The 115,708-nt window shown below is 38.0% G+C and overlaps 2 protein-coding genes, 1 non-coding gene and 2 pseudogenes across 8 annotated transcripts; 2 read left to right on the top strand and 3 right to left on the bottom strand.

The window, feature by feature from the left end:
* Nucleotides 1–25,797: 25,797 nt before the first annotated feature.
* LOC143666762 (transmembrane protein 268-like) lies at nucleotides 25,798–26,985 on the bottom strand (annotated as a pseudogene).
* Nucleotides 26,986–59,054: 32,069 nt separating this feature from the next.
* Nucleotides 59,055–59,161, top strand: LOC143667867 (U6 spliceosomal RNA). The gene has a single exon (XR_013168175.1). It is a non-coding gene; the product is annotated as a U6 spliceosomal RNA (small nuclear RNA).
* Nucleotides 59,162–68,741: 9,580 nt separating this feature from the next.
* Nucleotides 68,742–114,738, top strand: METTL9 (methyltransferase 9, His-X-His N1(pi)-histidine). 5 transcript variants are annotated; one of them, XM_077141565.1, is made up of 5 exons: nucleotides 68,742–68,836; nucleotides 81,426–81,616; nucleotides 87,322–87,531; nucleotides 91,810–91,994; nucleotides 114,064–114,738. In XM_077141565.1, exons 1-5 carry the CDS (start codon nucleotides 68,792–68,794, stop codon nucleotides 114,267–114,269), a joined length of 837 nt encoding a protein of 278 aa, XP_076997680.1. In that variant the 5' UTR covers nucleotides 68,742–68,791; the 3' UTR covers nucleotides 114,270–114,738. The 5 variants fall into 5 exon arrangements, with proteins under 5 accessions (XP_076997680.1, XP_076997681.1, XP_076997682.1 ...); XM_077141566.1 differs by lacking the exons at nucleotides 68,742–68,836; nucleotides 114,064–114,738 and adding exons at nucleotides 70,695–71,104; nucleotides 111,198–114,053; XM_077141567.1 differs by lacking the exons at nucleotides 68,742–68,836; nucleotides 114,064–114,738 and adding exons at nucleotides 70,696–71,104; nucleotides 94,915–99,070.
* Nucleotides 99,081–109,464, bottom strand: IGSF6 (immunoglobulin superfamily member 6). Of its 2 annotated transcripts, none has more exons than XM_077141569.1 (6): nucleotides 109,328–109,464; nucleotides 105,594–105,953; nucleotides 103,331–103,437; nucleotides 102,483–102,530; nucleotides 102,047–102,127; nucleotides 99,081–100,764 (listed from the first exon to the last, which is right to left on the bottom strand). In XM_077141569.1, exons 1-6 carry the CDS (start codon nucleotides 109,392–109,394, stop codon nucleotides 100,705–100,707), a joined length of 723 nt encoding a protein of 240 aa, XP_076997684.1. In that variant the 5' UTR covers nucleotides 109,395–109,464; the 3' UTR covers nucleotides 99,081–100,704. The 2 variants fall into 2 exon arrangements, with proteins under 2 accessions (XP_076997684.1, XP_076997683.1); XM_077141568.1 differs by having other exon boundaries at nucleotides 102,483–102,533; nucleotides 109,328–109,462.
* On the bottom strand, nucleotides 111,345–111,865 carry LOC143667387 (UPF0547 protein C16orf87-like; annotated as a pseudogene).
* Nucleotides 114,739–115,708: the final 970 nt, after the last annotated feature.

Raw genomic sequence — 115,708 nt, 5'->3', positions numbered from 1 at the left:
CTTGTTTATTTGATCTTTTGTTGAAACCTGGACATTGTGATATTTTTATGTGTTATCACTACAATTTAGACACTGAAGTGTCTTTTCCTTAAGCTTGTATCCATTTAGTGTTATGGCAAGTTTTTTTGAATACCCAGAGCTAACAAAAAGAAGAAAGATGAGAAGAAGGAGGAGGTAAGGGATGAGAAAGACATAACACCTTTCCCAGTCTTTGTAGATTGACCAGTGGAAGGGCTCTTCTTCAGGGCTTATCCATGCAATGAGTTTAGAGTTATTCCAGGCCAAGATAGGGGCCACCTTGATCCTTTCTGTGTTTGTGTCTTGTTTTGGGCATGCTCAGGTGGCTCCAGGAATTCTTCCATTTACACAGATATGAATGTCCCCTCTTCCCTAGGAAACAGTTCTCTCATGATCCCAGATACTGCATGCATACAGCTAAAAATCCCTTGCCCTTTCCAGCACGATTTGACTGCCACCCACAGCATTCTGTAGGGAAGTTATGTGAATTGCTTTCTACCTGCAGGGCAAGTTCTGGGATGACCCATCCATCAAACTACCGCCAGACAGATTGGGCCTGGCATACATGCTTCCAGGATGTGCATGAGGGTTACTTTGCTCTCTCTGGAACCAGGACCAGGGATCCTCACTGTGAGTATGGACCAGCTCTTCCTGAGCCACTGAGGGGTGGAGGAGGGGCCATCCAGGGTGCTATGAGAACCTCCTGCTTTTAAGTAGCTTTTTTCTTGATGTGGTGCTTGCCCTGTTGCTGCCATTCTTTAACTGTTTTCTGAAACTTCATTTCTGTGAGTTCTTGCTGATTGTTCAAACCTTCTGTCCTATGTTTAACTTTTGACAAATTGCCAAACTATCTTGCATAGTGGCTGACCATTTTGCGTTCCTACCAATAAGGGTTTCTATGACTCTACATCCTTGTCAGCACTTAATCTTTTCCATTTTTTAAAAATAATAGCTATTCTAGTGGGAGTGAAGTAGTGCATCATTGTGGCTTCGATTCGCATTTCTCTAATGGCTAATGATGTTGAACATTTTTTCTTGTGGTTATTGGCCATTTGTATATCTTCTTTGGAGAAATGTCTATTCAAGTTCTTGTCCAGTTTTTCCCTAAACTAGACCAATTATTGCAAGCTGTATTGGATGTGTTTAGGTTTAAATAATAAAACAAATCTATTCTTCAGCATTATATCCCAGGATTATTTGATTTCCTTTGATGGTGACTGCAAACTGGAAAACTGTCAGGCAGGCTGGTCTCAAGGTGGAAGACATGGCCTGTAGCCATCCTTAAAATTCTCACATTAGTGCTTAAAAAAATAAAATAAAATACCCCACAGAGCAGGGTGTGCATCATGGGGAACATTTGAGTTCCACTTGAGAGCGTTATATACTTTAATGATAAGAAATCAATTTATATTTCACCAGGTAAATGGGAATTGAGGTGGGAGGAATTGGAGTTAATTGGCATCATATTTCTGATTTGGGCTATAAATGTTTTAGAGTTCCTTACCAGGATTGGCTACATAGGTAGAATGTTGTTGGCCTATTTTTTAATTGGTTGTTGTCTTTTTGTCATCAAGTTGTAGGAATTCTTTATATATTCTGGATGTTAAACCCTTATCAGACATATGGTTCCAACAATTTTTTCCATTCTTCTGGTTGATTTTTTACTTTCTTAAGCCATGTTTTCTCTTTTTTAAATAACTTTTTGTTGTATAGTATAATATATATACAAAGCAAATAAATAAAAAAGCAATAGGTTTCAAAGCATTCTTCAAAAAGTGGTTACAGGATAGGTCCCAGAGTTTGTTATGGGCTACTATACAATCCTCTCATATTTTTCCTTCTAGCTGCTCCAGAATACAGGGGGCTAGAGCACTTAAATACTTTTTTATCATCACAATCGATACTTTTTTCCTTCTTTTTTTGGTGAACAATAACATATACACAAAAAAGCTATAAATTTCAAAGCGCAGCACCACAATTAGTTGTAGAACATATTTCAGACTTTGACATAGGTTGCAATTTCACAATTTTACGTTTTTACTTCTAGCTGCTCTAAAACACTGGAGACTAAAAGAGATATCAATTTAATGATTCAGTATTCATATTCACTTGTTAAATCCTATCTTCTATGCATAATTCCACCATCATCTTTGGTTTTTCCACACCTCTCATTGGGGTTGTTTGGACTATGGCAATTCTAAATTTTTGCTATTGGAAGGGTTTGTCACTAATATGGGGTAGGGAGATGGAACTATCTGATGTTTTCGAGAGGCTGGGCTAGGTTTCAGGACTTATCTGGACCAGGGACCCATCTGGAGGTTGTAGGTTTCTGGAAAGTTACTCTAGTGCCTGCAACCCCTGTGAAATCTTATATATTGCCCTAGGTGTTCTTTAGGGTTGGCTGGAATAGTCCTGGTTGGGTGTTGGCAGGTTATGACAGGTAGCAAGGTCTACCTGAAGCTTGAGTAAGAGCAACCTCCAGAGTAGCCTCTCGACTCTGAACTCTCTCTGCCACTGATACTTTATTAATTACACTTCTTTTCCCCCTTTTGGTCAGGATGTAATTGTTGATCCCATGTGCCAGGTCTGGATTCATTCCTGGGACTCATCTCTCACGTTGCCAAGGAGACTTTCACCCCTGGATGTCATGTCCCATGTAGGGGGGAAGGCAATGATTTCACTTGCAGAGTTGCGCTTAGAGAGACTGAGGCTACATCTGAGCAACAACAGAGGTCCTCCAGAAGTAACTCTTAGGCATGCCTATAGGTAGTCTAAGCTTCTCCGCTACCTACATAAGCTTCACAAGAGTAAGCCTCAAGATTGAGGGCAGAGCCATGCTTTCTTAAGCAAACTATACAGGATAGAATTTGTCTTTCTGCTATTAGCTCAAGGTCTTTATCATAATTTGGTTTCTGTGTGTATTTATGGAGTGCATGCCGTGTGACACAGACTATGTCAAGTGCATACACACCCCACTTAGTCTCACAGCAACCTGCCAGGGAGAGACTCATCTTAACCTTCCAGAGGAGTAAAGGGAGGCTCAGAGGCATCTGCCTTTGGAGCTGGTGCATTTAAAGAAACTGCCTTTAAATGTACTGTGTTTACATGATTTCTTTAGCAGAGTATACCTGTGCTGGTTTGAAGCTATTATGTACCCCAGAAAAGCCATGTCCTTTAATTCTCATTCAGTATTGCTTGGTGGGATCTTTTTTATTTTGTTTCCATGGAGATGTGACCAACCCAATTGTGGGTGGTAACTTTTGATTAGATGGTTTCCATGGAGATGTGTCTCCACCCATTCAAGGTGGGATTGCTTACTAGAGCCTTTTAAGAGGGAATCATTTTGGAAAAAACTTTAGAGCCAACAGAACCAACAGAGCCCACACAGCCAGAGACCTTTGGAGACACATAAAGAAAACATCCCCCTGGGGAAGCCATTGAAGAAGCCTGGAGAGAAAGCTAGCAGATGTCACCATGTACCTTTCCGGTGGAGAAAGAAACACTGAATGTCATCAGCCTTTTTGAACCAAGGTATCTTTTCCTGGATGCCTTAGTTAGGACATTTTTATAGCCTTGCCTTAATTTAGATATTTTCATGGCCTTAGAACTTCAAGCTTGCAACTTAATAATTTTAGTTTTTAAAAAGTCATTCTGTTTCTGATATATATTGCATTCCAGCAGCTTTTACAAACTAAAACAACACCAAAGAGAACTTCCTTTTTGGATTATCAATTAAGTCCCAGGTACCATGTATGCATAGCAAAATAATGTTCTCCCTTTGGGTACCCAATGTGCGTAGTCAAATGAGGCTTGTCAGTCTGTTTGCTCCTAGGTTTAATGACCGAGAATGGGAAACTTTTGAGTTCCTGTCTCTGCCTGTTATTTGCTATCAGATTCTAAGCTTACTTTTATTCATGTATCTGCAGTAGTATTGCCTCTTCTCCAGATTAAAAAAAAGTTTGTTAAACCTTTATGTAAGAGTAGATAGGTAGATTTTTAGTGAGGTTTGAAGTAATCTTATGAGTAAAGTATATGGGATTTACTTAGTGCATGGATTTAGTGATCTTATTTTGATGGTTCCAATAGATGTTTTTATTTTCTTTTAGTTCTTAGGTATCTTATGGGTGGAGATCATCAGATGGTTGAATTCTGATTGAGAGGCTGCTCTGCTTCTGAAAGAACCATATCAACTCCTTGCATATCTTATTTTTTGAATTAGAAAAACAATACTTATTAGTAGTAAAAACTTCAAGTACTACCAAATCACTTAAAATAAAAATGTTACTCCCTGCCAAGTCTCCACAAATTTCATTTATTAAGATTTTTAAAAACAAAACTGTACATATACTTTAAAAAAAAAGACAACATTTATTAATTCTGAATACAGCATGGAGGGTAGAAGAGTGTTGTCCTGGAAAGAATGGATTCTGACATTTCTCAGGCTATTTACCAGCTATGACTGTGAGGGAAATCACTTGATCTCTGTGGGTCTCAGAGGATTGTCTGTGAAAGGAAACTTTCATCATCCATACCCATGGTCCAGAGGACTTCTTGAGCTCTCCAACTTTTAGGTCTCTGGTACAAGTTTCTTGTAAATAACAAAAGTATACTTCTTTGAAATTGCTTCTTTAGTTCAAATTTCTTATTGGTTTAACTGACCTTCCCACAAATTGATTTAAATTGATGAGTTTTGGTTGTATTACATGTGCATCTTTCAGGATGCAATCTGAAACATATGTTGACCAAAATAATGTATTTATCTTCAAAGCTGCTCTGATTACAAACAGGCTAGCAAACCAAACAGTGATCCATCATGATGATGCTCTTTCTTTTCAGCTTGTTAATTTCTGTAACAGTTTCTGCCCATGGGTCCTAACAGTCATGAAACGGCATTCCTTGTTGGTTACAACCTATCTCTTTTTAAAAAATATTTCTATTGAAAAATATCCACACACCTACAGACCAACCATGTTATACCATCAGTAACTCATGATATCATCACATAGTTGTGTGTTCTTCACCATGATCACTTTTAGAACATTTGTATCATGTCAGAAAAAGAAATAAAAAGAAAAAAAAGAACTCATGTATCCCATACCCCTTACCCCTCCCTCTCATTGACCCACAGTATTTCAATCTACCCAATTTTCACCCTTTATCTCTCCCTATTATTTATTTGGTTTTGATCCTTTTTTTTTTACTTATAAGTTCATACCCTGGATAAAAAGCAGCAAAGGTTTTCACAATCACACAGTCACATTGTAAAAACTATATAGTTATACAATCTTCTTTAAGAATCGAGGCTCCTAGAACACAGTTCAACAGTTTCAGGCACTTCCCTCTAGCCATTCTAAAACACCACAAACTAAAAAGGGATATCTATATAAAGCATAAGAATAACTTCCAACATAGATTTTATTGGTTTGTCCAGAGTGATGCCCCGATGAATTCCAGAGTGATTTGATCAGTGAGTGGAAAAGTATTTGCAAAGTCCCCTTTGGGGAATGGTGAGAATGGGGGAAAATTTGACCTCCCCAAGTTGAATTCTTGATATTCTCACAAGCAGTGTGGACAACCAAAGCTATAGACTGAGCCCCCAGTCTTGGGGTTTGTTCATATGAAACTTAACCCCACAAAGGATAGGTCAAGCCAACTTAAAATTAGGCCTAAGAGTCACCCCCCAGAGAACCTCTTTTGTTGCTCAGTTGTGGCCTCTCTCTCCAGCCAACACAACAAACAAACTCACCACCCTCCCCCGTCTACGTGGGACATGACTCCCAGGAGTGTGGACCTTCCTGGCAATGTGGGACAGAAATCCCAGAATAAGCTGAGATTCAGCATCAAGGGACTGAGAAAACCTCTAGAATGAGCTGAAACCCAGAATCAAGGGATTAAGAAAACCTTCTTGACCAAAAGGGGGAAGAGTGAAATGAGACAAAGTGTCAATGGCTGAGAGATTCCAAACAGTCGAGAGGTTATCCTGGAGGTTATTCTTACGCATTAAGTAAATATCACCTTGTTATCCAAGATATAATGGAGAGGCCGGAGGGAACTGCCTGAAAATGTAGAGCTGTGTTCTAGGAACCATGTTTCTTGATAATGATTGTATAATGATATAGCTTTCACAATGTGACTGTGTGATTGTGAAAACTTTGTGTCTGATGCTCCTTTTATCTACCTTGTCAACAGATGAGAGGAACATATGGAATAAAAATAAATAATAGGGGGAACAAATGTTAAAATAAATTTAGTTTGAAATGGTAGTGATCAATGAAGGGGAGGGGTAAGGGGTATGGTATGTAAATTTTTTCTTTTTTTTCTGTTGTCTTTTTATTTCTTTTTCTGAATGATGCAAGTGTTCTAAGAAATGATCATGATGATGAATATGCAACTATGTGATGATATTGTGAATTACTGATCATATATGTAGAATGGAATGAGCATATATTAAGAATGTGTTTCCTTTTTGTAATTTTTTATTAATTAAATAAAAAATTAAAAAAAAAAAAAAAGAATAACCTCCAGCATAACCTCCCAACTCTGTTTGAAATTTTTCAGCCACTGAGACTTTATTTTTTCTCATTTCTCTCTTCTCCCTTTTGGTCAAGAAGACTTTCTCATTCGGATGATGCTGGGTCCTGGCACATCCCTGGGAATCAGGTCCCATATTGCCAGGGAGAGTTATACCCCTGAGAGTCATGTCCCACTAAGGGGGAAGGGCAGTGAATTCACCTGCCACGTTGGCTTAGAGAAAGAGACCACACCTGGGCAACATCAGAGGCTTTCTGGGGGTACTTCTTAGGCATAATTATCCGTAGACTTAGCCTCTCCTTTGTAGGAATAAGCTTCATAAGGGCAAGCCCCAAGATTAAGGGCTCAGTCTAATGAATTGGTTGTCCCCACTGCTTATGAGAATTTCCGGAATTTCCTAGATGGAGAAGTTTAATATTTCCTCCTTTCTCCCCAGTTCCTCCAGGGTAACTTTTTAAATTGTATAATATGACATATACATAAACCAAAGAAAGAAAAAAGCAAGAGTTTTCAAAGCACTCTTCAACAAGCCATTACTGGACAATCCCAGAGTTTGTTATAGGCTACGAAACCATCATCTCAGATTTTTCCTTCTAGCTGCTCCAGAAGTACTTTGGAGCCCTCCAGGGTGCCAAAGTGTCCTCCAGGGTACTTTGCAATACATTCTTATTCTCTGCCCAAATTACTCTGGAATATATTTGGCCATCATATTAACCTGTACAACCCAAGAAGATCTTACGCCCTATTCAGGAATCCATGTAATTATGGTGTTCAAGGAAACTGACCATACAAGTTAAATTAGATAATGTGCTACTCAAAATATAAATTTTGTACCAGATAAACATCTCTCCCTTTGATCTTGCATGGAGGTTGAAGTTTGAAAATATGGGTCATATTATTCTTTACCTATTAAGTGAAAGGAGAAGAGAAAATAATAAACAAGTTTTTTCTCTCTAATACACTGTTTTAATAGGTCTGCCATTTTTCTACATCCTGTGCCTGTTAGAGAGGCAGAATAGTAAATGGGTTAAGAGCACAGCTCTGAAGTCTACCTGGGCAGGAGGCTAGCTCCCCACTTAGTAGCTGTGTGACCCTGGATAAATTACTTAACCTCTCTGTGTCTCAGTTTCTTCACCTGTAAAATAAAAACACAAACAGTACGGAACTTATGTAATTATTATAAGAGTAAATGAATTAACACAAAGTATTCAAAACAGTTCTTGGCATAAAATTAACACTAAAAAAATGTTAGTTTTCATTGTTCTGTACAGCAAACTCAGTGAAGGAGATATTCGTTAAATTTTCATCACTCTATGTTTTGATTTAGGTTTCTTTGGCATAGGTTTGACAAAACATGCTGGGACATACTATTCACAAACTTTTACTCAATGGAGAATGAATAGAGAGCCAAAATCCTAATTTTGTAAAAGATTTTATTTTAGTAAAAGAAAAGGCAGTCTTTTTTCTTTCATGATTTTTGTAAAACTGCTCATTAATGGTTTGTGACTCATATTCTTTCACATTTGGACACATAACTAAAAATTATTGAGTACCTTATATGTTGAGTACAGTGCTAGATGCTAGAGAGGTAGGAGAACTAGTTGGTTGGGGGAAATGCCTTTTAGATAAATTAACCTTGAGTAAGAACACACAGTGGTAAAAATGGTAAAGATGAAATTCAAACCTAGGGACATCTGACTTCAAAATCTTGCAGTTTCGCCTCTGCCACACACTTCTTACATTATTCATTTCCTGTATTTTGTATATTCATTATATTAGTGATTTGAGAATGAGATGTCTCATTTCACTACACGGAAATGCATACTTCTGCAATTTTATTATTATAAGTAAGAATAAATTATTATTATAAGTAAGAATATAATTGGACATGCTGGGGCATTTTAGATACTTTCTCTAACAGAACCTTAGAGTTGCCTTGGATCATATCAATCACCGAGCCATTGTTTTTAACATCCAGATAATGTGGCTCCTGTTCCTTGAAAGCAGAGAAGTAAGGCCAAAAATCAGGAGGGGCTAAAAACCTTATGCTTTTTTTTTCAAGAACATTTTGTATTCTAATTAAATCATGCAAAATTGTCTTCTAATTATAATGTACATGCATTTGGTTAGCGAACACTTTTCAGGACAAAACAATGTACTTTTTACTGAAAACAAAGAGTATCTTATGATCTTTGTTAATGTACATATGTACAGTTAGCACAGACTTTTCAGTCTAGAACAATGAACTCCTGCATTGGGAGCAAAAAAATGTGGAAAAAATGTAAGCTTGCCCACTCAACATGAATCTAGTAAAATTATGAAAAGATGCAAGGCCAGGCAGGAAACAACTGGAATAACAGAATCATAAAATATTGTTTGATTTGAGAGTAAAAAGTACATTTCAGACTTATGGTAAGAAGACTAGTGAGATTTTAATTCATTTACTTATTCAACAAATATTTGTCTCACCTATTTTGTGCAAGGTGAATTCTGGGTTTTAACCCTAAATTTTATAATTTGGATTTATTTTAGATTTGAATTGGAACTTTCACATTACTATAAACAATGCCATTTGTTTCTAAGTGATGGAGGGACTCTTTTATATGGTCGGCCTGTTGGTTTGCAAGTTGCCAGAATGTGATACATGATAACTGGAACGGCTTTGAAAAGGGGAGTTTAAAAAGTTACGAGTTTACAATTCTAAGCTTATAAAAGTGTCCAAAGGGAAAGATACTTTAGTCCAAGGAAGGTCCATGGGTCAGGAACCCCTCTGTCAGCTGGGAAGTCATGTGGGTGGCATCTGCTGGTCCCTTGCTCCTGGGCTCTGTTGCTTTCAGCCTCTGTTCCTGTGGGGGTTCCTCACTTTGCTTCTCTGGGGCTGGCTTTCATCTCTTGGCTTCCCTTGGCTGTCTCCAGGTTCTGGCTTGCTTAACATCTCGCGGTGATGTCTGCTGGGCTCCAAGCATCTCCAAACATTGGTGTTTCTGTTCTCTGAAGCAACTGTTCTCCAAGTATCTACAATTCGCTCTCTCTGTCAGCTCTGAGGCTTCTGTCATTTCTCCAAAATATTTCCTCTTTTAAAGACTCTAGTAAACAAATCAAGACCCACCTGCAATGGGTGGAGTCACAGCTCCATCTAATCAAATGTTACACCCACTACTGGGAGTGTCACACTGCTGTGGAGAAAATCTAATCAAAAGTTTCTGCTCTACAGTTTTGAATTAGGATTAAAAGCAACTGCTGCACCCACAAGAGTGGATCAGGATAAAAACATGGCTTTTCTGAGGGTACAAAATACTTTCTAACCAGCTCAGTTCTAGTAAAATCTCTTAATATTAGTGTGAAAATAAAAAATGTAGGAAACCGTTTCCTTGTTTGTCTTATAGGAAATAATAGCCATTTTTATTATTTGCAGAATATTACTATCCTTTTTTTTTTTTTAAGAATATATGTGGATAATAGTATTTCTTTCTTTCTTTCTTTTTTTTGCATGGGCAGGCACTGGATAATAGTATTTCTTTTTTTTTTTTTTAATTTATTTCAACATCTGTTCCTCCCCTAGTATTTATCTACTTTTTTTTTTTTACATGGGCAGGCACCGGGAATCAAACCTGGGTCCTCTGGCATGGCAGGGAAGCATTCTTGCCTGCTGAGCCACCGTGGCCCGATAATAATATTTCTAACCAAGATAGACAACATTAGTTTCATGTTTCAACTGATGCTATAGTTAAGAAGCAAACTTATTTTGGACTGAAAACATTTATTTTGTCATCAGCAAGAATAAGCACAATGTGCAGGTTCCCCTTTTAATATCATCCCAATCTGTTTCCATTTCAGTGCCTTGTACTTTTCAGCCAGTTCTGGCTCAGGAAATTTGGTTACTATAAAATCTTATTTCTTTGTACTAGAAGGAACAGCCACCATTGTCATGCTACTTTTTGGACAGGAATATTATTACTTTTTGGCTCTTTATCTCACTATTAACATGTAAGTGTCAGTTCCAATCCCCAAATTATACTAGGTCTTGCCATTTACCCTTTGAAGCAAAAAAAAAAAAAAAAATCTTTGATCTGAACTGTGTTTAATATTCATTTCTAGACAGGGTCATTGCACCTTTCTGCCATATTGTCTGAATATTAGGTAGTTCCTTGAAGAAATTTCATGCACTGCATTTCATAGCAAATTGAGTTCCATTAAATTCCTTTTTCTAATGAATTAGACTACATCATTTAGTAAATGCTGCTGCCAGGTATAAAGGAGTCTAGCTTTCCTTCAATTCTTTATCCTATTTCTGCAACCTCTCCTGCTCCCCAAGCACCCCCTCCTCCCCCCACCTCCTCCCACCTCCCAGGCATCTCAAATTCAACATTTCCAAATGAAAAGGATCTTGCCCCCACCCCAAAACCTGCTCTTTTGCCTTAGTTTGCTATCTTGAAAAATGGTTCTGTTATCTATCTAGTTGCTCAGAGAATGAAAAGTTTTCTTTGCTTCTCTCACTTCTTTGTCGCCTACACCCAATATGCTACCAATTATCATTAGTTTTGTCTCCCTAACACGCCCTGAACCCATCTTTTCTAGGTCCGCATTGCCATCACTTTTGCTCAGGTCTTCATCGTCTCTTACATGGAATATTATAATAACTCCCCATGTTGTCTCCTTGCCTCTAGTTTCCACACCTCCTACCCCTTCTTCCACAGTGTTTATAGAATAACATGTCATCCCTTTGCTTTACCCTCTAAATAGCTTCTCATTGCTTTTAGCATAAAATCCAAATGATGACAAACGAGGGCCTTTGTAATCTAAGCTCTTGTTTCCTCTTCATCCTCATTTCTTGTTATTTTCTACTTACATTGTGCTCTCCAGCCATACGGAAACACTTTGAAGTTCCTGGTTCAACATCTCAGTGTCTAATAGACACCGGGCCTGGATGGCTTTTCCTTCATTTATTTCTTATCTCTCCCCTGATGGTTCTTTAGGCCTCAGCTCAGGCATGTACTTCTCTGGGAAGGCTTCCTTGATTTCCTTGTCTGGATTGGGCTCTCCTCGAGGCTGCATAACCCCAACGCCCTAGGCTTACTCTGCTGTAGCATTTATGAAGGAAGCTCTGTTGTCCACTGGACTGAGTTTATTGTGAATAGGGTCTAATCTCTTATCACTGTGGCCCATTATCTACTGCAGTTCCTGCAAATAGTTGGTCCTTAGAAAATGTATTTTGAGTGAATGAATTCGTAGATCCTATCCCAGGTCTATGCTCAAACAATTTGAAAAATTTTCATGAAGATTTGTTGGTATTTTGAACCAATTGGTAGGGAGAGTATAGTAATAAATCCAAAGAGTTGAATGTCTATGACTTTTCAAGACATTAGAACATCACACAGATAACTATTCTATATGTCTTTTTTTTTTTTTTTTTTTTTTTAAAGGAAAGACAGAGAGAAGGAAGGAAGGATAGAAGGAAGGAAGGAAGGAAGAAAGGGAAACATTTTTAAACATTTTCTTGTTTTATTGTATTCTGTTTCTCCGTTTTTGTTACATGGGCTGGGGCCGGGAATCGAACCGAGGTCCTCCGGCATAGCAGGCAAGCACTTTGCCCGCTGAGCCACCGCGGCCCGCCCTATTCTATATGTCTTTGACAGTGGCCCTGGGTATATATATATCATATTTAAAGTGATTTTTATTTTTTAACATGGGCAGGCACCAGGAATCGAACCCGGGTCTCCTGCATGGCAGGCAAGAACTCTGCCACTGAGCCACTGTCGCACCCCCCTGGAGTGATATTTTTGTAATAACTTTTGGAATGAATTTTTTTTCTTTTTTTTAAAAATCAACTATTTCACTCCCATTTTCATTCTCCTATCACAATTAAAATGTTATGTGTATTTTTACATTTCTTAACTTGTCCTATTCTTGATATCAAGAGAAAGTTGTCTGAAAATAAAGGTTCAGTGGCTGACAGATTTCAGAGTCGAGAGATTATCCTGGAAGTTATTCTTTTTTTTTTTACCAACCAAATATTCCAAGTTTATTCACTATTGTCAGTTCATATCAGTGAGACCATACAGTATTTATCCTTTTGTTTTTGGCTAATCTCACTCAGCATAATGTCCTTAAGGTCTGTCCACGTTGTTACATACTCTGGAAGTTATTCTTATGCATTATATAGACATCCATTTTTAATTTATGGTGTATTGGAGTGGCTGGAGGAAAGTACCTGAAACTGTTGAACTGTGTTCCAGTAGCCTTGATTCTTTCTTTTTTAATTAATTAAAAATTTTTTTTAAATACCAAAAAACACCAAACAAATGCAAACATTTGTAACTTTTGATCATTCCGTTCTATATATATAATCAGTAATTCACAATATCATCACATAGTTGCATATTCATCATCATGATCATTTCTTGGAACATTTGCATCTATTCAGAAAAAGAAACTAAAAGAAAACAGAAAAAAATTCATACATATCATACCCCCCACCCCTCCCCCTCACGGATCACCAGCATTTCCCTCTAAATTTAACATTTGTTCCCCCTATTATTCATCTTTATTCCGTATGTTTTACTCATCTGTTGATAGGGTAGATAAAAGGAGCATCAGACACAAGGTTTTCACAATCACACAGTCAAGCTGTATCATTATACAATCATCTTCAAGAAACATGGCTACTGGAACACAGCACTACATTTTCAGGCAGTTCCCTCCTACATCTTGAATAACAAGGTGATATCTATTTAATGCATAACAATAACCTCCAGGATAACCTCTTGACTCTGTTTGGAATCTCTCAGCCATTGACACTTTATTTCGTCTCATTTCACTCTTCCCCCTTCTGGTAGAGAAGGTTTTCTCAATCCCTTGAGGCTGAGTCTCAGCTCATTCCAGGATTTCTGTCCCACGTTGACAGGAGGGGCCACACCCCTGGGAGTCATGTCCCACGTAGACAGGCGGGAGGGTGGTGAGTTTGCTTGTTGTGTTGGCTGGAGAGAGAGGTCACATCTGAGCAACAAAAGGAGTTCTTTTGGGGATGACTCTTAGGCCTAATTTTAAGTAGGCTTGACCTATCCTTTGTGGGGTTAAGTTTCATATGAACAAACCCCAAGATTGGGGAGTAGCCTTGATTCTTGAAGACAATTATATAACTATATAGTTTTTACAATGTGTCTGTGTGATTGTGTAAACCTTGTGTCTGATGCTCCTTTCATCCAGAATATGAATAGATGAGTAAAAAAAAGGATTAAAAAAATAATTAATAGTGGGGATAAAGGGTAAAGTAAATTGGGTAGATGGAAATACTAGTGGTCAATGAGGGGGAGGGGTAAGGGGTATGGTATGTATGAGTCTTTTCTCTTTTCTTTTTATGGAGTGATGCAAATGTTCTAGAAGATAATCATGGTGATGAGTATACAACTATGTGATGACATCATGAGCCATTGATTGTATACCATGTATGGAATGTATGTGTGTGAAGATTTGTCAATGAAAATATATATTTTTTTAATTTAAAAAAAGAGCTGTTCAAGAAATTTACCTGATATTTTCTATTCTTTAGAATTTATCTATAATTTAAGCAGATTAAATGAACAGGTAGTCATTCAGGAATAAGGATAAATCATGAAATCCATTTTTAAAACAATCTCAAGCAAAAATAGTTCTTTCATTTTTTCTAGAGATTTTTATAGGCATAGGTGTATACTATTTGGAGAGATAGAAGTGTATATCTAATATAGCTTTACTTTTGTAGAATATTTTATTTTCTTATGAATCAAATGTCAATTTTCATTTGATTAAAAAATCTGTACCCCTCTAGTTGTAAAATTTTCATATATATACATATATTTACTAAATATGTACTTTTAATAACTGCAGATTTACTAAAATTCAATTGGCAGTAAGTATTTTTACTTAAAGTATATTTAGGTAATATATTTACTGGAGTAATATATCTTACTATAGGTATTTGTATTCATTTATATATATATTATGTATAATGATATCTTGTATAGTATATTATATACAAATGTATTCCTTTGAGTAATATATTCACTCAAGTTATTACTCATTTACATCACATGTAGGCAGGTTCACTCCAAGTCTCCATATCTCAATCATGTTGCCCCTACAAGTCACATACCTGAGAGGTGATGATAAGAGGCATCACTGGGAATTAGGGAACAGAATATTACAGGGTATTCATGTTTGTTTGCCCTGGGCAACTTTCCCCTATTTCTGAGAGGGCAATTAAATTTTTTTACCCCTCTATTTCATGGAACCAATGCTACAAAAGGATTAAATCTCAGGAACCAAGGTGAAATTCCAGTTAGCTTTATCTTTTACATAATGCAATAAGCATTATTATACTGGGAGATAAGACAAAATGACCTTTGCTCTATGTCATCACAAGAGTTAAAATAAAAAATCGAGATCCATATTGCTCTTTTCTTAAAGGATTTAAACTGACGATGAGATGTTTTGTTCTTTGATACGAGCTTTTTAGATCAACTATAAAGTTCACTTGATTGGCTCACATTTTCTGATATGTGCCTTATTTTATGGATTAGAGAGGAATGGATTATTAGAACAGAGGCACATTTTTATTAGCTCTGAAGAAACAGCTATTTTTTTTTTTGAAAACTACTTACATTGAGGAAAGCCCTTGATCCAGCTGCTTGACTTCCTCTTTATAGAATTCCTCCTGTCTCAGAGTTTGCTTGCTAGTTTGGAGCGATCAGCAAGACAGTGAACTCTTCAGAGTTCAGGACCCTGTCTGCTTCACTTTTGTGCTCCCGGTGCTTACAAAAGGGATCGGCTCAAAACACTATTTTGAATGAATACATTAATATGCAATAACATCCGTAAACATCTCATATCTCTCAAATTCTTTTTGAATGCGATGGAGAACAAATAAAATGCTTAGATGGTTGGAAAGGGAAGCCACCAAGCTTATCTCATGCAAGCTCTTGGTAGATGTTTTTTCACTCAAGTCTCATGACAGCCTTGCATGGTAGATATTATTTACTCAACAAAGGTTTATAGAGTAAGTGCAGGTGATACAATGCAGCAGAAGGTCTTGGAAGCGATTCCAGCTCTTTCCCTTTAAGCCGTGCTCACCTATGCCCTGGCACTCCTGAATGCGTATGGCTAAATGGCCACTTCTGAGGACCAGGTGCTTTTCGACCCCCATAATCCAGTTATATCCTTACCAAAGGTCAGTGTTTTTTCTTGCAAATCTGTTTCTGTCATATGTAGTTGTTATTATAATTGAAAATTTTAATTACACTGATATTTATAAACTGAGAACATCCAAGTATGAATTGAGAGTTATTTCTCCAAAACCAAAAATGAATGTTTTAGAAAGACTCAGTAAAGATAAATTATTAAAAAATACTATCATATTTGATGTGCTAAGAACTGTAAATGTTTTAGGGAAACATCATAAAATCCAAAGGTATTCTGTAGTTGGTACTGTTAATGACTTTAGGTTCTCTCTTGTAACCAATTCCAGAAATTGTAGATCATGAGCTGTGAATACCGTTTATGCAAGAAAGATGACAGGGCATTTTCATTGGAAGCCCCTAACACTCAAATGAAGTAACTAAGGTAAAAGAGGAGCCCAAGGTAGTCTCTTAAATGCTCAGTAAATGATAACTCTATTTGTCCTGCAGTGTGTGACATGATCCACATGTGTTATGTCATGTAACCCCCACAATAACATGAGGACGATACTATCACCCCATCTTAAAGATGGGAGAACAGACTCACTAACTCGCCAGCAGTCACACAGCTACTAAGCATAAAGAAAAGATTGATCAATAGGTATAATTAAGTTAAAATAGAATGCTTAATATATCTTTTTTAAAAAATAGTTTTTTGCATTAACCAACTGCCCTGGTCATGTCAGGCTTTCTACTGTGGAGACCCAAAAACAGATAGAGCCCTTGTCGTCATGAAACTTTCAATATAAGGGGGAGATAGGCAGCGATTATATGATTGTACAACCATAATTACTCCCGTTTTTAGGAAACCAAGATTCACGATAGTGACCGGACACACAGCGTACCCCAGTCTGGACCAGCTGGATTGGCTGCGAGCACCCACCAGAACCATGAGTTCCCAAAGCTGTGGCAGCCAGCGCCCCTCCCCCACAGGCCGCTTCCCAGAGGGGAAAGGAAAGGACTTTACCAGCAGCAGGGACTGGGCACAATCAAACGCCAATTGTGGAACTAATTTACAAATTCTGACTACTAAAAATAGGCCCCCAGCTTAGGTGAACCTGATCAAAGCGGAGGTCGCTCATTTTTGTCCCGGCGCCAAGGGGGCAGGACTGACAGAAAAAGGGGGAAAAAAAAAAAAGAAGGAAACACGTTTTTGTGGCTATGTTTCTACAGAGGCTTGACTGCCTCTGGATACAGCAGCAGGACTTTTCAGGCTGCATCTGCCCCAGGCATAGGCAGGAGTGAGCTCTTTTGGGGGCTTATCTGGAGCCTGTGCCTTCCCTAGGGGAGAGGTGAAGCCCCACCCAGGTGGAATCCCTCCATCAAGGAATTCAGACACCAGGGCTTGGTAATTTGAAACCATTAAAACCAGCCTACAACCTCTCCTCTGTCTCCACCACGCCCCCAGCAGGGAGAGTCTGCCAAAGTTAAAGGTACCACATCATTTTATGCTGGTGGCACCTGCAGGCAGACAAGCGCCACATATAGGCAGGATAAGAAAAACAGAGTCCAGAGTCTTCACAGGAAATTCTTTCAACCTGCTGGGTCTCACCCTCAGGGAAAACCGATGCAGGTGACTCTTTCCTCCTGATAGGAGGCCAGTTTGGTCTGGGAAAATCTGGCTGGGGTCTATAATATCTAAGTAGACCCTCCTAAGTGTGTGGGGGGGAAAGGCACCACACAAGCAGGGCAAGAAACAAGAAAACAAGAACTGAAAAATTCTCCTCTGTTAAACAAAACTTAAGCTAAAGGTCCAGATAAAGCTGAATGGAATGTCAAAGAACAGATTGACAACAAATTCATCCAGCAAGAAAACCCTAGGTAAAAGAAGTGAAAGCAATCTCCAGAATAAACTAATTAAGGTAATTAAATGCCTAGACACCAGCAAAAAATAACAAATCACACTAGGAAAATTGAAGATATGGCCCAGTCAAAGGAACAAACCAACAATTCAAATGACATACAGGAGCTGAAACAATTAATTCAGAATGTATGAACAGACATGGAAAACCTCATCAAAAACCAAATCAATGAATTGAGGGAGGATATAAAGAAGGCAAGGAAAGAACAAAAAGAAGAAACTGAAAGTCTGAAAAAACAAATCACAGAACTTATGGGAATGAAAGACACAGTAGAAGAGATGAAAAAGCAATGGAAACCTACAGTGGTAGATTTCGAGAGACAGAACATAGGATTTCTGAACTGGAGGATGGAACATCTGAAATCTGAAAAGAAACAGAAAGTATAGGGAAAAAAAATGGAAATATATGAGCAAGGACTCAGGGAATTAAAAGACAATATGAAGCGCATGAATATATGTGTTGTGGGCGTCCCAGAGGGAGAAGAGAAGGGAAAAGAAGGAGAAAATCTAATGGAGGAATTTATCACTGAAAATTTCCCAACTCTTATGAAAGACTTAAAATTACAGATCCAAGAAGTGCAGCGTACCCCAAAGAGAATGGATCCAAATAGACATACTCCAAGACATTTAATAATCAGAATGTCAGAGGTCAAAGAGAAAGAGAGACTCTTGAAAGCAGCAAGAGAAAAGCAATCCATCACATACAAGGAAAGCCCAATAAGACTATGCGCAGATCTCTCAGCAGAAACCATGGAGGCGAGAAGACAGTGGGATAATATATTTAAATTATTAAAAGAGAAAAACTGCCAACCAAGAATTCTATATCCAGCAAAATTGTCCTTCAGAAATGAGGGAGAGATTAAAACATTTTCAGACAAAAAAATCACTGAGAGAATTTGTGACCAAGAGACCAGCACTGCAAGAAATACTAAAGGAAACACTAGAGACAGATACGAAGACAGAAGAGAGAGGTGTGGAGAAGAGTGTAGAAAGGAAGACTATGAGTAAAGGTAAAAAGAAGGAAAATTAGATATGACATATAAAATCCAGAAGGCAAAATAGTAGAAGAAAGTACTACCCATGCAGTAATAACACTGAATGTTAATGGATTAAACTCTCCAATCAAAAGACATAGTCTGGCAGAATGGATTAAAAAACAGGACCCATCTATATGCTGTCTCTACTCAAAGGACACGAGGCCAAGGACACAAATGGACATTTACACACCAATGTTTATAGCAGCATTATTAACAATTACCAAGAGATGGAAACAGCCAAAATGTCCATCAACAGACAGTTGGCTGAACAAACTGTGACGTTTACATAAGATGGAATATTATGCAGCTGTAAGACAGACTAAAGTTATGAAGTATGTAACAACATGAATGGACCTTAAGGACATTATGCTGAGTGTGATTAGCCAGAAACAAAAGGACAAATACTATATGGTCTCACTGATATGAACTGACATTAATGAATAAACTTGGAATATTTCCTTGGTAACAGAGACCATCAGGAGATAGAAATAGGGTAAGATATTGGGTAATTGGAGCTGAAGGGATACAGATTGTGCAACAGGACTGAATATAAAAACTCAGAAATGGACAGCACAATATTACCTAACTGTAATACAATTATATTAAAACACTGAATGAAGCTGCATGTGAGAATGATAGAGGGAGGAGGGCTGGGGCATAAATGAAATCACAAAGAAAGATAGACGATAAAGATTGAGATGGTGTAATCTAGGAATGCCTAGAGTGTATAATGATAGTGACTAAATGTACAAATTTAAAAAATGTTTTTGCATGAGGAAGAACAAAAGAATGTCATTACTGCAGTGTGCTGAAAATAGATGGTACTTAATATTTTAAAATTTCAACTAATGTGTGAGACTAAAGCAAAAAATGTTTATTTGGTACAAATCTGTACTTTGACTAGTGCATCTCCTAATATAACTTATGTAGATAGTTGATTGGACACCTTAAGTACATGGAACTTTGTATAGGACATGAGATTTTGTTGGTTTGTCCAGGTGATGCCCTGATGAATACCAGAGTGATTTGATCAGTGAGTGGAAAAGTATTTGCAAAGTCCCCTTCGGGGAATGGTGAGAACGGGGGAAAACTCAACTTCCCCAAGTTGAATTCTTGATATTCTCACTAGCAGTGTGGACAACCAAAGCTATAGGCTGAGCCCCCAGTCTTGGGGTTTGTTCATATGAAACTTAACCCCACAGGGGATAGGTCAAGCCTACTTAAAATTAAGCCTAAGATTCACCCCTAAGAGAACCTCTTTTGTTGCTCAGATGTGGCCTCTCTCTCCAGCCAACACGGCAAACAGACTCACCACCCTCCCCCTATCTACGTGGGACATGACTACCAGGAGTGTGGATCTTCCTGGCAGCATGGGACAGAAATCCCAGAATGAGATGAGATTCAGCATCAAGAGATTGAGAAAAACTCTAGAATGAGTTGAGACCCACATCACGGGATTGAGAAAACCTTCTCGACCAAAAGGGGAAAGAGTGAAATGAGACAAAGTGTCAATGGCTGAGAGATTCCAAACTGAGTCGAAGGTTATCCTGGAGGTTATTCTTATGCATTAAGTAGATATCACCTTGTTATCCAAGATGTAATGGAGAGGCTGGAGGGAACTGCCTGAAAATGTAGAGCTGTGTTCCAGTAGCCATGTTTCTTGATGATGATTGTATAATGATAGAGCTTTCACAATGTGACTGTGTGATTGTGAAAACCTTGTGTCTGATGCTCCTTTTATCTACCTTGTCAACAGATGAGAGGAACATATGGAATAAAAATAAGTAATAGGGGGAACAAATGTTAAAATAAATTCAGTTTGAAATGCTAGTGATCAATGAAAGGGATCAGTAAGGGGTATGGCCTATAAATTTTTTTTTTCTGTTATATTTTTCTGTTGTCTTTTTATTTCTTTTTCTGAATTGATGCTAATGTTCTGGGAAATGATCCTGATGATGAATATGCAACTATGTGATGATATTGTGAATTGCTGAGTGTATGTGTTGGGAATGTTTGTTTCTTGTAATTTTTTTTAATTAATAAAAAATAAAAAAAAAAGAAAGCAAACTCAGCCCTTTGCATTGGTTACTAGGCAATTATCTTGGACTTTGGATATCATTAGTTATTAACTCACATATCTTGGGTAAGCTATAATAAAAAGACTTAATGTTAAAAGGACTTTAGTAAGAGTATTTTTAAAGATTGTCTTTAAAATTATGGACAGTATAAATGTCCGTATAATACAGTCTAAAATATGGACATTGATTACTTTATCTATGTTTGATAATACATAAATAAGAATGGATTTATTATTTCATTCCACAAATGTTTTTGAGGGACTGCTGTTATAAGCCAGGTGCATAGGTGTTGAGGACATAAGATGAATAAGGAACTTTTAAGGAGCCCCATGGTTTGCAAAACACTGTGATAAGGGCCCTACCAGTTGCATAATGGGGTGTTATGGCAATACAGAGAAGCGATTCCTACCTCTGCCTGTTGCACCTCACAGAAGAGGGGGTTCTTTTTGTTTGTTTGTTTGTTTTTTATTTTTTGTTTTATTCTTTAAATACCAAAAAACACCAAACAAATGCAAACATTCCTATTTTGATCATTCCGTTCTACATATATAATCAGTAATTCATAATATCATCACATAGTTGCATATTCATCATCATGATCATTTCCTGGAACATTTGCTTCTATTCAGAAAAAGAAATAAAACGAAAATAGAAAAAAATTTATACATACCATACTCCTCACCCCTCTCTTTCATTGATCACTAGCATTTCAAATTAAATTTATTTTAACATCTGTTCCCCCTATTATTTATTTTTATTCCATATGTTCTACTCGTCTGTTGACAAGGTAAATAAAAGGAGCATCAGACAGGGCGGGCCGCGGTGGCTCAGCGGGCAAAGTGCTTGCCTGCTATGCCGGAGGACCTCGGTTCGATTCCCGGCCCCAGCCCATGTAACAAAAACGGAGAAACAGAATACAATAAAACAAGAAAATGTTTAAAAATGTTTCCCTTTCTTCCTTCCTTCCTTCCTTCTATCCTTCCTTCCTTCTCTCTGTCTTTCCTTTAAAAAAAAAAAAAAAAAGGAGCATCAGACACAAGGTTTTCACAATCACACAGTCACATTGTGAAAGCTGTATCATTATACAATCATTATCAAGAAACGTGGCTCCTGGAACACAGCTCTACATTTTCAGACAGTTCCCTCTAGCCTCTCCATTATATCTTGGATAACAAGGTGATATCTACTTAATACATAAGAATAACCTCCGGGATAACTTCTCGACTCTGGAATCTCTCAGTCATTGACACTTTGTCTCATTTTACTCTTCCAAGAGGGGGTTCTTGAACAGAGTTTCAAGAACTGTGTGAGGAGGCACAGTTAGAGTTCCCCTCTCAAACACATAAGAACGTTATTCCAGCAGAGAAAACAGCCTGGCAAATATCGAGAGGCACGAGAGAACTCTCAACGAGTCATTCATTTATTCATTCAACAAATACTATTGAGCGTCTACCTTGTCCTAGGTTCTACAACGGATCCAGCAGTGAACAAGACAACAGAGCTGACATTCTAGTGGGAGCGAGACAGACAAGAAATTAAACAAATAAAAAGACGTAGTATGTTGGATGATGTCCAAAAGTAAAACGAGAAGGAGGATAGGAAGTGCTGGGGAAAGCTGCATTTTTAAACAAGGTGACCAGGGAAAGCCTCTGTAGGAAGGTGACATGTGAAGGCAGAAGGGAGGGAATGATGGAGGCTATCTGGGGAATATGATTCCTGGCCAGAAGCCCAGCAAATGCAAAAGCACTGGATGGAGCATGCCTGTCAGCCTAGCAGTGGCAACAACCAGGGGTGTTGGAGCAGATTAAGCAAGAGGGAGAGGAGTAGTCATGGGAGAGAGGCCAGATCGCACAGTCCTTGCAGCCCTAATTTGTAATTTTGGTTTTGCTGTGAGATGGTAAAGACATGGAGGATTTATTTTTTTCTTAAAAAACTTTCCACCCCCACATTAAAAAAATATATATTTTTATTGTAAACAACAACCAAACTTACAAACATTCTTGACATGGTTACAATCAGGGGCTCACGATATCATCACATAGTTGTGTGTTCATCACCGTGTTCGTTTTTTTTGAACATTTGCATCTCTCCAGCGAAAGAATTAAAAAAGAAAAAGTTCATACATGCCGTACTCCTTACCCCTCCCTCTCATCGACCACTAGTATTTCCATCTACTCAGTTTATTTTATACTTTTCCCCCTATTATTTGTATAATTCTTATCCATATGTTTTACTCATCTGCCCATACCATAGATAAAAGGAATATCAGACACAAGGTTTTTACAACCACATGGTCACATTGCAAAAGCCTTATCATCATACAATCTTCAAGAAACATGGCTAATTCTTGATGATGATTGTATAATGATATACTTTCACAATGTGACTGTGTGATTGTGAAAACCTTGTGTCTGATGCTCCTTTTATCTACCATGTCAACAGACAAGTAGAACATATGGAATAAAAATAAACAATAGGGGGAACAAATGTTAAAATAAATTCAATTTGAAATGCTAGTGATCAATGAAAGGGAGGGGTGAGGGGTATGGTATGTATAATTTTTTTTTCTGTTTTTGTTTTATTTTTCTCTTGCCTTTTTATTTCTTTTTCTGAATTGATGCAAATGTTCTAAGAAATGATCGTGATGATGAATATGCAACTGTGTAATAATATTGTGAATTAGTGATTATATATGTAGAACGGAATGAACATATAGTAAGGATGTTTGTGTTTCTCTCTTGTAATTTTTTTAATTAATAAAAAATTATATATATATAAAAAAGAAACATGGCTACTGGAACACAGCTCTACAGCTTCAGGTTCTTCCCTCCAGCCACTCTAATGTACCATAAACTAAAAAGGGGATATCTACATAATGTGTAAGAATAACCTCCAGGATAGCCTCTCAACTCCGTTTGAAATCTCTCAGCTATTGACACTTCCACCCCCACCTTTTAGTATGAATATTTTCAAATACACAAAAGAGTTGGGAAAATTATACAAGAAAGACTCATATACCAACCACCTAGATTCAGCTATTTACATCTTGCTATACTGGTTTGATCCCATATTTTTCAATGTATTCATCCCTCTGTCCTTCCATCAAACCATCTTATTTTTCCTCACAAGTTTTTTAAATGAAGAATTTCAAATATGCAAAAAAAGTTGAAAGAAAAGGACATAGAAACACCATACACCCACGACCTAGATTCAACTGTTGCTAACTAAGTGAATTCTGATTGGAGAACTTTGAGCACAGTAATGATCTGATCTAATGTAGCTTTTTTTTTTTTCAAAACTAACAATTTATTGAGCTCTTACTATATTGTAAACACTTTATATTCATGATCTCATCTAATCCTCACTACAACCTGTGAGGTAGGTGTTCTGATCTCCATTCTCTAGAAGAGGAGCTGAAACCCAGGGAAGAGAAGTGACTTCTCCAAAGTCATGCTGCTCCTAAGAGGCAAAACCCAGATTTGAATAAGATCCGACCGTAGGGTCTAAGCATTGAGCTACACCCTTCACTGTCACTTGTGACATGACCCCATCTTTGCCATCACCACGCCTGTCATCAACACGGAGCTTTACAACTTAGAGGGCAAGTTCGTTTGTGGGATCTGACCTTCGCAGCAACCCTGTGGAGTAGGCAAGGCAGAGATCACAGGGATTTTAAAAATGAGGAAACTGAGGCACAAATGCAAAGAAATGCATAGCCTGGTATTCCCCAAATACCCCACCTCACCCTACCAGGTGAGACCACCAGAAACTCTAAAGGGGGGATAGGCAGGAAATAACATATCAAAAACTGTTTAGGCAGACCTTAAAATAGAAAAACCACTGCTTTGTTGTTTAACAAACTTTTTATTGCCTTTCCTTAAACTTACTAAGGTTTTATGATTGGATGATAAATATGGGTGTCTAGTGATCACCTTCTCAGCCAACATTTCCATTTCCTCTATATCAGATCAGAAAGGCAGTGATTGTTTTCACGAATAATTCTCATTTAGCAAAACTAGCCAAAGATAAACATCTAAGATAGCCATTTTTGGGCATTATTATTTTCTTCACTGGCACAGAGAGGTGAATGGTCAGACCTATTTCTTATAGGCCATGTCACCCATCCATTTTATAAAGGAATAGGCTGACATCAGAGATGTTAAGTGACCTGGCCAAGGTCACATAGTTAGGAAGTGGCAGACCTGGGACAAGAAACTAGGTCTCCTGCCAGCTGGTTAGGTGTTCTGCTCAGGATTCCTCAGCCAAGTGGGGCTGTAGAGAGGTATCACAGACGGACAAGCCAGGGGCCAGGAGGGAGCTGACCAAACTGGAAGTTCCCAGAACTTCAGCCTTGGAAGGGCCCTTCAGAATCACCTGATTCTCCATCCCATTAAACAGATAAGTAAATTAAGGTCCGGGAAAAGGAAACTTAATAAAATTAAACAGCCAGGAATTGGCAGAGTGAGGACCAGAACCCAGTATCTGTGCCAATCTCATCATTCAACCAAGTCTGGACAGCAGTTTGTGAAAGCTGCTATGGAGACGACACAGCAATAAAATCACAGGAGTTTATTTTTCCTTAGCAGTTCTAGGCCATGAACAACAAATATAAGATGCAGACTTTGTCTTAGGGGATCTCACAGTCTACCTGAAAATATAGGCATGTGAACAAGAAAATAGGATCAATAACATAAAACATACATACAGGCAGCATGTACATTAAGAATTTTAAGGAGGGGGAGAGTGGCAGACTCACTGTGTTGGACGCCTCCCTGGAGCAGGTGTGAGTAAAGCTGGGTTTTGAAGCATGCATAGGAGTCCAACTGATAGCAGGCAACAGGTACATCAGTCCAGGTAAGTTTTAACTTATGGATGGGTTTTGTGGGAGATGAAGCCAAAAATGGAAGGTGAAGGTCAGGTCTTGGAAGCTGGGTAGCCCTTAGATGCCAGGCCGGGGCTTTTGGACTTGGGCCTATGTCTCCAGAGGCTTCTCTCCTTGCCATGGGCTTGCCATCGGCCATCTGGGCTCCACGGGCCTTCCCTGCTACTCACCTTTAGTCTCAGAGAAAGTACTCTTGTCCTCCAGGCCACCTGGCCAGCTATGAGCAGCACCCTGTGCTTAGAAAGTGGGCTTCTATGAGCTGGCAGGGGCAAGGGACCCTCACAGAGTCCATGTTTCTGGGGGAGCTGGGAGGTCACCAAGATCCAGATGTAGTAGCCACAAAACACTGCCAACAGCCGCTAGGCCATTTCTTCTGGCATGGCCTCAGGGATAATCTGGCGAAGCTTGGTCTGCATGAGCAGCCTCTCCTTGGAACAAGGACTGCTGGGCAGGGAGGAACTTCCTCTACAAGTTCTCAGGCCATCTCGGAGCTCACCTCGGTCTCCATGACCATGCATAACTGGCTCAGTCTGCTTCTCAGCATGGACTCTTGGCTAGTCTTCATTTTTTTGAACAAGGTCAGACAAAAACTGCACACAGTTCTTCAGGTTGAAGTAAACACACCATACTGGATCACACCCTGATAGCCTTCTACCATGTCTGTGATTCTCAGCAGCCCCTGGTGCCGCAGGAGGGCTCCACTGGCAGCTGCTCGCCTTAGGTCTGCGTTGGTATTGGCCTTCCTCTGGTGTCTCTGGAAGATGAGCACAAGAGCCAGTGTGAGGGTGGCCTGTGGCCAGGGCCACAGGTAACATGTCTGCTCAGTGGTTCCCCAGGACAAACATCTGGCTGGTAGAGCATATATTGGCCCACCCCCCCACACACACACAGAAAACCCAAGAGAGCCAAAGAAGTGCGCGATTAGGAGCACAGTCCACGAATAAGGCAGCTCCCTGCAAAGAGTTCTGGTACCCTCCTTGGATTCAGCCAGTTCACAGAGACCAGCAGTAGTCTGGACCAGACATTTGAGAATGTCCTTGTGTATTTCTCAAAGGCTAGCTGCATAGGCCAGCTGCATAGGCCTTGAGTTGTTGATGTTGTATTTTCTTACTGGGGGACTTCTTAGGGCACTCTCTGCCAAGTTCTTCTCTGCTGGAACCTGAACGTCCCAGGTCTGCAGTTGCTCTTCTGCAGCTCCCGGGTAGAATGAGTTGGGTGCACAGGTATTGTTGATCTGAAGAAATTAAGAACCTGGCCATTGTGGAGCTCCTGCCCGCCACTTCCTAGGCAGGGTGCTCCAGCCAGGCGAGGAGGTGGGCAGTAGGCCAGCTGCCCCACCAGGGTCTATCTGTGGTTCCCAGGCCATGGCAGAGAGCTGGACGACTGCTACCTCTTCTCAGAGCTGTGGTTCATTCTGGAACAGCTGGCTCAGCTTTGATTGCCCTCTCGTGCCACCACCACTGATCCCAGACATTGAAGACTGGGGGCTGCCACCACCCCTCCACCCTGCCAGTGCCTTGGGACATGGCCACCGGGAGCCTGATTTACTTTTTATCAGCTGCCGTGTTGAGAACAGACTAAAGGGGCAGGAGGGTCAGGCATGGAGGAACTGTGGTTTACTAGCATGTGGCATATCATGTCTGATGGCAGCTGGAGGGAGGTAAGGCTGGAAAGTTAATTAGCGGCAGATATGAAGGACCCTGTACGCTGAATTTAGAAGATTTTATCAATCCCATTGTAACAGGGTTCCCCAAATATCATGACTTCAGGACTGTTGTTATATGAGTTCTCTCTGTACTATTATTCACTTTACATCTTTATTTAAATTGCTTTTAAATCACTAACTAAATAAGTCTTAACTGTCATAAAAGTACACAAGAAAACATTCACTTGGTGGGATTCACTTTTTCTAACACAATTTAAATATCTAACTTAACTAGTAGAAAGACCTGTTAAGGTATCAGCCAAAACTCATTTGAAAGTCACCATGTGAACCATTGGAAGTACACACCCTACGCTATGGAAAAGACTGCTGTGGGTAAAGGGAAGATGTTGAAGATTTTTAAGCAGGGGAAAGACAGAACATTCTGGCAGCAGGATTGGATGGGGGTGAAAATGAAGACTTAATTACTAACTGCCTACCGTGTAACAAGAACTCAGAATACAATGATGAATAAGACAAGGCTGCTGCTGCTACAGAGCCTACAGTGGCAAGGGAGACAAGACACAAGGACAAATAATTGAGTGCCTAGCACAGAGTGGTAGGCGCTGTCGTTAGAAGTAGATAGGTGGTATAATGGTGGCTAAAAGGTGGGTGTGATTAACACTGCCTCTGAAACCAAGTCAGGGACAAAGAAGCTTCGGCTGAGTTCCAGTGGAGACATGAAAACTGTGCATGCAGATTGTGCAGGGAAAAGGAAAAGCACATGCAAAGCATGGACATGGGAAATGATGTGGAACATTCCACAAATGTTACTGAACACCTCCAATATGCCGGGTCCTCTGATAAACCCCAAGAGCAAAGAGATTAAATACGTAGTCCCCACTTCCAATAAGCTCCCAGTCAATCAGAGTGAAAATCATATGCTGTGTGTTGGGAGCTGTTGCTAGAATAAAGTGCAGGGTGCTGTGCCCGTGCACACTGGTTATTCATTTAATTGATCCAGCCTGGGTAACCGGCTTCTTAGAGGAAATGAGCTCTCAGATGAGTTTTAAAAAGATACTAGGAATCTGTGCAAGTATAAAGAGGCATAATATCATCTGACATCCCTGGAGGAATGATGGTTTAGTAGAGTCTGAGAAGTGTGGACTTGACCCTAAAAGGAATGGAGTATTATTGAATTGAAGAGTAATAGCATCAAATTGGTCTTTTCAAAGATCAGCCTGCAGTGCTGAGAGTGTTCAAAGAGAGGTTAGCTGAGTTGATGAGAGGGAACGGTTTGAAGGCTAATGAAGTGATTTTATATGAAAATGCTGGTGTGGGCCTGAGCTGAGACAAGTGTAATATGGAAAGCAAGGGGAAGACTGACATAGGAGATATTAAGAATTCAGAATCAACGAAACGTGGTGATGCTTGGTTGTGGAGGCATAGCTCATAATTGGGTAATTAATAAATGAGTTGGGAATATCTGCATTTCTTCTGTACAATTTGAAAGAACTCTTTCTCAGTATTAGCTTCCTTATTTACTAGGTGAAATTTTCCACCCGCACTGGGGAAGTTGCTGGAAGTCCAGGTAGTAGTAAACGCTTCAGGCAATGATATAGTAGAAAACCACAGTGGCTTAAAAGGGGACAAGAACAAAATCTGTAGTAGAAAAAACTCAAAACCCCATATCTCTCATGATAGCATATTCCCTATTGTTTGTGGGAGAAATGGAGGAAAAAGGGATATGCTTAACTGTTACCGCTCTGAATTTTATTTGTTAATAGAGGCCCTATAGTAATGACTCTCAACTTTTTGAGATTAGAATCACTTTGGAGTTTGAAGAAATCCTGATGCCTAGATCTTAGCATGGATCAGTTAAAATCAGTGTCTCTGAGGATGAGATCCAGGTAGCAGGCAGTACTTTTTAAAGGTCCCCAGCTTATTCCATTGTGGAGTCAACATCAAGAACCTAGAGATTTCCTTACTTGAAAACAGAGGCTCTAGAGATTAATTCTTATTGGTTCAGGCATAGATATGTTGGCAACCAGAAACATTGTCTCATGACACTTTTAGCATTTTTAGAGCTGTGTTAACTCATTCAGGCCATCTAAGTATCACTTATCTTTGGGTGATGATTTAACAGTTGGCATCTGGCAGCATTTCAGAGCTAGAGCTAATCTGAAAGTGTCTGACTGAAGTCCAGAGGCTAACTGTACCCTCTGATGATCAGAAAGAGCTTTGCAATTCACTGGTATGAAGACTTCAGCAAAACGTGCCTATTTGAAATAAGTTTCAGATTTGCAAGTGAGTTTTCAAATGTCTGATTTCACGGTTAGAATATGCAGAGCTATATAGTTCAGGTGTATAATTCTTCCCCGGCCAGTTTTGAAAGATGGTTCATGATTCCCTGATACACTTACAGAGATGTTAATTCTGTGGGGCTGATTATTCTACTAAGTTTAATGGATCTATTTATTTCTAGTGACCCAAGGATAAACTATCCAGCAGCCAATAAATGTAAAGGTTAAGTTTGTTGCTAATGGAGATTCATACCTGGGGAACTTGGGCAAGAAAACCAACATGTAAATGTCTTCTAATTATGGAGATAAGGTACTTCATGTAGAGATGTCAGAATGGATTATCTCAATTATTTTATATATAAATATTCTATCAAAAATTGCCACAAAGTCCACAGTTCATGGGGAAAAAACCCAATGACAATGAAATTCTGGTATATTATGGAAAAAGGGCTGCCCTTTCTAGTTGGCCAACAAAGCATGCTTGCATTCTTTCTTCAGCCAATACCTGCTAGCTCAGTACTGAGCTGGTAGATGGGACACAAGGAGTAATAAGAGTTGATCCCTGCCTGTCTTTGAGGTGCTCATGTGGAGTTAGCAGATAAGGCAGGCAGACAAGCCCAATACAATGGGCTGAGTCCAGGGTTAAGATGAGGACAGGGTGCAAAGGGAACACTAGCTGGGCCCTTGGCTGCTTGTTCTGGGACGCAGTGAACTACACTGACTCCATGTGGTAGTACTCATCGATAGTCTGGCCAAATAATTCTGGCTGCATGATAGAAGATTCTGGAATAGAAAGGTACATTTTCATCAGTGCTCCAAGTCTCCCAATTTGTGGCTGAATTATAGTGTCATCTGTGGGTACTTTGCAGGAATCTAAATAGAATCCATGACTTGAAAAGATAGTCTGTGATCAATCTGGTACATATACATATGTATATATACATATATACAAGTTTTAAAAAATCATATATATGACATTCTTTTTGCTTGTTTTTTATCTCACTGCCTCACAATAGATGCTTCCAAAATTACATTTGCAAGTCTCCTTCAGGGAATGGGGAGAACGGGGGAAAATTCAACCTCCCCAAGTTGAATTCTTGATATTCTCACAAGCAGTGGGGACAACCAAAGCTATAGGCTGAGCCCCCAGTCTTGGGGTTTGTTCATATGAAACTTAACCCCACAAAGGATAGGTCAAGTCTACCTAAAATTAGGCCTAAGAGTCACCCCCAAGAGAGCCTCTTTTGTTGTTCAGATGTGGCCTCTCTCTCCAGCCAACACGATGAGCAGTCTCACTACCCTCCCCCTCTCTGCATGGGACATGACTCCCAGGGGTGTGGACCTTCCTGGCAACGTGGGACAGAAATCCTAGAATAAGCTGAGACTCAGTATCAAGGGATTGAGAAAACCTTCTTGACCCAAAGGGGGAAGAGTGAAATGAGACAAAGTGTCAATGGCTGAGAGATTCCAAGCAGAGTCGAGAGGTTATCCTAGAGGTTATTCTTATGCATTAAGTAGATATCATCTTGTTATTCAAGATGTAATGGAGAGGCTGGAGGGAACTGCCTGAAAATGTAGAGCTGTGTTCCAGTAGCCATGTTTCTTGATGATGATTGTGTAATGGTATAACTTTCACAATGTGACTGTGTGATTGTGAAAACCTTGTGTCTGATGCTCCTTTTATCTACCTTGTCAACAGACGAGTAGAACATATGAAATAAAAATAAGTAATAGAGGGAACAAATGTTAAAATAAATTTAGTTTGAAATTCTAGTGATCAATGAAAGGGAGGGGTAAGGGGTATGGTATGTAGATATATATATTTTTTCTGTTTTCACTTTATTTCTTTTTCTTTTGTCTTTTATTTCTTTTTCTGAATTGATGCAAATGTTCTAAGAAATGATCACGATGATGAATATGTAACTATGTGATGACATTGTGAATTACTGATTATATACTAGAACGGAATGATCAAAATAGGAACGTTTGCATTTATTTGTTGTTTTTTTGTATTAAATAAATAAATAAATAAAAAGAAAAAAATTGCATTTGCAACAAAAGTTTAGAAAGTGACTTTTTTCTAAATCACATAATAAGCAATAGTCTCTCTCTTTTTTGAATACTGTCTTACTATCTTGAACTCCAGCAAAATAGAAGCTCCAAAATGTATTGCTCCAGGGTGAGAAATCTACAAATAAAAAACAAAACAAAACAATCTCAAAGCTTTTTCTTTTAAGTAATGAAAATATTCTTGCTATTTAATTTCAAGTAGCTGGTCATTAAAATCTTTTTTTGTGTTTCTGATTATTAATTTATTAAATTTACATTCTCTATGGAGCCTTTCAAATGATATTTTGAGAGTTTATTAACAATCATTGAAAGCAGATGTTCTGTAAACCTTAAGGGTAACTTCAGGCTCCTTAAACTCACAATATACATATATTTCAAGGTTAAATAAGCCCATTTTCTTTAATAGCAATTGTGGTTGTTCGAAGCTGTAATGCACGCCAAAGAAAAGACCATGTTCTTTTCATCCATTCCTGTGGGTGCAGACCTACTGTAGGTGGGACCTTTGATTAGGTTATTTCAATTGAGATTGACCCACCTCATTCAAGGTGTGTCTTAATTCTCTGACTGGACTCCTTTATAAAAGGACAAACCACATATAGTAGTAAAGAGATGAAATTAAGAGACGCTCACACAGAGAGAAGAACACCCAGGGAAATTTAGAGAAAAAGGCATGGACGGAGAAGCCAGAAGCTAAAGCAATGAAACCAGGAGAGAAGGACCAGCCAAAGACGTTGCCAAGTGCTTTGCTATCTGACAGAGGAGCTCAAGCTTGCTGGTAACCGGTCGTCAAAGAAAGTATCATCCTGTTGATGCCTTTATTGGGACATTTTCATGGACTTAGAACTATAAATTTGTAAGCTAATAAATCCCCATTGTAAAAGCTGACCCAGTTCTGGTATATTGCATTTCATCCGCTTTAGCAAACCAAAACAGTAATTTTTTATTACTTTTTCATGATAATATAAAAAAAGACTTAGCATTCACAGTTTTTATGATATGGAACCCAGAGCAAGGTTTTTCCACAAATTTTACCACTTTCCAAAAAGTTTAAAAAACATCACAGAATAATATGACGTTAAACCACAGAATCTCATCACCACAGAGTATTTTAGTTTTAAGAAAAATTGCACAGTATTTCCTTTTAAATCTAACTTTTATGCTAGATTTCAGTTGTGTATTTGGTATGTAAATATACCAGATTTAATCCAAGTCATCCATATCTATGTAGTAGACTGTTATATGTGACCATATACACTGTCGTACAGTGATTGCAGAAATGGCAAAAGGCAATCATAATGAAAGGCAAAAAAAATTTTTTTTAATAAAAGGCAACTAACATAGCGCTAATTTTCTGCAAAACTAACTTCTCCCTCTTACCTGTTCTCCTTTTGTACCAGTTTTTCCTTTTCTTTAAATTGCATGGGCAGACTCTAGGAATTGAACCTGGGACTCCAGCATAGCAGGCAAGAACTCTGCCATTGAGTCACTGTTGCCCGCCCCTTTTCACCTTTTAATGTTACATTTTATAGCCTGTCATTACACAAAGATGTATCATTTTGACTTAAGATCGCTTTTTACATGGCTGCTTTCTTTTCTGATACACTGAAGTTATCAAAAGTAACCAAGATTAGCTTCTAAGTAGTTTCCCACATTTGGTCCCTTTTTAGGCTCCTCTAGAATGATTTTCATCAAATTGTAATAGTAGGAACATAAGGAACCAGAAGATAATGAATGATACAACGAGCAATGTGAAACTTGATAACTTAATAAGTTATTTGAACTTTTCATTTAGGACAAGAAGTCAGAAAAACTTCCTGAATATAAATATAAAAACAGAGCACATTTATAAACAGCAAGAAAACTCATAACCTATAGTAACGATGTATTAAATCTGAGTGAATGACACACAGCCAAAAGCTTTAGAAATGGGGCCAAAGTGCCAAGATGGTGGCTTAGCGAGGTGTGGGATTTAGTTCGTCCTCTAGAGCAGCTAGTAAATAGCCAGAAACAGTACAGAACAACTGCTGGGGGCATATCAGTGACTGGACACACAGCGTACCCCAGTCTGGATCAGCTGGACCAGCTGCGAGCCCTTCCAGAGCCGCGAGTTCCCCACGGCCAGCACCCCTCAACCAAAGGCTGCTTCCCAGAGGTGAAAGGAAAGGGACTTTACAAGTAGCAGGGGCTGAGCACAACCAAACTCCAATTGTGGAGTTAATTAACAAATTCTGACTACTAAAAATAAGCCCCCACCTCAGCTGAACTTCATCAAAACCAAGGTTGCTGATTTTTGCCCCAGTGCCGAGAGGGCAGGGCTGACAGAAAAAAAAAAAAGAAATAGAGGTTTTTGGGATCAGATAGCACATAATACTTGAAAGGGTCTGGGCCCTGAGGAAAGGAGGGAGCACATAGGATCTGAAGGTACACAAAGCAACATAACAATTTATGCTTTGATTGGCAAACCCAGGGAATGGGGGTCCTGCTCTGAGAAGGATTTTTCTCTCTTCTTTGTGGCTGTGTTTCTATGGCTTGACTGCCTTTGGATACAGCGGCAGGGCTTCTCAGGCTGCAACTGTCCCAGGCATAGGCAGAAGCAAGCTTGTTTGAGAGCTTGTCTGGAGCCTGTGCCTTCCCCAAGAGAGGGGTGAGGCCCAGCTCAGGTGGATTCCCTCCTTCAAGGAATTCAGACACCAGGGTTTTGATAACTGAAGCGATTAAAGCCAGCCTACAACCTTTCCTCTGTCTCCACCATACCCCCAGTAGGGAGAGTCTGCCAAAGTTAAAGGTACCACATCACCTTAGGCTGGAGGGACCTGCAGGCAGACAAGCGCCACCTACTGGGCAGGATAGGAAAAACACAGAGTCCAGAGAGTTCACAGGAAAGTCTTTCAACCTGCTGGGTCTCATCCTCAGGGAAAACTGACACAGGTGACTCTTTCTTCCTGACAGGAGGTCAGTTTAGTCTGGAAAAATCTGACTGGGGTCTATAATACCTAAGTAGACCCTCCTATGGTGGGGGGAAAAATCACCATACAGGCAGGGCAAGAAATAAGTAAACAAGAATTGAAAATTTCTGCTCTGTTAAACAAAACCTAAGCTAGTCCAGAATAAGCTGAACTGAATGTCAAAGAACAGATAGACAGCAAAGTCATCCAGCAAGAACATCCTAGGTAAAAGAAGTGAAAACAGTCTCCAGAATAAACTAATTAAGGTAATTAAATGCCTAGACACCAGCAAAAAATAACAAATCACACTAGGGAAATTGAAGAAATGGCCCAGTCAAAGGAACACATCAACAATTCAAATAAGATACAGGAGTTGAAACAATTAATTCAGAATTAATTGAGCAAATATGGAAAACCTCATCAAAAATCAAATCAATGAATTGAAGGAGGATATAAAGAAGGCAAGGAATGAACAAAAAGAAGAAATCAAAAGTCTGAAAAATCAAACCACAGAACTTATGGGAATGAAAGGCACAGTAGAAGAAATGAAAAAGACAGTGGAAATCTGCAATGTCAGGACTCAAGAGGCAGAAGACAGGATTAGTGAACTGGAGGATGGGATATCTGAAATCTGTAAAGAAAAATAAAATATAAGGAAAAGAATGGAAAAATATGAGCAGGGACTCAGGGACTTGAATGACGACATGAAACACATGAATATGCATGTTGTGGGTGTTCCAGAAGGGAAAAGAAGGAGAAAAACTAATGAAGGAAATTATCACTGAAAATTTCCCAACTCTTATGAAAGACTTAAAATTACAGATCCAAGAAGTGCAGCGTATGCCAAAGAGAATGGATCCAAACAGATGTACTCCAAGACACTTACTAATCAGAATGTCAGAGGTCAAAGAGAAAGAGAGAATCTTGAAAGCAGCAAGAGAAAAGCAATCTATCACAGACAAGGGAAGCCCAATAGGACTATGCGTAGATTTCTCAGCAGAAACCATGGAGATGAGAAGACAGTGGGATGATATATTTAAATTACTAAAACAGAAAAACTGCCAACCAAGAATTCTATATCCAGCAAAATTGTCCTTCAAAAATGAGGGGGTAATTAAAACATTTTCAGACAAAAAAATCACTGAGAGAATTTGTGACCAAGAGACTGGCTCTGCAAGAAATACTAAAGGGATCAATAGAGGCAGATATGAAAAGACAGGAGAGAGAGAGGTGGAGAAGAGTTTAGAAATGAAGACTATCAGTAAAGGTAAAAACAAGAAAAATTAGATAAGACATATAAAATTCAAAATGCAAAATGGTAGAAGAAAGTACTACCCATACAGTAATAACACTAAATGTTCATGGATTAAACTCCTCCATCAAAAGACATAGACTTGCAGAATGGATTAAAAAACAGGACCCATCTATATGCTGTCTACAAGAAGCACATCTTAGACACAAGGATAAACATAGGTTGAAAGTAAAAGGTTGGGAGAAGATGTTTCCTGCAAATAGCAATCAGAAAAGAGCAGGAGTAGCTATACTAATATCCAACAAATTAGACTTCAAATAGCAAACAGTTAAAAGAGACTAAGAAGAACACTATGTTAATAAAAGGAACAGTTCAACCAGAAGACATAAAAATCATAAATACTTATGATTCATGTATTCACTGAGCCAGAATGCTCCAAAATACATGAAGCAAACACTGAAAAGAGAAATAGACACATCTACCATAATAGTTGGAGACTTCAATTCCCCACTCTCATCAATGGACAGAACATCTAGACAGAGGATCAATAAAGAAACAGAGAATTTGAATAATACAATAAATGAGCTAGACTTAACAGACATTTATACAACATTACACCCCACAACAGCAGGATACACCTGTTTCTCAAGTGCTCATGGATCATTCTTAAGGAGAGACCATATGCTGGGTCAAAAGCAAGTCTCAATAAATTTAAAAAGATTGAAGTCATACAAAACACTTTCTCAGATCACAAAGGAATGAAGTTGGAAATCAATAATAGGGAGAGTGCCAGAAAATTCACAAATATATGGAGGCTCAACAATACACTCTTAAACAACCAGTGGGTCAAGGAAGAAATTACAAGAGAAATCAGTAAATATCTCAAGGCAAATGAAAATGAAAACACAACATCTCAAAATTTATGGGATGCAGCAAAGGCAGAGCTAAGAGGGAAATTTATTGCCCTAAATGCCTATATCAAAAAAGAAGAAAGGGTAAAAATCAAGCAATTAACTGTCCACTTGGAAGAAGTAGAGAAAGAACAGCAAACTAATCCCAAAGCAAGCAAAAGGAAAGATAATGAAGATTAGAGCAGAAATAAATGAAATTGAGAACATGAAAACAATTGAGAAAATCAACAAAACCAGATGTTAGTTCTATGAGAAAAATCATTAAGATTGATGGACCCTTAGTGAGGTTGACAAAAAGAAGAAGAGAGAGGATGCAAATAAATGAAATCAGAAATGGAGGAGGAGACATAACCTCTGATCCCACAGAAATAGAGGAAGTAATGAAAGCATTACTATGAACAACTTTATGCTAATAAATATGACAATGTAAATGAAATGGACAACTTTTTAGAAAGGCATGAACAACCAACATTGACTCAAGAAGAAATAGACGACCTCAATAAACCAATCACAAGTAAAGAAATTGAATCAGTCATTAAGAAGCTCCCCAAAAGAAAAGTCTAGGACCAGATGGCTTTACATGTGAATTCTACCTGACATTCCAGAAAGAATTAGTACCAACTCTCCTCAAACTCTTCAAAAAAATCGAAGTGGAGGGAAAGCTACCTAATTCATTCTATGAAGCCAACATCACCCTCATACTAAAGCCAGAAAAAGATATTATAAAAAAAGAAAACTACAAACCAATCTCTGTAATGAATATAGATGCAAAAATCCTCAACAAAATTCTAGCAAATTGAATCCAGCAACACATTAAAAGAATTATACACCATGACCAAGTAGGATTCATTCCAGGTATGCAAGGATGGTTCAACATAAGAGAATCAATTAATGTATTACACCATATCAACAAATCAAAGCAGAAAAACCACATGATCATCTCGATTGATGCAGAAAAGGCATCTGACAAAATTCAACCTCCTTTCCTGTTGAAAACATTTCAATGGATAGGTATAGAGGGGAACTTCCTCAACACGATAAAGGGAATACATGAAAAGCCCACAGCTAACATCATCCTCAATGGGGAAAAACTGAAAACTTTCCCCCTAAGATCAGGAACAAAACAAGGATGTCCACTTTCACCATTGTTATTCAACATTGTGTTGGAAGTTCTAGCCAGAGCAATTAGACAAGAAAAAGAAATACAAGGCATCAAAATTGGAAAGGAAGAAGTAAAACTCTCACTGTTTGCAGATGATATGATACCATATGTCAAAAACCCCGAAAAATCCACAGCAAAACTTCTAGAGCTAATAAATGACTACAGCGAAGTGGTAGGTTACAAGATCAACACTCAAAAATCTGTAGTGTTTCTATACACTAGTAATGAACAATCTGAGGGGGAAATCAAGAAAAAACTCCATTTACAACTGCAACCAAAAGAATAAAATATTTAGGAATAAATTCAACTAAAGAGACAAAAGACCTATATAAAGAAAACTACAAGAAATTGTTAAAAGAAGTCACAGAAGACCTAAATAAATGGAAGTGCATACTGTGTTCATGGATTGGAAGACTAAATATAGTTAAGATGTCAATTCTACCTAAATTCAATGCAATACCAATTAAAATCCAAAAAACTTATTTTTCAGAAATAGAAAAACCAATAACCAAATGTATGTGGAATGGAAGGGTACCCCGAATAGCTAAAAGTATCCTGAGAAAGAAAAATGAAGTTGGAGGTCTCATGCTACCTGACTTTAAGGCATATTATGAAGCTACAGTGGTCAAAACAGCATGGTACTGGCATAAAGATAGATATTCTGACCAGTGGAATTGAATAAAGTGTTCAGATATAGACCCTTCTCATTTACGGACAATTGATCTTTGATAAGGCAGTCAAACCAACTCATCTGGGACAGAACATTCTCTGCAATAAATGGTGACTAGAGAACTGGATATCCACATGCAAAAGAATGAAAGAGGATCCATATCTCACACCCTATATAATAATTAGCTCAAAATGGATCAAAGACCTAAACATTAGGTCTAAGACCATAAAACTGTTAGAAGAAAATGGAGGGAAGTATCTTATAAATCTTATAATAGGAGGCAGTTTCTTAGACCTTACACTCAAAGCAAGAGCATTGAAGAAAGAAATAAAGAAATGGGAACTCCTCAAAATTAAATACTTTTGTGCATCAAAGAACTTTGTTAAGAAAGTAAAAAGACAGCCTACACAATGCGAAACGATATTTGGAAACGATATATCAGATAAAGGTCCAGTATCCAGAATATATAAAAAGATTGTTTAAGTCAACAACAAAAAGGCAGACAACCCAATTACAAAATGGGCAAAAGACTTGAACAGACACTTCTCAGAAGAGGAAATACAAATGGCCAAAAAGCACATGAAGAGATGCTCAACTTCCCTGGCTATTAGGGAAATGCAAATCAAAACACAATGAGATATCATCTCACACCCACCAGAATGGCCATTATCAATAAAACAGAAAAGGACAAATGCTGGAAAGGATGTGGAGAAAGAGGTACACTTATCCACTGTTGGTGGGAATGTCAAATGGTACAACCGCTGTGGAAGGCAGTTTGGCGTGTCCTCAGGAAGCTAAGTATAGAATTGACATATGACCCGGCAATACCATTGTTATGTATCTACTCAGAGGACAAGGGCAAGGACACAAACGGACATTTGCACACCAATGTTTATAGCAGCATTATTTACAAGTGCAAAGAGATGGAAACAGCCCAAATGCCCATCAATAGATGAGTGGCTAAACAAGCTGTGGCATATACATAAGATGGAATATTTTGCAGCTGTAAGACAGAATAAAGTTATGAAGTATATAACAACATGGGTGGACCTTAAGGACATTATGCTGAGTGAGATTAGTCAAAAACAAAGGGCCAAATACTGTATGGTCTCACTGATATGAACTGACATTAGTGAATAAACTTGGAGAATGTCATTGGTAACAGAGACCATCAGGAGATAGAAATAGGGCAAGATATTGGGTAATTGGAGTTGAAGGGGTACAGATTGTGCAACAGGGCTGATTGTAAAAACTCAGAAACGGATAGCACAATACTACCTAACTGTAATACAATTATGTTAGAACACTGGGGCAAAAAAAAGCTTTAGAAGTTCATTGTTTGATATTTTGATGCATTATTCTGAAATATGTCTGTTAGATACTTGCCACTAACATATAACAAAATATGACATTTATTTCACAGAGAAAAAAGATAAATTTTATCACAAAGCAGATTTACTGGATTTCAGGTTTGATTAAATTTTAGAAAGATCTTTTAAACATAAAAAAGAATTCCCTTTAGATTAAAAAAGCCTTTGTGTATGTCATGCATTATAAATGCTTTTCATACTCTTTTAGTGTAAAACATTTAGAAACTCTTCAACCCTAGAAAATTTGACCAGTTGACCTTTTTGGCCTTCAAGTATTTTAAATTTCCTTTTGAGAATCACTTTAAAGTTTTCAGTTCATCAGTCCAATGTGGATGGAGCAATTCTATTTCTTTTTCTTCTTCTTTAATGGCCCATCCCCAGAGCTGCTATCCAGGCCAGTGCCACTGCTAATGGAGGAGCTGGAATTTGAGTCTGTATCAGAAGAGGAGGCAGAGCTTGCAGATAAGTTGAAGATGATGGACTAGAATTTTTCATCAGTGTCACTATCCTCTGAGGAGGATAAGGGAGTTCATTTTCTGATGGAGAATCAGTGGCTGAACTGCCACTACTTTTTTTTTTTTTTTTTTTTTAACTATTGCTTTCCACAGAAATTTACTATAGTAGCAACCTGGAAATTCCCTTGGCAAGAATTCTCTGCTGTTTATTTAATGACCTGTGTTTCTTATTGGGGACTAAATCACAGGTTTTCAATGTTGAAGATTAGACTGTGTAGGATGAAGGTGGCTAGTTTCATGTATTATACTTGGTGCTGGTGGGTTTTGTCCTTTCCAAGTATCAATCCTATATTATATAGTTGAATTATGCTACACTTCAGAAATGCTTATTGTAAATTTATTTATAAATGTTTTTCCATATTCTTGACCTATGAGACCATTCAAGTAGAGATCCTAAAAGGAAAAAAAATAACCCCACCTCTGAAAAGCTCATGCAACTAAAATAGCTGCTAGATGAGCTAGAAATAGGCAGCAGTTGGAACTCCAAGTATTCAGAGCTACATATTTTGTATGTTGGTGAGTCATGATTTACCCTTCCTTTAGCGTCCCCTTCCTTGAAATAAATGCACTGTTTATTTGGGAAGATGGATTAAAAACACAAGGAAAATATTACAGCTGCAAAGAACTGTGTACATATAAACATGTACCTTTGTTGGCATGAACGCATATTGTGATAATCAAAGTTAGTCTTTGATGCGGTTCTTAACCATTACATATTATGGTTAGTCCAGTTGCTAACCATAATGGACAGTAGCATGTGTAGCATTCTGAATTGTTAAGAAATTTGGCTCAAAGGATTACGATTGAGGCTAGATCAATTTACTAATCACATGTTAGAAACAGGACAGTGTTATGAAATTTTGTGGAGAGAATTCAATCCAGAAGTTCATAGAACACGATATACACGCTGAGTTTTATTACAGAATTATCTGTGTATATATTCTTGATTTCTTCCTCAGAGCTCATTTTTCTTTTTCTGGAAATAAGGGTCATAATATTTAATTGCAAAGTTATTTACCCAAGAATAAGATTATATCCAAAGGAGGAGATAATCAACCTTGGGCTTTTGGGGGGAAAATACGATTGTCACTTTTTTCATTTATTCTTTGATAGGCAGAAACATTAGCAATCCCCCAACTTCTGGTAAGGAAAAGTAAATATATAGGGAGCTAAATATTGACATTTTCAGGTCCGCAATGTGATCTTGTCAAGCTGGTTGTGTTCTTCTCTTTGTATTTGTTATAGGGCCCCTCAGTGGAAATTGTTTTAATTCATTTCCACAGAATGCATACGCCATCCTTCTTAAAAACTGAGGTTTTTTTTTTCTTCTGATAAATTTGCATTAAAAATATCATTTTTTTCTTAGAGAGGCTTTTGGTTCAGGTTAAAGTAAAGAAAATCCAGCTCCAAACATCCTAACTGCATAATTTTGGGCAACTTAATTAACCTGGCTGAACCTCAGTGTTTTCTTCAGAGTTGCTGTGAAAATTATTAGCCAAGAGAGAAGTGCTCAAGAAGGTCAGGCAAAGAGCATGTCTTCAATAAACAGACACTGTCATTATTCTTAAATGGGACTTAACAGGTTGGGCCTTGAAAAGAAAAAATTCCCTGATCCTAATTAAAAAAGAGACTGTACTGTCACATAAATCTTTTTTAGATCTCTTTGGCCTTTTCAATCCAGAGCTCCTCTTTTCTCTGCAGGGGTGCTTGTTGATACTAATTTTGGTGGCAACGCCTTTGACAAGATTGTTTTTATACTAATGGCCATAAACGTGTTTCGCTGAAGTCATCAGGAAGTTACCTTATTTGTTTTGGATCTATCTTGATACGGGGAAGGAGAGTGGGAAAGAGCCAGATTTTGCTTTAGTTTTGGATGTGGAAGACCCTAAATACGATAGGTTTCAAGGTAAGAACATGATGACTCATATGGCTCCCTTTAATTCACAGAGCTGAATTTAGAAGTGGCTTAACAGGTGTAAGCGAAGACAAGAAAATGAGCAAAGAGACACCAGAAAGTAATATTTCAGCATATCATTACTCATAGGTGGATACTTTTTCTGGAGAGTAGAGCACTGTGAGGGGAAATTGGCTACATTTTTTTTTCCATGAGCAGAGGTGCGATTATTTTTATAAGATAATGTTATTAAATGTATTTATCTTTATCGTGCCTTTGTTGCTGTTCTAGTTTGCTAGCTGCCAGAATGCAATATACCCGAAATGGAATGGCTTTTAAAAAGGGGAATTTAATAAGTTGCAAGTTCACAGTTTATAGGCCATGGAAATGTCCCAATTAAAACAAGTCTATAGAAATGTCCAATCTAAGGCATCCAGGGAAAGATACCTTGTTTCAAGAAGGTAGATGAAATTCAGGGTTTCTCTCTCATCTGGAAAGGCACATGGAGAACACAGTCAGAGTTTTTATCTCATCTGGAAGGGCGCTTGGTGAACATGGCATCATCTGCTAGCTTTGTCTCCCAGCTTCCTGTTTCATGAAGCTCCCCGGGAGGCATTTTCCTTCTTCATCTCCAAAGATCTCTGGCTGGTGGGCTCTGCTTTTCATGGCTATGTCGTTCTTCTCTGCTCTCTCTGAATCTCCTTCATTCTCCAAGATGTCTCCTCTTTTATAGGATTCCAGTAAACTAATCAAGACCCACCCAAATGGTGGGTGTCCACCTAATCCAGTTTAACAATCACTCTTGATTGAATTACATCTCCAAGAAGATGATCTAATTATAGTTCCAAACATACAGTGCTGAATAGGGATTAAAAGAAATGGCTGCCTTTACAAAATGGGATTAAGATTAAAACATGGCTTTTCTAGGGTGCATAGATCCTTTCAAACCAGCACAGTTTCTGTAGAATGTAAACTTTGCTGAGTGCAAGGATCATTGCTGATTTTTAACTCTGTATTCCAAGCATTTAAAACAGTAGATGCTCAATAAATATTTGCTGAATGAATGAAAGCATAAACAGGGATTAGGAATTATTTCTTTCATCACAGAGTCCTAAAAAAAATGTTATTAGAGTGGAATTGAGACATGAAGCAATTCTGAAAGCATAAAAGCTGAATTGGTCAATGGATTCATCCATATCCTAGTGGAGTCAATATAATAAGAAAAAGCAAAAGAAATTCTCTAAAATCCTGGTCATCTCTTCCAGATTAGAATAACATTTTAGGAGAAAGGAAACCTTAAGAGAGAAACAGAAAGACCAAGAAAATCTTTGAGAAGCTTCTAGTGATTCAATATGGTAGCAGGACTATTACTCTGTATTTCATAAGCCATTAAAATGGTTGGTTAGCAACTTCAGTAATAACAGTAGCTGAAAGCATTGGGTCTTAGACCAAGACATGTAGTTATCAATCGCTGTATTCATTTAAATGCCCATCCCCTTGCCTGCCCTTGAACTTTGAGCTTAAGGATTTCTCTCTGCATGTTGTCAATGTGCTCACACAAGGCTTTGCATCTACGGTTTATCACAGGTATTGCCTTACCCCCTCTCATCATGGAAAAAAGAGAAAAAGACAGTTTTATTCTTGGAGATTGAAAATCTCCCAAAGAGACCCCCTGGTGGCTAGAATCCAATTCCTTGATATTTCTGAAGTTGAAATCTGCTATAACTAGAGAAAGCCAAAGAATAATGGGTTCCTGTTGCTAATCAAACACTCAGACAAAGCCGAGAAGTGCAGCAGCCAAGCAGAAACCATTCTTGTCATAGAACACTGGGTTTCTGAGCACATGTTGTAGTAAATCTGTGACTTGCAGCTTATGGCCATCATTCTGCGTCCCCCCCCTTTAAAGGTTTTGATTAGAGCACTTCCTTTCTTCTTTTCATTTGAGACATGTGCACTTTATGCCACTTCAAAATGGAACTCGAGCTGCCATTACCTTTTTGGCATCTTGCACATGCTGTTGGTCCAGTTCTCCTGTCTAGTCCATCTTGTGATTCCAACCAGTGGACCATCAGAGGCAGTGGGGGAAGCGCCATGCTTGTGAGCATCAAAGTTAAAACTACAATCATTCCTTTGTCTTATTGTTCTTGAACTCTGTGCCCAGCTGTTCCAAATCTCCTGTGTTCCCCGCTAGTAGTAGCCAGTTAGAAAGCACTGAATCCTCTCCCTAGAGTGCTCAGAGGCAACCAGTTTATAGTAACTGGAACATAAGTGCCAATTGGAAGGATACATTATTCAGGCCACTTTTGGCTGTGAGTGACAGTGATCTAACAGTCTAACTGAAACAAAAAAGGAATTTACTGACTCGTGTAACTGAAAAGTCAGGCAGAGCTGGGTCCAGGTACTCAAATGAATGTTGGAATATTTCTCTGTCTCTGACTTTCCCTCTGTATTGGCTGCAAGTTTTGTCCACCTGGCAGCAAGATAGCTCCAGGTTTACATGGGCCTAGCAGCTCAAGATCCTAGAGGACACATGTCTCAGGAGCACAGCACGGTGCATTGTCCCAGGTAGACACTGCAAGGCACTGCAAAAGTCTTGTGAACATCCCTGAAGCAGTTGTAGCCTGAGGCCTGGAGCCCTCTGACCAGGTCCAGGCATGAGCCTGACTTTAGGAGTGGGAACCAGGAAGAAGCATCTACTATGTCTATAAGGACTGAGACAGACTTACTATGGAAGAGGGGAGAAACTTTTTCTTAAAAGAAGGAATACTGAGAAGACAAAATCCCATATGCCTCTAGAAATGGGATTTTCCATAGATAATTTGGGTGCAACAGAAGGGTACTCTCTGCTACTTCTAGAATCTACAGTCCATATGTGTTGAGTGGTCCAGCTTATGACCTGGCCTCTGGAGTCACCTCAGAGCCAGGAAAGTAGATCAGAGCAATAGAGAGAGGGTAGGTAATAGTCAACTCTTTCACCACGTAGGACTCAAGGTGAAGGACAGTCTTGAGGAGCTGCAGCCAACAGGGACTGGAACGACATCTATGGCTCTGCAGTGCCCCAGGCAGCACCAAGGACACTCCCAGCTGTGGCTCAGAAAGGAGAAGGTAGTGATGGTGGCAGGTTTGGCATGTGATTCTAGGCAGAGGTGATGGCTCCCCCACCTTGCAGTTAATGCCTACTCGTCCTTCAGAACTCAGCTCAAACACCTTCCCGTGGGAAGCCTTTCCCAGACCCATCTGACAAGAATAGGTCAGACCCTCTGGCTATGAGCTCCCATCTAATATCTCATGCTTGTTCATCACACTTTTCCCAGTGTAAAAGCACCTGTGTGGTTATTTGATAAAGACCTATCTCCTGTAATAGAAAGTAAGCTCTCTGAAGGTAGTGACACTATCAGTTTTACCTACAATTGAATACCCAGTACTCAGCCCAGTGTCTAGTGTATTGATAATCAAGCAGTACTTGTTTTTTTAATGCAGTTTTATTGAGATATATTCCCACACCATATAAACCATTCAAAGGGTACATTACTGGCTCATAGTATCACCACATACTTGTGCATACAACCCTATGATCAATTTTAGAACATCGTCATTATTCCAGCTTACTTTTTTTTTCCTTTAGTGATTTTTTCAACTGGGATATAATCATCCAACGTGTACAATCCGTGGTATACAGTATCATCATAAAGCTGTGCATTCATCATTAAAATAGATTTTTTAATACTTTCATTACTCCAAAAATAATAAGAATAAAAATAACAATAAAATATAAGAATACAAGTAAAAAATACACCCAAAATGTCCCATGCCTCCCATCCCCCTTTATTGTTTATTTATTTTTGTCTTTTTTTTCTTACTCATCTGTCCATACACTGGACAAAGGGAGTGTCAGTCACAAGGTTTACACATACACACCTTAAAAGCTCTAGAGTTACTCAGTCATCTTAAAGAATCAAGGCTATTAAATTACAGTTCAACAGTCTCAGGTATTTCCCTCTAGCTATTACCAGTACACCAAAAACAGAAACGAGATATCTATAAACTGCATAAGAATAACTTCCAGAAAGACTTCTTGACTCTATTTGAAATCTCTCAGCCACTGAGACTTTATTTTATTTCATTTCTCTTCCCTCGTTTGGTCATGAAGGCTTTCTTACTCCCACAGTGCCAGGACCAGGCTCACTTCTGGGAGTCATGTCCCATGTTGCCAGGGAGACTTACACCCCCGAGAGTCATGTCCCACGTAGTGGAGAAGGCAGTGAGCTCACCTGTGGAGTTAACTTAGAGATAAGCCACATCAGAGGTCTCTGGAGGTGACTCTTAGGCTCACAGTGTTATCACATAGTTAGCCTGTCCTTTGTAGGAATAAGTTACATAAGGGCAAGACCCTAGATCAAGCCTGGCCCATCAAAATGCTTGTCCCCAAAGCTTGTGAGAATATCAGGTCTTCCCCCCGTGGGGAAATTTAATTTAATATTTCCACCGTTTTCCCAGTCCTCAAGGGGACTTTGCAAATCTTCTGCCCAGATTACTCTGGGATGTATCAGGACATCCCACCAAACTGTATACAGCAACAAGGTCTCACTCCCTATTCATGGTTCCATGCAATTATGGTGTTTAAATAAGCTGACCATACAAGTAAAAATAGATAGTGTGCTACCAAAAACTTAAATTTTGCACCAAATAAACATCCTTTCCTTTGGCCTCACATAGAAGTTGACGTTTCAAAATGCAGTTAATATTGTCCTTCACCCTTTAGTCTGATTCACCTTAGTCCTACCCAGATCAGCTTCATTCTCTAATTGAAGTCTGATAGTTTTTTCAGTGTTTTTAACAGTGGCTTATGGGGCAATGTTGACTTTCATAGCTGCAGAACTCTATCTTTGAGTCTCAGGTGTCACACAAATACCTCAAATTCCATGGAATGACTAGGTTATACACAAAGAGCTCAGTGTCTCAGAATTTAGAAATAACAGTGACAACTCTGGAATAAATGTGACTGCTGTATGAGCTTACAATCTAGGAGCCTTTACAGTAGGCCTTCACTTGATAACCTACGCTCTCAAATTCAATGCTCAGAGTTTGTACATTATGATGAATGCATATTAGTGAGGCATTATAATATTTGTCCCTTTGTTTCTGACTTATTTTACTCCACATACTGTCCTCAAGCTTCATTCATCTAGTTGCATGCCTTCTGACTTCATTCCTTCTTGCAGCTGCTCAACAGTCCATTGTATGTATATACCACAGTTCCTCCTTCCAGTCTCCAGTTGATGTACCATTAGGTCACCTCTCTCCATTGCAATTCACAAGCACTGCCACCATAAACACCAGTGTCCAAATGTCCATTCGTGTTCCTGCTCTCAGTTTCTCAGTTCCTCCAAGTATACACCTAATTAGGGGGTTGCAGGATCACATGACAGCCCCACTTCTAGCCTCCTATGGAGCCACCACACTCACCTCCCGAGGGGCTATGCCTCTCTACTTCCCTACTCTCTCAGCACTTTCTTCAGCACTTGTATCTCTCTGTTCATCTTTAAACAGTTTTATTCATGCATCATACAATCCAACCAAAGTAAAAAATCAGTGGTTCCCAGTGTAATCACATAGCCATGCCTTCACCACCACAAGCTATATGAGACATTAAATCACCATCATTGTTCACTCTAAGCATCACTAAGTCTTTATACACTTTCTTTCTTTCTTTCTGGTGTCATACATGCCCCCAGCTCTCCTCCCTCAACCATGCTCATACTCAGCTTCTTTTGGTGTACTCACAGTTGTGCTACCATCAGATATTATTGTGCTATTCATTTCTGGGTCATTACAATCAGTCCTGTTGAACATTCTGTACTCAAATGCCCAGTCTCTACCCTTTTCCTATCTCCTCAAAACCTATGTTCTCAACTTTAACTCTCAAAGTTCACTCAGTAATGTTAGTTCATATTAGTGAGACTATGTAGTACTTGTGCTTTTGTTTCTGGCTAGTTCACTCAGCATAATATCCTCAAGGTTTATCCACGATATTACATGCTTCATGACTTTATTCTGTCTTACAGCTGCATAATATTCCATTGTATGTAGCTACCACAGTTTGTTTAGCCACTCATCCTTTGATGGACATTAGGGCTGTTTCCATCTCTTGGCAATTGTACGTGTTGCCACAATAAACATGGTGTGCAGAGGTCTGTTTGTGTCCTTGCCTTCAGTTCCTCTGAACATATACGTAGTAATGGAATTGCTGGATCATATAGCAATTCTATACTTAGCTTCCTGAGGAACAACCAAAATGCCTTCCAGAGTGGTTGCATCATTCTAAATTCCCACCGACAGTGAATAAGTGTGCCTCTTTCTCCACATCCTCTCCAGAAACTGTTTTTTTTTCTATGTTTTTTTTTATAATGGCCATTCTCATTGTAAGTACCTAGTTTTTAAAATAAATGCATGATAACATAGATTTTGGTGGTACCCTGGGGTTTTATTTAGTATGAAAATGTAAGAAATTGTCTCCTCTTCTTGTATCATATAGTTTGACGGTTTCAATAAGTGACTTTTCACTTATTTTCTCAAAGGAATGCATTAATAGGTGCTATTTTAGATATCAAGTCACCAAATAGAAGCTGCAAACTGGATAATCAGCCAGTGGATAATCTGGAACCCCTTTTTACTAGACTTGACTTAAATGAAAAATATGATCTATCTGAAGAACCATAGAAATCTTTGAGCTTTGTGGAAGTTCTTGGCAGAAAATCAGACATCCCTTCTGAATATTATGACTAGCCCTGGTTTCCTCTGGTACCTTTTAACTGTGTTGAATGGAAGTAAGTTTAGTAAGAAGAATAAATGCCCAAATCCCACCACTTTGTTTAAGACCCATAGGATGATAATTTTCAGACTCAAGTATTATGGATATGGCCTGTCCGTGTCTTAGGCCCACCTCTGCCCACTCCTGCCTGTGTGGTGGGGAGTCCTTTATTGTAGTCATTGCACTTTCCACCAGGTATGATTATGGGTTTTTGTGTCAGCCTCCTCTGGAGTATAAGCAACTTGAAGGCAGTGATTATTCAATTATCTGAAAGAGCCAAACTTATTTGTTGATCTCTCTTTTGCCTTTTAAATGAGTTAATGGATAGCAAGACTTTTCTTACAGCTTTTGTTAAATAGCTTTGAATTAATAAGAAAATAAAACACTAGAGAAACTATTGTTTTGAATCTTTTTCTCCCATAGTATAATTTAAGATCCTTATGATGCTATGTTTAATTTGATTTGCTTGGTTCCACTGGGCATTGCAATAATTCAGATTCTGGTTTGGCCTCCATTCTCAATCTGGAACAACATAAAGTACAAAGGGGCTCTTTAAAGCAAACATCCGCTATCATGGGATTCAAATAAAACTTCAGGTTGATGTCTGTGCTCATGGAATGTACCTTATACCAAAAATTAAAGCTGTACTTAACAACCTCTAGTTTGATTAGAGAACAAAATGAGTAAAACAAAAAATCCAACAAGCTTGAGGCCTTTTTGAGTCCATAATTATTAAGTTAAATGTGAGTTAAACCCCCCTATATTAAAGGCTGTTAAAGCTTTCCAAGTGGTTTTGTAGCCTCAACCTGTCCTGTCACTCTTCACCCTTGAATAGCTAAATGAGTACTTTGGGTTTCCTGGATCCCACTTGGCTGTGTATGCCACTTTTATTTTTACTTTTTTAAACCTCACCATGCTATTCTGACTGATTTTATTAAAGAGACATCTATTTATTCATTTACTTTATCTATCTATCTATCTATCTATCTATCTATCTATCTATATCTATCTATCTATCTATCTGTAGTAGCTAGGGTTCTCTAGAGAAACAGAATCAGCAGGAGATATACGTAAATATAAAATTTATAAAAGTGTCTCACATAACTGTGGGATGTAGAGTCCAAGGTCTGTAGGGCAGGCTGCAAGCTGGCAACTCCAAAGAAGGTCCTCAATGAATTCTCAGGAGAGGCTAGCTGGCTGAAGCAGGAAGAGTGACTGTCTCTTCTGAATCCTCCTTAAAAGCCTTCCAGTGATTAGATTAAGCATCACTCATTGCACACCACACTCCCCTTAGCTGATTACAAACACAATCAGCTGTGGATGCAGCCAATGTGATCATGATTTAAGTCCAAGAAATGTCTTTATAGCAACAGACAGGCCAGCCCTTGCCTGACCAATGACACATGAACCTGACCATGACACTATCTGTCCACCTATCAATCATCTATCTGTCTGTCATCTACCTATCTATTTATTAGTTATAAATAGTATATCACCATCCTCTATAGATTTCCCTACAGTGAAAGATGCCAGATTTGAGAAATTCAGGGACACAGAAAGAGGATTCATATAACCCAGATTTTTGGGGCTTACTGTCTTAGTTGGAGCTCTTTTGGTTATGAAGAAACAGATATTCAACTTTAGCTATCTTAAATAAAAAGGTAGCTTTGGAAAGATATAGTAGGTAAACTCATAGGCAAGGGACAAGGAATAAACTCAAACTGAAACCTATAAGATCTGGAGCAGGGACTGAGGTAGCTCTCTCTGTCTCAGGCATCACAAACTCATTGCTCATTCACGTTCACATGCAGTCCCAACTGAGTGAGTGCTGGCCCTTTCAGTTCAGTTGACTATCTCTATCTAACTGACTCAGACTCCATGTGCCTGCTCAGATTTTCGCACCTAGGCTCAGCATAAAATAGCTGTACACCTTGGTACACTGGCAATGCTTAACTACTGAGTCTCTGATGAAACAGATATGTGCATATGTAGCTCTGCTATAAATTTTACTGATAAGAAGAATGTGTAGCATACAATTTACAAATAATAATGAAATATACAATACTGTTTATTATAAATTTCATACATCTTAATTTCAGCGTGACTTGCTATTTTTTAAAAAATCCACGATCAGTTTTTATAATTTGCAACAATAGAGTCACAAAAGTTAGACTTGTAAATGATTGCTGGATTATTATTCAATTCAGCAAAGAAGTCACTCATGTCACTGGCCAAGGAATATAGTCCTTATCTGAATGTTGATTTATATGTTCATTTATGTTAATGATTAAAATGAAAGTGAAACAATAAACATGAACTTCAGAACATTACTTAGTAATCAATGATGAAAACAATTTCTTTACTGAATAAAATAATCGGTTGTGAACATTGGAGGAATAGTTTTTTAATTTTTTGTGTTTCTTACAGTATAATGGCTATAGATATGACACAATTTTAAGTTTAATCTTTAGTATTAACATTTTCTTTATTACTTTTTTCCATCTAGACCAGGGATTGGCAAACTGTAGTCTATGGGCTAAATCTAATTCATGTCTATTGTTGCATAACCTAAGAACTAAGAATGATTTTGATATTTTTAAAGGTTGGTAAAATAGAGTTGCATGAATGGTTTACTGGTAAAATGCTTGCCTGCTATGTGGGAGACCGGGGTTCATTTGCAGCCCATGCACTAAAAAAAAAAAAAGTTGGTAAAACAAACAAGAATAAGTGACAGAGACCATATGTGACGCACAAAGCCTAAAATATCAATTTATTATATGGTTTTTTACAGAAAAGGTTTTCTGTTCCCTTGTCTAGACAATCAACAAAGTACAATAACAATTTATACTGATATTCACAGTGTAAATACTTCCACTGTGGCCAATTTCAAGCTACCAATGTGATGTCTCTGAACACAGATTTGGGAAAAGATTATATGGCATTTCACCATATAGATACAACAGACATTAATGACCTTATGAACACAAATGTAGTAAAATAATAGGAAGTAATGACTTTGGTATATTTATTACCTTTGTTTTCAATATAATTTATTTAATTATATTAAATTTTTAATAATGACTGTTTAACAACCAGCATCTGAAATTCTTGAAGAGTTAACAGTTGGCTCCCATGAGCTGGTATGAATAGGGCTCAGCACACCCCTGGGCACAAACAAGGGCACTCACTGGGTGGCCACTTCTTGGCCTGTGGGTTTGTTCAATAAGAAGGGAGTACAGTGGAGTAGACTTCATTCATATTTCTAGTTCTCTGATCCAAGTCAGGATGTGCAATAAGAGCACTACAAAATGGTATGCTTTCCAAATTTGTTTTGGTTTTGCTTTCCCAAAAAACCAACTGTATTAACTAGGGTTCTGGAGAGAAACAGAATCAGCAGGAGATATCTGTAAATATAAAACTCATAAAAGTGTCTCACGCAACTGTGGGGATATAAGAGTCCAAGGTTTGTAGGGTAGGCTGTGAGCTGGCAGCTCTTATGAAGGTCCTCAGTGAACTCTCGGGAGAGGCTGACTGGCTGAAGCAGGAAGAGTGACTGCTTCTTCTGAATCCCCCTTAAGAGCCTTCTGGTGACAACTCATTGCAGAAGACACTCCCCTTAGCTATTGCAAATGCAATCAGCGGTGGATGCAGCCAGCATGGTCATAATTTAAGTCCATGAAACGACCTCACAGCCACAGAGAGGCCAGCACATGCCAAACCAGACAACTGGCACTACCACTTGACCAACTTGACACATGAACACCAACTAAGTTCTCTATAAGGCCTGAAGATGGGGAAAGCTAGGAATGGAGACAGTGACTGAATTATCTTCCAGACGGGTCTACTAATCATAAATTCACATTCAATCCTGAGAGAGGAGCTGAAGGTTGTGAAGAAGCTTGGACTTGTGCAAACTTTAATGGGCAGAGGGTCCCTATCTAATGGGTAACTTTCAGATAAATAAACTGGAGGTAACAGCACCATCATATTTTTTAAAGTAATTTCCAAATGTGCTCATCATCCTTAATTAATATCATAGACATCTCACAGATCTTTCCTCCCCTACCATCCCAGCATCTGACTTAGAAGGTGAGATGCAAGTCTGAGAATCTGAGAATTTTCTTCCCCACCCTCTCTCCCCTCTCTCCCTCTCCCCCACCCTCTCTCCCCTCTCCCCCACCCTCTCTCCCTTCTACCCACCCTCTCTCCCCTCTCCCCCACCCTCTCTCCTCTCTCCCCTCTCCCCCTCCCTCTCTCCCCTCTCCCCCTCCCTCTCTCCCCTCTCCCCCACCCTCTCTCCTCTCTCCCCTCTCCCCCACCCTCTCTCCCCTCTCCCCTCTCCCCCACCCTCTCTCCTGCTGTCTGGTTGATTCTGATACAAGTAATTTGTGGAGCATACTTTGAGAAACTTCCATTTCCTTATTTGATGCCATGAACATTAGGTTTCAGAAACTTCAGGTATTTATGTGATACCTGAGACTCAGAGTAAGTGAAGCTATGAAAGTCAGCTTCACTCCATACAACTCTGAAAAAAGCTGAAAAAGTGATCAGACTTAGACTAAAGATATGAATGGCACCGATCTGGATAAGACAAGTTTAAATCAGAATACAGGGTTAAGGATGATATGGTTCATACTTTAAAACTCAACTTCTGTGTGAGACCAAAGGGAAAGATGTTTATTTGGTGCAAAATTTATATTTTGGGTAGCGTATTTCCTAATTGAACTTGTATGGTCAATTTAGTTGAACACTATAAGTACATGGAATCTTGAATATGGTGTGAGATCTTGTTGGTTTGTCCGGTTTAGTGTGATGCCTCAGTATATCTTAGAGTAATTTGGGCAGTGAATAAAACAGTATTTGCAAAATCCCATGGTTGGGTTGGGAAGAAAGGAGGAAATGTTCAACCTCCCCATTTGGGGAATTCCTGATATTCTTGCAAGCAGTAGAGACAACCATTTAATAATTGATCTTGGGGTTTGAACCTATGAAACTTATTCCTGCAAAGGATAAGCTAAGCCTACTTGTAATTTTTCCCAAGAGTCACCCTCAGAGAACCTGTTTTGTTGTTCAGATGTGGCTGTCTCTAAGTCAACTCAGCAGGTGAACCCACTGCCCTCCCTGCTACACAGGACATGATTTCCATGGGTGTGTAAATCTCCCTGGCAACGTAGGACAGGACTCCTGGGATAAGCCAGGATCCAGTATCATGGAATTGAGAAAGCCTTCTTGACCAAAGGAAGAAGAAAGAAATGAGACAAAATAAAGTTTCAGTGGCTGAGAGATTCCAAAAAGAGTCGAGAGGTTATCCTGGAGATTATTCTTATGCATTATATAGATATCCCTTTTTAGTTTATAGTACATTGGAGTGGCTAGAGGGAAGTATTGGAAACTGTTGAAATGTGTTCCAATAGCCTTGATTTTTGAAGAGATTGTATAACTATATAGCTTTTACAAGGTGACTGTGCGATTGTGAAAACCTTGTGTCTGATGCTTCTTTTATTCAGGGTATGGAGAGATAAGTTAAAAAAAAGGATAAAAAATTAATAAATAACAGGGAAGATAAAGGGTAAAAATTGGGTAGATTAAAATACTATGAGTCAATGAAAGGGAGGGGCAAAGGGTATGGGATGTATGAGGGTTTTTTTTCATTTCATTTCTTTTCTGGAGTGACGCAGCTGCTCTAAAAAGTGATCATGGTGAAGAATACACAACTATGTGAGATTATGGTGAGTCATTGATTGTTTCATATGGTTGGACTGTAAGAGTATGTATTTCTCAATAAAAACATTTTAAAAATATAAAAAAATTAAAAATAAAATTAATTAGTAAGAGCCTTGAAAGTCTTTTTACACCATGATGGAATAAAATTTTTAAAGTAAATAAAAGTATATGAGCAAAGGAAAGTCACAAGAGAAAATACCTACTTTGTTAGAAAACAGACAGACCTTGGTGTTGCAGCCTTAGGTGATAATTCAAAACTTCAGAACACTCACCATTTTAACTGTTCTTGTAAGGTTGCTTTTTATCTAATGTTCAATATCTAGTTGTCTGAAAACTGAAACAGGGCCAAGAACTCTTGTACCTGATGCTCCTTTATCCAGGGCATGGATAGATGAGTAAAAACATAAAGAAAAATAACTAAATAAATAATAGGGTAGGATAAAGGGTAAAAAAAAAATGGGTGTATTGAAATACTTGTTAATGGGGAGGGTAAGGGCTATGGGATGCATGAGTTTTTTTCTTTTTTCTTTTTATTTCTTTTTCTGGAGTGATGCAAATGTTCTAAAAATGATTGTGGTGATGACTACACAATTATGTGATGATATTGTGAACAATTGATTGTGAATTATGGATGGACTATATATGTAGGAAGATTTCTCAATAAAAAAATATTTTTAAAGTGCATTGAAAAAAGTATAAAAAGTGCATTGAGTGCACAAATTTCAGTGAAGCTTCAATAGTGGTCATTTTACAAATAAAATATTATATGAAGTCTGTAGAATATTAACTACCTGAATCCCATATGCCCAGTAGTATAAACTTAAGGAACTGGAAAATACTGTGACATAACAAAATGAGCATCTTCCTTATGTATTTGTGTTATGATGTCTTACTAGAAAGAATGACTTAGAATATCCTTGTGTAGGACATTACACAATGTTCCTAGAGATCAGATTTATTGTGTTTCTAGTAATGACTATCCAGGAAATAGTTGGTAAAGAATCTTTTTGTGTAATTTTAATCACTAAGCATATAATATATAAAGAAGAGTATAAATGATATACATGTATGTTTTTAAATGGGGATCTTAAATATTATTTTTATTAGATGATATTCAACTTAGATTTGTGAACTTCCACTCTCCTGTCAATGCCATCATCAGGTATTGGAAAGGTAATTAACAAATTTATAAATCATAGAGTTATACTTCCACATAGCATGTAGAAAGCTGGAAAGAGCCTTGTTCCCATCCTGACAATAAGAATAACTGGATAAATGAAAAAATCATGGCATTTCTTGAACTCCACTGAAGAGCTTGAACTTTAAGCAACAACAGGCCCCTCAAAGTACATGGATGTATGTATTGACTTACCTGTGTGGCACAGTGTAAGAGGAAATGTTGCTTGGCACCAAACAAATGGTCAGGAAAGTTTCAGTTAAAATGTTAATGAATTGCAGACACAGGGAAGAGCTCACCTTCTTGCAAAATCTTCTTCATGGACCTTTGCCAAGTACTAACAAGAAAGATTGGGAGCAGGGTAGTAGACGAGAGAAAGCCTCCCTTAATGGTGAAGGACTGGAAGAGAGAAGTGACTGCCATTTTGGGAAAGGCACAAAACCCCACTAGGACTCTTCTTCACAGCAAAATAAAGAACCTTAAGATTCTGGAAGAAAGGCAGAAAATCCTATCACTTCCAGGGCACAGGGATGACCTACTACTTCTGGGGAAAGGTCAGAGTAAAAAGCTTGCAGTCCAGGAGAAGGGGCAGGAAACCATCCTAGGTCCAGACAATTAGAGGTCATTCTACTACTGGAGTAAGGGCAGCAAACGCTTTCCCACACATATATCTCTTATGCTGGAGACAGAAGGCAGATTTTGGTTGCCATAGGGATGAGGGACAGGATCATTGAGAAAGTCCCACACTTGAGACCCAGGAACATAAGGCCTGCCTCTGACTGATGCTGAATCAGGGATACAGAGAACTCCACTCTTCTACAAGATCAGGCTAGTAAGCATAAAAGAATAAGCAACAGCAGTCTACCATGGGGGAGGACAAAGAGTGGGAAAAGAGAAGCCCTTCTAAAGAGCTTCTGAAAACTAAGGGTGGAGCAGGAACATTGAGAAAAAACCCTCTGGCCACTTAGCCTTCACCCTAAGCACAAGCTAGGAACTTGAGGAACTTGAAGCCAATGGTGTACTAAAGACAAAAGAACCCAAACCCAGCTAAATTCCTGACTAGACTGACTCAACCCTCTATACAGTCCAGTAGAAGAGTTGTGCCTATATGCAGAAAAAATATTATTTACCCCAATTTCTACTCTTCTGACTGGAATTTAATAATAATTAAAAAAAAATACCAATCAATCCACTGTCAAGAGACAAAACAATCCACAGAACCAGACTTAGAGATTACTCAGAGATTGATTTGTCAGACAGGAAAATTAAAGCAATTATAATTATATATTAAAGGTTCTATTGACAACAAGGATGAATAAATGGGAAATTTAGCAAAGAGACGACAATCACAAATTAGAAATAAAATAGCTTATGATTTTTGACAAGGAATTCCTTGAATAGGCTCACCAGTGTGCATGGCCCAGCTGAGGAAAGAATCAGTGAACTTTAATGTAGGGCAATAGAAATTACTTATATTGAAACACAAAGGAAAAAAATATGAAGTAAAGTGAAAAATATAACATGCAAACACTAACCAAAAAGTGAAAAAATAGAACAGTGCTCTCAAGAGATGTGAGACAAATATAAAAGAGTCAAAACATACATTTTAATGGAATCCCAGAAAAAGAAGATAGAATGGTGCAGAAGAAATATTTGAAGAGATAACAGCCAAAATTAAAAAAAATAATAATGAAAGACATCAAACCACACATCCAAGAAGCCCAGAGAACTGGGATAAATGCCAGGATAAACACCAAAACAAAGGAAGCAGAAAACATCTAGACACATCACATTCAAACTGTTGAAAACCAAAGATAAAGACAAACTACTGAAGGCAGCTAGAAAAATAAAGCATAGTACATGGTGAGGAGCAAAAAACCAGAATTATCGCAGACTTCTTTTCAGAAACTATGCAAGACGGAAGACATTGGAGTGAAATCTTTAAAACGCTGAAAGAAAAAAACCTGTGAACACAGAATTGTATACACAATGCAGATTTCCTTCAAAAATTAAGGCAAAATAAATACTTCTCACATGTAAAAGGTAGCTGGGAGAATACATTACCTGTGTACATCATATATGAAGTGTCAAAGGAAGTTACCATATAGAAACTTTGATGTATACAAAGAAATGAAAATCTCTGTGTTAAAATGAAGGTAAATATAACAGACATTAAAAAAATTTTTTTTAAGTCACTTTAAAAAATAATTGAGGATCACTCATACATTTCTGGTAGGAATTAAAATTGTACAGCCTCTCTGGAAAACAGTTTGTCAATTTCTTATAAAAATAAATATGCAAACCTCAGACTAAAGTTAACCAAGGAGGTGAAAGACTTGTGCACTGAAAACTACAAAACATTACTGAAAGAAATGAAAGAAGACCTAAATAAATGGAAAGATGTCCTGTGTTCATGGATTGGAAAGCAATATTGTTAAGATGTCAATACTGCCTAAAGTGATCTACAAATTCAAAGAAATCCTATTAAAACTCCACCAACCTTCTTTGCAGAAATGGAAAAGTTGATCCTCAAATTCACACGGAATTGCAAAGGGCCGTGAATAGCCGGAAGACTCTTGAAGGGGAACAAAATTGGAGGACACACACTTCCTGACTGCAAAACCTACTACAAAGCCACAGTAATTAAAACAGTGTGTACTGACACCAGGATATAGAAATAGCTCAGTGGAATAGAATTGAGCGTCTGGAGATAAAAGCCATACATCTGTGGCCAATTGATTTTTGACAAGGGTGTGCCATGTCCATTCGATGGGGAAAGAATAGTCTCTTTAATAAATGGTGCTGGGACAACTGGAATTCCACATGCAAGAGGATTAATGTGGACCCCTACCACTCACCATATATACAAATGAATCCAAAATGGATTAATTACCTAAACATTAAACGTAAAGGCAGAAAAATCATATAAAATATGTCCCCTGACCACATGCAATTAAATTAGAAACTAATAACAAAAATATATACCTTGGTGCTCGCTTCGGCAGCACATACACTAAAATTGGAATGATACAGAGAAGATTAGCATGGCCCCTGCACAAGGATGACACACAAATTCGTGAAGTGTTCCATATTAAAAAGAAAAAAAAATTAAAAAATATATATACCTTGGGAATTTCAAATATCTGGAAGTTTAAAAAAACACTTCTAAGTGATAACTTACATGTCAAAGAAGAAGTTACAAAGGAAATTAGAAAATATTTTGAATTGAGTGAAAAGGAAAACAGAACACAGCAAAATCTGTGGGCTGCAGCAAAAGCAGTGCATAGAGGAAATGTTATTAGCAATAAATGCTTACATTGGAAAGAAGAAGGGTGTCAAATCAATTATCTAAGCTTCCATGTAAAAAAAAGTAAATTATATCCAAAGCAAGAAGGAAGGAAATAATAAAGATCAGAAGTTAATGAAATTGAAAATAGAAAATCAATGTTACCAAAGATGGGTCTTTGAAAAGATCAATAAAACTGATAAACTTCTTGCCAGATTTTTCAAGGAAAAAAAAAAGAGAAGACATGAATTTCCAATATCAGAAATGAAAGAAGGGGCATCAAGACAAATTCTACAGATATATGAAAGATAATAAGGAAATATTATGAAAACCTTTAACCATCCAATCTGACAACTTCGATGTCTTCCAACAAAGAAAATTCCAGAACCAGAGGCCTTCACTGGTAAGTTCTTCCAAAAAGGAAGAAATAATGTCAAACTATACAACCATATTTATTGATGCAGAAAAAAACATTTAAGAAGATAAAATATTCATTCATACTAAAAACCCTTAGCAAACTAGGAGTAGAAAGGGACTTCCTCAACTTGATGAAAGCCTCTACAAAAAATCTACAGCTAACATCAACCTTAATGGTGAAAAGCTTATGGATTTTCCCTAAGACTCGGAACAGGGTAAGTATGTCTGTTCTCACCACTACTATTTAAAGTCATACTGAGATCCTAGTCAGTGCAGTAGGGCAAGAAAAAGAAATGAAAGGCATACAGACTGAAAAGAAAGAAATAAAATTCTGTTAGATGATATGAAAGTCTACGTAGAAAAATTCCAAGAAATCTACAATTGAAGCTACTAGAATTAAGAAGTGAGTATAGCAAGGCCACAGGATATAAAGTCAATAGATGAAAATCAATTGGATTTCTACATACTAAGAATGAACAGTTGGATATTGAAATTAATTTTTTAAAATTACCATTTACAACAGCATCATAAAGAACCATGAAATACTTAGGTATATATCTAACAAATGATGTGCAAGATGTAAATGCTGGAAACCACAAAATACTGACGGAAGAAATCAAAGAAAGCTTAAATAAATAAAGATTTTTTCATGTTCATGGATTGGAAGAGTGATTATTGTTAAGGTGTCAATTCTCCCCCAAACTGATCTACAAATTCAGCACAATCAAGGAAGTGTGGTACTGACAAAAGAATAAACAGATCAATGGAAAGAATAGGAAAGAAAAATCTACAACAGTCAGATGGAACCCTGATTCAGATAACCTAACCCAGTCTCTCCAGAACTCAGATAGTTGCATCTCCCTAACCCATATTAGTGGCAGTCTCTTCCAATATGAAAAATTTAGAAGGGCCATAGTCCAAACACCTCTAAAGAGAGGGATGGAAAGATCAAAGGTGATGGTGGAGTTATACAGAGAAGATAGGATTTAACAATGAATGTGAATGCTGAATCATTAAATTGATATCTCTTTTAGCCGCCAGTATTTTAGAGCAGCTAGACATAGAAACCTAAAATTGTGGAATTGTAACCCATGTCAAACTCTGAAATACGTTATACAACTAATTATGGTGCTGTGTTTTGAAATTTATAACTTTTTTGTATATATGTTATTTTTCACAAAAAAAGAAGGAAAAAAGTCTATTGTGATGATGAAAAAATATTTAAGCCCTCTGGCCTCTTATATTTTGGAGCAGCTAGAAGGAAAAATCTGAGAGGATCGTATAGTAGCCCAGGACAAACTCTGGGATCTGTCCTGTAACCACTTGTTGAAGAGTGCTTTGAAAACTATTGCTTTTTTATTTCTTTGCTTTGTACATATATTATACTAGACAATAAAAAAAGAAAAAAGAGCTCATGTCTGAAGCACCTGTCAAAAAAAATAGGAAAGAAATATTATCATACATATATTAAAAATTTATTTTTGACAAAGGTGCAAAAGCAATTCAATGGAATAAGGATAGTATTTCCAACAATTAGATAGCTAATGGAGAAAACAAAAGAACCTCAACTCATACTTTGCACTAAATACAAACACTAACCCAGAAAGGATCATAGAGCTAAATGTAAAATCTAGAACTATACATCTTTTAGAATAAAACATTGGAGAAAATCTTTGTGACTCTAGGACAGTAAAAGATTCCTTAATACAATACCAAAAGCACAATCCATAAATGAAAATACTGATTAATTAGATTTCATTGAAATTGAAAATTGCTGCTGTTTGAAACACATTGTTAAGAAAATGAAAATGTAAGCCACAGACTTGGAGAAAATATTTGCAAAATGTCTATTTGATAAAGTACTTATATCCAGAATATATAGAGAGCTGTCACTAAATTATAGACAATGAACAACCCAATAAAAAATGGGCAAAAAATTTGAGTAGGCACTTCACCAAAGAAGAGTTACAGATGGCAAATAAGTACCTTAAAAGGTGTTGAACTTTATTAGTCATTAGGGAAATGCAAATTAAAAGCACTATGCGGTATCAGTATGTAGCTATTAGAGTGGCTAATAAAACACAAAAACTGACAATACCAAGTGCAGATGAAATTGTGTACCTCATACGTCTCTGTAAGAATTAAGTGGTACCTACTTTCGAAAACAGTCTGACAGTTTCTCATAAGGTTAAATATACACTTGACATATGATCCAATAATCCCACTGCTGGGTATTCACCAAGAGATACAGAAGGTATGCTCACACAAAACATGTACACAAATTTTATGGTGGCTTTATTCATAATTCCAAGAGAATTGGAAGCAACCCAAATATCCTACTGGTTAATGGATAAATACATTGTTGTATATCTACACAATAGAATACAACTTAACAATAAAAGAAACTGGTCTACTGATAACTCATAATAAAATGGATGAATGTTAAATGCATTATGCTAAGTGAAAGAAGCCAAACTCAAAAGGGTTCTTTCTATTGTAAATGCATTATGCTAAGTGAAAGAAGCCAAACTCAAAAGGGTTCTTTCTATTGTATGATTCCATTTATTTGACATTCTAAAAAGATCAAAACTTGGGCAGAAAACACAACAGCGGTTTCCAGGGGCTGGGGGTGGGGAGAGGGGGTGACTACAAAGGGACACAAAGGAGTTTTTTGAGGTGATTGGAAATATTCTATATCTTGATTTTAGTGGTGGTTATGCAATTGTATGCATTTGTCAAAACTCGTACAGTTGTACAATAAAAAAGGAAGGCTACCTGACTTAAAAAGATTACATAACATACATTTTTTTTCCATTTTATTTTTGGAACGTCGCCTTGAATTGATTACACAAATGCCATTGGACATACTATTTGGAAACGTCATTTTCTTCTTTTAGGTTATCTCAACAGGCTCTTTAAAAATAATTACCTGTTTGAAAAAATTTCATGACTTTTAAATACTTTTCTTTAAAGTTTGGAATTGCTTCTGCTAAGGACCTCTTCTTTGTCTTCCCAATTCTGAGTCATGTTGAAAACTCCCTATTTACAGGATTCTGAATCAGTGTACCTGAGACGGCTTAGGAAACCACATCATCAACTAGTCCACCGGTGACTGACCGTTGATAAACACTAGGAGGCAGTAGAACATTGTAGTGAAGAATTGTGGGTTCTGAAATCAGATGTCTAGTTTAAAATCCTGCCTCAATCTCTCATTAGCTGTGCAGTAGAAACTGTCTGTGCTTCAGATTCTCCTTTGGTTAAAAAAAAAAAAAGAAAAAGAAGAAAAGGGCTAATGGCATCAACCTCATTAGACTGTTGCAAGGATTAAGTGAGATGACATATGTTAAGACACTTAGCACAAGTTCACCATTTAGCATGTGCTGTCACTGGTATGACAGTATGATAGACACTCCTGCAGTGTTATTGTGGGAAGCCCTCTTTTATGAAGGAGTGGGGCTGTTGGCTCAAATCTAGAATTTCATGGGATGGAAAGAGATCTATTTGCATTTTCATTTCTATGGTTATTTTCTTCCCAAGTGCTTCACAGTGGACTGGGAAAGCCTCATGCTATGAAATAGAGCTGGGACGGGGTGATAAATATGAGGGAGTGAAAAAGGCAAGGATTTGGGTTCAGTTCATTTCAGGTCAAATTCAGGTTGCAAATTGTCAAGCACACGGGCCTCAAAACAAAAGACTGTCTCCACTTAGAAAGTTTGCTGCAGGTATGTGCTAGTTGAAGAAAATGATTTCCTGTTGTATAGAGTGTTATGGGACTCTGAATTTGCGCGATTTGTTTTTAATATAGGAAAGCACAGGATAATGTTCCTGCTTCTTTTGCATACTGTGTAACCACAGATAATGTTTATACCAGCATTTGGAAAAAACCCACAGAATTCACTAAATAAAGTCAGCAGGCAAAGGATCAGATACTCTAAACGGATGGGACCTTGAGAGTCTCTGATTCAAGTCATGGCGCATCGTATATGCAAAGTGGCTTTTATCAATTGCCATTTTTATAGACCAGATAGTTGAGGTTATGTAATTTTACAAGGTCACATGAAAAGTGTCAGAGAGGTAAACTAGAATTCAAGTTTCCTGCCTCCTGATATAAATAATATTGTTTTTGACAATAAAGATGAGGGTTGGCTAAACTGGCATTTGGGAAGGGAGGCTAGGAATGTTTGCTGGGACAAAATAGACCGTGAAAGAGAAGCACAGGCATACTTGAAGAATCTGGGAAAATACACACACCACATATTTTTTTAAAAGTGTGATTCGTAGACGTGTAATCTTATTTCCCATTTCTAGGGTTTATATTCAGGACACTTTTGTGATCAACGCCAAGTACCTTCCTACCATGACAAACTTTTTTTCTTGGAACAGCCTTACACCTAAAAGTCAAAATATAATGTACCCCTGATATGCGGTTCCAAACAGTATAAGTCCTAAATAGGACAAAAGAGCAAACAAATGTTAGATGTGCGTAAAGATGATGTGATTTACCATCTGTCAAGATGAAAATACAGCCATGTATTTACTGCTATTTAGAGTACAATAATGGAAAAATCCCAACACATAAATCAGACCGGGAGTCAGAGATTCTAAAATGAATCCATCGTACTATCAAACTCTACGGGGATGACTTAGATTTTTCCTGAAGACTTACTCCACTGAATAATCATGATGAGCGCAGTGATTGTGGTGAAAATCATCTGTAAATGTGTTTTCTTACTTCCTTATGAAAGCAATAAACTGCACATGACGAACCTAAAGCAATTTGTTTAAATTGTGAGATATCTGTTTGAAAAGTCACAAATTTAGCTCCAATGTCATTTATAGTTTTGGTAATAAAACAGATTCTTTTTTTCTGGAAGAAAAACAGCCTATTCCATACTCACATATAACAAACTATACTTTAATAAGTTTCCTCAGCAAAGCTGGCTGTTTATTTTCTTTTCCCAGATGGGGTGGTGTGGGTGGGGAAAGGTAGAAAATAAATTCTGCTGGCTAAGGGGAAAAGTCTTCATGGTGGGGGAAAAAACCTATTAGCCTCCAATACATGCTGCTGTCATATCACAAACTTCTTCAAAAGACCTGAGTATATCAGGAGTTAGAAACAGGGTAAGATAATGGGTAATTGGAGCTGAAGGGATACAGACTGTGCAACAGGACTAGATACAAAAACTCAAAAATGGACAGCACAATAATACCTAATTGTAAAGTAATCACGTTAAAACACTGAATGAAGCTGCATCTGAGCTATAGGTTTTTTTGTTGTTGTTGTTTGTTTGTTTGTTTTTTACTATTATTATTACTTTCATTTCTTTTCTCTATATTAACATTCTATATCTTTTTCTGTTGTGTTGCTAGTTCTTCTAAACCGATGCAAATGTACTAAGAAACGATGATCATGCATCTATATGATGATGTTAAGAATTACTGATTGCATATGTAGAATGGTATGATTTCTAAATGTTGGTTTAATTTCTTTTTTTCCGTTAATTAATTAAAAAAAAAAAAAAAAGACCTGAGTATAGAAAGCTGATGAACTTAGAAAAAAAGTTTCCGTAGCAGGATAATTTAATAGCTGCTTTCAGCATTGACTATGTCAATTTTAGGAAACTGTATGAAACAAAGAATGCTTGGTAAGAGGGAACCAGGCCAGGAGAAAAACAGGGTCTCACAGTGCTGAGGTTTTGGGTATCTAATAGCCAAATGCCTTTCCTCAGATTTAATGATTTGTGCACACAATATGTTCAAGGACGATCCCAGGTTAAGTTGTAAAACAAGCTCACATGAACTGTGGCTATTAAAATAATCAATCACACTTTTCACCAGAGAAGGAAGATAGTTTTGTCTGGTTTTCAGGTTGGTTGATTATTCAAGTATCCTCTTTCATAAACGTATGCTTCCTCACTTTCTGACCAGTTTGTAATTACGCAAAAATAAAATGCTGCTCGAATCTCATGCCCGCATAGATGTTTATCTTACACAGTCTTTATGATCACTTATGTTTATGTATGAATGCATTTTGTCTACTATAAAATATTTAGATTTGTTAAGTTTAAAAAGCTTTCTCATTGTACAGTGCAACTTTTTCATGTATTTCACCCAAACCATAAGTCTCAATGTTTTATAATCTCAGAATAAGAAGGATTTATAGTTTCAAAATAAGTGTATCAAAACACATTGGTTGGGCTCTCTGTAGGAGGTTTGTACTATTTTTGCAACTGTCTTGCAAGCTTGAAAGTATTGCAAAATAAAAGATGTTAAAATGATAAAAGAAAAAAACAACAACACATTGGCATGAAGTTGGGTGGTGAGAAAGCAGTCGTTCATAAGACCAAATCCATACACATACACAAGATAGCAATTAAGAGGCCAAGGAAAAGGATGCTTTGATAGATACTTAAAACAAGATGAAAGAAGATCTTTGAAAATGCCCTGGAACTGAATGAAAGCAACAGGCTTCCCTCTTTTACCAGAGCCCTGACTCACAAATCTGTACAGAAAGACCCTGCTTACTTGAAATACATCTCTACATACGTATTCCTTTAAGTAACCTAATCTATTAGATGTGCAAATTTCTTTTAAGGATCCTAGAAGTTGTCTCTTATATGCACAACACAGGTATATAGGTGGCTGATTTTACACGTACAGAAACTGGGTGACCGGGCCGTTAAACTGAAATAGTAAATTTCCTTAAAATACCGTATATGACTCTTGATTGACTCTAGTCGCATCCCCATCAGTTAGGATTATATTTATCTATGATCCATCAGGTTCAAGTCCTTATTATTATGAAGATATCTTGACTTAAGAAAGGACAACCTAGGTGGCAAAAAACATATATATATTTTTAAAATGCCTATTTCACACAATTCTCAGTTTGAGAAAGTGACTCGTTTGGTGGAGCCTGGGACTTAGGACTCTCCTTAACGGAATTTGTCTTGTATGAGACTAAGTTTTAAAGTAGATGGCGGCTCACTGCTGGGACTGCTTAAGTCACTTGTCCAGAGAGAACAAAGTTCTGACCCACTTCATGGTTCAGTACTAACAATGGCTGGTTAGGGAGCTGATGATATTGGGCACTGTGCTGACAGCTGTGCTAACATGATCTCATTTATTCTTCTCCAAAGTCCCATAAGAGCCTGTGAAGTGCACAGAGATTCTTTGCATCCTACATCAAAGCCGAGAAGCACCCCGTTTCTGTTGTCACAAGTATTGGGTGCACCTATAGTCCAGGAAGAACTTGGGCAACTCGGAAGCTCTCAAGCTCAATAAGGAAATGTCAAAATGAGGACCACAATGCCACACTTCCTCAGGGCAGCTTTCCCTGAACACTACCCCCATTCCACCCTCAAGTAAGGCATTCCTGTTATAAGTTCTTCTAACACATAGACTCTTTCTAGCACTCAGAAGTTTTAAGTATATATTCATTGTATAATTACTTGTTTGGTCTGTCTCCCTACTAGACAGTAAGCTCTATGAGGATTTTATTTTGTTTTCCTTTATGCCTAGTTTAGTGCCTGATGTAAGTAAATACCCAGAAAGTATTTATTGAATAAATGAAGATGGTCTGAGGAGAAGCTATCAGTTGTAAGAGAATGTTTTAGGGAGAGTAGCTTTGCAGAATTCACAGTCATATCAGAACTGAATATTCCTATTATGATAATCTTGGTTGAATGTTTTACAGTTTATGAAGCTTTAAGATCATCTGATTCTCACAGATTGTGAAGTAGGCATCATGGCCCACAGATTACAGATGATGAAAGGGAAGCTCTGAAGAGGTTGGTTTATCCAAGAGAAAATGAAAAGAACAGAAATTTAGCATTTTCTATGCACTCACAATGTGTTGAGGTGCTACACTACGCCCTTTAAATTTAGAATATATAATTTCATCCTCACAATATCCCTAGAGATAGGTAACTATTATTATTATCCCCATGCTACAGATGAGAAAACAGACGCCTGGAGAGGTCCAGTAAAGTGATTTAGATTATTGAATAACCAAGAAGCACAGGACCAGGTTTCAAAAACCAGGTAGCTTGTCTCAACAATGCAGATGATAAACCCCTATGCTAATATGTAGCATTGAGAGGACGCTAACGTAGTTGCTGTGCTATTTGTACTTGGTACTGCAGGGCTTCTGATTCCTGGTTTAATTCTTCTACTTCATGCATGTTTGAAGTTTCACCTGGACTTAGAATTTATCATTCGGAGACCACTGTGATGTGACTTGTATATGACTGCAATCATATGAACTAAATTCAGGTCAAACCCTGTACACTCATTCATTTTACTTTTGAGAGGTTTCTTGTTGCACACATCTATTGAATATGTTGGGAAAACTTGGTCTAATGTTCTACAAAACATTATTATGCAACATAAAAAAATTTAAGCCCTTGAAAACGTAATGATAAAAAGTTCTTTTTTGACTATATCTCCTCAAAGAGAAAACAATGGCCAATACTGTAGGCACTGTACAGATCCAAGCCTCTAATCATTTAGGATCTCTGAATATTACACTGTGAAATTGAAGAGAGAACATGAAAATGCTTTATCATTTAAAAGAATAAGCAAATAAAAGCCCTTTCTTCGACTTCTGGATAGGAACTCAATCCACTCAAAATTTCAGGTCTGCAGAGGTCTGTGACAGGTTTCCACAAGTGAGATATGGCACTAGGCATGGGCTCCTGGTTAGGAAAACTGAGGAGAGCTAGGCACAAAGGGTGCCAGCTATGCATCTTTTGATTATCACTGACAGCATTTCAGAGCCAAGTTAGAAAGGGTAATGGCTCGAATTATTCAGCTTTTTGTGTTATCTGCGCCTCTTCCCCTTTGCATTATGGATAACTGAGGTTTTAATCTACAGGAGTGACATTCTAGTAGATAAAGGAAGGGGGCAGTCCCCAAGAGCAATCTGAACTTCTGCTTAGTATATTTACTCTTGCTGTTTTCCTTCCTCCTCATTTGTAATTGAGGAGACTTTCTGACAAGAGAGTGGCATCGGGGCTTCTTAGATGGATCAAAGGACCGTGAGCTGGGATACCAGGTTCTATGAAAAGGTCTGCTATTGAATTTGCTCTGCTACCTTTAGGCAAATCATTTGATCACGCTGCGCTTTGGTTTCTTCCTGTGCTTGCTAAGTGTAAATAACATGTATTTGATTATTTTGTGGTTACTATAGAGTATTTTAAATGTGTGGGTAATTTATTCTTCCAGGCCAGCTGCTCAGGTATAAAGTAAAAATCTGCCCCTTCGAGATGCTAGACTTCTTAGGAGTTAGCTGACCCCAAATCCTTCAGGCTACAACAGCATTTAGTTGTTTCACCCTTTCAGTTTCCAAGTTGCCTGCTCAGCAAGCTTACTTTATAAGGGGTGGGAGAAAGGGACATATCTTTTTGCCTCCTTTGTCTTCAGAACGGAAATATGCCGTTTGTCTGCTGCTTCCACCCTCCTCCTCCCACTTTGAAAAGATGAAGGCTTTCTTTTGGCACACAGCTCCTGTATCTGTAACACTGATCCCAAGACAAGAGGGAGAGGTGACACAGTAAACAAACTGAGTTATTTGAACTCGCTACTTTAGTTTCTTTTTGATGATTTGGGCCACTATCATTGGAGGTTTGAAGTAGATTTAATAAGATGTAGTAGGCTCTTTGAGGTTTTGGCAGGAAGCAGACAGGGAGTATAATGGAAAGAGAGAACACAAAGTACTCCCTGCCCCCTTCCCCCCATCCCCCTTTACATTAGGCAACAAGATGTCCCTGTTAGTGAAAGGTGTCAAGCTGAGATTCTCAGAAGCTAATAAAAATATCTGTGGGTTAGGAACGAGGCTGCTGCTTATCAGATCACCACACCACTGTTTCATAAATGAAAAGCTCTGAAATGCAAATTTGTCATTAACCTAAAGATTGTTCTTTTGTTTTCGACTGAAATGTATTTACATTATTTCTGGTGTAGTTAAATTAAAAGCGTTTTTAAACAGACAAACCTAGAAAGGTGTTATTAAAGCTAGAGGATCCATGAAATACGTTACTCCTCGGCTGTAGCTTGGGTAGCGGCAGGAAGAATTTTAGACATAGGAACACTGTGTAACCCTTCAGTTTTCAGACGTTGCTAGGACTCCTAGTGCTACACAGGCGTAAACATCCGGGTAAGCACCGCTCCCAGAGCTTACTTAGCCTGAATGTTTGGTCCAACTTCCGTCTGTGAGTTCAAGAAAACGAGCAGCCAGCGACTCTAATTTGGGGTCTCCATCCTTAGGCAGGGCCATCAACACATCAAAACATTACCTGCCCAACTGCAGTAGCTTTCAACAAAAGCAGAGCCTTTGGCCCGCAATGTGCCAGGCTTGGGGGCACGGGGCCGGTGGTGGTATCCTTTATCCCTAGATTCCTATAATGTCCTGCAGTTCATGTGAAGCAGGACGGAGGCCCTTGGCACTGGGGGTTTGACTCGACGCCTCTAAACATAAACTGGAGGTATGCAGCCATGCCTGAACAGTTAAGAACTGGCAGCGTTTGTCTCTGGGAAGGACTTGGTTCTTGAGTGTTAAGACGTAAGAGGGGCTGACCCGCTCTCACCCCTCCACCCCCGGCCAATCTGCCCAACAAGGTGGGCGCACCGCCCGGGTGTGGGATGAGGCGCCCAAATGCAACAATTACGGCGATGAAAGACCAGCAGTCCTGCGGGAACCACCTTGGAGGAGCGGAGGGGCTTCAGTTACCGCCTTTGGAAACGACCCCTCCTCCCCTAGAAAAATTAAAATCATCTCCGCCATTACGTGGAGCCGTGGCAGAGACAGGAAGCGTGGACGCGCACCGGGCGAATGAGCGCTCCTTTTGTCCCGCCTCCCGGCCCGCCCGCTCATTGGACAGAGGGAGAGCGCCCCGGGGAGCACGCGCTCCAGCCGCTCGTACGTGCTCCGGCTGGAAACTGGCGCCGCCCGCGGCTGCGTTCCGGGGACGGAAGGGAAAGGGGCGGTGGGAAGGCTGCGTGTGAGTCGGCCGCTCCTCCCCATCCCCCGCCTCGGCCCCGAAGGGGCTGGATGGGCAAGTTGGGCGCGATGGCTCGAGCGCCGGCGGCGGCGGCGGCGGCCGGAGGCGGCGGCGCCTCCTCCTCCTCGCCCCGGCGCGGGCGGTGATCTGAGCGAGCGGCCGCGGCCCCCGATGAGACTGTTAGCGGGCTGGCTGTGCCTGAGCCTGGCGTCCGTGTGGCTGGCGCGGAGGATGTGGACGCTGCGGAGCCCGCTCACCCGCTCCCTGTACGTGAACATGACGAGCGGCCCGGGCGGGCCAACGGCAGCCGCGGGCGGCAGGAAGGAGAACCACCAGGTACACTGCCGGACCCCGGGCCGGGGCGGGGGCGTGGCGGCCGGGCCTTCCCGCGCTGAGTCCGGCTATTGTGCCGGGTGGCTCGGCACCGCGAGAGGGAGGCCGGGCCCTCGCTCCACGGTGCCGGCGCTTCGGAAAGTTTTCCCCCCCGACTCCCCGGCCGGGCGCCGGTCCTCCACCCCCGGGCGCCAGGGCCCGGCCGGGTAGCGTCTTTTGTTCCACGTCGCGGGCAGAGCACGGCCTCCTTTTTCTCCTTCCCGGGCCCGAGCGTGGGCGCCCAGGAGCCCCGCATTGTCCCCCGGTCCCCGGAACTGATTGCAGAAGCCCGGCCACCTCGGCGGCTGCTCCCGGCGGCAGGATGGGAGGAACTTTGGGGCCGGTGCGTGGCGGGGGGCACCCGCCTAATACCGGGGCCTGAGATCCAAAAGAGCCTCTCAGACCGGTCAGCCCGGACAGCCTTCATAACCTCTGGGAAACATAACGAAAAGCCGGTGCATCTTTCTGTCTAGTTGAATCTCTGAGCATACAAAGGGTCATAAAGAAATTTAACCATGCATCGTGAGCCATTTCACTCTCCGGGCTTATGCAGGTGACATCTTCCCTAAGCATTAAAAAAATATGTTTGAAAGGTCCTGACTCCCATCCTACGGAACCTTCCTTTCTCATCCTTCCCAGGGGAGATTTCCTTTAAACTTCTATTTAAGTATCTGACCGGAAAGATGTTTATGAGGAGGAAGATGATGCAAGCTATTACAGGAAGGGCTTTTAAAAACAGAACTGGGCTGGAGTTGAATTCCTTTAAGAGTTGTACTTGGGGATCGTGAGTGATGCGATGTGACCCGATTACCGTCTTATCATTAGCCCAGTTTTGTGTCACTTAAAGAAGTACGGGCAGTTCAGCTGTAGAATTAAGAGTGAGCTGTTTCATATTTGACCACACTTGCGGTTAACATTACGTTCAATTAGAAGAGGCTTTTGAACTCTGCTAGGGTGCTGGCTCATAATAGCTAGCATTTATGATACAGAGAGTAGTGGCTAATTATTCTCCATGTCGTCTTGTGTATCATTTTCACATTTCTTATTTTTCTGTGTTATTTTTCTTAGAATGCCAGATATTCAGATAGTTTACACTGAGGTTGATTTCGTGTGACTTAATGACAGTAAAGAATTATCTAAGAAGTGGATAAAGCAGTTTATTCAGAAAAGAGACATTTTAGTTTTGACTTAGTGAATATGTAGGTCCCCTTTTCCTTTATTGAAAGGAATCCTAAATTTATGTTTATAGAAAATACGTATATTTTTTGTAATCTCTCAGGTATTGTAGTTTGTTAGGCAGTCATTCCTGTGATAGTGTAAGAAGTGGTAAAACCACGTTCATTGCTATGGAATAATTATTTTAGTTAATTAAGAAACAACTCTAAAGTCCTGTACTGATAACTGCTACTAAAATGACGTATTCATATAGAGTATGGATAATGGCATAGAATGATTAATTAGAAATGTCATTTTTAACAAAGATTTGATAGAAAAACGGTCTGGATAAGGAAAAAAAGGCTTATTTCCATTGATGTAGAATTATGATTGGGTGTTTTATTTGAACACTTATTATCACCTGTTCTGCAGCAAACTTGATAAGTTTTCATTGCTCATAAAAGAGTAGATTTATTTTAAAATTTGAAAAACTGTTTAAGCAATTTGACTTTTATGGAGCCTAGTAGAATTATAACTGGTTGTCATAGCCTCAGAATGTCTCCTAACAGGATGCCTTCTAATTGTGTACGTTTTAAAAACTGTCTGTCACACTTAGGAAAACTTCATCTGAGATTATATTCGTGTGTGTGTGTGTGTGTAAACACGTATGTGTTTTAACCATTTGCACTGACAGTTTCACAGATTTCTCCATGGTGAAGTCTAATCTGGTGCTTTCTGAGTATTTAGGGGGGATTGACTATTTTACTTAGAATAATGAATCCAGACTTTGTTTCGAGATGAATACGTTCACATTGTGAAAATTTCTTTTATGAGTAAAGATTAAAATAAAAAGTATATAGAAAACACAGTAAGATAAAGTGAGGTAAGAGACTATTCTACGCAACTTGGCTAAATGTATTATATTCCAGGATCCTAAATTTACCTTTTAATTTCTTGCTTATAAAGTAACTTTACTCTTAATGTTTTTTTAAAAATTTTTTAGAATTAATAGTTTTATGTAAAGTCTTCTGGTGTTCATCTGGTGGTGTTGATTCCATAGCCAACCACATCTGGTTCTTTTGGAATTGCTTGAAAGGGTTGTGGATTTGATTGAGCTGTACTTAGCACAAGTTTTCCTTCTGGTTATTTTATTAAGGGATTATGGTAGAGTGTTCCATGGTTAAAAGAGAAATCTTGTGCAATGTTTATTCATTAAAAATTGCTACTTAGTATAGCTTGGAGATGGAAGGGCCCCTACTGGTAGGCAGCTCCTCATGCTAGAGGGAAAAACATGAGTGAGAAAACTGGTTTCTCTTACTTTGGGCAAGTGAAAAGCAGGGGCGTCTTTTAGAGCAGGAAAATGGCCTGCGGGCCAGTTTGGACTCATTGACTTTTTTTAGGCTTGCTGACTTTTTGTACTGGCTGTGAAGAAAAAATTGGTTGACATTTTTAAATAGTTGCAAAAAACCATTTTGTAACAGTGATGATTTCATGTATGAAATTCAGTTTTGGACCACAGCCATGTACATTTACATACCTATCATCAATGGCTGCTTTCCTGCTACAATGGTAGGAGTTTAGTAGTTGCAACAGAAGACTGTATGGCCCACAGCCTAATATCTTTATTATCTTGTCCTTTACAGAAAAAGATTGCCAAGTCTTGCCATAAAGTTTTTCCAAGTGACAATTCCCAGCTTTCTTAATCAGCAACATATTCTTTTTATTTTTATTATTGTTTTTATTTATTTTATATTTCTTTTTATTTTTATTTAATTTTATTTTTATACATTAGCAATGGACAGGTAGAAATTGAAATTTGAAAAGTAACAACTATAGTAGCTTCATAACACGAAATATTTAGGGGTAAGTCTAACAAGCTAAGTGTAAAATTTATTTCCTGAAAACTGGAAATTGTCCATGAGAAGCAGCATATTCTTAAGCACAGGTTGCAAGGTTTTAGATTGACTCATTAGGGAGAAATAGAACCAGGCAGTGAGGAAGTAGTAGATGTCTCTTTTCAGTGTGGGCATACTTGCTACTTACAACGACAACAAAACTCTGAATCTAGTCTTTTAGTGAACATAGTATTTAAAGTTAATGCAACTATTATGAGTTCTTGAAACTTGAAAGGACTCATAGGCTCCACTAACTAGACCCTAGATAATGACAGTCATTGAACAACTTCTCAGTTCATAGAGTGAAAAAAGGATTATTATACAGCTTGCTGGAACCTAACCATGACAGTTTCTCCAGCTGACATACTACAAGATTTTTTACAAACACAAAACATTCAATATCCCAAATTAGTAAGGTGGAACGTAAAATTGCAAGTTATCTGTATAGATCTGTGACTTATTTTTTTCACCTTTTATGCACTCAGAGCTGTGTTGTGTCACAAGTGATGATGGGCTCAAGATGGAATTAAAATGATTTTTTTTCCCCAAATGAAAAAATAAACATCACTGTCAGAGGCCAGATGTTGTGCCAAAGTTCAGATCTGGTCTCCTGTCCCCTCACCCCCCATTTATCTTGAGGAGGACTAAGTCAGGCTTGAGTTAATAAAGCTCAGGGCAGTTGCCAGCCAGCCAGATGGGCACGTGGATCCCTGCCCTCCTCTTAACTGCCTTCCAGAGTCTAGAGGCTTTTGCAGCTCAGTACCAAAGAGACTTTGGAAAGGCCTTCTTTCCTTCCTAAGAACCTGTGTCGAAACCCTAAACAAATGTTTGCTTCAGTTTCACAGAACACTTGGGCTTCTCCCTCCTGCTGGATTTACCAGGGCCTTTTACATTCCCCTTTGAAGGTGCCCTAGGAGACCCTGTAAGTTCCAGTAAAAGACTGTATTGTTTGAACCCTCTGAAACGTAGTTAAAATCTTAGGATTGTAGAATAGGAAGAGTGAGTGAGTATTTGAAATGAAGATTGCCAGTGGATATTTTACTTAAACAGAGCCAAGCAACTGAATCTAATCTCTGTGAATCATTTCCCCACGTGGAAGTGAGGGTGCCTTGTCACTCTACACATTGAAATCGCACATCAAAGGGTTTAAATGCTGGGCTGGGTTCATCATTTGGAAAATGTGGTGATGGTTTTATTATTTACTCCTTTGCAGTGCTTAGGTACAAGGAAGTATCAATGGTGAAATGTCTGGACTGACTTGATCTTATTGCAGAATCTTAGAATGTGATTTCTGACCATCCCTTGTAGAAGAAAAGTTTCTGTGTTTGTGTACCCTGAGCAGTGGAACTTTTTGGATTGTTTTTAGTATCTCTAAATGCCTCAGGCCTTTGGTTACCTATTTCTTTTAAAAATGCTTGGCACTCAGACCTATAGTGCACTTTTCAGACATTCTCTTGAACTACACTTCAGCAGTGACCCACCTTGGTGGACTTTAGACAGGAAGGGGAAGGAAATGAGCAGCTATGGGCTTCTGTTTTGTGTCACCCACTTTAAATATCTTATCCCCTTTAATCCTCTTAACAATTCTCTAAGGCAGGTGGTGCCATCCCCATTTTACAGACAGGAGATGTAGACTAAGAGAGATGAAACTTATTTAAGGGCACGGAGTTAATAGATCGCAGAGTTGAGTTTTGAGGGCAACTCTGATTTCAAAGCCCAGGCTTTTCTACTACTTTGTTATGCTTCTTCTAGGAAACCTTGTGTTGTCTGAAGGGCTGTGAATATAGGCTTGCCTTCTTGATGGAGAACTGTCTCCTCTGTGTTGGACTTCTGCATAGACATTGCAGTTAGCTGAAATGTTTGCAGTTTGTGAGTGAGGTAAGCAGGGGATAATTGCTTGAAGTTCTAGCCCTCATCTGCAGTCTGTAACTCTCATCATCAAGCTTAAAGTTGAAAAAAAATTCTTACCTAAAATCAGTAAGTTTGGTCTTTATAACTTTCTCATTTTCCCAGTGTGTTCAAATCTGCATGTTTAGTGAAGGAATGTCAAAAAATACAGAGAAACTTTTGCATCCCTCTGTCTAAGCAAATATAATTTGATAGGAAAATCATATTTCTACTTTGAAGGAATGATTGATTCATCAGCCAAGGTTATCTTAAGATTCAGGAGGGGCTCATGTGTTTAATGAAGAAAATTTTAAGACAATACGACCTATTATCATCAAACACACATTCAGAACTCCTGTTTACCTTAATTGGCTGGGTATTATTTGGCTGACTATTGGTATCTTTGTAGTCTTGTTGCAAGAAGAGAGGACATTGCTGTTTTCTGTAATTTTTAGAGGTTGTTATATTCACTTATCACATCCTACTTTATACTTGGCATCAGCATATGACTATTACTGGTTTGAGTAAGGTTTGTTATTTAAAACTTTTCCATAGTTACTTCTAGTGAACTTTGAAGGCAAATGCTCATTAGACCCTTTTTCATCCTGGTTTCCAACTGAGGAATCAAATCCTGTAGTAGAGTTAGTACTTAGTATTTCTGGTGGGAAAATTTAATAAGCATGTTACTTTTTTCTTGCCTATCCATCTTCGTCTCTGAGGCCTTTGAGGAGCACGCATTCAAAGAACTTACCTAGTTGGAAATGCATGTGAACCTACAGACAGGCTACCCAGAGCTGTGAGCTCATTACAGCCTTTCATCATATAAGCTAGACCACTTGGAGAGGTAACTCCAGGGGGAACATCAGATGGCTCCAGGGCTTTGGGCATTGGTTTTCTGTCTAGTCAGCATCTTGCCTTATGGGTGGATGGGTGCTCATTTAAAGCTGCTGAAGGTGCTGTTCAAGATCATAATTCCATTGTTTGTTTCTCTTGGCTTCTGGTCCACTCCCCCATTGAAATGTAAGCTCTCTGAGGCCAGTGAGTTCATCTTTTAATTTAATCATCCAGAGTCCTAACACACCACTGTTAAATATGTACAGTTAGCAGAAAGTACTGGAAAGTCAGAAAATGCAATTTTCTGGGGAAACTTACGAAGCAGTTCTCACCTAGAGGTGATTTTTTCCCCTTAGAGGCATTTGGCAAAGTCTGAAAGCATTTTGGGTTGTCACTACTTGGGGGAATACTACTGGCAGCAGATGGGTAGAGACAAGGAATGCTGCTAAACATCCTATAGTACACAGGAGAGCCTTCTCCAACAAATGATTAACTGGCCCCAATTGTCAGTTGTGCCATGGTTGAGAAACCTGGGCCTGTAATAATTTAGTTACTATCTAGATGTTTTTTTTTTTTTTTAAATACGTTTAATCTAGTTTAGTTGGGTAGTCCTACTTTCTTTTCTTTTAGAAAAGGATCATATTTCTCAAATAGACAAACTGTCTAGAGTTAAGTGAAAAGAAGCTTCTTAGAAAGAAACTCATAAAATAACATCTAACTGGAAAGAGGCTTGAATCAGTTGGAACTGTCCAGGGACTCCTGGCTTGCCAATTGTTCAGAAGTTAAGAGGTGGTAAATGAAATCCCAGATGTAGAGCACTTGGCCTGCTGCCTGGCACACTGGTGTTCATTGTGTATCTCCTTCATTGCTTTCCTTGTGGTAATGCTGTTTTGTAGTGGGCAGGTAGCTTAAACCACTGTTAGCAGAATTGGGTTTAAGCAAGACCTTGCAAAAACCTTGGGATTTGAGAAATTGACAGAAACCAAATGAGAACTGTCTCTGTGGTGCCTTTATATTCCCTTCAGTATTTTGCTAGAAACTGCAAATTCTATCTGTTGATACTGACAGTGATTCTTGACTGTAGTTTTGTGCCAACCACGTGAAATATCTTATCCCCTTTAGTCCTCATAACAATTCTCTAAGACAGGTGGTGCCTTAGATGAACCTTTACTAAGTGCCTATTTTATCTGTGCCAGGCAGTGAACTGGGTGCTGGGAATGTGCAGGGGAGAACCAGTCAGTCTTGTCTTAGCCTTTATGAAGCCGTCAGTCTACCTGGGAAGATAGACATTGACCATGCAGTTACGTAAAATTATTTAATTCGGTTGACATAAATATTTCTAAGGAGATGTATGGGGTATATGAGAGGGCATTAAAGTAGGGGGATCTAACCTAGACTGGAAATTTGAGGGAAACCTACCTGAGGAAATATTTAGGCTGAGGGTGAATTAATCCAGTGAAGAAGGAGTGGATTGCGAAGATGGGAAACTTAGGACCAGAGCAAACGCTGTGTGAAATAGCCTTGGGTAAAGAGACTTCCAGAAAATGCAAGAAGGGCAAAGCCCTGTGACATGGTGAGTGATGTGTGTGGGCTGGTAGGGAGTGGTATGAGGTGAGGCATGAATGCAGGATACAGAATGAACAAATCCTGTAAGGTCTTGTAAACCATACTGGGCATTTTAGATATTATCTTAAGATTTGGGAAGCAAGGTAGTGACACCAGATTTGCATTTAAAAATTTGCATTGCTTAATCACTTAAGTTTTCAAGCCACTTTTGATTCCTGAAGATCAAATTGCTACTTAATTTAGATTTGTGTATGCATATTTTTATATCACACTTATGAAATTCACATACTACAAAATTCACCCTTTTAAAGCATGCACTTTAGTGGTATTTAATATATTCACAGTTGTGAAGCTATCACCACCATCCAATTTCAGAACATTTCATCAACCCAAAAAGAAATGTCATATCCATTAGTATTCACCTCCCATTCTTTTGTCCCCCCCAAACCCTGGCAACCATTAATTTACTTTCTGCCTCTGGACAGTTTATATAAATGGAATCATATAATATGTGGTCTTTTGTCGCTGACTTCTTTCACTTAGCATCATGTTTTCAAGTTTTATACATATTGTAGCATGTATCAGTACTTCTCTGCTTTTTATTGATGAATAATATTCCATTGTATGGATAGAACACATTTTGTTTATCCTTTTATCAGTTGATGGACATTTGGGTTGTGGCCAGTTTTTGGAGATTATGAATAATGCTGCTGTGGAGCTGACTTTTGTATCATGCAAATGGTCAGGAAGGACAAGATTTCAACTTTTATATTTAAAAGAAGCCTTCACTCCTTTTTATTCTATAGTACATTCAGTAAGCAGTTTCTTTCCTGAAAGACTTTAGGGAGGCATTAAAGATTGAACTTTATGTGAAAATGTTCATGTTGATGAATTGAGAGAGGTGCTATCAAAAAACTTGAGTTTTCCTCCTGACACTTGTAAGCAATATATGTGGTTAGTGGCACAGAGTGATGCTGATTCTTGCTTAGTTTTGGCAGTCAGAGCTCATCGTTGTTCTAGTGGGTCATTTACAGGTAGATGCCAAGGGATTCTTAGCACCTCTGTTTCACTTAAATGACTTCTTGTTTGAATTCATAGAATGTACTTGATTGCCTATTACCAAGGCAATGAATTTCATCTTGATTAGTCATTTCAGAGAATAAAAACTAAAGGTCAGAGTGGCCTTAGCATTACAGAGTTCAGAATGTGCACTAGGAGGTCATGAGTATAATAAGTGGTTTATGACCTGCACTGAGGCATAACTTCAGGCACAGTAAGTATTAAGAATTAGTAAATGATTAAGCAAAAACATTTCCAGACCAAAGAAAAAAGTATAAGTGGTAAATGTAAGAAACATTGTAGTTTATCATATAGTGTGGGAAAATAAAGTTGTTTGTATATAAAGTCAAAGCAGTTTTGATAACAATGTTTAAATGGTAAATGAATACAAATCAGTCAACAACTACAAAGGTTTTGGTTTATGTGGTTTAGGATGGAGAGTTTATGAAAAGATTAATCTTTGAAACTTTGCCTGTTTGCTTGTTTATATTGGTTTATAGCTGGTTCTTTTTCATGTTAGTGTCAGGAGTGTTACCCAAGAGTTTATGTAGCATTTAGTAAGCTTGGATGTCCACCAGTTGTGCAAGCAGTTAGAGGACACCCTAATGCTGATAAATGGTTATATATGTCAGGCGGAAGCAAGTTGCTTTTGGCCAATAGACTCCTTATTGGGAAATTAGTTATTTCTTAGCACATAATGGATTAATAGCAACTAGTCTACTTTATAGTTTCATCACTATACTTAGGCTTGCTATGTCATTTACCAGGCCATTCCAGAGCAATTGTGTTATTATTATTATTATTATAATAAAATAATCATAGAATTTTCATGGTATTCCTGGTACTATGTTAAAGATTTACCTGCATTATCTTGTTTAATCGTCATATCTTGAGGATGAATAGTCAACTAGAGGTCCCTATCAATGACCCTCTAGTTGGCAGATAAATGAATAGAGGCTCCAAGAGGAAATGGCTTATCCAAGGTCACACGGGAATGGCAGAGCCATGATGATAGTAGGGCTGATTCTAAACCTAATGTACCCTTATGATTTACTTCCCCCTTCTCTGGTCCACTAAATCTAAGTTAAAATGGAAAACAGTACACTGTGGAAGATTAAATTTCATCTACAGTTCCTGTTCTTGAATTTGTTACCAAAAAAAAAAAATGTGGAATTTGATTCCTAGCATGTTATTACTTGTCTTTTCATTGTCTGTAGACTGACCTTACCTAACTTCCTAATCTTTCTTGAGCATATTTTGCCCCCATCTTTAAGAGTGTCATCTGATCTGTTTGTAAAGCTTCCCTTGAGGTTTATGAGGGTCTCTGTATAGCCTACAGGAAGAAAGGTGGCTTAATCTGGTCTCTGGAGTGTTAACTTAATTCTGTAGCTTACTCTGCCATTGCTTGTTGGTGATTTTGAGTTAATTCTTTGCATTATATGCAGTGACCAAAAACAAGGTTACTAATGCTAGTTATTTGCCTTCTGATGTTTGAATCTCAGTGAAGAAGAGATCAGCAGTGCTTTTCTAGATCACCAGAGTATAGTGACTTCAGTATTGGGCCAGGCGTCAGAACACCTGGCTTGGGGCGTGGCTCTGCCACCTGCTAAGCTGTGTGACTCTGCAAGCCTTCTCTCATCTCCCAAGAATGTGTGATCCCCTGCCCTGGGGGTTATGTGAATTAAATGAGAAATCATGTATGGTGTATTTTACCCTTTATAGGCTGTATGAAAATGAGATGATTGTCTTCAAAATACAGTGCTATGTGATTATAATATATTGAAACTTTAGAGAGATTTCATTTAGTGTTTTGTGTGTTTTTGTTTGTTTTTGGATTTCTTGGACGACACTTCAGTTTTGTGTTTTCATTTTTCTTCTTCTTTTTTTAGTGGTATGTGTGCAACAGAGAGAAATTATGTGAATCACTCCAGGCTGTCTTTGTTCAGAGTTACCTTGATCAAGGAACACAGATCTTCTTAAACAACAGCATTGAGAAATCAGGCTGGCTATTTATCCAATTATATCATTCTTTTGTGTCATCTGTTTTTAGCCTGTTTATGTCTAGGACATCTATCAATGGGTAAGTGAATCTTGGATTATTTTTTTCTTTATCCTTAGGTTTAAAAAGAGAAAAATGAAAAAGGAAAGTTATGCGTTCAAAATGTTGACCACCTCAGCTATAAAACGTGTTCCAGTTAGAATCTTTGGTAGCAGGTAGCACCCAGTGTCACAGCCTTCTGTAGTCATACATTTTAAATTCACCAGAACTTGATAAATAGCCTCATTGGTCTGTGTTTCTATAATGGTAGGAACTTAGGGCTATGTTTCTGAGACTTTGATGTACGCAGGAACCAGGCTGGGACTTGTTAAAATGCAGATTGTGATTCAGTAGGTCTGCGGAAGGGCCTGAGATTCTGCACATCCAACACCAGGGGAGGCTGATGTACTAGGCCTGTATACCACACTGAATAGCGAGACTTAGAACCTTAGAACCCTTAACAGAGACAAGTAGGACAGTGGGATCTCCTTTGCCTTAAGCCTGCTTCTCAGAGACAAGTGTTTTAGGGAGAGTACTTAATCAGCCCAGCGGTGGGTGATGGCTTGTTTCGAGTGTAAATTTATTGTGGAATTCTCTGCCCCAGATAGTTCCTTCGTATAAATCCTTAAAAAAAAGTGTTCTATCTTTTCTTGACTAAATTTTCAAACATCTTCCATAGCCGTAGAATCTAGGAAGTCAAAGAGAAAAGCAGCAGTGGTCAGTGCTTAAAAAGCCGTGGTGGACCACTTAAAGCCACTGGTTGAGCTCACTTTTTTTTCCTTGAGATTTGGAGCCAGCTGCTATTGAGTGTCTGGATCCCTAGTCTATCATTTGGCCCTTAAATATGTTGCTAGGCACCATAAGCCATTTCTCAAGATTTCTTACTTGATTTTCTTCATTGTTTATATGAAATTGTCTTAAGTTTGCTTTAGCAAACACTTGTTGTTTTTGTATTATAGTTGGGTTTATATAGCTCAGTCTGATATTTTGTCCCTCAGGTAGGCTGCATTGAATTTCTGTTCTATGCTATTCATGTTTTCTTTGGAAAGAGACATGGCACTGTAGCAGTGGTTTTTATCCTTTTTGGGGTCCTGAACCTCTTTGAAGGTGATAAAAGATAGGAATCCTCTCTTCAGAAAGTACTTAACATTCAACATTTTACATATATTTTTGGGGTTTTCAGACTCTGAACCATTCTTCCCACTTCTAACCTATTGGAGCCTTGTTAAAATTCCTGACTCTGGAATTTCACAGTTTGGTTAAAGAGAGGTAGTGAAATTATTAAATCATCTTTGATTTCTCATATTTATAATTCTTATGCCTGTTTTTTAGCACATCCCCACTCCTTCCCCTCCCCTCCCAAGAAAACCCTAAGTCCCCCCAAACCCCTCTCTTTCCCTATGTCCATTCTCAGCTGAAAACTTAATTTTGAGTCCATTGGTATTTTCTTTCCATGACAGTGGTAGAATATTATCATGAGTGACAGTCTTTTACAGAAATTATGATTATAGTACCTTCTTTAATTAACTTAAGATCAGACTTCCTTTATGATGTAAGGAGAAGGCCAAGTAAGGAGAGACTGCAAACTGTTTTCAGAGTTTATTTCATAAAGAAGATGCACACTCTCACTGTAGACTCTAAATCGAGAGAGAACTTAGGTTGTAACTGCAGAACCTAGAGTGGTTATTAAACACTGAAAAAACATATGGAGATCACTAATTTTGGGAGTTAAAGGCAAGTATGAGAGCTTTGTCTTTCCATGCTATGTATTTACTGGAAGCCTTGTATTGGGGTTGAATCAGTTCTTGGTATTTTGAGTGGATGGTTCTGCATTGTGAGGGAATATTCCGTACATTGCAGGCAGTCTAACTTTTTTGGCCTTGTCTGCTAAGTACCAGTAGCACCCTTGAGTCATTGTGACTACCTGGAATTCTCCCACCTACTCCTAATACCCCCTGGAGGGCAGAATTGGTCCTAGTTGAGAAACACTGAATTTGAAGGATTTTGATTATTTTTTTTTATAGTTTTAGTCTTCCTCTGAAGCCTTTGTTTTTAGTGATCTTTGGAAAGTGGATGGTACTTCTCTCTTTCTGGTGCCTCTAGATGTAGACCAGTCAGATGATCTCATGAGCTCTGACTCCAGGTGACCTCTAGCTCTTGAGGTTCCCATACATCCTAAAGACATGGCTGGGGAAGCCTGTTGTTTTATAGTTAAAAAGAGTAAACAGAGTAACTATTTTATAACTTAATCTTGGTCCTTTAGCAAGTCAGCATCAGCATTTGAAACATGTATTTAGCAAAAACATTTTATCTCTAACCTCTTCCTGCTCTGATTCTGGCTCCTGTCAAATTTTGCAGAGCTATTTCAGTAAGTTGAGTAAATTTTGTCAGATTAACTTTCTTCGAATTTTTTTTTACCCATATAGTAGTTCATTTATTACCAGTTCAGTTTTTTAAAATGCAATTTTATTGAGATATAGTATATATTCACATACCATATAATCATCTAAATTTCACAGTCACTGGTTCACAGTATAATCATATAGCTATGCATTCATCATCACAGTAGATTTTTGAACATTTTCATTACTCAAAAAAAAAAAGTAAAAAGAACACCCAAAACATCCCATACCCCCCATTTATTTATTTATTTATTTATTTATTTATTTTGCCCCCCTTTCCATCTGTCCATACACTGGATAAAGGGAGTGTCAGTTACTGAAGGTTTTAACATTCATATGTTTACACCTTAAAAGCTCTGTAGTTAGTCATGTTCCTGAATCGAAGCTATTGGATTACAGTACAACAGTTTCAGGTATTTCCCTAGTATATCAAAAAGTGAAAAGAGATATCTGTATATTGCATAAAACAACCTCCAGAAAGACGTCTTGATTCTATTTGAAATCTCCAGCCAGTGAAACTTTCTCTTCCCCCTTTTAGTCATGAAGGCTTTCTCAGTCCCACAATACCAGGTCCAAGCTCATCCCTGGGGGTCATGTCCCACATTTTCAGGGAGGTTTATGCCCCTGGGTGTCATGTGAGTTCACCTGAGGAGTTGGTTTAGGGAGAGAGGCCACATCTGAGCTATAAAAGAGGTTCTCTGGAGGTGACTTTTAGACATAATCATAAGTAGACTTAGCTTCTTTGCAGGAATAATTTTCATAATGGCAAGCCCCCAAATCGAGGGCCTGACCCATCAAATTGGCAGTCCCCAATGCTTGAGAGACTATTAGGTCTTCCCCAGGTAGGGAAATTTAATATTTCCACCTTTTTCCCCAGTCCCTCAAGGGGACTTTGCAAATACTTGTTAATCTTCTGCCCAGATTACTCAGGGATGTATTAGGGCATCCCACCAATCTGTGCAAACCAGCAGAATCTCACTCCTTATTCACGTTCCATGATGTTATGGTGTTGGAACAAGCTGACCATACAATTTAAATTAGTTAGTGTGCTACCAAAAACATGAATTTTGCACCGAATAAACATCTCTTCTTTTGGTCTCACACAGAACTTGAAGTTTTAAAATGCAGTTAGTATTATCCTTTACCCTTTAGTCCGATTTGCCTTAGTCCTACCCATGTTAGCTTCGTTCATATCTCTTATTGAAGTCTGATCACTTTTTCAGTGTTTTTAACAGTTGCTTATGGGGTAATGCTGACTTTCTTAGCTGAGAACACTATCTCTGAATCTCAAGTGTCACACAAATATATGAAGTTCCAGGAAATGACCAGGTTATACACAAAGAACTCAGCGTCTCAGAATTTAGAAATAACCGTTATAACTCTGGGATAGATTTGAGTGCTATAAGAGTTTACAATCTAGGAACCTTTACAATAGGCCTTCACCTAATAATTTATGCTCTCGAATTCAATTCTCATTGTTTGCACATTATAGGTAGTCCATGTTAGTGAGGTATTATATTATTTGTCTGTTTGTTTCTGCCTTATTTCACTCAACATATCGTCCTCAAGATTCATTCACCTATTCTCAGTTCCTCTACGTCTGGGCCTAACACCTGGGTTGCAGGATCATATGGCATCCCCACCCCTCCACTCCTGTGGAGTCACCACACTGCTCTCCGGAGGGGCTGTGCCACTCTACTTCCTTTTCAACAGCGAATAGGTGCATCTGTCTCTCCACGCTTTCTTCAGAACTTGTATCTCTTGGTTCATTTTTAAACAGTTTTACTCACACATCATACAGTCCAATTAAAGTTAAAAAATGAGTGGTTCTGGGATTAATCACATAGCCGTACCTTCACCACCACAATGTATAGAGGACATTTCCATTTCTTTGATTTTGTTTTTGTTTTTCCATTAGAATATGTGAATAATTGAGGATTTAAAAACAGTCTTTCTTTGATGAGCTCTGATTTCCCTTGGAAAGCTGTTACAGTAGGTAGCACCATGTTTAGCAGTCTCTGGGTTCTCCCTCTCCCTATATTTTAGCATTTCTGTGAGGCAGAAGATTTCCAGTAAATGTATCACTTCCTTGGTTAAACTCTCCTATGGCCTTAAGGGGAAAAGGAGAAGGGGGAGTTTGTTTCATGGAGCAGAGTTCCTCATAAACTGCATCTTTTTTTTCCTGAATGAGGTCTTGCCATGAGCACTATGTTCCATGCATTCTCTTATTCACTGTATAGTAAGCGTATTGTACTTTCTGATTATTTCCAGAAAGTAATCGTACAATACAGATTTCCCTGCCACTTCCTAAACCAGTGATTTTCAAACTATTTTCCAGGGTCCAAGGAGTGAGTGCCTCAGGCTGCAGAGAAAGGCCTAGAAGTGGGCTGGCAGAGGCTCCTGGGCTCACAACCTCATTTCAACAAGGGCAGCTCTCTTTTTATCATTTTATGTTGTCCATGAGTTCCATTCGTTTAATGAAAGGGTTGTGCTGCTTAAAAGAAGTTTGAGAATCATTGCCGCAGACAAATTAGTATTTGAGAGCTAGAAAACAATTTCTAATAGGGTATTTTATTTCCCGAGAGGATGCTTCCATAACTGAATTAGAGCAGCTTTTCAGAGGGTTCTCTTTGATCTCCATTTTCACTCCTCTCAGTCTCTGTTTCAGAGGCATTGCTATGGTTCTGATTGTTTTTTAGAATCTTTAGAAAAATAGGACCCGACCAATTGTATAGCATGTAGACTGTAACAAGTTTTACAAGTATTAATCTACTTCTTTAATGCAAATTAGCTGGTATCACAAGGACCACTGTTTTCATCTTTTCTGTAGTTTCCCTTAAAAAATTTAGTATATTAAAGCTGATTTTCTAACCCGTTGTTTAATTTCCTATTCTGAATGACTTTGTTTCCTATTTGATTTCTTTGCCTAGTGTTCTGCCAAGTGTTGTGTCTGGCTTCTGTTGACCCGTCTTCTCTTTTTACTGATATACATGTTTTCTGTTATTTCTTCTACTTTTCTTTCCTAGTTTGACTTAAATTCTTCTGCCGTCACATTCATCTCTTAATTTCGTACACATTTCTTCTTCCCTTCCTTTCTCCACTCATCCTTTTCCTCTTCTGTCTTCTCTTTCCCTTCTATCCCTACTCCTTTTGGGGTAAAATTTGCCACCCCAAAGACAAATGATATTCGGAGGCATTTTCTGATGTTATTTTCTTATGTTATAAGTTCAGAAGACTGTTGGTGCTGATTCACTACATGTACTTTGTAGGGGTGTGTGGTGGTGGTGGTGGTGGTGGGCTAATTTGTATGGAGTCTGCATTTTTGTCCCTTTCTCTTTTTTTCAGGTTGCTAGGAAGAGGCTCAATGTTTGTATTTTCACCAGATCAATTTCAGAGACTGCTTAAAATTAATCCAGACTGGAAAACCCATAGACTTCTTGATTTAGGTGCTGGAGATGGAGAAGTCACAAAAATCATGAGCCCTCATTTTGAAGAAATCTATGCCACTGAGCTATCTGAAACTATGATCTGGCAACTTCAGAAAAAGAAGTACAGGTATAATTTTTAGAAATAGTTTGGGGTAGATTTCTTGGTTTTAGATATATTTCTTCTTTAAAGGATGTAAACCAGAAACAGTTTTTCATGATTAGAAATTAAAAAAAAAATCTTTCTGTTTCATAATTAAATAAAATTTATAGGGAAATAATCTTTCCTTAGCAGTATTTTTCTGAGGTAGAGAAGTTGGCACTGTAGAGAGGAAAAAAGGGCTAGTTAGAACTTGGAAAAGGGAGATCAATTCTGATTATTTGCTAATCAGAATCTGGCATTGTCAAACCTTGGTTTTCAGCCCATCTGCTTGAGAAATGTATTCAGTACAGATTATATTGAATGGGAGAAGAAGGTTCTGAGTGTAGAATGGGTGGGGGATGGGAGGGTGGTGGTGAAGTGTGCCACCTCTGAATGATATTTTGGAAGCCTGGCCTAGCCTTAGAGAGAAAAGAGAAAGAATTTTGCATTCACTCAGTGTCCTGTTCACATAGTTTCCATTTATACACACTAATCCTAGAGACAGTATATCAGTGTAGCTTTTGGAGCAGGACTGGATTGAACATTGACAAAACATGGAAATTTTTAGCCTGGAAGAGGGAAGGCTAAGGGAGGGTTACTGTAAGCAGATATTTGTTGGGATTTTATATGGGAGGAATGAGTAGGTAAGGTCTAGTATAATCAGGCACAGCTAGGTCTAGGAAATTGAGTTACCAAGTAAGGGATAAGGGAGATCGACCTTCCTAACAGCTGGAACCATCCAGCTTCTCTTTACTATCACTGTTTAAACAGCTGTTAGGGATGTTTCAGGAGGAGACTTAGATTGCTATGAGGTTGAACTAACATTAGTTCTAGTAATGTATCTCAGGTCAGGTCCTTTGGGTCTATGTGGTGAATTGAAATGTATTTCTTTGATTAGGAATTAATTCACCATTTTAAAATTTGAATAGCTTTGACTTTTGTTCCATCAATGGCTTAAATCATGCAGAATTCCTAATTTAACTCTTATTTTCCCCCCCTCTTAAAAAAAAAATCATTGCTTTGAAGTGGTTCCGGGAGCAGGGTATTGGAAACATGTCTTCAGATTATTCCCCTTAACATGTCTCTCACCTTCTTTCCTTGCTTGCCATTAAAGTCCTTGAGATTAAATGATTAAATGGAATTTTTGTTGAAACTCCAGCATTAATATATTGAATCAGTAATTTAAATATATCTAGTGTTTATATGATATGTAGTGTAGTAGTTGTCTACCATATGAAAATACTTAGTCTAATTTTTTCTCCTAATATATAGCACATATTGGGTATATGCCAAAATCCTTTTGCAGTTTGACCAACATGGGAAATTCATACTAGTTGCCACTCTTTCCATATTATTATTAGTATGAAGTAAAAACATATTTGTAAAAGTGATAAATTTTGTAACTATTGGTTCAGTTTGACCTTTTAATGAATAGGTCTTACTATCTAAGTTTAGCAAACTTTCTGCTTACTTCCATATTTTTTGTTTCTCTTCAACATCTGGGCCTATGAAAAACTGGCTTTTTAATTAAGGTTCTGGATGGCATTTTTGAAATAGATCAATAAACAGAAAATGCAGATTTTTCCTTTGTCTTAAAAGTTTAAGGATAAAGCTTCGATTTTTCAATACAAAAATAATACATTTTCTTTATTTTGTTCATTTTTTTAAATTCAGGATTTATCAAAGTGATTGCTTTGTCATTTCTCTAAGGAACAAATATATTTTAAATCTTACTGGAAGGGAAACTATTACTTAATTCATTCTCTTGAAAATAATCCACTAAACAGGCTCCTTCTAGGATTAAAAATACTGTTTTTGGAAAAGCCATTGATATGGGAAAGGATTGCATAATTCTTGATTCTGTGCACTAATGAACAGTTCCACAATTCAAATGATGATAAAATGAATACTGTTCTCCTCTGTCAGAAAGATTTGACAGCATATCCATCTTTCTTAGGCTGCTTTACCAAAACTTAATGTTAAAATTAGTTTATGTTACTTGCATGATGGTCAGTAGATGGGTAGAGAAAACAAGTTGTTGGCAAGGTGCTGAGTGGTACAGAGCATGAATTTGGAATTAAATCCCCATGGACAGTTCATATACTGACAATCAAAAACTAAATATATACATACTGAACACCAGAAAGCAAAGATCTGTAATTTTGAAAGATGCTGAACTTTAATTTGGTAGTTGTGTAGGTTTGGGAACCTTCTGAAAAGAAAAGATTGTTCAGTCCCTATTTTAAAACTGAAATAAACAATTAATAAGAAAGGGCTATTTGTATAGTTAAGAATTATATTTCTTATGTTAATGTTTTCTTCATTTACCTTTTTTAATGAAAGGATGGTGGAGACTAAGTGTAGCTTGCCATCTGCTCTCAACCTGCCATATAAGAAGTATTTATTCAAAGAAAGATTGTCAGGTTCTTTAAGAAAGATTATCAGGTTCTTTTTCACCTTATATAGAGAGATTAACCTGAATAACATACTAGGAAAATTTCCAAGTTGTAATTTTTACTTTGTTGGTGATTTGCGTTGTGATCTTGGACATGTCACTCCTTTAATTTTTCTCATTAGAAGAGGAAAATTCTAACAATTTATTAGAATTCCTGAGCCAGTATGCAGCTTGAGTGGGACTAATAAATTTGTCTTCATATTAGAACTGAACTTACAAATAAAAATCACAAAACAGAGTAAGGAAGAAGTTGGTTCATTATAGGTATAAGGTTTAACTGTCCCAGCACTAAAACATGCTTTCTTTTTAGGAATATATGTATATATTCCTAAAATATATATAAAATATATTTATTTTCCTAAAAGGAAAAAAAAAATATATATATATATTTTGATGTATGGCCTGGAAATTGAACCTGGGTCTCCCTCATGGAAGGCAAGAGTCTATCCCTGAACCACCCATGCCCCTAGGAGCATATATAATTTTTTATCTTTCAAAATTACAACATGGAAACTACCAATGTGCAACTAGTCTGAAATGGATTTAGTGAGACGATTCTAGGTTAATGCTGATGATAATGTTTGGCTGCTGCAGATAAACCTAAGCTTTTGTAGTTTTTTGGTTTTTTTTTATTTGATCAAGTGCAGTTTCTTTTTTCCAATTTATGATTTTTAGATTACCTGTTTGGCCAAGATATTAAAATACAAATAGTTCTTTCTTATTAATTGTTCCTTTCATTTTAAGATAGGAATTGAACTATTTTTATCCTGAAAGTAGAACCTTCAGCAATGTTTTGAAACTCTTTGAATGAGCTAAATCCAGTTTTTAAAATTATCATTGAGGTTATAATTTCAGTATAACAAAGTGATTTTTAAACTTTAATGGCATATTTTCGCCAAGCTAAATTTAGTACTATAAAACTCCTATAACAACAAAGGAATCTGATTAGTACCTTGAAGTTTGTTACAGTGTTGTTTTGAAGGAGGTTTAGTTTTCAAAAAATCTAGGTTGAAGAGCAGCAGCTCATTGATTTGCTTTCTTTTTGTTCTGCTATTTGCTACGAAATATCATTAGGCTCATGAGTTTTTCAAAATGATCCTTATTATACTTTTAGAATTTTCTAAGGTATCTCTACTGTATTTGCTCAGTATTTTCAAAGACTTGTCTACCAAAGATCCATTATCTTGTTAACTTTTTTTCACTTGTTTCTATCTCACCGACCAAATTCTAATTGGTATAACCAAGCAGGTGTAAGTAATTTATAGAATTACCTGAAGGTGTGGTTAACAAAGCTTATTATTATAAAAATGCTCCCCCTTCTGTGGATAAAAACATTGTAAAGGAATAGAAATATTTGTGTGTGTGTGTTTGTGTGTGTAATTGAGCATGAGTCTTTGCTTTTCATTACTGAGGTTCAGGAATTTGATATACAAGTTTCATAGCCGTTTATGACAACTTGTCTCTTCATACTTCTTGAACATGTGATGATTTTAGTTCTTATAAAGGAACTTCTTTTTTTTTTTTTTTTGCCTGGGCAGGCACCGGAAATAGAACCTGGGCATCACACCACCCTAAAGGAACTTTTATATGCTTTGAGATTTGGAAATAGATGAAACTCTTAAATTTAAAGAAATATGGTTGCTGTTTCTCTTTTGTCCCACCATTTTATTACTGCAAATGTAAATTATAAATGAAGATTTTGAATTTACTTTGATTTAGAGACTTTTTCGCCCTTTACTGGCATGTGTACTCTTTTTAAAGATGTCTTTGTGGAGGTATTGTATTAATCCAGTCCTTTCTGATTTTTCTAGAGTGCTTGGTATAAATGAATGGCAGAATACAGGGTTCCAGTATGATGTCATCAGCTGCTTGAATTTGCTGGACCGCTGTGATCAGCCCCTGACTTTGTTAAAAGATATCAGAAATGTCTTGGAGCCAACAAGAGGCAGGGTCATCTTGGCCCTGGTCTTGCCCTTTCATCCCTATGTGGAAAACGGTAAGTTGTGATTAAGCAGATTATTACTCTGGGTAGATGTTTATTGACATTTGTGATTTTTTACTGTGCATAATTAAACATTGTCTGGTGTAATTTAGAATAGAATGGAATTAGAAATAATACAGTTAGCTCAAGTAAAATACCACCTTGGTTAATGTTCATCTTAACTTCCCTTGAGGTGGTAATAAGTAATACTCAGGTCCATGTGCTTGATATTGAAAGCCTAAAATGAGTTTGTATTTTGTTTTTAAATAGAGCTCAAACCATTTACCTATTAGTTTGTAAGCTGAGTCAAGCAAAAAATGATACCTTTTAATCTACTATTCTTTGAATTAATCTAACAATCTGCTGAAAGTTACAGCTGTTTTGTTTGGCATTTTACATCTTTTGTCCCAGACTCTAAAATGATAAATGCTGCTATCTTTTTTTCCCATTTGAAGACCACTTGTGTTCCATTGTATGTGTTTTCTTTTTGTAACGTTTGATGTTTTGATGGTTGCAAGTCTTTTTCTTCAGCAATGTTGAATGAAGAATATTTTAGAAGAAAATGGTTTGATTTCATTTCACTTCATATTTGCTGTGATATCTAGCTGTAGTCATATTAATTCATAGCTACAGTTTTAGTTTATATGGTTTGCATTTTAGGTCAGGTTGAAAGATACGGCTCTTAAACCTATTTTGTATTTTCATAAGGTAATATATAAATTTAATATAAAATTATTATATATTATACATGTTAATCTTAAAAAGTGTTTAGTTTTTCTATTTTACGACTTAGTTCAGCCTTGGATTCAAGACCTCTAGGAGCTTGCAGACATTTTTAGGAACTTCATTAATATTATACAAGTTTCATAGCCATCAAATATCTGTGAAAATCTGCATCTTAAGGAATAATACTAATACTTGGTTATATCTGAAGTTCTGTATGGTTTGTGTTGTCACTCACTTGCTTCTTAATTACTTCTTGCTTCCCCCAAGCTCCCAGGTCTTAGTCCCTCCAGATTTGAAGCCGTCTTAACATTTATCAAATAGTTGTAGATTTGTATTGATAGTAGAGGAAATAGGGAGTTCTTTAGGCATGGGAGGGTGGGGAAGAGGAGAATAAGCAGAGCAGACATCCTCTCCCATTCGTTTCCATTCTTCTATTCCTGTTGTTGAATGGTTTGTTATGATAAAGGAAAAGCTGCTTTGAGTGTGAGTGCCTGTAAATCATGGTGTGCACACAGTGAAAAACCTAGTAAATGTCCTCCTGGATAATTTAGCAACCTGTCCTTATTTCAGTTTTATCCCTTGGATAATTAAGCTTCAGCTCCATCTCTCTGCATTTGCAATCACTAGTCATCAGGTTGCAAGGTCCTGGCTTCCTGTGTCCTGTTGGGCAACCACATGATAGAACTTCAGTGCTACTTCCTGGCATAGCAGGAGGTGGAAGAACAGGAGGAGGAAACATTAATCTAAGCATGAATTTTACTTCCTTGTATTCCTGACCCTTAAAATTGAGAGGAAGTCAAACTGGACAAGAGGGCAGTCTCCACTAAGAATTGAAAACAAGCCCCTTGATTGTGGGCACACGGAATGTTGCCTGTTGAGTCTGAGGAATCTGGCATATGACACATTGCAAACCCAAGACAAGAAGCCTTGTTGCTGTGGATGACCTTTAGCGACCTATACATTTTGCAGACTGCTCTGTGGCACTCTCCTATTGCTTCCTGTCTCTGAGTTACTAATTGGATCCTGATGATTGTCATGTGAAACTGTGAGGAGACTGCGGTGAAGGTGATCTTGCTGTTTGTGCTCATGAATACAGGGCTGTTTTAAGGATAGTGCAGTGTGCTTTGCATACTTGGCTCAACTTAGTCCTACCAAAAAATTTTTACCTAATAGGTAAAATGATTGCTTGTGTAATTTTTTTGGTTTGTCTTGAAGTTGAACCACAGCAATTTTGTTATTTAGGCTAATTTTGAAAAACCAAAATGTAAGTTGCACCTTCTGATTTCAGTTTGTTTAGTTAACTGACCCAGTTTTGGTTAGGGTTGTTGAATCTAGTGAGAGTTGTTTCTAGCACCAAAAAGTGGAAAAATATATAAACAAGGAAAGGAGAATTATATGTTAGAAATGAAAATTAAATAAGGTTTAATTTTTGCAAAATTGTAATTTTTATAAAAAAGAAATCCATGGTAAAAATAATTCAAGCAGTTTGCAGGAGGTTTTACAATGAAAACATCTTATTCACTCCACTCCCGCAATCTTTATTCAGGTTTCTTGAATATTATTCCAAAGATTAATCTATGCAAATATGAGCATATGTGTTAAATATGCCTAAAAATTGTTTATGTAGGTGGAAGGCAATTATAAATACTTCTGTTGTGTTTTTACACTTAAATATATCTTAAAAAATTAATCCTTATCAGCACAAATATATGTACATCATTGTCCAGATATAAGCAGTGGTATGCTGGAGCTGGCTTGTACTGGCTTTTGATTGCTGATTGTTAAATTTGCAAGAATTTATAGGACTGACTGTTAAACATGGCCATTATTGAAATTGGCCATGGTGGGAATATTTACACCTTGGAAATTGGCAAGCATTACAGATAGCCTCCCCTTTCCCCAAGCCAGTCGTTAAACATTAGACATTTACCAGAACACCACTGGATGAATGAAAACTTTAGTTGAGGAGACCCCTAATGATGTGTTTTTAGATCCCAGCAGTTTGTGATAGTGAAATGAACTTAGGTCTTTGCACACATGTGTGAGTATGTATGAGGATGCTTTTTGCTTCAGGAAATAAGGGAGCAGCTAAAAGTAGCTTTTAAAAATAAAGCATTTATTTACTCAAATATAGAAAAAGGTTGGCTAATTCAGGGATGATAGCTGTTCCATTAAAATCCAGTGCTTGCTTTCTTTTCTTTGCCTTTAGTGTTTGGACATTTCCCCTTCTAATTACTAAAGAGCTGATGTAGTGCCCAGCATTGTGTGCAGGTATGTCAACATCTTGTAAAGAAAAGGGACATGTTTTCCCAAACATCATTTTTATTAGTGAGGGGAAGATTTCCTGGGTATCTCCCAAATACACTTGCCTTTCAGACCCCATTGACAAGGATTGAGGTACATGCCCCTGCTTAACTAGTCCTGGCCAGGGAATAAGACAGGATGTACTCTTTGAAGCTGGGGATGGAGTTATCCCAGGCATATGTAGGCCAGAAGATGAAACGGAAGTGGCTGTTGAATACTCTTCTGCCAAAGAATATCTTCATTCAATTAAAAATTGATTACTAAGTGCCTAGGGCTGGAGATAAAGTGAACAAAAACACAGACAAAAATTCTTGCCCTATGCCCTACTAAACTTACATTCTAGTAAATGGAGACAGATAGTAAACAAATGGGGTGTTGATGGTGATAAGTGTTATGGAGAAAAATAAATAAAAGCAAAAAAGAGGCCTCTAGAATTGGGGGTAGGCTTGAATTTTTGTAATTTTTAAAGAGGGTGCTTAGGGAAGGGCCTCACTGTCATACAACATAGAAAAAAGACTTGATGGAAATGAAGTTGAAGGCTATGATGTATTTCTAGGAATGGAACTGTTGGTTAAAGAATAAGTTGTCCAAAGGGCTATTTTTTTTTCCCCAAACACTGTTGAATAATCCATCTTCCACCAGTGATTTCAAATGCCACCTTTATCTTAGACGGAAGTCCTGTGTGTGTTTGGTTCTGTTTGATTTATCTTCCTAATGCGTGTACCATTACCAAACTAGGTAATTACGGTGGCTTTATCATGCATTTTAATATCATAGTAATAGCCCCTCCCCAGTCCCTTCTATTTCACATTTTTCTTGCCTTATTCATTTAATGGATCAGCTTCCCATCAGCTTTTCTAGTTCCCCTACATTAAATTTATAGAATAGTTTAGGTAGTATTGAATCTCCTTAGACAAAAATGGGATGTATCTTTCCATTGATTCAATTCTTTATGCTTTTCCAATGCAAAACATTTTCTTTGTAGAGATCCTGCACTTATTTTGTTGGTTTTATCTCTCATGGTTTGTGTATGTGTGAATGATATTATAAATAGGAGTTTTTCTTCCCTTATTGAATTGTTGTTACAGATACGTACATATAAAAATGATCACTTCTTTTTGTATACCAATTTTTAACCATTTATTTTACAGCATTATCTTAGTGTTTTCAGTAGTTTCTCCATTGATTCTTGTACATTTTCCTGATGTAAATACCCATCTACAAATAGTTTTGCTGCTGCTTTTTTCATTTTTAGGCATTTATTTTTGTGTCCAAGGGCATTAATAGTTACTTCCAGAAAATGTTTTTAAAAAATAGTGGACATGTTTTAAAAATAGTGGCCATTTTTGTCTTGTTTCTGACTTTAATGAAAATGTTTTTGATTTCGGTTAAATATGTTGCTTTTGGCTCGAGACTGTTCTTTTGGCTTGAGATACATATATTGTTTAATCCTAAAGAACTTAAAAAGCAGGAATCAGTTTTATCAAGATCTATGGAGATGGTCATATTGTTTATCTTCATTGGTATATTAAATTAATAGTTATTTTCTAATATATTCCCACCTTTGCATTTCTGGATTTAGGATAGTCATCTCTTTTTTTTTGAGCATTTTTTTTTATTTATTAAAAAAAATTAACTAACACAACATTTAGAAATCATTCCATTCTACATATGCAATCAGTGATTCTTAATATCATCACATAGGATAGTTTTCTTTTAATGCTTTGCTAGGTTCTATTTACAAAAATACTTCATAAAAATGATTATCATTACTATTGAAAAATGATAATTGGTCTGTACCTGACTTTTTAAAAATAAAGTATTAATTTTGTCATATTTTGGTATGAGTGATATGCTGACTTTGTAAAACATAACTTGAAAGTTTTTGCTCTATGCTTTGGGATGGTTTAAATAACACTGGGGTTATCTGTTCTTTGAAAGTTTGGTAGAAATTTCCTGTGAAACCATGTAAGCCTATGTTTTCAAACTACCTTTGGCAGTTTTCTCACTTTCTTCCAGGGTCACTGGTCTGTTTGTATTAGACATGTTTAGTCTTAAAGCGCCTGTCAGTCTAAATACAAATAAGCAAAAGCAAGACTCTGGCAGTACTGTGTAGTAGAAAGAGTTTGGGCTTTGAGGTCTGACCTGTGTGCCAGGCAGTGGAAGCACAAAGATAAATGAGAAAATGTGTTTCTAGTCTTAAGATATGTATAGTAGACTATAGATGATAGATATAAATAGGACAGTGTAATAGGAACTATGACCCAGTATGTGGGTTAAGAGAAGAAAAGATCTGTGAATCACTAGGGGAGTTAGGTAGGGTTTCATATGGGAGGTGACTTTGAATTGGACCGAGTCTGTAGTTGATGGAGTGTTTTGCCATGCAGAGGGGTGCAGCATATGCCAAAGCATGAAGGTATAAGCAAGAAAAGGTTAGGGTAGAGCAAGTTTAGTGTGGCCCAAGGAAATGATGCAAAAGAGGCATTTGTCCTCTTTTGTTGCTCAGTTGTGGTTTCTCTAAGCCCAGTTCTGCAAGGAAAGTCATTATGCTTTCTACTACATGGGACATGACAGTCACGGGTAAAAATCTCCGTGACAATGAAGAGCATGGTATCCGGGGATGAGTCTGGCCCTGGCACTGTGGGATCAATAACGTCCTCTGTAACAAAAGGGGGGTCGGCAGAAGTGTAATAAAATAAGGCGTCAGTGGCCAAGAGAGATCAGATAGAGTCAAGAGACTTATCTTGGAGGCTACTCTTTATGCAAGCTTCAGTTAGGTAGTGCTAATTGCCACGATTTGCTAAACCCCAACCAACATCATTCCTGCTGACTCTTGAGAATACCTAAGGCTTGAACTGAGACTCTATAAAAGTTTAATGTTCTAAGTTTGCTTTTCTGGAACCTGTGATTCCCAGAGGATTCCTAGGTCAGATAATCCTGAAACCCAGAGGGACCAGCCTCTCCAAGATTATTGGTTGATTACATCCTCCTGTTCTTTAGTGTTGACACTCCTTCTCAACATGAAAAGTTGAAATGGACATTATCTAAAGATCCCTATAGATTGGGAGTCTGATAAGAGGAGAAGGAGGAGGTATAACAGAGAAAATAGGGTTGTACAAACGAGTATGACTGCTGAACCAATATATTAATATTCCTTCTAGTCTCCAGTGTTTTGGAGTAGCTAGAAGGCAAAATCTGAGATGATGGAATGGTAGCCCATGACACACTCTGCGATCTGTTCTGTAACCACTTTTGAAGTATGCTTTGAAAATTGTTTTTTTCTTTCTTTGCTTTGAATGCATATTTTACAATTAAAAAAATTACAAAAAGAGGTGTTTGTATAATAGTTTAGTGCTCAGTAAATATTGTTGGCTGGGTGGATAAGTAAGAGTAAATATATGTACGTCAGTTGTTTTTATTCCGTGGGGGCCTAGAACTTCTTTCTTTGGGAAAGTGTATTCCAAATTTCAGCTTAAAAATCAGTCTTTGAAAAACACTTTGAAAAACAGTCCTTGCATACATTGGGAAAATCTTATTCTGAATCAGATATTAGTTTATCATAGGAATTTTGTCTCCTGGTTAGTTATACAAAGAACAGTATATTTTCAGCTCTGGAGTTAAGTACCAAAATATAATGAGTCCCATAAATGAAAAGTAAATGATCTAATTCAGTACTTCTGTTCACCTAGATGGAGTTAGTGCTCCCCACCCCCTTTTTCTTTTGAGATCTGGTTCAGAAATTCCCTGTTACCCAAACTATTGGTCCCAAAGTGGGGGACAATTCATATAGAGATATGGGAAGAAAATGTTAGCATCTCTATTTTTAAATTATTTTATGCCATTTAAAATTTTATATTTTTGTGTATAAGACACATCTACACATGCACATGCTTATATACAGGCATGTCTCAGAGGCATTGTGAGTTTGGTTCCATACTACCACAATAAAGCAAATATCACAATAAAGTGAATCCCATGAATTTTTTTGTTTCCTAGTACATATAAAAGTTATGTTCACACTATACTGTAGTCTGTTAAGTGCACAATAACATTATATCTAAAGAAACCTTAATTAAAATGTGATACAGAGACATGAAGTAAGCACACACTACTGGAAAAATGATGCCAATAGACTTGTTTGATGCAGGGTTGCTGCTCACCTTAAATTTGCAAAAAAACACAAAATTTCTGTGAAGCACAATAAAGTGAAGTATAATAAAACAAGTATGCCTGTATGCACAAACATAACACACATAAATATACATACAGACATGTACATACATGCGCATGTTCACACTCTGTACAAATATGGATGCACACAAATGTACACGATCCGTACATATACACATACATGTGTACACTCACAAAATGAGGTTACATGTTTCCTCTTTCCCCACTTTCCATTTTTTCCTGGCATGTGTGATGAGTAAAGTCTCATCACCGACGTCTAGCTATCAGTGCAAAAAGCTTTCTAAGAGGTAGTAAAGTGTTTTTCAATTCTGAGTTTAAAAAACAAGAACAAACTTCATTTAATAGCAGTTTAAAAGAAACACTAATGAAATTAACATATTAGGTTGTAATTTATGTTTAATGATGAATGCGCACTGTGGGTACTTTAAATAGTTTTTTTTTTTTACACTTTCAAAGAACATTCTATCATGTTTTCTTGGTGCAATGGTAATGAATTCTATGAACATCCTTTTCATTGTAGTAGTAGTCCCTACTACAGGGATTGTAGTCAGCCCCTTCTCTGATATTTCTCTCCTAAATTGACTCAAAATGAGTATCACAAAGATATTGTACAGTGCGTTACAGGCTTCTTCCTCTGGTGCTGTTCTTTGGCAAACACTGACATCTAGAGTCTGTTGTGGCTTATTTTTTTCCTGAGATTTTCTGTTTAACCTTCAGTCAAGATCTGCTCTGGATTTTCTGTTGTTTAGCTATTACATTCTCTTCTGTATTCTGTTATATTTTCACCCTTTGTGATTAGTAGTATGAATAAGTTATTTTGCTTAACTCTGGCAGGGAGATGTGAATTACATTGTTGCCCCATTGCGGTATCAAAGGAAATAGTGTTCATTACCAGGTGCTTTTTTTTGTACATGGGCAGGCACCGGGAATCGAACCCAGGTCCTCTGGCATGGCAGGCAAGCATTCTGGCCTGCTGAGCCACCATGGCCCACCCACCAGGTACTTTTCAAGATGATTTTATCTAACTCAAATTTTGATGCTCAAATCTTCCCTCCCACACTCCCTCCCTCCTTCTCACTCAACTGAAGTTGAGTTGAGTCAATTGTCCCGTCACTCCCACAGGCCATAAAGACAGTTAGTTCTTCTGGTAAAGATTAAAACGTTTGGTGTGATTTTAAATCATCTTTAGGACAAGCAGTCATCACACACCTCGTGTTGAATGAAGCAGACATTGGATGTATATTATAAAAATTGAAGTTTTGAAATATTAGGCTGCTTAGAGTTTCTCTAGAAAATTAGGAAAAATATTTTTCAGTTGCATTTTGCTGGGTATTAGTATTTTTGGTAATTACTATTAGTTATAATCTTCTTATATTCTGGCATCCTTCTTTGCAGCTAGTCATCCTTTTCCATTTTCCTTTAGTTGATTTTGAAAAGTATTGATTGGACTGCCATAAATTCTGGAGTTGCGTTTGCAGTGACTTAATTGAAAATTCAAATGTTTCTATGGTCTTGCAAGGTTGGGAAGTGCTCTTCTGTTTTCATAAGTGTTGTGGTCTTTCTCCTGCAATAATGAAGACAAACCGTGTTATGATTATCTAACCATATGTTGCCATGTTCCAAGCCGCATGTAAACACCCATGCCATCTTGCATTCTGGGTCCAGTAATCTGAAAGGTCAGGTTGCTATTTTTCCTTTATTTCCAGTAGAATGTAGAAACTGAATAATAATTTTCTTGCTTAGATGTCATTGTCAAAACCTTGGCTTAGAACCTTGCAGTTGCATATCCATGTCTGTCTTCAGGCCACTTACCTTTGCCTCTTTGCCACAAAGGATGCCCAAGCCTCAAAATGGAAACAGTGTGAATAGACATAACTATTCAGAGTGGTGTCTTATATAATTAGACCATCTTCTTTATGTATCTCTGTTTACAATGAAGGGTGAAATGGCTACTTGGACAATTTCCTGGGTGGAAATTGTTAAAAGTTGGACTGAGAGGAAAAAAGCAATGCCTTATAGCAGAATCCTGTGCCATTTGCCTTTGTGGCTACTGTTCAAGAGAAAAATACTAGAATAAGTTCATTATTTTATGTATATTTTAATTTAATTCTGAGCAGTGTGATCAAGCATAATGGAAACCAGGTGTCTGCTCTAACTCTTTTACAGCATCTAGTTTGAAAGACTAGTTTATATAGGACTTGAAAGAAACACCGTGAAAATTATAATAATGCATTTATGCAAACGTTCCTGCATATTTTGTTAACTTTTCACCTTAAAGGTTTTTCATTTTAAAAACAACAACAGATACTTGGCTTGTCTTCCTATCATCCCAACCCTAAACACCAAATAGTTATTTTCTGTTTTCTTTAGCTGGATCTTTTCTAATGTGACTTTATTTCTGCCTTACCAGAAACAAGTGATTTTTTTTCTATGTAATTTCATCTGCAGATGTTTTTAACATCTACCAATGCCTACTACTGCATGCAAGACACTGTACAAACTAGCTTATTTTTTTTTTTTGCATGGGCAGGCATCGAGCTGTACAAAGTAGCTTTTAATTCACAAAATTAATTTACACATCTATGTTGAAAACACTGCTTGTGTCCAGTGTGTTTTTGAAAATGTCATTGTCACTTATAATCCCAGCCTGGCTGCTACTTAATATTGGATCAGATGTTCCTTGTTATATATTTATTAAAACAGGTTCTATGTAAAAATGTGTTCATATAAGTCTTCTTTCGGACTCTTAAAAGGAAACATGATTATTGACAGCCAGTTTTGCTTCTTAGTTTTTAGTCAAACTTGTTTTCTATCCGCATTACATCTCTTTGTTATTTTATACTTACAGGTTGTTGGTTTGTTTGCATGTGTCTCTTATGGTATAATTCTTGAGCAATATCCTGAAAAATTCGCCGAGCACTCTTCTTCTGTAGATAAAAATGAGAAGAAATTCTCTCTTAGGACTAGAAGCACTGACAGTTGCACATTATCAGAGCTTTTTTTTTTCTCTTCTATAGTCTCAGAAAGTACACTCCTCTCCCCACAATACACCCCCACAGTTAACTCTTTGTGTTTTTTTTAAGTACATCAAGTAGAATTTATTGTTGAGTACTGTCAAATTTAAATCATAGTTTACCACTTGAGAGTTATTGTTCCTCAATGATAGGAAACATTACTATCTGTGATTGAGAGTTGCCATGATGTTCTCTGGGTGTTAAAATATTTTGCATTTCCAACCAACCACAAATAACAAAAAAATATTTTATAGGCATTGGTCTGTACCTTTTGTGAATCTTCTGTTTCTTTGTTTCCTAGAGTGTTCCGTTTTGACTGCTAAGTAAACGAAAATCTTATAAGAACATTTTAAGCACTCAAAACATTTATGGTAGATATCTTGTACCATAATAAGATTAGACTGACTTAATATTTAAATAATATACAGTGAGAGTTAATAATTTTCATGTCATTCCTGAGATGCTTTTAATCCATTAATAAAATAATAAATTAACAACTTGAACTGATTTTTTGTGTGTGCATGGGCAGGCACTGGGAATCAAACCCGGGTCTCAGGCACAGCAGGTGAGAATTCTACCAACTGATCCACCGTCGCACTGCCCTTGAACTGATTTTGATTGTATGATTTAATAGTATTGTAATATAGCAAATACATACCCCCTCATATAGAATATGCAGAGCCAGAAGATACTCTTTCTTTATAACTTTTGGCCTCTGGATATCTTAAGTCAGCTTCTAATCTCTTTATCAGTCCTCTTTTTGCTGTTAAAAACTATTCTTAGGGCCCTAATAAATAATAGTAATCTCCCCTTGCCCCCAGCAGAAAGAGTCCATATAAGGTGACTATATAGAAAGGTCTCTTATCCCCATATTACTGAACTTTAAAGAGAAAACACTGTCAATCATGTGCTCAGGTTTATAATAATTTCAGTGATAAAAATTTATGCTTTCTTCTACAGACCTCTTCTGCAGGTAGTGTTCCCTGCATGTGCAAAGAAAGATGTTAATTAGATGAGCTATCCAGGAGGGTCACATCTCATGGAGAGATGGAAATTATTTCCTTATGCTAATATTCAAGGCTTTAGGGACATCCAGTGCAAGGAAATTGGACTTACTTTGGAGAGAACTATGAAGACCACGCACATGCCAGTAAGGTAGATAGAGAGCAGCAACACAAGAGCGATCAGGAAACTCTGCAGCTCCTTGCTGAGAAGCTTAATTTCTTCATTAATCACAAAAATAGAAAGAGCCAGTCACCATTGAAACATGTTCTTGCAAACGCATGTATAAAGTACAGTTGAAACTTCATGTCAGAGGAGAAACATAAGCTTACTCTGCTTGGCTATTCATATAAAAATTTATTCAAAAGACACCTAAATATATGGTAGTTAAAGTCAGTTCATTAGCTCTTTAAATGTATTATCCAAAAAATGTTACTTGTTTTTAAAAATAATTTTTAAAAATCCAGTTAATCATCTGTCATAATACTAAGATTCACTGTTAACTGTATATAGCAGTTAGAAAAACATTTTCAGACAGTTTGTTCAAGAGCATTTAAAATTTCTTTCGGTAGATATATGGTATATAAGTGTACAAGTATATAAGTGTATAAATATGTAAGTATATAACACCAAGAGGCTATTTATTGAATTACAATCCATTCATGTGTATTTGTTAACAAGATGCTGACATTTATAAGCTTAGAATGGTTCAGTTTACTCTGTATTGTGGAACAGTGCAGTCTGTAGAAGAACTGAGAAGGCCTACATCAAGGGTCTCAGTGCTTGCTGTACACTTAAAAGGCATGCAGTGTTACAGGTCCATAGTCCTTTTTTTTAATAATAAAGTTCTGGAGATAAGAGTTATTGAGTCCATTTACACATTCTGAATTTCTCTCTCCTTGTGGAAATTGTCCTCTGTCTGGGTAGGGATAAGTAACCAGCCATATCTTCAAGTATCTGATTATTTGAAGTATAAAATACAGTAGATTTGTAATTATTGTCCAAATAATCTGTACTTTTTAAACTAAATATCTCATAGATGCTTATGCTGTGGACACAGTTTTATACAATAGACATTTTTATGTTGTGAATCAAATTAGCTCTATAAAACTTTAAAAAAAGTTTCAAAAAAAGGCGGGAAATTACCATGTCTGTCTTATCAATACTTTCATTTCTACGTATAAAGTAGAATCCCTCTTTATATAAGCTTACAGTTTTGAGACCTTCATTCTTTATAAGCCATATTTTTCTAGCTGAATTTTTTTTATAGAAGACTAATACAGCAAGACATAACAGATCTCCAAAGTTGTGATTTGTTCTGATATCAGTAGCAAATATTAAAGTGCTTGTTAGGTACAATTAAAAGTACTTTGTGTCTGTTAACTCATAACTTAACAGTTTTCCTGAGAGGAAACTAAGGTTAAATGGCATTTGAACGTCAACAGCCTATAATTATAACACCCCTAGTAATTAAAAGCAGGGACTTTATATAGGACTCTCTCATATTCCCAAGTTCTGCTTTAAAACTGAAGGGTGGAATTTAATTTTGAGTTCATGCTTTGATGATCTCAGTGCTCCTCAGGCCAGAGTCCTATTAAGGGATGAGAACCCCCCAAAATGTGACAAGTTACTGCCCTGCTTATCCTTCCCCAAGAATCTACAGAGCCTTTTCTTTGAACTTTCTTAATCTCAGACTACTCAAGGGAATGAGTTGAGAATATGACTGATAGGGCTTGGCTAGAATTGTCCCTTCCAGAGAGCCTTTCAAGATCCTCACTTAAGAAAGGAAATGGTCATGAGTTTTAGCAAATCCCGGGAAACCAGAATGACACTGACCCCTTTTGGATTCCTACTATCCAGGCAGAGTTGGAAGGGTCAGATATCTTCCAATGGCTTTTCCCCAAATTTGTGTTTATTCTCTGGAATATCTATTTTTTCAGTAACCAGTTCACTGATCACTTAATCTTTTCTGGTGCTTTGTCCTAGAGTGTGAAATCAGACTGGTTCCTGATTACTTATCTAGTTAACCATCACAGGTTTCCCTTTGGGCTTGGTGCATTAATTATACCAAATCACTAATGTACAGAAAGGAACTGCAGAGTTGGTCAACTCTCACTAGTAAATCTGAGCATTGAGGAGAAATAGACCACCTACCACAACACTGACTGTATCTGTGAAGGCAAAAGAGCTGAAGGTGAGGGGTCAGACTAGTTCTTTAATCCAGACCTCATGTAGACTTGTGTTCAGATCATGCCCTTCTATGATGAGATTATTAAATTAGCAAATTTATCTCGTGATTTCGGCAGATAAGTACCATAGTGAATTTAAAGGTCTGAGTATAGTGGGATGTACTGAAATAAAGCTTTAACTGACTGACCTCTTACCACCAACATGGTGCCTTCTCCGGTTTGCTTAGCTTTCCATGTCCCTTCATGTGGAAATGCTATTCCACAGATGTAAATTGCACTATCGTTTAAAGTTACCCTGTTGACAGTGAGGGAAACTTGGTTTTCTGCCAAGGATTCCCTCACTGTGTATTTGTCTGCCTCAGTTCTGCACCCATACAAGCATAGGCTCTCTGGCTCGTGAGCACCAAGGCGAAACCACAGTCTTGTTGGTTGCTCTTCAGGGCAGCTGACTGTGGAGAATGTGCACTCTATGGTGATGGCCTTATGAGTGAAGTCCACTTCTAGGTAACGTGGTTGTGAGACAGAGACCATGCAGGCGCCCACAGCCCCTGTGGGAGGAAGCAGATGAGTGGTATTTAGCTGGCTTTTCACTGCACTTTGCCTGTTTCTTTTTCCTTGCACTTTTGAGGTGAGGAGCCCAGCCATTCCTTTCTTATTTTTTACTTTACTCCCTGCAGAAATAAGAACTGTAAAAACAGACATCAGTGCTCCTCAGTTTTCCTATTGTCCATGTGTCCTAACTTTAACTTATCTTGCAGTGCTGTCTGATTACTAGAAGGCAGCCCACAAGAGGTTCCAGTGGAAGTAGTGTAGACATGAAGAAAGGTGGCTGCAGATCTGGAGTTAGAAGCTTGGGGTCCATGTGTACGCTCTTGCTTCATACAAGGTTTCCTTTGATCTTGTGCAGATCACTGAACCTCTCAGAGCCTGTTTCCTGGTCTGTACGCCTTCCCTCCTGGGAGTGTCATATTCATCGTGGTCATGTGTTATCAGAGCTCCTCATACAAATGTTGCTGCCATTGATAGAGCCTGTGAGCAGTAGGGAGTTTTGCCTTGTGGGGTTGGGATCACTAGGAATTCATGGCAACTCACAATTGTCCCTTTGTGAGCCTGGTGCCCTTTCAGGAAACGTGATAAATGGCAAGATGTACACCTGTGGGATGCAGGCCTCAGTCCGTGGTGACTTGCATTACTGAGCAGGGGTCTAATGAGTTAGCCACACTGTGGCAAAGGAAATTTTATTTCTACCTGGCACTTGTACACTGCTTTGCAGTCCCTTGTGGCTTTTATCTTATTTGATTGACAGTGTTGTGATAAAGAGCACAGCCTTATGTTCCAATCCTGTCTCTGTCAGTTCCTAGCTTTGTGATCTTAACTTTTCTGCATCTCAATTTCCTTATTAGCAAAATGGAGATAATATTACCTTGTGGGGGTAGTGTAAAGTTTACGTGAGATGATGGATAAGGAGTATTTACCTGCTAACCCATAGTAAACAGTGAATAAAAGGTAGTTATTTCTGCTGCTGCTGCTGTCATTACTATTCCCACAGTGCTGCAGGCCTGTTGTAGAAGTTGTCGCAGATGTCCCTCTGCAAGGTGGGAGCAGAGCCGGGACCAGCTGCTACTGTGTGGGGCTGCTTCCCACGTTACAGAGGTTGGGTTCACCACCCTGGCCTTATCTCAGGCCTGTGAAATATATGTATTCATACTCAAATGATTATGAATACATACATCTGAGTGTGTATAACTGCCCTCTACCTTTTTTGGAACAAGGGAGGCCATATATAAAATAGTGGAGGTAGACTGGAATTTATGCAAGTTTTTAAGGTCTGACTTCTGCCTGTTTTTATGTTGCCAAGTGTTTTTATTTGTCTGAATATGTCTTGTAAATACAATTGAAAAGGAAGACTGAAGCTGAAGTTTCCTGCTTGGCCTTTTTTCTTACAACTTTTTTTTTTATTGGTTGTTACCAAAAGCAGAAGTGGAATTAAAATTGAAATCATAGATTTAGAATTAAAATCTATTCTCAGCATGTTTTAATTGTGAGTATTTGTACACTTTAAGATGAGCAGGAAGTATTTTAGTGACCCCACAAATAGAAACCAGATGGGAGGTGAAGTCACCTGTGAAGACCCACAGTCTTCTCATTGCCCTTTTGTCTGCTGGAGGCTCAGCTGAGGGACTTGGATTCACTCCCAGGTCTGATAAACACGACTTCGTGCCTCCTAGCCAGATTCACCTCCAAAGTACAGAGAACCTCTTTTTGCAACATAAAATGCTTATTATAAATTGGAAAAATTGAAATGGAATTGGTCCTGCCAAAACATAACCAAGTTAAACTAGCAGTATTTCAATCACAGTCCTTGTTCTGATAAAGTTTTTAAAAGGGAAGTTGACTTTTAATACTTTCCTTTGAGAGCTAATAAATAGCCTAGTGGATAATAAGTACTTAGAGCTCCAGAGCTTCATTTATTTCTGACTAATGCATGTTCATTCTGATTTCTGCATAGTCCCAGTGTGGGACAAAACCAGCTGTAACTATTTCCTCTGAGAACACAGCCTCGGGGGAAACTGCTTGTTCCCTCCGCTTCAACCAGTAAAGCAACATACTAGCAAAAAACAGAAGTGCGGATAGTATGTTTTGCCACAGCCTACTCCTGTGAAAAATTTCTCTTAACTCATATTCTATTGGATTTTTGTTTTTCACAGTACCTTCTGAGAAGGTTGAAAGCTTATTTCCTTGGTGGAGGAGAAAATATATCATGTAACTATTTGTAAAAACCAAGTTAGAAAATAGAGAACTAAATTTTGATACTTCAGGAATAAAACTCTTTTGGAAAATTTCACACATAATACAGAAGTACCCAGAATAGCACAGCTAACCCCCCGTGCTGTTTCCTGGCTTCAATCCAGCCTCGTTTTGTTTTTCCCATCCTCTCCCCTACTCTCATATTATTTTACCGCAAGTCCCAGTTATCTACGCATCTTTCAGAATTCATCTCTCTCTAAAATTTAAAATATTTCTATTATTTTAAAATAATGTGAATTAAAATAGTTTATGAAAATAATATGTACTTATTAGAAAAGAAAATAGAATATCATTGAAAGTAGAACTAGGGAGTCACCATATGCTCCCACCAAAAATAACCACTAACATTTTATTGTATTTCTTTATGGGTGAGAGGAAATTAATTTTAAGTGTTTGTGAACCCCACCTTTGTGAACAAATCTGAGTTTATTAGAACTATTATGTAGGAAATACTTTTTCTTTTCATAGTATAACGTATACGGGCAGAATTAAAGATATATATGTATTTATGATGGAATTACTATTGTATAGATAATGTGTGTATATCTGTATACATATGTATTCTCTATGGAAGGAGTTATGGCAGGTTTTTAAATGACTTTTAATTTACGGAAACTCAGTTTTTCATAAACATTGTTCTTTGAAAATATTCTGCAAATATTGTTCAGTGCCTACTTTGTGCAGAGTCAGTTTGCTTGTGTGGGAACGAAATTCAATGGCTCCAGCTTATATGATTTTCAGAATATTTCAACCCTTTGTTTGGTGAAGTTCTCTTCTTTAAAGCAGTATATTATAATAGCAGAGAGAATTGTCAAGGTTAAATGAAACTTTCTCAGCTATCCTTTTTTTTTTTTTTTTGGGTGCATGGTCCGGGAATTGAACCTGTGTTTTCTGCATGGAAGGCGAGCATTCTACCACTGAACCACCCGTGCACCTTTCAGCTGTTCTTTTAATACCTTATTTCTCTAGCGAGAAAGCTAACAGCACCATAGACAATTTTGACAATATTATATACATTTAAATTCATCTCTGGGAGCTTAAAATGTAAAGACAGTGGGTAAAAATAGCCATTAATATAAATAAAATATAGGAGGGGAAAAAGAAAGTATCTTACCAGTGTAAAATAGAATCATATTGACTTCCAGACTGAGAACGAACTTGCCTCTCCTCACGGTCTCCATTTCTTATTTCTGTGTGCGTGTGGGGCGGGGGCACGGAGGGGTCAGTGTATTTGAAAAGACTGTTGGCTTTTTTTTTTAGAAAGGAAGAACTGAAGAGAGGAACTCTTATTAAGGAACCAGAATCAGGAACTTTTTGAAATTGTGTAAAGCATGTTTGTAACCCAATTTCACCATTTGAAGTTGAGATTTTAGCTTGCAGCACATTTCTGAATGTTTGTGTGGTATTTTTTTCTTGATTTTACAAATCCTAGGTGTTTAGTAGGTATTAGAGATCATGAGTTACATGTTTTCACATGTAGCATATATTCTGGGGAAGGGGTATTCTCTAACAGCTAGTTAGTATGTTAAATTCCCAGAGCAGCTCAGTTGGTCATCAGCTGGTCCTAGGAAGTTGGGCAGCTGAAGGGAGTGTCTTCGTGATAGAGACAAGAAAAATTAGTGAACACTACATCATAGAACAATGAAGAAATAAATTATGTACCATTAACCAGTATGCCCCAGTTTTGAGTTCTTTAATGTGCTAAAATACAGATGTATCTTCCCCCAAGCCTCCACCCCAGATTTGGAGGCTTCATCAGTCAGATGTTTCTTTGTAAACAACAGGGTGACTCAGGCTGACAAAAGGGAGTTTTATTGAGAGGATTTGAGGTGGTTCACAGGAAGACCGGAGAATCATGTTATGGGGTCCATAGCCAGGAAAAGTGCCCCAGATTATGCTGTAAAGTGGTATGCAGAGCACACTGCTGCCGCTAAGCACCAGCTGCTGTAACATGGACCAGACTGTGTTGTCAGTACCACTCAACTGCTGCTCCAACCAGTTGCTCTCGTTGTCCCTTCCCCTCCCTCAGAGAGAGACCCGTATCTCCTCTTCCCCAGGAGTCATTAGCTCTGTATTCCAGGTCTGGGCAAGTGTGTTTGATGGGCAGAGCTTACCTAGGTCATGTGTGAGGGACTTTGCTGCAAGGAGGCTAGAAAGGCTTCTTCATCAGGCTTGGCTGCCCACTGGACTCGAGTCTGGGAATGCTGCTTACACAGGAGGAGGATTCAGGAGCTGGGCCACTGCAAATAATAAAAAGTCTTTCTACTATAGTGGTTGTGCTCTTGGCAGCTGTTGATTATATATTTTCTGTTTTCTTTCTTTTTTTTTTTGAGAGCAGTGAAGTTTTTATTTTAAACCAATAAATAAATTACATTCAAGAAAAAAAGGTATATATATATATATATCTGAAGTATGATATATTCTTTAAAAAAAGACATTTATCCTGATTTTCTTCATATAGCACCCAAATTTCCAAACTGTTTAGAAAGCATCTCCCAGACCTCATATTTTAAGCCATAAAAATAAGGGCCAAGAAAAAAATAGAAGACAAAATTTACAATTTCTATTCTTAATTGCCATTCAGTAAAATATCGGTTGCCAATTTATTAATGATAAATGAACTGCGTATATGTAATCTGTTAGTGCTGAAAATCTGTTAGTGTATGGGCAGGCACTGGGAATCGAACCCGGGCCTCCGGCATGGAGACAAGAACTCTGCTACTGAGCCCATATGTATTTTTAAAAGTCATTCTTTCTGAAAGTACTTAAAATACTGCTTCTCTGATTGCAAATCTGAAAACTATCGAGCACTTATTTCCCTGTTTTTTATACCTCTGTCCCAACTCCTTGACCCTTTAATATCCATCCAGTATTTTTTTAAAAAGGTAAGTACATTTATATTCTAAACACAAAACACTGACAATACTCCTTGGTAAACAAGGAAATCCCAGAACAGTACAAGCCTACAGCTTTGCTACCCACAGGTTTAATGATACGGAGGATCAATAAAGAGAAAAAAAGAATCAATGGCCCTTACTGATGCAGTTAAAATGCTCCTGAGAGTCCATAACTGTTTGACAATTTGCTGATGTAATCCTGAAGAAAGTTTCAACAGATTTTGCAGACAAGTATCAGAGAGTAAGTCTTTGATTGATAATTTTTCTATTTATTTCTGCCAGGGTGACTGAAACATGAAAGTGTTTTCATCAGAGAGGTTAGCATACATGTCGGTTTCCTTTTCCTGTTTCTCCTAAACGTGATCCTCTCTGAACATCAGTGGTGACCTTTATAAACACATTAAAAGTTCTTCACCTTAGCCTTGCTCTTTCTTCCTCATGTCTTTTGGCAAATGCACGTTAAGGTCTTCCTCTTCCTCATCTGAATGGCTGTTACTCCGAGTTCTCTTTCTGTTTTCTAAATCCTTATTTACTGTAGAATTTATCTTCCCTCTCTTAACTCTCTCCGTTTGCCTCCTCTTGGCCTCGTGCTTGTTTTCGGTAGACAGTGTTGATTTCTCTGAGTGTTTTGCATTTAAAAGTTTTCTGCTAATAAATATGTAACCACAGGGACATGATTTACATGCAGTAGGGACCTGTTGGTCGTACAGGGACCAGGTGGCCATCTTCACTTTCTTGGCTCAATTTGCAGACATGCTTCTCTACCCTTGTCGGCGGCAGCAGCTGGGCTCCTCTGTATTTTCTTATTAATGGAAAGTTACTCTCAATCTGAATTTAGTAACACTTTTAAGCATATGTGTATTTTTTTACATCATTTTGGCATTTGAAAAATTCCATCTATTGTCTTTATATATGTATGTGTCTCTAGTATGCTTGGTTTGTATGTGAATTTGCAGAGCTTCCCTCTTCCCCAAGCATCTGATGAGTATGGGTTTAGAAACAGCTATTAGAGCCTTCAGTCATTATTTCAAGGTATGCTAGGTTGACTCATCCTCTCTAGTGCTCTGCTTGTGTCTTTGAGCTTAGCTTTTATGAAATTGTGCTGAAAAGTTAGGGAGTAATTTTGAAATTTATATCTTTTTTGTATATATGTTATTCACAAAAAATAACAGTGATAATCTGTTTTTATGAATTAAGATCCTTTATAAGCCTATTTTTTATTTTTAGCCCAATAAGCCTCTTGAGGCTGTAAATTGCATGTTTACTGTATCAGTGATATTTTCTTGCATTTGTTCTAAAACCTCTACTTCAGTATTCCAGTATTTAATGACCAGTTTTCTGAACCTATTGGCTGTTATACCCAGTTAGTCTAGGAGAGTGTAATATTTGAGGCTCTGTCAGAAAAGATAATGGTGTGACTTTTTTTTTTTTTAACTTTTTTTTATTGCATAGTATAACATATATACAAAGCAAAGCAAAAAAAAAAAAAACAATGGCTTTCAAAGCACTCTTCAAAAAGTGGTTACAGGATAGCTCCCAGAGTTTGTCATGGGCTACCATATGATCCTCTCATATTTTTCCTTTTAACTCCTCCAGAATATAAGAGGCTAGAGGGCTTAAATACTTTATCATCATAATTGACTTTTTTTTCCTTCTTTTTTTGTGAACAATAACATATATACAAAAAAGATATAAATTTCAAAGCACAACACCACAATTAGTTGTAGAACATATTTCAGACTTTGACAGGGGTTACAATTTCACAATTTTAGGGTTTTACTTCTAGCTGCTCTAAAATACTGGAGACTAAAAGAGATATCAATTTAATGATTCAGCATTCATATTCATTTGTTAAGTCCTATCAAAGGTCACCTTTGATCTTTCCATACCTCTCACTGGGGTTGTTTGGCCTATGGCAATTCTAAAGTTTTGATATTGGAAGGGTCTGTCACTAATATGGGGTAGGGATATGGAACTATCTGATGTTCTGGAGAGGCTGGGCTAGGTTTCAGGATTTACCTGGACCAGGGACCCATCTGGAGGTTGTAGGTTTTCTGGCAAGTTACTCTACTGCCTGGAACCCTTGTGGAATCTTATAAATTGCCCTAAGTGTTCTTTAGGATTGGCTGGAATGGTCCTGGTTGGGGTTGGCAGGTTCTGATAGGTAGCAAGGTCTACCTGAAGCTTGCGTAAGAGCAACCTCCAGAGTAGCCTTTCGACTCTATTTGGAATCTTTGTCAATGATTATTACTAATTACACTTATTTTCCCCCATTTGATCAGGGATGTAATTGCTGATCTCATGGTGCCAGGTCTGGATTCATCCCTGGGAGTCCTCTCCCACATCGCCAGAGAGACTTTCACCCCTGGATGTCATGTCCCACATAGCGGGGAAGGCAGTGATTTCACTTGCAGAGTTGGGCTTAGAGAGACTGAGGCCATAGTTGAGCAACAACACCTGGATTCATCCCTGGGAGTGCTCTCCCATGTCACCAGAGTTACTTTCACTCCTGGATGTCATGTACCACGTTGAGGGGAAGGCAATGATTTCACTTGCAGAGTTGGGCTTAGAGAGACTGAGGCCACATCTAAACAACAACAGAGGTCCTCCAGAAGTAACTCTTAGGCATGGCTATAGGTTGTTTAAGCTTCTGTGCTACCTACATAAGCTTCATAATAGAATGATGTGGCTTTTGATCCAGTTAAACCTAGGACTGTATTTCTTCTCTAACACTCGTTAACCTGGTTAGGTTCTTCAGCCGTTCTGAGTCCGTGCTTTATCTCTGCCCACCTAGCTCAGGGGACACCAGGAGGGGTAAAGGAGATGACTGTTGACAGCACCAGCATTGTGCCTGGCATGTCCGAGGTTCTTGGCAAGTACCGTTTCTCCCTCCTTCCGTCTTCAGATAACTTGTTTGTTCAAGAATTTAACTTAATGTTCTTATTTGTTTTAGTAGGTGGCAAGTGGGAGAAACCATCAGAAATTTTGGAAATCAAGGGACAGAATTGGGAAGAACAAGTGAATAGTCTGCCTGAAGTTTTCAGAAAAGCTGGTTTTGTTATCGAGGCTTTCACCAGACTGCCATACCTGTGTGAGGGCGACATGTACAATGACTACTACGTTCTGGATGATGCAGTCTTTGTTCTCAAGCCGGTATGAGCACGTGGAGTCCACCCCAAGAATGAACCCTCCAGAAGAGGGTCTGTGTTCGCAATTATGTGAGGGGGGCCTCTGGGGACTGCCATTCTAAATATCATGTAGGAATTTAAAAAGCCAAAATACTAATTATTTCTTTGTAGTGTGTAAAAGGAATGTTTTTAAAAAACAAAAATCCAGCTCTTTGAGGATTTTTATCAACTCTTTACTCAATAATGCAGGTCACACTCCAAATATGATGGAAGATATTTTTTATACTTAATTGAGTAGGGACTCATCCCAGACAAAGCAATAGTCATGACTCCACATGGAACCAATAAATGGTTTTTAATAAAATGAGATTGTCGATTCGGTTCCAAATATTGGTTATAAGGAATTGCCACTGATATTCTTCCATGTTTAGAAATTCTTTCTCTCTGTCATTATTCAAGAAAATGTTTTTAATCATGCTAATAAACTTTTTTTGAGATGACTTTGGCATCATGTTTGAATTACTGTAAGGCTCCCCTGGCATTTTGGCTTCAGGAGTACCCAAATAGTCACATTGTGTCGAAAGTTGCAGATAATGCATACACTTGGGTCAAGTGGTCAGTTCTCCCATCCTCTGTTAGGTCCCTGGAGAGGCCCTTCGAGTGATTGGGGAAGCGTGGAGGGGAGGGCTTTAGGTTGCAGGCATCTACTCCACAATGCGGTGAGTACCACATCAGTCAGTCCAGACACCCTTAAAAAGAGGAACTCCATTCAGATACAGACACCCCAATTCATATTGCTTTGAGAAATGCAAAACACTGGGTTCAGACTTCGTGATAGCTTTTACATCCTACACTCAACTATTTTTCTGGACAATCTCAGGTTTTCAGAATTGAAGCATTCAGTTGTGTCTGCTGAAGAAATGCAACCCAAAAATGTTTTAATTCAACTTCTTACTCTACACTTATATACCTCTTTCCGAGCACTTGGCTTTTCTCAAAATCCTTAACTGAGTTTACTCTTTGCCAAGAATATGGTTTAATGAAGACCATGTCAGACTCATGCATTCTAGAATCCATGAGTGCCTCCATCCATATGCCCCGAAATGTTTCAATGAGAGAAACTCATTAGCAAAATCAAGAACCATTGTGTATATTCCAAAGACAGAACATTTAGCCCAGAATCTAAAATCCCAGTAATAACAGATGCTGACTTGGGATTGTGGTTATTAACAATACATTATTCTCACAACTTTCTTTTTTCATCCAGGTGTTTGATTAAGTGTTCTCATTTATGTGCTCATAGAAGTCATCAAAACAGCACGTTTGCTGCAACACCTGGATAGAAAGGAGAATAAAGCCTTGAGAAGAATGACTTTAGTATTCATTAAGAACAGCATTCTTACTTCCTCTCACCAGTATCATCCACTGTTATTGTAGTCCTAAGAGTTGAGTTATGTGATTTATGCAAAA

This window comes from Tamandua tetradactyla, chromosome 23 (assembly GCF_023851605.1).
Source record: "Tamandua tetradactyla isolate mTamTet1 chromosome 23, mTamTet1.pri, whole genome shotgun sequence".
Taxonomy (NCBI): domain Eukaryota; kingdom Metazoa; phylum Chordata; class Mammalia; order Pilosa; family Myrmecophagidae; genus Tamandua; species Tamandua tetradactyla.
This window is presented reverse-complemented; position numbering and strand designations above follow the sequence as displayed.

Excerpts from the sequence above, each read along its gene's own strand:
- METTL9 (XM_077141563.1), top strand. The coding sequence starts at position 70,940 with ATGAGACTGTTAGCGGGCTGGCTGTGCCTGAGCCTGGCGTCCGTGTGG. Across the intron at positions 81,617-87,321 it reads TCTAGGACATCTATCAATGG|GTTGCTAGGAAGAGGCTCAA; the intron begins GTAAGTGAATCT and ends TCTTTTTTTCAG. Across the intron at positions 91,995-114,063 it reads TCATCCCTATGTGGAAAACG|TAGGTGGCAAGTGGGAGAAA; the intron begins GTAAGTTGTGAT and ends TATTTGTTTTAG.
- IGSF6 (XM_077141568.1), bottom strand. The coding sequence starts at position 109,394 with ATGGAGACCGTGAGGAGAGGCAAGTTCGTTCTCAGTCTGGAAGTCAAT. Across the intron at positions 102,534-103,330 it reads TCTTCATAGTTCTCTCCAAA|CAGTCAAAACGGAACACTCT; the intron begins GTAAGTCCAATT and ends TCGTTTACTTAG. Across the intron at positions 100,765-102,046 it reads TGCAAACAAACCAACAACCT|GAGAAAGACCACAACACTTA; the intron begins GTAAGTATAAAA and ends TCATTATTGCAG.